General features: G+C 45.2%; 1 protein-coding gene and 1 long non-coding RNA gene across 2 annotated transcripts; one reads left to right on the top strand and one right to left on the bottom strand.

Moving 5' to 3' along the window:
• The first annotated feature begins 18701 nt into the window (after positions 1–18701).
• Positions 18702–117644, top strand: LOC143841314 (uncharacterized). Its single transcript, XR_013232663.1, has 5 exons — positions 18702–19101; positions 55332–55370; positions 95673–95785; positions 97731–97804; positions 117231–117644. It is a non-coding gene; the product is annotated as an uncharacterized LOC143841314 (long non-coding RNA).
• TMEM271 (transmembrane protein 271) lies at positions 62867–67910 on the bottom strand. The gene has a single exon (XM_077345453.1). The coding sequence runs from the start codon at positions 67083–67085 to the stop codon at positions 65928–65930; it is 1158 nt and encodes a 385-aa protein (XP_077201568.1). The 5' UTR covers positions 67086–67910; the 3' UTR covers positions 62867–65927.
• Positions 117645–123464: the final 5820 nt, after the last annotated feature.

Below are 123464 nucleotides of genomic sequence, written 5' to 3'. Positions count from 1 at the left end.
GAGCAGGATGATTTTACATTCCTCCTCCTCATTGCAGCCAATTTGTGTTGACTAGTTTTTAATTCACATCAGGATTTTTGAGGCTTAAAGGTAGTTGTTGGTGAAGAGGACAGGCGGGAGGACTGTGTGGTGTGTTGGTTAAAGGGCGTTGGCTCTTTAACGGCCAGGTTTGATTCCCTGCTTCTCTACATGCAGCCAGCTGTGCGGCCTTGGACTAGTCGCATTCCTGTTCGATCTCACGGAGAAGTTTTCTCGGAGCTCTCTCAGCCCCACCTCCCCCACAGGGCGTCTGTTGTGGCAAGAAGAAAAAACCCAGCTCTTCTGCTGCTGCTAGCCTCATGCTGGCACTGTACAGAGTCTATCCCCACGGTGTGTATGGGGAAGAATATTTCATAACATGGAACTGACAGAGGGCATCTCTGATATAATTTAAAACGTCCATCAAGTTTTATTACTTTGTTCACAGTTTATTATAAAAATTATATTTCAGTGTTGCAACCTGGTTGACTTTTTTGGGGGGGAAGGGGTCATTGATTGAGATTAGCTGGGAACCTGAAATTTCAAGAAGGCTGCTGTTGCACAGGCTGAGTTATGTTTTGTAGACATCGTTTGCAGCTGGATTTTCCTCATCCACCTGCAAACAATCGCTAAAATGCTCTGAATGTGTGTAAAAGCAGTCAACCTTTAATCCAAGCAGTGTGTGTGTTTGTAGGGGTGGGGGGAAGGATTGGATTCTTCTGGCGTTGAAAGGGTGAAGTGTCGTCTCTATGCAGAAGTTTCTCAGGCGCAAGTCTAGAACAGAAACTTGAATGTTGCTCCAGGAGCAATTGGTACAATAGATGTTTCCTTGTTAGGAACTCAAGCCTTTGTTTCCTAGTGTGTGTCCCTGCTTTTTGAACCTGTGTCCTCCATTAATTGCCTGCCCTCCTCCACCTCCTCCGTACAAGGTCATTTCTCCAGTTTAAGTGAACTCTTGGGTGTGATGTTTTATGTGCTTTACAAGCACTTCCACTTCTAGCGGTGAGTCTGCTTGCAGAATGTTTCTTGGTTGCAAAGGGCAAAGGAAAGCCCTCCTTTCCTCTCCTCTCTCTCGTCCAATAAACATCTCTTACTTTTTATATTACCTTGACCTAGATGGTCCATGCTAGCCTGAACTTGTCAGATCTCAAAAGCTGAGTTGAGCCCGGTTAGCGAAAGGTTAGAGAAAGGCAATAGCAAACCACTTCTGCTGAATCACTTGACTTGAAAACCTTGTGGATTTTCAGTTAGCTATGACTTGATGCGGTTTTTCACGCACTTCGGTGTCAGAGGCCCTAAACAGAGCTGGGCACGAAGTGGCTCACAAACCAAAGTTTGTGACAAATATCGTCTGATTGATGGCTTGCAAACCGAAGTTTGTGGCAGGTCAGCCAGCACGAACTTTCCACAGATGTTCAAGCAGTTTGTGAATGTCGTAGCTGTCCACAGTATAAAGATTGTGGCTACGTTAGGGGTTCCCAATGGGTCCCTGTAACCACCATAACACCTGCTGCCATCTTTCCCTGGTACTCACCAAGTATTTTCAGAAAGGGGGCACTACCTGGTTGGGCTTCGGCCTAGCAGGACTTCTTATGGGCCATTGGAGATTTGATTGGCTGTGCGGATTTTTTTTTTAAATGTTGCTTTGGCAACAACTGCCACCATGGCCCGAGGATATTTATTGTGGGCTTGAAAGTAAGCCATGGCAACCATTTTGTGACTGGCTCCACCTCCCGCAGCAGCTATTGCCGCCATTTTGCAGCTATGTCCTCTATGCTGTGCCAGAATTCCAAAGAAGCAGGAGGAAAGCCGAGGAGCCGAAACTGTAGCAACTGACAGGAAGTCTACGTCTATTGAAAGGTTGTGACAATGCCAGAACACAAACCGGTTTTAATCACGCCTTCAGATAAGTTTTTTTCCAGTGGCATGACTGATAACAGAAAAATAAAGATATTTGTTAATGTCATATGAAATATGGAAATAATGACGTCAGTTGCTTTTGCTTCAACTTGTTGGCTTTCATGAATTCCAAAAGTACCTGCAGGCTGAAAACGTTTTGGGGCTCTTAGTTTACATGGATAATGACTGAAGTGCTAGGAAGATCCCTGCACCATCTTATCACAAGTCAATTGATCATGTGCATAATGACCAGCTAGTTGTTCCTGGGAAGCATTCAGGTAGAGCACAAAGGCTATTTGTCCCTGGCACCTGGTGCCCATGAACATTTCAGAGTATGCACATCTAGATGTTGTTGGTTGTGGGATGCTATCACGTTGGTGGAATTTCTATACTGGTGGGGTGTTAATATCATACGAGAATTACATATTGTACAAAATTAGCCCCCCCCCTTAACTGCACTGTTTGAAAGCTTACAATCTAAATCAGGCTTTCTCAACCAGGGTTTCGTGAAACCCTGTGGTTTTGCGATGACCCTAGAAGTGTTTCCTGAATGGGTGGGAGTTAATTTTTTAAAATATCTTTTAAATATTGTTAAATATTTATTAGGTGATATGACCATATATGACAGAGCCTCTTGTGGCACAGAGTGGTAAGGCAGCAGTCTGAAAGCTCTGACCATGAGGCTGGGAGTTCAATCCTGGCAGCCGGCTCAAGGTTGACTCAGCCTTCCATCCTTCCGAGGTCGGTAAAATGAGTACCCAGCTTGCTGGGGGGTAAACGGTAATGACTGGGGAAGGCACTGGCAAACCACCCCGTATTGAGTCTGCCATGAAAACGCTGGAGGGCGTCACCCCAAGGGTCAGATTTGACCTGGTGCTTGCACAGGAGATACCTTTACTGTGATCATATATGCTCATGTTTGCCAATGATGAACCTGGAAGGGGAGGGGCCCTTAGTGGGTGTGTACACAGCTGTGCTTCCCGACCATATGTCAGGATGACAGACTTGAAAACAAACAGATTCTTAATAAAGAAAGTTTATTACAGCAGATCTATCCAGGATGAAACAAAGCCAAATCTGACATGACAATTCAAAAACGCACTTCTTAAGCCCCACCTTTGCCACCCAAACCAGATTCACACACATAAAGACATAATAGACAGTTAAGCCCAGGTGCCATTTGGGAAAGCATCCAACAAATGATAACGCGCCTAGTATTGGCCTTGGGGCGCCCAGTGTTACTACTTCTATGATAACAGCAGTTGTTACACTAATAAATTGGTAGCAGACAGGTCAGGGCTAAAATGCATAAAATGCAGACAGACAGAAATGGCTACTCAAAGGCTAAGCCTATTAAATCATGGCAGTAATCTGTGGATTCTGACACCATATTCTGCACCACTTCTGGGGCTTCTCAAAGCCAGGCCTTTGGGAAGTGCCTCCTCTCCCCACCCCCTACCCCCCACCCCCCTCGGCCGGATGGCTTTCCAAAGGCCTTTAAAGCACACCCGGGGCCTGTACGAGGCCTTTCCAGGCCTTTGGGAAGCGCTCCCTTCCCACCCCGGCCAGGCCTTTTACCTGGGGCCCTGCAAGTGGAGCGGAGGAGTCAGCAACTAGCTGGTTGTAGCAGCCAGGCATGTCTGTGAGGCAAGGGGTGAAGGCTTGGTGAGGAAGGGCGGGAGCTGTAGAGGCAGGGCCAATCAGGGTGCAGACAGCTGTCTGCACCCTGATTGGCCCTGGAGAGGCCAAACAGTCCATCCCCTAAGTCTGTTTCACAATTATTAAGAGGCACCAAATGGATAAGATTTGAATGATAAGAAGAGAAGTTAGGCAGAAAGACTCTGGGTTGGTGTGGTTGACAGTCTTTTCCATGGGGGGGGGGGAGGAATATATTGACGCGCATCTGAATTCTGCAAACCGGCTCAGCAATATAAACTTTATAGAGAGAGTGCAGGGTAGATTCTTAAGAAACAGAATAAATTGTTAGCTTATAAAAAGTGGGCTACAGCTGGCCTCCATAATTCATGGAATGTGTGACACTGAGCTGGGGCTTTTGATTAACCGTTACCTAAAACCATTATTACCCCATAATTTCTGTTCCAGCTCTTGCTTGAATGGGTGATTTGTGTTTCCTGAGGCCCAGGGCAATTCAGCTTCGTTGCCAGCAAAGAGACTGATTTGAAACTACTTCATGTGGTCTTAACAGGTACTATAAATTGTAGATAATGGAGGAAATGAAGCACTTGTGGGAAGAGAAATTCTTCTTTGCCCCTTGAGTGTCCTCCTTATAGACCAGATAGAGCGGATGAAAAAGAGAAGACAGAAAAGATGTGCAGTCATTTTGAATAGTCACTAGACCTGATTTGTCTCTGGCATTTTGCCATTTCTTGACCTGCCTTCCTGCTGTTCCTTCTAAGTTGGAAACTAGCATGGACACATTGCCATGAATGCAAGAGTTCAGATGTCTATAGCGTTAACGCAACAGTCTATACTTGCCCTGACCTGGAAGCCCAGGCATGCCTGATCCCGTCAAATCTTGGAAGCTAAGTGTTTGGATGCGAGACCTTCAAGGATTTGGGTGGAAGTTTCTCCAAGGAACACTAGGGGTCTCATGATACAGAGGCAGGCCATGGCAAACCAGCTCTGAATGTCCCTTGCCTAGCTGCCAGACATCCCTCGGTTCTCATAGCTAATGCTACACATGCCATATAAACATCCTTTAATGGAGCTGCTACAGTAGATGGTTCTTACCTGGGCAAACATCTATTACAGCCCAGTCCTGAGCATATGGTGGTGGAAAGTGGGGTCAGGTCACAGCTGACTTATGGCAACCTGTTGGGGCTTTCAAGGCAAGAGATATTCAGAGGTTGTTTACCATTGCCTCTTTCCACAACATGACCCTGATATTCCTTGGTGGTCTCCCATCCAGAGACTAGCTAAGACTGACCCTGTTCAGCTTCCAAGATCTGAGGAAATTGGGCTAGACCAGGGCTGTGCATGCATGTAGACACAGAAATAAGTCCTGGTTTCATTGGGATATACTCTTAGATGAATGGGTATAGGATTGTAGTATAGATTTCTCTCTTGCGGTTCTTCTGATGGATACACGAACCTTTGCAAAGTATTGCCGCAGATCACTTGGTGATCTTTTTAAAAACCTTTTGACGATGGGGGTACTGCTAAAATATTTTTCAGGTTTCGAAGCACCAGGAAGTGATGTCAGCTGGCCACACCTTCTTGCCACACCCCCAAAAGTGAGAGGCCCCTTGGCCAGCAAAGCATAAAATGGCCAGGGCTCCTCCCCTTCCCATCCCCTCCAGGCCCATCATTGGCCACCTTGGGAAAACCATTCTTTCCTCTTCACTTGTAGCCAGAAACAACAGGCTGGGGTGGGGGGGTGGAGGGCCTCCTCTCCAGCCACCATTTTGAAAAATCCCATGCTGCTGTACCATTGAGGGGGGCCTTCTTAGTACTGTAGTACCTCGATACTTTGTTTGGGAAACCTTGACCTAGACTCAAGTCAGTAATTCCGACTGCTGCTATCAAATGGAGCTGAGCCCCCCTCTTTTCTTCTTTCTTTCTTTCTTTCTTTCTTTCTTCTTTCTTTCTTTCTTTCTTTTCTTTCTTTCTTTCTTTCTTTCTTTCTTTTCTTTCTTTCTTTCTTTCTTCCCTTCCTTTCCTTTCCTTTCCTTTCCTTTCCTTTCCTTCTTTCTTTCCTCTTTCTTTCTTTCTTTCTTTCTTTCTTTCTTTCTTTCTTTCTTTCTTTCTTTCTTTTCTTTCTTTCTTTCTTTCTTTCTTTCTTTCTTTCTTTCTTTCTTTCTTCCCTTTCCCTTCCCTTCCCTTCCCTTCCCTTCCCTTCCCTTCCCTTCCCTCTTCCCTTCCCTTCCCTTCCTTCTTCCTTTCTTTCTTTCTTTCTTTCTTTCTTTCTTTCTTTCTTTCTTTCTTTCTTTCTTTCTTTCTTTCTTTCTTTCTTTCTTTCTTTCTTTCTTTCTTTCTTTCTTTCTTTCTTTCTTTCTTTCTTTCTTTCTTTCTTTCTTTCACAAATTTTGGTGCTAAGGAAAGCTAAATTCTGGGAACGTATGTTTATGCAAATATTAAGGTCTTTGACTTGGTGTGACTTACCTTCTTTCTGCTAGCTGTTGGGTAGGCAGGGAATTTTGCTGAATATTGAGACACTGCCTCTGACCTACATGGAGATGTTTCCAGCCACATATGATTTCTGAAGTTTATCCGCTCATACTCTCAATCCTGTCTGTATAGCCCATAGGACAAAACACTTGCCTGTTTTAATGTGAAATGAGATCCTTGATGTTAAATCTGCAGGTTCAAGAAGCATGGGCTCTGCAAGCGCATTTCAGCTCCTTATTGACCCCAGCTCTAAGGTATAACATAACTGAGAAAAAAAACCAAACAGAAAACACCCAAATATATACAATACAGAACAATAGACAGTTCCTGCCATTGCATTCTGTTGGTTGCTTCCGCTTTAACTGAATGGATCCCATAGTCAGGATCTGCCAACACACTGGCCAATTGTAATTGCAGATTTATGATCTGCCTTGGACCTTAAGCTTGGTCTTTGGCAGATCCACATACACTACACTTGGCAATAAGAATGATCAATGTTTGTATTTGTGTTTAATTTCCTTTGTTTGCAGAAAAATCACAAGTCCCTTATTCCTCTCCTTTTATTGACCCAGAAATACCTTTTTTCCTAAGAAGAGCTGGCTTTTTATACCCCACTTTTCTCTACCCAAAGGAGTCCCAAAGCAGCTTACAAACACCTTTCCCTTCCTCTCGCCACAACAGGCACCCTGTGAGGTAGGTGGGGCTGAGAGATCTCTAAGAGAACTGCTCGGCAGGAACAGCTCTAAGAACTGGGGTTGGCCCAAGGTCACCCGGCTGGCTGCTTGTGGAGGAGTGGGGAATCAACCCCGGCTCTCCACATTACAGTCCACTGCTCTTTTAGCGCAATACCACGAGTGGCTCTCAAAGACTTCTTCCATCCTCTCCTAATGCACAAGTGGACCTCCGGAGCAGGGTGTTAATTTTAGGATGCTAATAATGGCTCCCTCCCGAAACACCTTGCTGATGGTGATTGTTAAAGTGAGGCTGAATCATTAGGGTCTCTTGAGCTTTTTTGAAAAGGCATGTTTTACAGTCTTAATGAATGCCATGAACTGATATGGAAATTGCCAAATTGCTCTTAATGAAACCTCCTCTAACTTCACACTGTAATGTAATTGCTTTTAATTACTAATTTTCTTCAGTGAGTTGTGCAATCAGGAAGCTTGTGTGTGTGTGTGTTTATTGCCCTTCCCTTGCCTGCTGTAAAAAAAAAAGGGGGGGGGGGGGGGGGGGGGAGGAGTAATAAAATACAATTAAATCCACTTGTTTTGAAGCATTTGGAGTGCAAAGACCTGGGCTTTTAAACCTACATTTAATTTCTCCTGCCTTCGAAGGAGCGGTGTGTGGACATATTTTGTTCTGGAGGTGGCTCAAAGAGATCTAATGGTGTGTGTGTGGGGTGGGGGAGGGTGCTTTGGTTTTATCTTCTATACACAATATTTAAGAATGTGATTGCCTGCAGCAATCTATCAGTTCTGCAGTAATTAGTAACTGATTTGATAGCACTCTCCAAGCATCGGTTAAGTCACTAGAAAAACATTGATACGTATTTTAAGGCCAGATGTTAATTCAGCTTTCCCTTCTAGGACTTCACTCTGCATGGGCTCAGGTTTTGCTGTTAAGATCAACTTGGAACTCCAAATTAGGTGTCCTCGTCTCTTAGCGATTAGAAACAGCAAGCTGGAAGGAACCCAAGAGTCATCAAGTCCAGGCCCCTGTACAATGCAGGAAATCCACAGCTGCCTCCTCCTGGTGCTCCCATGACCCTGCTGTGTGCCCAGAGAAAGGCAAAAAACTTCCAGAATCCTTGCACTGGTGGAAAATTCCTTCCTAACCCCAAACTGGTGACCAGCATTACCCTGGACATATAAGAAAGCGCCACGAGAACTGAACACCGGATCATCCAATCTGTCTAAATTCATAGTCATAGAATCAGCAGAGCCAGCTTGGTGTCGTGGTGAGGAGCGCGGACTTCTAATCTCTTGAGCCAGGTTTGATTTCCGGCTTCTCCACCTGCAGGCAGCAGGGTCTCCAGTCAAGCACAGTTAGCTTCTACCATATTCATGCCAAACCCAGAGCATCACTTCAGCCTCCGCAGTGTGCCCATGTCACTTCCAGGTCACACAGAAGTCATGCAGGCACATAGCTATAATGTAAGGTGTTCCTTTTTTTGTGGTAAGTTCCCCCCCCCCTCCTCCCTGGCTGGCCAGTTAATCAGCAATATATAGGAGGTGTCTGGCATCCCTATGGCCTAATGTTAGAGTCTTCCACTATTACCACTGATCTCCAGATGACCAAGATCAGCTCACCTGGAGAAAATAGCTGCTTTGGAGGTAGTTATACCCTGTTTTTCACTACCCAAAGGAGCCTTCCCTTACCTCTCCCCACAACAGTCACCCTGTGAGGGAGGTGAGGCTGAGAGAGCCCTGATGTTACTGCTTGGTCAGAACAGTTTTATCAGTGCTGTGAGGAGCCCAAGGTCACCCGGCTGGCTGCATGTGGGGGAGCGTGGGATCAAACCTGGCTCACCAGACTTAGGTCCACAGTCCTAACCACTATACCAAGTTGGCTCCCTGCTGAGGTCCTTCCCCAAACTGCCCTCCCCAGGCTCCAACCCCCAAATCTCTGGGTATTTCCCAACCCAGAGCTGGCTGTTGTGTCTGTAGTCCTGCCAAGGATGAAGGCTGAGGTCCAAAGCAAGAGCATAATCCTGAGAACCCAATTGGCCAGCATGTGGTCAGATCCCATCTGCCTGAGAAACTGACCTATAGCGTGTGTTGGTGGGAAGATCTATTGTTCTGTATTTGTATATAAGTTGAAGTTGTTGGGTTTCTCTCCGTTCAGTTTTAATTCAGTGTCTTCTTGTACCATTGTGCTGGGGTCACAATAAAGAGCGGAAGTGAACCCCCCAGCTTCCTGGTCTCTGAATCCAAAGATGTAGTCGGAGGCTGGCTTTTCCCTGGGCTTTCTTCCCTTCCCCAAGAGGAAGAATAAATGTACTGAGAGGCCCGATCACGTTAATTCAGAGGCTGGGCCTCCCTGCTGCTCGGTGGCAGATCTTGTTTATCTAGCCTTCATATTACAAGCCCGGTTCTGATATTACTTCACTAACATCTCCACAGGTCTTCCCAAGCAAGAATGAGTGGCAGATTTCAGGGAAGTGAGTCACCTAGGCCTGTCAGAAATCCAGTGTCTGAATGCCATTACGTTCTAGTAGGGCATGGGCTTCAGCTTTTCCAGACCAGGGACACACTGAATTGGAAACAGAGAGTCATTCTGGTTGCCCTTGTAACCCAGTAGCTCTCCCATCTTGGGCGACAGCCTGGCAAGAGAGCCAGCTTGGTGTAGTGGTTGAGGTACTGGCAGCTGGGTTTGATTTCCCACACCTTGGGGGCCTTGGGCCAGTTACAGTTCTCTCAGAGCTCTCTCAGCCTCACCTACCTCACAGGGTGTCTCTTGTGGGGAGAGGAATCGTAGGGGATTGTAAGCCACTCTGAGACTCCTTTGGGTGGTAAAAAGTGGGGTACAAAACCCCAGCTCTTTCAGCTCTTGATCTGAGCCAGCATGGTTTTTCTCCCTTAACCCTGCCTGTCTTCAGTGGCCTAGGCAATCAGATTTGCTCAAGGTATGAGCTTTCATGTGCATGCACTTTCTCAGATACAATGTCCAATACAAAGCCACGACACTGTGTCTGTGGAAGTGTGCATGTACACGAAAGCTCATACCTTGAATAAAACTTTGTCAGTCTTAAAGGTGCTGGACCCTCAATTTGTTCTGCTGCTTCAGACCAGGCTATTCCAAGAGTAGAACCTGAGAGGGCAGTCTCTGGGTAGGGCTGTCATTTCAGCGTAATCTACCTCACAAGATAGTGGTTGTTAGAATAAAATGTGTGTGTTTGTGGGGGGGGTGGGGGGGAAGATAGCCATCTTGTAAGCTGGTTTGATTCCAGCTTGGTGTAGTGGTTAAGAGTCTTGGATTAGGATCCGGAAGATCCAGGTTCGAATTTCCACTTGCGCCACGGAAGCTTGTTAGGTGATCTGGATTCAGCCACACATTCTCAGTCTGCCTTACCTCACAGAGTGGTTGTGAGGATAAAACGGAGGCAAGGAAGAAGGCGTAAGAAGCGTTGCTGTCCCCAGTGGGGAGGAAGCAAATGAATTAATTTAACTGTTTAATTTAAATTTGATTCCTCATTAGAGAGGAAATGGGGTATTCATATCTTAAGAAAGAAAAGCTGTGAAGAAAAAGCATTCTTAGTGGAGAGTTTACGAATGGCAGCTTTTCATTAGACAAGCTGGGCTTGATTCCCCGCTTCTCCGCATGCAGCCAGCTAGGTGACCTTGGGCTCGTCACAGCCCTGATAGTGCTGTTCTCACAGAGCAGTTCTCTCAGGGCTTTCTCAGCCTCACCTAAATCACAGGGCGTCTGTTGTGGGAGGCGATTGTAAGCCACTTTGAGGCTCCTGATGGAGAAAAGTGGGATGTAAAAAACAACTCTTCTTCTTTATGGTGGGAGATGTTCATCAGGGAGCTGGTTTGTTTGCAAAGATGTACGACAGAGAGTGGCTTAACCAAAACAGAGCACATATATGCGGAAATGGAAGTGCGAGGAGGTTCCCAGAGTACTTTTCTTTCCAAGCGAGGATCCATTTGAAAAGGCAGAGCAGAACAATATTAAAGCCATAAAGCAGACAGGTCAGATAAGGGCTCCTCAATCCTTTGACTTCTGCCACTGGGGAAGCACAGAGGGGGAGCCATTAGTGGAATTTTCCCCTGAGCTGTTAAAGGAGAAAACTGGTTGGGAAGGCAGGACCATCTATTTCTCTCTCTCAAGACTTTGAGCACGACCGGGCTCCCCCATCCCCCCATTATATCCAATGGAGAGTCTGTCCAATATGATATAATGGAGGGATGGGGGCATCATATTCGAGAGCCCCTAGATGTGGGTCCCTTGGACCAATAATTCTGAAATTTGGAGGGGAGTCAGGGAAGAGCCTCCCGGAGCCACCCTGAAGGTTTGGAGGCTGTACCTCAAATCCCTATCCTCCAGGCCCCAAGAAAAGCCCAAATTCCCATTTTAGTCAATGGAGGAAGGGGATTGGTTGACTGAATTGATTGACAGGCGGAAGTGCAACACACATAAGGCGTGTTGCTCTCTTCTTCCACTTCCAGCAGCAGATGTGAGGGGTGAGACACGCGAAAGGATGGCAGATAATGACGAGACAGCAAAAAGGTGAAGAGTAGCCAGGAGGCGTGATAATATTTAGCGCTACGCCATTCAGCTGGTGTAACGCTATTTTTGCTTACAGCTCACATGATGGTGATGTAAACTACCGTATGTAATATAAAGCACAAATCTTTTGTAAGAAAATTTGAAGGGAAATGACTGGTTCCGACTTGACATTACTTTATGGCCAGTCCAAAAGGGCCACCGAGGCCTTGGTATTTGGAGAAACAACGATACTCAGAATGGTAGGGTTACCAGCTTCCTAGGGTTGCATGCTCTGGTGCACTTCGGCTGCTTCAGTGAGCACTGCAGCTTGAGGCAGCCAGCACTGCAGAGGGGAGCACCCGCACACAGGCGATGCTTGCCGAAGCGGTCGAAATGCACTGGAGCGCACAACCCTAGGTGGAACCTGGAGATACCTTGGGATTACAATTGATCTCCTGATGGCAGAGATCTGTTCCTCTGGAGAAAATGGCTGGTTTGGAGGGTGGAGGGTGGAGTCCCTCCCCAGGGTCTGCCCCCAAATTTCCAGAAATTTCCCATCCAGAATTTGGCACTCCCTGCCTTTCCCTCCCTGTTGTACGAGCAACAGGTTGTGAAGCCAGTGCAGAGACAGGGGAGGTATGAGAAGTAAAGAGCCAGGAGGAGCCCAGGTTTGAAGCACAGGCACATGATGTCTCTTTCAGGTTTGAAATCTACCTGCCCTCCCCAAAGAACTAATTTGATACTCCAAAATGAATTGGAAAACAGCACTGTTGACTCTGGGAATCTTTTCAGCAGACGAATTTGACAGGCAGTGAAGGCAGATTTTTTTTCAGGCTGTCATCTAACAGGGCTGACAGTATACTGATGCTGCCTCATGAAGCAGTTGCTCATGGACCAATGATTGGGCATCATTTTCCCGATCTTTGCAGCTGAATGACATTGATAAAATGCTTTTGGTCCAGAAGGGGGGAAAAGAGATCATAATTTTGATCTTCTAAGCGCAAGAATGTGTTGTGTTGGCCCCAGAAGAGTGCTGTGGCCTGGCTTTCTCCTCTAAGGAAGAAAATTTGGAGTGGGATGGCCATGAGAATGCATTCTTGTTAGGAACCCAAAGGTTGAGCCACAAAAATATATATTTTTTAAATTGCAAATATTTATTACATAAAGTGCACTAGTTCAAAAATTTAAAAACATCTAGAAATCACATAGTCGTAGAAACATCACCATTTTAACTGCACACGGAATAGACCAAACACGTTTAAACCCCGAGGGGTCTTCCTCAGTGGTCAGACTGTTATGAGAAATGCACTCATGCATAAAATCAAAGGGCTTGCTGGGTGGCAAAGAAAAATCTGTTTCATGCTGCTCCGTTTAATCTTTCTAATGCAAAAATGTCTCATTTGGAGTCCACCGTTTAAAATATACTTCCGGAGGCCGCCACTCTCTGCTTTTGCCCAGCTCTCAACCATTCCCACGTGTGTCAGAAAAAACTGTGTCCAGTTACTGTACCACACCAAGCGACTTCTCCATTTAATTGTGTTGATTTGAGCACAACAGTTATCTAGTAGGTATCGTGTTCCTGTTGCAGGTTTGGTCGATGCTTGTCCAAGAGCTACCTGCGTGAGAGAGGAAAGTAGTTCCACCCAGCGAACAAAGCTCAGTTAATCCTATGGGAGGTCGTGTGCATCCATCCCGCTCACAGCCGGCCTCTCCATACCACCTTCTTCTTATCTTCGACATCTGTTTGTTCCTAGGAACTGCAGTGACATGTGGGGATTTTGGAGGCTGGCCAACAAGGCTCACGCTGTGGAATCCCTGAACCTAGAAGAAGAAAAGCTGTTTTTTTGTTCCAAACTTTTTACTATTTGAAGGAGTCTCAAAGCAGCTTATCACTTCCCCTTCCTCTCCCCACGACAGCCACTCTCTGAGGCTGAGACAGCTCTGAGAGAACTGTGACAGGCCTAAAGTCACCTAGCTGGCTGCACGTGGAGGATTGGGGAATCAAACCTGGTTCTCCACATTAGAGGCTGCTGCTCTTAATCTCTACACCAAGCTCAAGAGGTGGAGCATTTAGGTTGCCAACTCTGGGTAGAGACATTCTTGTAGATTTGGGACAGAAGCCTGAGGAGAACCGGGACTGGAAGAGAGGGATGTCAACATGGTATACTGTTATATATTCAACTCTTCAAAACAGCCATTTTCTCCAGAGGTGATGCGTTTTTTGTCACCTGAAGATCTGTTGTAATCCGATGAGATCTCCAGGCCCCACCTGGAGCATGCAGTTTGAAGATTCTTCTGCCCTAACTCCAAAACTGAAGTCTTTTGTTTTTCGAGCAGCAGAAAAAAGCACTGTAGGAAGTTATCTATAATTTAGGCTTCCGGAGCTCCTCAAAAGCCTAGCAAAGGTCAGTCCAATTACCAGCTGGTCAACTGTGTAGCAAGACTCCGAATCTCTTGTTAAATTTGTAATTCAGAGCTTCTTTCTCCTTCAATAAGCTTTTCCTAATTGGGTTTGTGTGCAGGATTGGTTATACACATCTTAATCAAACTGGCCAGTCCGAAAGTAGGCCAGAACGGGGCTGTAAATCAATATAATCCCCTGCTGCCCACCCCCAGTGTCTTTACTGGATTGTAATCAAGGCCTGGCAACAACATCTAGTCCTAAGTGCAATAAAGGTTTGAGGACATCCATGTTTTGGATGATATTGAAAGTCTGCCTGAAAAAAGATCTGGGAGGAAAAAGGGTACAGAGGATCCTCTTATTCAAGGACACTTTGCAGGTGGCCCCATCTTATCAGTGAGATGTTGAGCTTCTTTCTCTGTTTCATCTTAAACAGAACCTCTCTGCTCTCTCTTACTTGGGCTGTCCCAGGTTAATCCTTTGAAGGTAATCTCTCCAGAATAAGTTAAATACACCTACATGGAGATGTCATGTAAATTGTGCTAGTTTTGTAAGTAAAATTTCTTTATCTTGTTACCATTGGAGTCAGATCATCTTTGTAATTTGTTTGAACAGCTTCTTCCCTTAACTGGGAAACGTGGAGAATCAGGGGTACTGCAAAAAAAAGCTTCTGTGCTCACAAGGCAAATGAGGTTGCCTCCATCTGAAAGCAGAGGAGGAAGACTTCATAGATTTTGTACCTGAGTAGAAGGATAAGCCACTCCCACAGCTCTGGAGATCAAAAGGCTTTAGCAGGAAAGTTAGGCCAGGGAACCAATCATGGGACAGCTGTGGAAGGCACCTTGGTTGGGCCAGGAACAATGTGTAAGGCAAGCTTATGCCCAATCCTAAACAGAGTTACATCCTTCTAACTGAACCGAAGTCAAGGGGCTGAGGAGAGTATTACAATGGCACTGCGAATGGCTTTACTTATTTAATAGGAGTTCATGGGCCCATGAAACCTACATGCAGCTGCTCTTTTAAAGAACCGGTCTCCTTTTTGATTCAAAACATGGGGGCTTTACGCACCGGGATCTTCGTTGCAAATTGGTCACTGAACGAAAAATCGTCATTTAAAATAGTGGAATTCGTCGTTATGCATACCTGCCTTTGTAGTGGAATCCAGTTGCGCTTTGTAGCGTTTCCCGCAGCTTCCGGTCTCAGCAGAAAAGGAAGCGCTATTTCCAAGCTCGTCCCGCCCCTGGCCGTCAAGCAGCCAATGGGCAGCCGTTAGCATGCTCCCAAACAGCCCCTTTCCCTTTAAGAAAGGTTTTTTTTTAAAAAAAAACAGACCCATTGTAACGAATCTGTGTAGATTCGTTGCAATGGAGAGACCCATCCAGCTGCCTAATGTGAGCTGTCGTTTGATCGTATGATCGTTGCCACGCTGCCTCGAGTGATAAAAAAAAAAATCCCCCCCCCCCCCTCACGGGCCTGATTTTCGGCTGAATTAATGTGTAAAAAATAAAGGGACTTTATTTCAGCAAACGGGCTTTTATGTGGTTTGTGCTTAGTGACTAAAGGTGAAGGACTGAAGCCAGGGAAGCCTCTAAACAGAAAGAGGCTCGCTGGTGCGTTTATCCCCGCTCGCTCGGAGAAAAAAAAAGGGCGATCGCTTCGCCGGAAGTTTGGAGGACAGGCTCAGTAGGAGGGACATTGAAGAAACCGCAACAATGTTAACGCACAGGTCTTTATCACTAGTGTTGCAGATTGTTTGCAAGAGTGTAGCGCTTTCCGGAGGGTGAATCCACTTTTTGGGATTCCCCTGAAAGCGCTACAACGAAGCGCTTTTTGCTGATCGGTTTCAGGAGTGTTGCAGATTGTCTACGACGTCGTGCGTTATGGCAAATCAATAGCGTTTCCAATTGGCAACCATTGTGCGATTTTGAAGCCGTGCAAAAAGCCCCATGGTTTCTGTCTCTTAATGGCTGGTGTGTTGTTATGGTTAGGGTGTCACATTAGGATCTGGAAGACCAGGTTCGGATCCCTATTTGACCATGGCACTGTGCTGGGTGACCTTATGTTAGGCTGAGAGTGTGTGGCTGGCCCATCTTACAGGGTTGTTGTGGGGATAAAGTGGAGGTGAGGAGAATCATAGAGTTGGAAGGGACCATACAGGCCATGTAGTCCAGTCTCCTGTTCGATGCAGGATCAGCCTGAAGCATCCAGGATAAGGATCTGTCCAGCTGCTACTTGAAGACTGCCATTGAGAGGGAGCTCCCCACCTCCTTAGGCAGCCAATCCCACTGCTGAACTACTCTGAATGTGACAGTTTTTTTCCTGATATCTAGCTGTTATTGTTCTACATGTAGTTTAAACCCATTACTGCAGGTCTTATCCTCTGCTGCCAACGGGAATCGCTCCCTACCCTCCTCCAAGTGACAACCTTTCAAGAGATCTATCATGTCCCCTCTCAACCTCCTCTTCTCAGGCTAGACATTCCCAAGTCCTTCAGCCTCTCCTCATAGGGTCCCTACTGGGAAGAAGTACAGGGTAAAAATAAACAATATTATACAACATTATGTTTATGCATCTGCTTACAGCCACAGTATTCTGCACATGGGGAACTGCATTTATATTAATAGCTCCCTTGTGAAAGCAAAGATTCATAGTTTTTTTTATACTCCTTTTTTTTTGGGTGGCGGTGGTGGTATTATTTCTAAGCTGTTTTGTAGTTGAAGACACCTCTCAGCCCTGGATCACACTGTGACGTGTGACTCAGGGATCTTTGCTATATTTCTTTTTGCCCCAGGGGTGTCTCTGCAGCACAGGCCCTCCCCTCAGCACTAAATAAGATTTTGAGATCGCCCCTCGGAGAAGCACTCACAACGTGTCCTTTTAGTAGCATGGGAACCCACAGTGGTATGTATTTCCCAGCAACTAACTACCTGGGCCCTTGAGCATTGACTGTTGAACACAGGCTGCAAATTCTTGCTGTTGGCAAGACGCCATTCCTTTAAACTTTCAAGAACCCGGAAGGCCGCTCGGAAACAGAAAAACAGAACTCGAAAGCTTTTGTTTCTTTATCCAAAAGGCATCCAAGTGCATCTCATCCTTCAAGGAGAATTCCACAGTCATCTCTTCCTCTAAAGAATGAGGCTCCCTGCCTCGAAATAAGAGTCTGTTCTCTTTCATTGCCTGCTGACCTTGAGGCAGGTACCTTGAACAGACAGGGAGCTTCAAGGCGGCTCGCTCATGTTTATGAGAAAAGGCAAAAAAAAAAAAACATGACCTCAGGAGCCTTCATATTTGTTGAGATGGGGTCTCGAGAAAAGTAGCTTGTATTGTACTGGCAAAAATATTCCCTGTGGGGTGGGCAAAATGGCCTGAACTCAAGGCCTTTTCTTCAGGGCTTGGTTGGGTGGCCTTCAGGCTTCTTGCTACTGGACACGTTTCACCTGCTTGGATGAGGGAGGAAGCAGGGCTGGTTCATCCCAGGGGTAGTCAACCTGTGGTCCTCCAGATGTTCATGGACTACAATTCCCATGAGCCCCTGCCAGCGAATGCTGGCAGGGGCTCATGGGAATTGTAGTCCATGAACATCTGGAGGACCACAGGTTGACTACACCTGCATGTAGCACATACTACGGGCCCCGCACAGTGCCTCCCCCCCCGATCATGGCCATAGCCACTTTCCTCCCCCCTTTTCTCTCTTTAAGGACACTTGGAGTGACACTCCTTTCTATTGTGGAGAGGGCCCTCTGCTCCCAATCTGGCTGCTCCCACCAAAATTGTGCTCTACTAGGGCCCCGCGAATCCTTAAACCACTCCTGGGAGGAAGCAAACCATTTAGCAGTTGAATGGTATGAGCTGGAGCTGCTATTTCAGACCCCTTCCCTGTGTACATTTCTAGTCATGTCTAAAGGACTGCTCTGGGGTATGTTGGAGAAGTGCCAGTGGGTGTATGGCCCCTAACACCATTTCTAGCATCCATGAAGTATTTTTAGAAGGGGGGGGGGGATTTCTGCCTGGCAAAGTTTATGGTTGGTTTAGGATTACCAAGTCCCTTCTGGCCACTCGTGGGGGGTGGGGAGGTAGGAGGGCCAGATCCAGGTTGGGAAACTCCTGGAAATTTGGGATGAAGTCACAGGAGGACAGGGACCTCAGTGAAGTATCATGCTGTAGAGCAGGGGTAGTCAAACTGCGGCCCTCCAGATGTCCATGGACTACAATTCCCAGGAGCCCCCTGCCAGCAAATGCTGGCAGGGGGCTCCTGGGAATTGTAGACCATGGACATCTGGAGGGCCACAGTTTGACTACCCCTGCTGTAGAGTCTACCCTCCAAAGCAGCCCTTTTTTCCAGGGGAACTGGTCACCATAGGCTGGAGATGAGCTCGAATTCTAGGGAATCCCCAGGTCCCACCTGGAAATTGGCATCCTTGGCTATGTAGATTCTTTTAAAAAAATGCCCCCAACACAATTTAAGGACTTTTGCTGTTGTCAAAACCGTTTTTGCCATTTGTCCATTCATTTCACCCTTTATTCTTTTACTGCTGTGTTCTGTTTTCTTTCAATGCAGTTGATTACCTTAGATCAGGGGTAGTCAACCTGTGGTCCTCCAGATGTCCATGGACTACAATTCCCATTTGCTGGCAGGGGCTCATGGGAATTGTAGTCCATGGACATCTGGAGGACCACAGGTTGACTACCCCTGCCTTAGTGTGAATTCTCACAGCAATGGGTTAGCTAATTGATAGGGGAATCTCCTGCTCTGCCCGGCTGGTAAGGACCATTATCTCTGGCAGCGGCCTTGAAGGGTGTTTGGGTCTTTCTCTAACTGAAAGATGACATCCTGTTATCCTTGTGTCAAAATGGACCGACTGGGGGGGGGGGGGGGTTAAGCAGAGCATTGGGCGCCAAACATTAGTCTTAGCAAAGATCTCAGATAGTAAGCATTGCTGTGCTTTACGGTAAAGAAACTTTCTTGCAAATGGAGTTCTCATATTGAAGACAGTCAGCTATGCCCTCACAGCTGGATGACTGAAGATTTGAATTCATTAAGATTTGGGAGGTGTCAGCTGTTGTTGTGTCCTGCCTCCATGAGGCTATCCCAATAGGCCTCAGAGCAAGCAGGAGAGTAGAAGGGACTCGGTGCTTCTCTTCTCAATCTCCCTGCTAGCAGCCAGAATCTGCAGAACCTGGAGCTCTAGAAACAGCTGCGTCAAGTATTATGACTCATTCAGATCACCAAGTTACCTGACCTGCAGTTAGTGTTAAAATTGAAGGAGGCTTTCAGGCAAAGGGCACCAGGTGTTTGTTGTTTGCTCCACTACAAAGCCTCGTTCATTCCACACCTAATGAAAGGAGTTTTGACTCTTGCAAGCTTGTACCCCAAGCTCTTGTTGGACTCAAATGAAGCTGTTCTGCTCTGGACACGGCCACCCTCTGAAACTGTTTTCATGAAGGTAAGCTGAAGCAGCCGTTGGGTGGCTTTTGCCCACCCTGCTGGGCTGGAATTCCAAAGCAGCCCACAGGCTGAAAGAGACTTAGTTGTATAGACTTAGTTATATATAGAGAGACTAAATATAAAACAAAAATCAGCCTTACCTTGAAGTCAACAGTGGATGTTAATGTCCTGGCTTCAGCTCCTTTCTGGAGCCCGTAGTCTTTGTGGTACTGAAGTCGGAAAGTGTTTCTGATTCAGACTTTAACAGAACAATCCTAAACTGAGTTCTACTTATGGGTGTCAATTCCAGGTCTTGGAATTGCCTAGATTTTGGAGAGGAGGTAGTGGAGCTTATGCTCCCGCAGGGCTCTTCACTCTGCGAGTATGAATCTACTGGTTGCCCCGGGACATCCACCTGGCCTCAACCCGGGATAGGGCCTTTTCGTTCATGACCCCAACCTGGTGGAATGAGCTCCTGGAAGAGCTGGGGGCCCTGTTGGAGTTGTCAGCTTTCCACAGGGCCTGCAAAATAGAGCTCTTCCGCCAGGTGTATGGTTGAGGCTAGGGTGGAGTCTCGGTGTTTCCACTGGAGGATCCCCCCCCCAAAGTACAATTAGATCTGGTTCATTGCTCCCAGCGGAAGATATAACTTGGTCCTCCGGCTGAACGGAGGAGGGAAGAGAAGGGATCAGGAGATTAGAAGTCTTCTAGTATGGGATTGCAATCTATCTATTCTTGTAAGGGGTGTTTTATGGGTGGTTTGTTGCATTTTATTGTTTTTATTCTGTTGTGAACTGCCAGAAGACCATTTGAAGAGTGGCAGTATAAAAAATAAATAAATATGATAGTGGGGTTTGGGGAGGTGAGGGACCTGAGAGGGGTATAATGCTATAGAGTCCGCCTTCCATAGTAGCCCTTTTCTCCAGGGGAACTGATCTTGCAGGCTGCACCTGGAGGTTGAAAACCCTACTTCTAGCCTTTGAAGCCCATTGACTTCAGTGGATTTAGAAGGATGTGGTTTAGAACAGGGGTAGTCAACCTGTGGTCCTCCAGATGTTCATGGACTACAATTCCCATGAGCCCCTGCCAGTGAACAGGTTGACTACCCCTGGTTTAAGAACAAAAGAATACCCCCCCCCGAAGAGCATTGCGCTCAGCTAATTCCGACCTGTTGGTGGTCCCTGACTTCAAAGAAGTGCAACTGGCCTCAACTGGGGCCAAGGCCTTTTCAGTCCTGACTCCAGCCTGGTGGAATGAGCTGCCAGCAGAGAGCTGGGCCTTATGGGAACTATCAATGCACTTTTCTGCCAGGCATATGGTTGCGGTCAGTAAGCACACTGTAACATCAGATCTGCCCTCCCCCCTCCTCTTCACCCCTCCCACCATCTGTTTTAGGGACATGATATGGATCGCTTATTATGCCCTACCAGGAAATTTCTCAGAGCATTTGGATTTTATTTTAATATATTAAAGTTTGTGTTCATTTTAAATTGGTCTGCTTTTAAGCACACATGTGCAGGTTTTTATATGTTGTCAACCGCCCCAAACAAAAGAGGCCTGGTAGCTCAGACCTCTTGTGGCGCAGAGTGGTAAGGCAGCCATCTGAAAGCTTTGCCCATAAGGCTGGGAGTTCAATCCCAGCAGCCGGCTCAAGGTTGACTCAGCCTTCCATCCTTCCGAGGTCGGTAAAATGAGTACCCAGTTTTGCTGGGGGGTAAACGGTCATGACTGGGGAAGGCACTGGCAAACCACCCCGTATTGAGTCTGCCATGAAAACGCTAGAGGGCGTCACCCCAAGGGTCAGACATGACTCGGTGCTTGCACAGGGGATACCTTTACCTTTACCTTTAGCTCAGACCAGGGGTCCAACTAGTCCAGCCTCCTTCCACACACAGTGGCCATTCAGTTCCCTGTGAGGCCCAATAACACGGCACAAAGGCCAAGTCACCATGGCTACGAGTCACTGATAGACCTATCCTCCCTGACTCTGTCTAATCCCCTTTTAAAGATCTTGATGCCTCTGGCCATCACTATATCCTCTGGCAGCAAATTTCACATATTAATCACTCACTGTGCAAGAAGTATTTCCTTTTGTCTGTCCTTAATCAGCTTCATTGGATGCTCTGGATTTCTAGTGTTTTGGTAGAGGACGAATTAAAAAATTACCTTTGTCAGCTCTTTTTACTCCAGGCATAATTTGATAAACCTCTATCTTGTTCCAACCCCTCAGTCGACTCTTTTCTAAACTTGTTCTGCCGAGCATTGCACTCTAGATGGCTGATACTATAGTGGTGCAGTCAAGCTCAAAATACAGGTCACAAGTCTAGGTAATGTATATGTTCATTCATTACTGGCTTGGTGTCGTGGTTAAGAGCAGTAGCTTCTAATCCGGCAAGCTAGTTTTGATTCCCAGCTCTTCCACATGCAGCCTGGTGGGTGACGTCGGGTCCGTCAGTCCTGTTAGAGCTGCTCTCACAGAGCAGTCCTGTCAGAGCTCTCTCAGCCTCACCTGCTTCACAGGGTGTCTGTTATAGCAGGGCTAGTCAACCTGTGGTCCTCCAGATGTCCATGGACTACCATTCCCATGAGCCCCTGCCATCAAATGCTGGCAGGGGCTCATGGGAATGGTAGTCCATGAACATCTGGAGGACCACAGGTTGACTACCCCTGTGTTATAGGGAGAGGAAGGGAAGGCGACTGTAAGCCACTTTGAGTCTCCTTTGGGTAGAGAAAAGGGATATAAAAACCAACTCTTCAAAATGGGCCTTATAAGGCAATTATCCAGAGTCTAAAATTACCTAACTGCACAAGTATAATACTTCTGTAATTCAAAGCCTACTTCATTGAGAGTTGTACAAACACATCAAGGAAAATGCTCTGAACACACACAATATAATGGATATGGTGGTCCCTGAGCTGTTAACACCGGGGCTCTGGATATGCTATGTGCCCTGATAACATTTAAGGCACCACAGAAACAATCACGTTCAAGAGGTTCCCTATTTCTCCTTCCAGTCCGTGGGGGATTGAGAAACTTAATCTCATCTGTGTTCCCTTTTTCTCTCTCAAACTTTACCTGCTGACCCCGGTATTCTCTGGGGATCCTGTTGCTTTCCCTGATGGTTCTTCTTGCACAGGCACATCCCAGGGAGGCTTGTAATGAGGCAGCCGTCAAGGGGCTTGGACAAAGTGTCTCCTCGGTGCTGGCTTTTATTGATTCTGTAGGAACCGTGCCAAAAAAAGAGGGAGAGAAAAGGCTCATCTGCTTTCGCAGTAGGTTCGCACCCCTGGGAAAGTGCATGCATGTTGCCTAGCTGAATCACAAGTAGTTGGCTTCTTCTGAGACTGTATGGTGATCTTAGTAAGTCTGCAATTCTGGGTTTTTTTCTTGTTCATTTGAATAATGTTTTCATATGCCCTTCTTTTCTTCTCCCTTTGAAATTCTTGACGTTAGGATGAGAGTCATTGTGCATTGTGTAACATTACAACAGATTTCCTGGAGGCTGATTCGTTAGTATCTACAACAGGGGTGGCCAAACTGTGGCTCTCCAGAGGGCCATGGACTACAATTCCCAAAAGCCCCTGCCAGCACTAGCAGGGGCTCATGGGAATTGTAGTTCATGGATCTCTGGAGAACCATAGCTTGGCCACCACGATCTTGACCAAACATTTGGTAGGTACAGGAGACTGCCTTTGTCATACAAAAAGTGTTACAGTTCTCCAGTTATGTTTCTAAAGCCATGGATTTTAGATTGTCTTGAAGGATCAAGTGAGGGTCCCTCGGAAGTTTCTTGAGGGTTGATCTCTTGAGTAGGTCAGTTCCTTGCTAAGCTTAACTCTTCTTGTGGAGGCACAATTTCAAAAGTGTGTGGCGTGTGCTTTAGGGGCACAAACGCAGTTCACTTGCAGCGATGGTGAGGCCAACTGCTCTCATAGTCCAATGGAGTGTGTACCCCAGAACTTGTTCCAGAATCCTGTAGGAGATACAGAAATGTTCTTTGGCAGATGGGTCAATGTAGAAAGGATTAAAAGTCCCTCAAGACAGAAAATCTGGAACCCACGGTTCTAAAGTAAAAAATGCTCAAGACTAGCGGCATTAGCTAAAGAAGCTTTTACTCTGCAAGTAATATACCATACATGTGCTACCACGTTTTTTGTCATTCCCGCCACCCTATTTTACCGCAGTCTCAGTTCTGCTCCCTAGTAATTTGTTTTCTGTGCCTTGATAGGTTTGGCCATGCATGCCTGTCTGTCAGCTCCCCACCCCTCCACCTCCCAAACAGTCTCCTGTGCTCCCTCCCTCTCACCAGTTGCTTGTGGGCAGGATAAGAGCCCTGGATGGGCCTGAATTCTATAATATGTTTGACACTCTTGGCATAAAGCCTCTATGCTTCCAAGGCAAACGACCTTTCCCCTCATTTAACCCTGGGGGTGGCCACTCAGCCTGGACCACCTCACAAGTGTTGGTGGTGTTGGTCATGATGAATCAGTCATGGTTGGTCATGGCCTGAACCAGTCTGTCCTCTCAGGGGCCTTGGCTGGGTTCCATTCCTGTTGTATTGTTTATCACTGAAATTGCGTTATTGGGTTGTTGTTGTTGTATTTGTTTATGTTACGTACTAATTCGTTCCATGTATCCCCCATGTTGTATGTAAATCGCCCTGAGCCACATGGAAGGGCGGTATAGAAATCAAATAAATAAAATAAAATAAATAAAATAATTATGGGGTGGTAAAGGGGGGGGGGAGTCCCATGTGCCTTCTTGAGATCCTCAGCCACTGGAAGAGGGAAGATCTTAGGTGTGGATCATAGTTGTGTCAGCTGCTGAAGCTGGGCTTATGGGAGGCGGTGCTGAAAAGCTACCTCATTTTCCTGCAAGGAGATGACATCTCCTAAAAGTGGTACATCCACAAAAAGTGACTAATTTTATGAAAATGTAAAATACCATCCCCTTTTATGGTAAGGAAAAAAAGCTAGTCCTGCATATGATTACATTTATTGGGACTTTTGTAGATTCCCAAGTAAATCAGTTGTTTTCACTTTTAGGAATCAAAAGCACTCCTTGTTTGTATTTTGAGTAAGAAAAATAATTTGTTAATTGGGTTTGCCTCTGTCATTTATAAAGTTTGTTTCTCCAGACCTGGCATGACATTTTATGGCACATCTAGCCAGGCTCAACAAAGTGAAACTTATACCAGATCCATGATTTCAACACCTCTGCTTTATGCAGTGTCCCCGTTCCTCCACAGTTCCTGGTTAAGGGAAAATGCTGTTCTAACAAATGACAAAGATGATCTGACTCCAATGGTCAGAAGGAAAAGAAATTTTACTTACAAAACTAGCACATATTAGATGACACCCTCAGGTATAGGTACATTTAATTTGTGAACAGATTAACCTCAAAGGGTTAACCTGTTAACAGCTCTGAGCCCAAGTAAGAGAGAGAAGAGAGGTCCTATGTAAGTTGAAACAGAGAAGGTAAGCAATGGGCCAAAGAGGCTCAAACACCTTGTCAATCATAGCATTAATTGTGTTCGATGTTCACATTCATGTGCCACAAATTGTGCAGGCCTTCATGGTTGTGGCCGTTGGCTGGGACCCAGCAGAAGATGGAGAGGATGAAGACAGGGGAGAGTTTTTGAGGAGTCCTAAGTATCACGCAGGCACCGTTACAGTTATCTGCTGGAAGTATCACACTGTCAGTGTAAGTGTGTATGCCCCAATATACCAGGAGATCTGGCATCCCTACCTTTGGATCATGAAATTATCTTTATTGGGCATATTCATGCTTTACCTTCCTCCATCTAGCAGCTACTTCAGAGCCTGTTTTCTGGCCCATCTTAGAGCTGCTTTCTTCAAAGCCAGCTTTGAAGGCCACCACCTTCCCTTTGATCATTGATGACCTCTGGCAGCTTGCAGTATAATGTTAATTTCTGCCCGGTGTAGACTGCCAGCTGCTTCAGCGCACAAAGCATACGAGCCCTTCAGCATGCACTGATCTAAAATTGCAATACTTCAAGTGGTTCCAAACTTTTTCTGTTCACGACGACTGAGTGCTGGGTCTCGCAGGCCTGTTCTGCTAATGGTGGCCTCTTCTTCCAGCCCAAGATGAACCCTTTACGTTGAGGAGGGAGGGGGAGACGTTCTGTGCCGGAGAAGGGCACCATTAGTAGAACAGAGCCCCTGGGTCTTATCCGAAGCTCCTAAAATATAATCTTTATAAAAAAGAAATGGATTGCAACCATACATGGTTATGGTGATTGTTCTTCTTTGTGTCTGCATGGGGGAGAGGCAGGCGAAAATGAACAAACATTGAGGAGAAACTTGGCATTGATCTCCTTCCAGTAATTCATTTCTCACACTACATCCATTAAAAGCATTTATGGCACTGTGTCTCTTATGAAAAATAAATGAAAGAGACACGCAAGGGCATTACACAGCCTATGTTTCGGCGGCGCTAGGCTTATGGGGTTGTAATATTCGTTTCTGAGGCGAGAGTGGGTTTCAGTGGCCAAATCGTGTTGGTTGCCACATGCCCATATCTTGTTTTGAGGTTCTCTTGGGATGGAGGGAGACAGACAAGAGCAAGTGATGTGGGCTGCTTGGGAGGCAGGAAATGGGGAACATCAGTTCACTGAGGTAATAATCACATATGTATTGTTGTTCTCAGGACTTGGAATAAGGGTTCTTCACCTCACCCTCCCCTTCTGAGGCCAGCAAATTGGAGTATTTAAATGTTTATGAGCCTTAATTGCCAGTATTGATTTGGTGAGAAAAGTACCGTAATAAAGGACCGGATACAAAGAGAGATGGCCTAATAGTTTTGCAGAAAATATTTGGCTTCAAATAGCTATTGAGAAATAGAAGTCAGATGAGCACACCAAGTTCCAGAGGGTTGTAAAGTTATGTTTCTTTGCTTGTTCCCCTAGAGTGGCAAAGGACATACTGTTTCTGGTTCTACTGTATTCTCACATTCTGTGGGGCACTATAAAGGTCGGTGCAGTTCCCCTTCTTTCAGATTTAAGGCTATCTGGTATACTTGGTTTATTTATGAGATTTTTGCTGGTCACTGGGTCTCATGGTGACTTACAACGTTAAAAACCAATAAGATAAAACAGTAAAATAAATATAAAACAGTAATATTAAAATACATGGCTATCCCTACACCACTGTTAAAATAGCCCAAAGATGGGGTAATTCTCCAAAGGCCAGTTTAAATAATTCAACCTTGCATGCCCTGTAGAAACTAAACAACTTTGAGAGGGCAAGAGTGTCATCCAAGAGTACATTCCATAGGGCAGGGGCCACAACTGAGAAGGCCCTTCCCCTGGTGACATCTAACCAAGCCATCTTGGGGCCAGGCACCCCCAAAAGGCCCCTAGACCAGTGGTTCCCAACCTTTTTATCACTGGGCCTTCACTGGTCAATGCTTGACAATTTTACTGAGGCCCGGGGGGGGGTAGTCTTTTGCTGAGGGACGCCACCACCTGAGCCCCTGCTCTGTTTGTTTTCCCGCCGTCCACTGGGGGGCGCTGCCAGCAGCAGCTGTGCAGTACTATGCCGAGGGGGAGTCCCAGCCACGGTGGCCGCCGGAGAGCACCAAAGTTGAGCCGGCATCAGGATGTCAGAGGACGAGGAAAAGCCGCAGCCCGGTACCAACTGAGCTACGGACCAGGCCCAGTCTCTAGACCGGGGGTTGGGGACCACTGCCCTAGACAATCAAAGGGAAGCTAGGGAGTTGTAACATCAGATGCAAACCCATAGGCTTTAAAGGTTAATAATACCTAGAATTGGATCTGGACACTAACTGGTAGCCAGTGCTGTTGCCACAGAGTTGGAATAATATGGGCCTTTTCGCACGGGGATCTTTGTTGCAAATTGTTTCCGGAATGAAAAATCGCCATTTAAAATAGTGGAATTCGTCGTTATGCATACCTGCCTTTGTAGTGGAATCAGTTGCGTTTTTTAGCGTTTCCCACAGGCTTCCGGTCTCGGCAGAAATCGCTAGAAAGGAAGCGCTATTGCCAAGCTCGTCCCGCCCCTGGCCGTCAAGCAGCCAATGGGCAGCCGTTAGCATGCTCCCAAACAGCCCCTTTCCCTTTAAGAAAGGTTTAAAAAAAAAAAAAAACAGACCCATAGCAACGAATCTAGGTAGATTCGTTGCAACAGAGAGACCCATCCAGCTGCCTAATGTGAGCTGTCGTTTGATTGTATGATCGTTGGCACGCTGCCTCGAGTGATAAAAAAAAAATCCCCCCCCTCTCACGGGCCCGATTTTCGGCTGAATTAATGTGTAAAAAATAAAGGGACTTTATTTCAGCAAACGGGCTTTTATGTGGTTTGTGCTTAGTGACTAAAGGTGAAGGACTGAAGCCAGGGAAGCCTCTAAACAGAAAGAGGCTCGCTGGTGCGTTTATCCCCGCTCGCTCGGAGAAAAAAAAATGGCGATCGCTTCGCCGGAAGTTTGGAGGACAGGCTCAGGAGGAGGGACTTTGAAGAACCCGCAACAATGGTAACGCACAGGTCTTTAGCGCTAGTGTTGCAGATTGGTTGCAGGAGTGTATCGCTATCCGGAGGGTGAATCCACTTTTCTGGATTCCCCTGAAAGCGCTACAACGAAGCGCTTTTTGCGGGTCGGTTTCAGGAGTGTTGCAGATTGTCTGCGACGTCGTGCGTTAAGGCAAATTAGTAGCGTTTTCAATTAGCAACCATTGTGCTATTTTGAAGCCGTGCGAAATGGCCCTATGAGTTAACCATGGTATTCCAGTCAGCAAGCTGGCAGCTTTATTCTGGATCACCTGTAATTTTCAAGGGTAGCCCTATGTAGAACAAATTGCAGTAGTCCAATTTGGAGGTGAATGCTGCACAGATCAATGTGACAAGGCCTGACCCAGATGGGGAAAAAAAATGCTCACCGTGTGACCATGGACTCTTGTTTATCCAATGATAGTACAGAATCCAACCATACCCCCAAGGTTCTTTACAGAGTCTACTGATCTCAATTGGACACCATCGAATTTTGGCAGTGGTCCTCCAACTAGAATCTCAGTCATTCCCAGCCATGAGATCTCTGTTTTGGATGGATTCAAGCCAGCTGACCCTTAACCATTGGACTACCGCATCCAGCCACTGGGATAGTGCTAGAGCCCTGCCACCAGCTGCTTAGCATATAAATAACACCAAACAGATTGTTGATGAGTGTTAATTTCATTTTAGAATTTAATTGTGATCCACTGTTGAAAATGTTGGTTTGAAAACGGCTTGTATATCTGAACTCCGTTCTGGCTCCTCTTGAATAAAAGAAGAAAAAATAATTTTTTTCAAGGTTTGGCACCAGCTACTTATCCAGCAGTAGGAAGACCTGAGTGTCATCAACATATTGATGGCACCCAACTTGGCAAGGGAGTGCATATATGTGTTAAATAACATTGGAGAGAGGATCCAACCTTGTGGACCCCACAATTCAGGTCTTGTTGGGAAGAGCGCTCCTTCCCTATAGCAACACTCTGAAAGTGTCTTTGGAGGACTAAATAAGGACAGTGTTCCTTACCCCAGGGAGGCAAGGTGGCTGATCAAGCCCAAAGAGTCCACTGTATCAAAGGCTGCTGATAGATCCAGAAGGATGAACCTCATACATTCAGCCTTCTTCTCTCTGAGGTGACAAACTTGTATGTCTAGACTGCAGGGCTCTCATAACAGGATCTTGCTCCATGCCAGCTTTCTCACATACAGAAAAGCAGATGCCAAGGAGAAGGGTCTTACCTCTCCGTACATAAATCCTCTATCTGATGAGATCACCTAGTCAGTTGTGTATTCTTTCAGTATAGGACAATCAGAGCAAGGAGCCAGCTCTATAGAGGTTCATGGGACACTGTTTCCAAAGAAATTCTGACAGCTGGCATCTCTCATTTGTCTATCAATAAAAATGGTGAAATGAGCTGGCAGGAATGATGAATAACTGGGAGCTGTTAAACAAAGTTTGAGTCCAGTGGTACCTTTACATTTTATTATATGATCATATCATCTGTTAAATATTTAACACATTTTAAAATAAATTTAAAAATTTAACTCCCACCCATTCAGGAAACCCTTCCAGGGCCTTCAAGAAACCCCAGGGTTTCACAAAACCCTAGTTGAGAAAGCCTGCTATAAGTGAATGACCTCCAAAACCTTCTACTGTTAACAGCCTCACTCTGTTCTTATAAAATGAGGGCCGTGGCTTCTATGATCCACCTCTTTTCTGGCCGCCTTCAGCTTTTCCTAGCATTATTGTCTTTTCCAGTGAGTCCTATCTTCTCCTAATGTGACCAAAGTAAGATAGCCTCAGTTTGCTCGTTTAGCTTCTATCTGAAGAATGTTCAGTCTTGAGAGAGAGTCCTTAAAGCAAAAGGGAGAGGTGGAAGGTACAGTTATGCGCTCGAGAAATCAATTTTATTTTACAACACAAATGATTCTGAGCCTGCAGGCATCTCCGAGCTCCTATATCTCAGTGGTTTTCAGTGGAAGGGATTTCACTCTCCTGTTGAAATCAATATGGCTTTAAAGGGCTTCACGTTGGCTTGGTTCAGGCTTGCCGTTTCCCCTCTGCTGCCGAAACTCTCGAAACTTAATGCATCCTGCAATCATTAGCCCAGCTGGCAACCTTGTGATAAAATAAAAAATATAATGACATTCCCTGTTGCGCAAAGACTGTAATGTAAAGTTGCATGTGCATGAAATCTGTTTCAGAAACTGTGCATGCAGAACGGGGGTGGGATCTGCTTTGCATATTATTGGGGGACGGAGCATTGAGCGCTAGTTTTGGGATAGTTAACTGGGATGGAATTATCTCAGTCTGACATTTCCAGGCTAATTTAAATGTCCTGCTATCGCATTGTACAATGTTTTTAGTAGTCTGTTCTCTTATCAGACAATGTAACATCTGCCTTGCAAATGAACAACTGAAAGAAGAAATAACAAAGCCGGCTCCTGGGTGAAAACTGGCGAATATGCCACGCAGTGTTCAGAAAATCCAGACATGTCCCTCAATTCAGGATGCCAGTTTGTGAGGGAGATCATTTTTTCACCAATTGCTTTTCTGTTTCCTGTGGCCTTTGCACCCAAGTGCTTTTTTTGTTTAGCCAGGGACACTTCTCCCCCCAGCCAATGTTAAGACACTGGTGTAGGTGAGCTTTGTATCCAAAGGGAGTCAGGATAAGTGTTTATTCTTTTCCTTTTGATCACTTCTTTTCCTCCGAGGAAGTTTTATTTGGTAATATTGGCTTAGAAGAGGAAGAAGAATTGGTTTTTATACCACACTTTTCTTTGCCCAAAGGCCTCTCAAAGCAGCTTTCAATCACGTTCCCTTCCTCTCCCCAGAACAGACACCCTGTTAGGTATGTGGGCCTCAGAGAGCTCTGATGGGACTGCATGATCAGAACAGTACTATCAGGGCCCTGACTGGCCCAAGGTCACCAGCTGGGTGCATGTGGAAGAAGAGTGGGGAATCAAACCCGGCTTGCCAGACTAGAAGCTGCTGCTTTTAACTACCACATCATGCTGGGTTTTACCATACTAAGACAACAATAGGAATGAGTTGAGAGCCAGTAGTCTGAAAGGACACCGGCCAGAAAATTTCATGGCCGAGGGAGAGGGTGTGGGATTGTGAATTGTGGTGACAGCTGTGCCATGGGATCGTCAAGATTCAGATGCAACTGAATGTCTGATGACAACAACAACAACAACAACGGCTGCTGCAGTACATTTGTATATGGCACAGAGGCACACCGTGGTGTGACACTGAGTGTACACTCGCAGCCAGTTGCCGCTGCCTGGATAATGTACACCCTGTGATGCAGCTTTGTAAGCATGAATGCATATATAAGTAACTTAGTTAATGATTGTCAAGCAGCCTGTTTTGACTGCCCTTTTATATGAAGCAGGAGGTTATGCAGAAGCATTTCCAAGACTTTTAATTCTAGTGAGCTTACTGGCTTTCACGAGGACGTTTGGAAGCAGCACTTAAAACTGGTGCTTTCCATCGAGTGGATAATTGAAGCAACCTTTCCCCCCTTATTATTATTATTATTATTTTGATTTATAACCCGCCACTCCCCTCAGGCTCGTGGCAGGGTAAAAACACATAAAAAACCCATAAAACCCCTAATGCATCAAAAAATCCTACAACAAAGCATCAGCTAACCCAGTACATTATAGTGGCGGAAACCCCCAGGAAGGAGACCAGGGAACCCTGCAATATAGCCCTGAGAAGGGAGGGGAAGTAAAACCGCAGGCTCGTTTTCACACACACGCCCCACTCCCGTTTAATTTTGGGAAAGTGTTAAGAATGAATATCACCGGCCTTGAGAGAAGAGGAGCTTGGTCTCTGCATGTCTAGTGAAAAGGAGGCAAGCCCAGGGCAGTTACTCATATAGATATGTGACAGGCTGCCTCTTTGGCATTTCTCTGTATGGTATTATCTAGAATGCTCCCATCAATATGTGTAGGAGTACCTGTTCCATCAGCCACTGCCTGGAAGGAGGCCAAACAGTGAATTGTACAGATGGGAACTCTGGGATCCTGGGAGATTTTATTCTCCCTGCTCATTCCTTGAGAAAGATTGCAGAATGGAAGTAGAGCATATTTCTGATGCAGGCCACGTTGGGGTTGTCCAAGCCTGCTCATGCAAGGTATCCCATGTAACAGAGACCCACAGAAATTGAATTTTTTTTGTGTGTATGATAATATTGAGTACAGGCATTTGGGAGTAGGGCTCTCCCAAGTCCAAATCCTTGGGCACTGGCTTGTCCCACTCAGGTGAAGAGATAGAGGACCCTAGTGATGATCTGCAGAGGGAGAAGGAAATTGGTGCAACCTTGAACATGCATACGTGCCTTTATTTTTAAAAAACACTCGTAGATCGGGCTTTCTCAACCAGGGTTTCGTGAAGCCTTGGGGTTTCTTGATGGCCCTGGAAAGGTTTCCTGAATGGATGGGAGTTAATTTTTTATATTAAAAAAAAAAGTTAAACATTTATTGGGTCATGTGACCATATATGGTCATGTTGACCCGCCCTCCCCTCCCAAAATGGCCAATGTTGGACCTGGAGGAGATGGAAAGGGTGCAAGCCCCTAGGTGGCATGTACACAGCTATGCTTCCGAACTGTATTCTGCACAATCACACCACTTCTGGGGTTTCTTAGAGTCAAAGTCTTAGGGGTTGAAAAAGCTGAGTAAGGCTGCCTTAGGCATAGGAAATCCTAGTTCTGTGGAGTCTAGCAGATGTGTGGCACTGTTCTGTGGTAGCCGTAAGTTGTATCTGAGGAAGGCTACATGTGCTAGAGATGGAGACAGTCACCTGTAAGGTGCCCCTGATCTCTGACCAACCAAAGGGATGGTGTTATCACCAGCAGTAAAGTTAAAGGGGCAAGGCAAAGGGCATTGGATGCTCATCCACGCCTCGGCAAGTATAAGGCGAACGAATTGCGCTCTACTGGGCTTGTTCACCTCATCTAATTGTGCAGCTACCAGCCAAATCCTACCTTTTGAGTTTGAAAGGAGACTGCTGGCTTCATCTCGTTCCATTTGCTTCTAAATTGATCTTTCTTGCTCTGCAGTAAGAGGGTCACTCTGAGAAAATGGAAAAAGGCTGACCCGCCTGCCTCAGGGGGACTAACTTTCTCAAACATGCAATGCTTCCTTGATGGGAAAGTTCTGAGTCGAAGGCAAAAGAATAGTGGAACAGTACTGGCTGGGGATGACAAGCTAATTGTATGCCTCAGAGGCCCTCTTTATATATATATATAAAGGTCGACTGGGGATTGATGAACCAAGACACTGGCATTCAAGGTAGCTGGCTGTGTGATCAAGATTTTATTTTGCCATTCTTGTTGCATGAGTTTATCTGTATTGCTGCTCTTGTGACCCAGGTTGTTGTGTTCATTGCCTGGCGTTAGAACTATTCATTCCTCTTCTCCAATTTGAGATTATTTGTTTACATGATAGGAATAGCGGTGAGCTTAGAAGTATATTATATATTTCATTACATGTTGAACTGCACTGAAGAGAGTAAGCGTGGTGTAGTGGTTGACACTGGCAGGTTCTAATCTGGAGAACTGAGTTTGATTCCCCACTCCTACACATGCAGCCAGCTGGGTGACCTTGGGCTAGTCACGGTTCTCAGAGTTCTCTCAGCCCCACTGACCTTAAGGGTGTCTGTGGTGGGGAGAGGAAAGGAAGGCCCTTCTAAGACACTTTGAAACTCCTCAGGTAGTAAAAAGCAGGGTATAAAACCAACTCTTCTTCAAAAAAATCCCCTTTCTGTAGTTTTATTTTTGCAGATTGTTTTGAAAGTGTTCACCTATTCAAGAGGTGTTGCCCTCACCCTGGGGACTCAATGACATCAACATGTGCTCCAATCTGATTGGCTGGATAGTGTTATGACATCACCCTACTCAATTTAAGTGCTTCAGCTGGTGGAGATAATCCTTGGGTCTAATCTAAGAAGATACCATAATTAGAAGTAAAACTGGTTTGAGAGCAACAGCAGATAGAGCACACACACACACATACAAAAAGTGTCCGTTTGAACCCTTTTTGTTATAGATTTTCACAATTGGGAGAAATGGTTCTGTAACTCCTCAAAATACTTCTTCTGGCTTGGAGATCAAAATATTTGGAAGCTAAGTGTATACTAAAGAAAATTACCACAGTTGTCAAACCTGCTCTTGAGAGGTGACAGCAAAGATTCTGTCAGAATTTAGGACCCTAAATGCACCGACGGCTTCTGAAAAATCAATGTTACTACTGGTGAAAAATATAGGATTGGTTCCTGCAGATCCATTCCACCAGTGGGAGAGCTTACCACTGGTGGAAGCAGCCTTCCCCTAATGCAGTGGTTCCCAACCTAGGGGTCAGGACCTCTTTGGGGGTCAAACGACCCTTTCACAGGGGTTGCAGCAGGGCAAACAGCCTGGCCGGGATAGATCGAGATAGAGCGTTCATCTGTCTGGAGCAGCGGAAAAGAGTGAGATCGGCATGGTGGGACAAGAGCCAGAACTGAACTGAGAAACTCCAGAAAAAAACAATTTATATACAATCATGAACAATGGATCTTCACACCACTAGTCCGTTTCGGTTTAATTCCCGTGAAAGAACACTAGCATAATTTTATGGCTGGGGGTCACCACAGCATGAGGAACTGTATCAAAGGGTCGTGGCATTAGGAAGGTTGAGAACCACTGGGCTAGTGCAAGGCATCTTAAGGCAGAAGAAGGCACCTTCTTTTGGCAGAGTGAATCCAAGGAAGCCAAGTTAGAATGGCACCAGCTATCTGTGCAAACAATGCCATAAAATTTGTTTATGAGGAGCTAGAAAAGGTACAATCATTTTTTATTTTACAAAACATAAAGCCTGCCTGCCTTCATAAGGAGCACCAGGCATCCATAGCAACAAATGAGTCGGCAAGAAGCTTGAAGGGATAATTATCACCCTTCCGACTTCTCCTTGCTATGTGGAAGGCAAAGGATCAAAATGGAGACAGCAAGAGCCACCTCTGGCTTGTGTGAGGAAGGCCTGCCCGTATTCCTGTGACCATTTGAAAGGGGAACATCTTGGAAACTTCCACAGCAGCAGGAAAGAACAGCAGCTGTATCTGCGGTTGTTACTTCAGGAGATGGCTTGGGTAGCGGACTACAGCTAAACGCTTGGGGTTGGGAACAAGGGCGAAGGGTTTCTTACCTCTGTAGAGTGAACACCTCCTTTCCTGTAAGCTCAAAAGCCATCTTTTGTCACTGTCAGACACAGTTCTGCAGATTGTTTCAAGTGCTGCCGTTGTATTTGGTTGTGCATTGCTATGGATTTAGAGTCCTTTGTTTTGTGCAGTGCTGTGGTGTCGTACCCGAGAGGTAAAACCGTCACTCAGCTGTTTTGAAACCCCGGCCTACGGGAATGCAGCTTCTGCCTCCAGTCTTCTTGAGGGCTGCCTGAGAGGAAGGGCAGACAGAAAGAGGAGAGTCGTTTCTGCCAGACAGCAGACAATTTTGTGTGTCGCTGTGCCTGGTAGTGCAGCAGAGTGGTTGAACTCTACCTCTGGGAGAGTTGTGAGGGCTGTCTCAGGTCACGAGCACACCTACAAGCTTTAAAGGGAGTTCTGCACATAACCGGTACATAAGTAAATCTTTTTGGTTGTTTTTATTAAACTCCAGCGCTCCAGTGATCTCCGTGCTCAATGCAAAACTCGCCTTACAGCTGCCACTCAAAGTGTTTAGACTTGTTACCCATAAAATATTTGGCAACTGAGGAGAAAACGTATCTCAAAACCAATCCCCCCCCCCCCCCAGTTCATCAGAGAGGCAGGGCTGCTCCAGCATCCAGTCTCCTTCCTGAGGGGAGGCCTGCCTGAGGAAACTGCAGACGTAAAAAGGCGAATTAAATCAGCAAGGAAGCAGACAAGTTCCCTCTTTCTTTCCCTTTGGCAGGCCTCAACCCCCCCCTCTGGAATTAGACTGGATGCTGGAGCAGCCCTGCCTCTCTGATGAATTTGGGGGGTGGGGTGGGGGGCTGCTTGGTATTGAGATTCAAGTGTTCCCCTCAGTTGCCAGGTATTCTTAGGGTTGCAGAGTGCCTGCTTTACCTCTTGGGCTGGACAGCCTCTAGTCGCCAATTAGCCTGCAAAGTAGGATATGAGTAAGTCATGAATAAGTAACTGCTAGGACTTGTTCTTCTAGGTTGATGGTAGTTGAAGTTAACTCATTTGGATAGCCTAGGGATCTCCTGACAGAAAACTCTGACATTTTTCAGAAAGACAGTTGTTCTTAAGACTCTTTAGGGGAAGCCAAGACAGCTGCTCTGGTATCAGACACAAATTTGTAATACAGACTTTCCCAGAGAGAGAGAAACAATGACAATAATCAGACCCCCCCCACACACACACATACACAGACCCACAACATTATAAGAAAAGATTTAATATAAAGAGTGGAAATTATAAGTCCCGGAGGTGAAGAATTAACGTAAACGTCAGGACTTGGATTCAAATGAGGCCTTTTGAAACTCCAGGCATGCATGTTCAGCTATTTCAAGAGTTCAGCCTGAGGAATTAGCCACAAAATATTTTAGAAGGGTTTGCATCATTCCATGGAAAGGTAATTGCTCAGTGCTAATAAATATTCACCAGATATTGAGCTTATTCCTGTCAAACCGCTCATTGGTCACGGCCTGTGGTTACATCTTGTAGGAGTTGCTGAAAGAGAACCACTCTCAGGATCCATCTTGCCAAATATAGTTTAGGAAGAAAGGTGCGCTATGGTTGCAATTTGAATGCAACATAATAAGCTGTTACTAATTGGGCACCGAACTTAAATGAGGAGAGACCATAAGTCAGCCGATTAAATCAGGCATGCCCAACAGAATATGTATTGGTTATTATATAACTGGCTATGTGATCTATGTAAATGTATTTGACTTGGGGGGAAGACTAGTACTAACTGAAAATTGCTGTAATATGATGAAGTAGTTAGTCATATACCAAGATATCCCTGCTTCAAATCCGGCTCTGCCGTGCCCGCATTAAGACCCTTTAGGGGAAGCCATGACAGCTGCACTGGTATCATCAAACTGATATAAATTTGTAGTATAGACTTCCCCAGAGGGAGAAACAATGACAGTAATCAGAAAATGTATTCTTTCTGCCTCAATCACTTACCTATTATGATGCAAAAATATTTTTAGCACATATTGGAGTGTATTTATACTATTTAATATTTATACTATATTTCTCCATCCTAGTTACAATATTTAACAGGTGTTCTACATATATTTATTGATACCACCTTTCTACCAATATTGGTATGGAAAGCACCTTACAAAGCTATACATGTGATTTAAAACAAAAAACTTATAATTGGGAACTGTGATTGGTCCAAGCAGCGTTCTCCAGCATCTGCCAGCCAGAGCTGGAGTAAATTTTTAAGGAGCAATCTCAGCTACATTCCACCATCCTAAGATGAGTTTTTCTTAAAGGGCCAGAGCACTTAAAGATCTCTCTAACCACATGGCAAATCCTCTGATGAGTGGAAGTCTGGAGGGTGGGTGTGGGGGCCATTGTTCTCTTGGGGTTCTGGGTGCACTTTTGAGAGGTGGGGCTAACTAGTAGCTGTGGGGCTGACGTTTAGAGGTGCCACTTCCATCCCAATTTTGTCTTCTTCTGGAATACTAAATTAAAAACAGATCTTTATTTTTATAGCCTGCCCTTCCTAAATGTTCAGGGCAGGTTAACAACAAAAGATGAACAAGCCGTCAGAATATAAAATCGTATATAAACATACCCAATAAAACATTTTATATTTCAGTCACCCACAACTGGTTTCAGTTTGGGAGGGGTCAGATTCATAGAATCATAGAGTTGGAAGGGGCCATACAGGCCATCTAGTCCAACCCCCTGCTCAACGCAGGAAAGATCTTCCCTCCATTTCCAGATGGTCCATCAGGGGCTTTATTTATTTATTATTCAATTTATAGGATCGTCCCTCTTGGCGTGGTTTACAACAATTTAAAATGGACACGAATTAAAAACACACTGATCACTACCCCCTCCAACAACAGTTGGCACCCCTCGCTCCCAGCCCCATTTCATTACTCGCCATATTATTCTCCCACATCTGACCATAGGCTATCAGGATCTCCCTGCCATGGTAGTTTGGGTCTATTGTTTGTAAGGTGTTAATAATAACCTGTCCGCATCAGCTGTCAATGTATGGTCAGTTGTAAGGGGGGAGGGCAATTGGCCTAAGAAAACTGCTCAATCTGTTTGTGACCATTTTTATTGTTTTGCTTTGCTTATGTGGTTTAATTGCTAAATTCCTTTTGAGAGAATGGACTCGTGGGAAGAAGGGAGCTTGGATATTATCAGGTGAGCCTGGCTTTGTTCCGCTGGGCACCAATGATGTAATGTGCACCTTGGTGCAAGACTACTCCATGTGCTTTCCAGGAGAATGGAGGAACCCACCTTTTCCTTGGGAAAAAGGGGAGCTTCACCTTCTTTAGTTGGGGCGTGTTTAGGTCTGTTGGGACTCTTAGGGTCATGTTGATCAACGTATTGCTTATCAAATCAATTTCAGTAAGAATAATCATGAGCTTTCTATTCCTCCTTCAATAAAGAGCCATTGCTAATACACCAAGCGTGTTCTTTAGAAATGTTGATGGGAGTCTGTCCAGACTGTTTAGGTCTTTAAAGGTTAGTATCAAAACCCGGAACCTGATCCAGTCTCCAATCTGGAGCCAATGCAACTGGAAAGGGGGTGCTGGCTCTGCCAGGCGAAAAGGCCCCATCCACAGCTTCCTCTTCCCGGCTACATCAGTACTTCGTTCAAGGGCTGGATGACTCCTCGACTGTGGGTCACACTGAACCAACGAGGACACGAGTGATTGGAACATTGTCCCCCATTCTTCTCAAACAACACAGCGTTGGAGGGCACCCAATGACATTCATGGGCAGCTATTTTAAAACAAATTGCACTCAGCTGTGCTGTTATTTGTGGAAGTCATTGTCTAGCAGTATCAAGGTGAAAGGCCACCGTTTTGGTTTGGGCTCCTAATGGGGTTGCAGACTTTCTGTGGAGGAAGGAGGTCTTTTGGGGATTGAACGTACTTTGTTTTGGAGTGGTAAGCAGTCTTGAGTAACAAATGAAAGGTGGGGGTGGTCTACATATTTCAGTTCATAAATAAGGTAAAGAACTTGTAAAAGATGGAGCTGGGAAATGTTAGTGAGGATAGACAAGATCGGACTCTTATGGGACACTGTTGACTTTAGGGTTGCCAGAAGGCCTGAAGCAAAATTCTGCTCCTTTAACAGAGACTTAATGCAAAATGATCTCTGCCATGAAAACAGTTCACCTACCAATTCACACATGTTAGGCCTAGAGACAGACGTACTGTATATACTCGCATATAAGCCGAGTTTTTCAACCCTTTTTTAAAGCTGAAAAAGTCCCCCTCGGCTGGTATGTGGGTATTAAAAAAAAAGCTGCCATGCAAGAAAGGAGGGCGGTGGTGGGAGACAAGTATACTTAACAGAAGAAGCAGATGCAGGAAGAAGCAGAGACGCAGCAAGCCTGGGAGGGACAGTGGGAGGGGAGTAAAGAGCAGGTTTTCCAGCATTTTGTGGTGAAATTAGGTGCCTTATTATATGTGGGTTATATGTGGATTGGCTTATATGCGAGTATATACGGTAGCTTTTTCTCTAGGTTGTTGACAATACTATATTAATATAGTTAACAAACAGAACTCTCCCAATGATCTTTTCTATCTGGGAGCTGAGACTGCATGGAAGAGGGTTATTCCAATAGCTTTTCACAGAGGTGGATTGAACCATGCTAACTTCAAAGAACATCAGGGTGAGGCAGCAGAGAGGGGTCAACTTCCACACCCTCTCCACTCCACTCCAAATCCACCCTCTTGTACTTTTAAAGTATTTCCTCCCTCTCTTCTTACTAGCATACAGCTTATTCTTGCTCTTTTTGATGGCCTTACAGAAATCTGCCAGGATACAGCACAATCCCACTGAATCCCTCTTAGGAGGTTCCTAAATAATTCTTGCTCATAATTCTATGCTGCGGCGGGTTTGGCTAAGTTTTAGGCTTAAGAGAAGGAATACTCATTTTGGAGATGGTTTCTCATGCCTGTTTCCACAGGGAAATAAAAGTGCAAAGACAAGTGCAGGAATTCATTTTAAAAATTTGCTCTGGGAGCTTGCCTAAGTGGTGGCATTTTCTTCTTGTCACTGTGGCTCTTTTTAGAATAAATAACAGTACCTTATTTTGTTCTGAAATGCTTTCGGGGGAAATATTGGCCACAGTCCCCATAGACAGCTTTTCCGGTGCCTGCCGAGGGTGTACAGAAAGTGGGCGGGGCTTTTGCCCCACAAAGCTTCTGATTGGCTATTTGATGTTTGATTGGCTGCACAGGTATTTTAAAATGTTGCTTTGGAAACAGTTGCTGCTACAGCACAAGCATCTTCACTGTCTGACTGAAGACCAGCAGAATCATAGTTGGAAGGGATCTCCAGGGTCATCTAGTCCCACCCCCTGCAGGAAGCAGGAAATTCACAACTTCCTGCCTTTTGTGGCTGGCTCCACCTCCTGCAGCAGCCATTGTAGCACGCTGTGTCAAAACTGCAAAGGTGCCTGCTGACTCGACAAGCTTGGGCACCCCCAGGTTGGGATCTCAGCACTTCAAAACTCTTGCTTGTGACTATACCATAACTTCTCTGAGAATGAAGATGCTTTCACAGAGGCTTTGCACCAGCTCAGATGTGAAGAGAGTGGCTGTAAGACAGGGCCTTTTCTGTGGTACCCCCGCAGGTTTAGCTTGCCCTTCCTGGTGCTGTGTGCCCAGCATCTCCTCTTTTTAGTTTCAGGTGCCAGGCCTTTTATTTTACCCATCCAACTGGCTTATCGGGTTGCACATGTGTTCATGTTCTGCTTCTCAGTGTCATTGCTGGCTTGGAAGATGCTTTCCTGTTAACATTGTGGCATGCAGTTTTAATGAATAGCTTTGAGTTTTTTTTATTGCTTTGTTTCATTGGAGGTTTCTTATTGGAATGCCACCTCAAAAGCCTGCCACTGAATGAACAGGACAGAAATGTTCTCAGCAAATAGACTCGAGTTTCACTTGCAAAAATCAAGGCAAATAAAACTGTGTGTACTGGAGCACATATCATAGTGACTTTTCTGGGCTCCTGAGAAATAAAAAAGCACGCAGCCTGGAACGCTGGTGCTCCAAGAGGGCCAGCAGCTCTCTAAATGCCACTGCTGAAGTGGCTTTTTCAAAAGTAATTCAGAAGAAATTCAAGTGGAATTCGTTTAAAATGGGAAGATGACAAACCCAATAATTTTCAGGAGACGGAGGGCTCTTCGGGGCTGCCTTACACTTTACGAGGCATGCTCAATGTTCTCAAGCCAGCGTTTGCTTCATGGGGAGGAGTGCAGAACTGGCTAGCAGAGAGGGAGGGCGCTCGACCTGTCTCTCACCTGCTCGTATTCCTCTTTAACTGCTCCCTTCCAATAACTTCCCTGTTTTCTTTCCAAGTGATATTGATGTTACAATTAGGTTCATGGGAAAGCAGAATGCATTTTAAAAAGCTAATAAGAAAAAAGTCAAGCCTTTTCCCCATTGCCTTCCTGTAAGTACTGCTTTGGATCTCTTTGGGGAGAAAAGCACATCGCTGGCATTTTAAATCAACATTGACTTCATGCATGGCCTGCTCTAGGGTTTGCATGAGCTCTGGGCAGAGGATTAGCTACCCATCTACCCCCATACACCTGCGGCTGTGTTTCGTGTTCACACACACTGTGCCCACCTGCCTGTATGGCACTCCTGCCATGGCCCATCCTAACCCTGTTCACTCTCTTGCCAGTCCTCCCAGTGCTTACAGGGCCTTCCCCACTGGTGCTGGGCAGTGCAAGCAGGTGGGTGCACTTGTGCTAGGAGCGTCATCTCTGTGCATCATCTTCCCTCAGCACCCACCACTGGGCAGCATGTCCATTTGTAGGATTGTCAGCTCCAGATTGGGCAATACTTGAGAGATTTGGGGAGTGGAGCCTGAGGAGGGCTGAGTTGGGGGAGGATCTTAGACGGAGTATAATACCATAGAGTCCGCCTTTCAAAAGAGTCATTTTCTCCAGGTGGACTGTTACCTATAGCCTGAAGATCAATTATCATAGAATCATAGAGTTGGAAGGGGCCATACAGGCCATACAGTCCAACCCCCTGCTCAACGCAGGATCAGGCCAAAGCATCCTAAAGCATCCAAGAAAAGTGTGTATCCAACCTTTGCTTGAAGACTGTCAGTGAGGGGGAGCTCGCCACCTCCTTAGGCAGCCTATTCCACTGCTGAACTACTCTGACTGTGAAAAGTTTTTTCCTGATATCTAGCCTATATCGTTGTACATGTAGTTTAAACCCATTACTGCATGTCCTCTCCTCTGCAGCCAATGGGAACAGCATCCTGCCCTCCTCCAAGTGACAACCTTTCAAATACTTAAATTGTAATAGTAGATCTACAGCCCCTGGCAACTCTGCAGTGGGGAGTGTGGGGAGTGGAATGGATCACAAACAAGTAGCTGGGAGAACCCCAATAGATGCCTTGGGCCTCTGTGACTGTCCCATCTCAGCGTAGGCTAACTCCACCCCTGGATTTACAGAGCTGGGAATCTGTGCTTACTCACAACATGGAGTTCCACCACAGAAAGAGTCGTCAAGTCAGAATAGAACGTAAATCCTACAATGCTCTCTTATTGCCCTCCCATTCTGTACATGATTTTTTAATTTGATTTGAAAAGCCACGACAGGGCAGCCATTGATCGTGATAAATGATCCCTCAGTGTTTTCAAACCGGATGGGGCAAATGCATCTTGCTTCTTCCGTTCTGAGCTTCTTTTCAGTTAGGCACTCATCTTCATGATGCTGGCTTTACAGTCCTCTTCCATATACATGTAGAGTCAACCGTGTTCACTTTTTGTAGAGATAATTTCCGTGCCAAGTGCTGTGGAAAATCCAAGGTCCAACACTGAAACATACTCAAGTACAGAGGAGTTGATTTTATGGTATGACTCTTCCTGCCCCCCGCTAATCTCATATGACTGCAGTGATGTGAAATCTTAAAGCATTCATTTAATGTCTGAAAAGCTCTGTCAAATGTCCGAAAACTCCCTTGGGCTTGAGCCTTCTGGCCATCCATTTCCTGTAATGCTGGCACTGTTCTTCCTAATAATAGATTTCAGGAACAGGCATTGCAAGAGCAAAAATTGCTTACCATTTTCTTTGGATCAGAATCTTTCCCCCTCCCATGGATATCACAAGAATAATTTCTGGAGCACATATTCTCTTATTTTTTCCTACAAGCAGCTTGATTGAAAAGTACATGTAACAGATGGGATGCAAACACTTGCTCAGTTTTATGCTAATGGACACTGTCCTTGTTCATCGTCATAAAGTTACAAACTTTAATGAGGAACGGCTGATGACTGAAAACATCTCATGGATGGTACAGAAAGGATACAAACCCTCTTTCTTCATTTAATTTAGCGGTCTAACTTTAAAAAGTCCTTGAAAATATCATTAATAACTACAATAATTATAACCCTTTGAATATTTGATAGACTCCTGCTCGAGCCATTACCTGAAGATTCGCAATCCTATGCAGTGGGGAGTGTGGGGAATGGAAAAGATCCACTGGAACCCTAGACGTTGGAATTTCTTCCATGGAAAGTGGCTGTTGTGGGGAGAGGAAAGGGAAGGCGACTGTAAGCCACTTTGAGACTCCTTTGAGTAGAGAAAAGCGGCCTATAAGAACCATAGAATCATAGAATCATGAGTTGGAAGGGGCTGTACAGGCCATCTAGTTCAACCTCCTGCTCAACACAAGATCAGCCCAAAGCATCCTAAAGCATCCAAGAAAAGTGTGTATCCAACCTTTGCCTGAAGACTGCCAGTGAGGGGGAGCTCACCACGTCCTTAGGCAGCCTATTCCACTGCTGAACTACTCTGACTGTGAAAATGTTTTCCCTGATATCTAGCCTATATCGTTGTACTTGAAGTTTAAACCCATTACTGCGTGTTCTCTCCTCTGCAGCCAACGGGAACATCATCCTGCCCTCCTCCAAGTGACATCATTTCAAATACTTAGAGAGGGCTATCATGTCCCCTCTCAACCTACTTTTCTCCAGGCTGAACATTCCCAAGTCCCTCAACCTATCTTCATAGGGCTTGGTCCCTTGGCCCCAGATCATCCTCGTGGCTTTCCTCTGTACCCTTTCAATTTTATCCACGTACTTCTTGAAGTGAGGCCTCCAGAACTGCACACAGTACTCCAGGTGTGTTCTGACCAGTACCGTATACAATGGGACTATGACATCTGGTGATTTTGATGTGATGCTCCTGTTGATACAGCCCAAAATGGCATTCACCTTTTTTACCATTGCATCACACTGCCTGCTCATGTTTAGCTTTCAATCCACAAGCACCCCAAGGTCTCGCTCACACACAGTGTTACCTAGAAGCATATCCCCCATCCAGTAGGCATGCTTTTCAATTTTCTGACCCAGATGCAGAACTTTACACTTATCTTTATTAAATTGCATCTTGTTCTCATTTGCTCATTTGCCCATTTTTCCATTTTTCCACTGTGTTCAGATCTTGTTGAACTCTGTCACTATCTTCCAGAGTATTTGCCAGTCCTCCCAATTTGGTGTCATCTGCAAACTTGATGAGTAGTCTCTCTCTTCTTCTTCAGTAAAAACCAACTTTTCTTCTTCAGTAATATCAGGGGTCTCTCAGTCCAACCTCCCTCACAGGGTGTCTGTTGTGGGGAGAGGAAAGGGAAGGGGATTGTAAGCCACTTTGAGACTCCTTTAGGTAGAGAAAAGCGGCCTATAAGAATCGACACTTCTTTTTCTTGGAACACTGAAAATGTAGCCTCTCTGTATAAAGTCAGAGAAAGCCAGACTCCTCCAGAGCCATCACCAACATAAAATTCAAAAATTTATTATAAATGGTCCAGTCCAAGGTGGAGTTACTCCAGTCTAAACCCATGGCATAGGAGTGCACCAGATTTATTTGGAGGTGGTTTTTTTTGTAATATAAAAGTTTGTAATTCGTTGAGTGGTTTCCCCAAACAGGTAAATTCATTCTCACATCAAGACAGCACCTGCGGCTAAGTAAATTAAGCCAATTCTTTGACTGATCATTTGTGGAGTGACGATAATATTTTGAGTCGTGTAGCCAGAGTGTGGGAAATTGCCAGTATAAAAAGGAACAAAAAAACTTTAAAGCCCAACAAGATCAAAACAGTATGATCAGACCGACAGCACCAAGTTATGCATATGTTGCTCAATATATTTGGGTGTGTTTTTTTTTTGCAAGTGTGGTACCCTGCCACTTGGAGTAAGCTTCAGCAGGTTTTATTCTTGTCCAGGGACTGAGGCAAATTTAGCCGATTCAGCCTCCCAGCATAATTCTGAATGGGTCTGACACTACAAATGAACAGGAAATGGTTAGGCCTACCAGTGTGTTCAACACACTTTGTTAAAACTTGAATATCAGTGAGCTCTACTGCAGGGTTTTTTGTTTTTTAAAGTTGACTGCCAATGTCCTCCAACAGAAATGAAAAAGAGATGACTAATATAGGCAGCAGAATTTAACCTTAGTCAGGGAGCGTGAAAATTTGTGATGGAATTAGTGGAAGCCAAAGTTTTTGCTTCCAGAGGAAAATGATATCACCTCATCTCTGACATCTTACAAAATTATACAGACGTGCAGAAATTCCAAGGGAAAACCTTAAGAAATGCAACATACTGATAGTCCGTGTGCAGTACAACTTCTGCTCGTGTCACATTGGATATAGACAACCTAGGGTGCAAATTCGAGTCCAAAATCTGGGAGATCCAGATTCAAGTGTGACCCGGGTCAAGAACTTCTGAAAGCCCTTTAGACAATCACTCTCTCTCCGTCTAGCCTACATCAGGGTAAAAGAGGGAAAAAGGAACCACATATTCCACTCTGAGCTCCCTGGAGGAAGGGCAAGATAAAAATGTACTTGGGTTAATGGCAAATGGATAGAAGCAGACAATAAAACTGTTTCCAAGTTGACAGATTTGGGGTAAGAGAAGCACAGAATCATGGGTTCTGATGCAGCAGAAGCATTTCTGGAGTAGGCCCAGGACTTGGAACTGGAAGTAAACAAAAAGAAGATATTTATGCATAATCTTCCATGCTTCAGAGGCATATGAGGCAGAATATGAGACGGGACTCTAGGGCAGCCTCTGGAACGTGCTAGACCTTCTCCTTGCTTCCCAGTGACCCTCTGGTACAGTGAAGGGACAATGTTTCCCTGACTCCTCACTGTATAAGAGACCTGCAGGCCGCGCACAGAGAGATTCAGGCATTTTAGAGCACTGAGAAGCAGCTTCTGAAACCCAGTGTGGAATTTTACTAGAACAAAAGGAAATCATTCTCTTTGACAAAACCCCACAAGGCCAAACATGGTTTCAGTGCCCCCAGCTTGAAGAAAACACATACAGCTCACCTCAGAGAACTAGGAGCCGAAACCACAAGTAAATTTAAACATTACTTATCTGAAAGATAAGTGAATGGCAACCATTAACAAGAGGAGCTATGGCTTGGTGGTCGAGCACCTGCTTTTCATGTAGAAAGTCCCAGGTTCGGTTCCCGAGCCTCTCCAGTGAAGAAAAAGGCAAGGTGGGGCATGATGTTGTGTTGGATCTGAGACCCTGAGGAGCTACTGTCAGTCAGAGTAAAAACTGATCTTGACAGACCAAGCGTCTGACTCCACAGAATGCAATTTTCCTGCCTATTCCTGCCCTCTGAGCCCAGTCTCTAGGACAGAATACGCTTCCGATGTTTGAAAACAACGTTGGGGGGGACGGATACTAAACTGCATTGTAAAGAGGCCGCTAGAATGCTGGGGAGATGCATTTCACTTATGGAAAGTGTCGTGCCGTTCATTCCACAGCATGAGCAATACGGAACAAGAGCGATCAGTTGCCATTCAGCACTCGTCATTTCACGACATCTATAACTCAACGGCGGAAAGAAGAGAAAAACAAAGTGGCAGAGTAGAAGAGTCTGTTCATCATCGCAACAGAGATTCAGAGGCAGCAAGGGAAGGGTGTGTAAAATCATGAAGCCGTTGGAGCCAATGGCTCATCCCAGCTCTACCCTCCTGCATTGGTCTCTGATCAAACGATCGACAGATTTGGCTTGGCTCTCATGGCCCTTTCTTGTATACCCAATCACCACTTTGAGGTTGGGAGGCGTATTTCTTCCAGGCCAGACTGGCCAGGGATTCTGGCTTTTGGTGGTCATGGTGGGGCTCATCTGGGCATGAAATTGGAGTCACAGTGGGCCGGCAGATAGTTGTGAGTTTCCTGTAGTATGCAGGGGGTTGAATTAGATCAGGGGGTAGTCAACCTGTGGTCCTCCAGATGTCAGTGGACTACAATTCCCATGAGCCCCTGCCAGCAAATGCTGGCAGGGGCTCATGGGAATTGTAGTCCACAGACATGTGGAGGACCACAGGTTGACTACCCCTGAATTAGATGACTTTGGAGGTTCCTTCCAACTCTCAGATTCTGTGATTCTAATGCCACTGTGTGAACTTTACTAATACCTTTGCAAAGAAAATGGAGATCAGTTCTTTTGGAGAAAATGCCTGAAAAGGTGGACTCTATGTAACTCCTCAGGCTCCATCTTCAAATTTCCAGGAGTTTCTCAATCGGGATCGATCAACCTTATGCCCTCTCAATCCCCAGTCAGTGGCCGGGAAGGGGGAGGGGACGTGGCAATGCACTACAGAAGCCGAAGAGTTATTTCACAGAATGGGCATTTTGCTTGTGTAGCATCCAACTGAACTGTCCAACACTGTTCAATGTGCTCTTATTGCCAAGTCTCAGAAAGGTTATGCAATTACAACACAATACCAATCACGTCTCTCAACACAAAAGGGGATGACCGCTGACAACAGTTCCTAGAAATGATGGTGAAAAGGGAACCTGATTGCCTTGATAAAGGCAATGTTGCTCAAAAATCAACTTGAAGATGAGCAGATGAACTGGTTGGCGTTTCATACTCTGCAGAAAGAGTCTGTTACCTGCCTTTCGTCTGATTTCTCCCCCACCCCCCACCCCGCTGCATTTGGAGAGCTTGCTCACTCATTCCAATTCCGCTGCATGCAAGGAATATTGAGAAAGAGAGCATTTGGATATGGGACAGATACTACAGCTCTTGTTTGCTATTAAGGAAGTCTGTTGTACAGACTCTCACACTCTGACATCCTATGATTTTATGGTGCTGATTTTTTACTGTTTTATCACTGAGAAAATTTTATGAACTTAGGCAGATAGTGAGTGGGTGGGCAGGAACGGATGTGCCGGTGTTTGTCTCTTGTGGCCTGCCCTTGCATACCCAGGGAATTACTGATCACCACTGTGAGATGGTAGGCGAATTTCCTCCAGGCCAGTTTGGATTCTGGAGATTTTTGGAGGTGGTGGAAATCACTTGGGCATAGAATTGGGGTCACTGTAGGTTGGCAGGCAGTTGTGAGTTCCTGCATTGTGCAGGGGGTTGGCCTAGATGACCCTGGAGGTCCCTTCCAACTCTATGATTCCACAATTCGGTGATTTGTTGCTAAGAATTTCACTGTTGGGAACATTTATTGCTAAATTTATATTAACTACTGAGCCTTTGGGGAAGGTCAGCGTACAAATCTGAAAATATAAATTATTGGGTTGCATCCTTTGAAAAATGTATAAGGGGGGGATTTTTGCCTAATTATCCTCTCCTATAGCAGACTTCTGCATCCTGCTTATGTTGTTCCTGGAAGGTTTCCTGTGCCCACAGAAGCACAGCAGCATTTTTGGGACCAGTTTACAGTCCAGCAGAACAGGGGAGGTCAAGAATTCTAATCCCACCAACAGAAATCCGTTCAGTCAACAGACATTTGTCGTGAGATCTGAGTTGTTTTTGTTTGGTTAGCCGTCTCAAGCAAAAACTCTGAAGAGGCAGGATTAAGTGATAACCGAAAGTAAATAACTGAAACACATGCTCAGATGCGGTGAAAGCTAGATTTTACTGTTCGGAAGCTTCACATAAATGCTACCTTAAAGATGCTGAGGTGGCCAGTTGATGGTAAATATCTGGATGCCAATATCAGCCATCTCCCCTGAATGATGGAATTGAGCTAGTTGGGTAGAAATGTCATCTGATAAAGTTTTTTGAAAGCCCTGTTTTCAGAAGAATTGTAAATTGACATTTGTTTATTGCTCAGCTCCACACTACACAACTCAGGCACGGCTAAATAAATGGTTTCAAAGTATGAAGCCCAGATGTTTCTTACTCCTGAACCACAGGAATAACAAACCTGTGTATGCCCTGAACCCACTTGACCAAACTCTGGGGAATTGCCTAACCTAGATAGCTTTCCAAAATCTTTAAAAAAAATTCATTGTGACTCCTGACTTTAGCCTTCCTTCTCCCAACCTTTTTGGCTTATGGAGAAGAGGCAAAATATTTCTTCCCCAAGCTTCTGGTTAAATTAAAATTAAAAAATGCCCTTTGGATATGTTTGCTGAGCTCTGATTAGTGTCCAGAAGTTCAGACAAAAATAGATGAACGGAAAGCACGCTCTTGCATGTGGGCAGAATCTTGTTACGTTCCGAGATACAGAAAGACTTCTCGGGGAAATTATGTTCAGTTTGTATTGCATTTGAGAATTTACAACCCAAGCCTATTCCATGAACTGGTGCTGTGTAACAGGTAACCTTTCAGACTAAGACTCAAATCCCCATTTCAATATGAAACACACTGGAAAACTTGGGCTCAGTCAGCACCCCTCAGTCTAAGCTACCTTATGTGATAGTTGGGAGGATAAAATTAGAGAAAATTCTCATAAAATCCATGGACTGCCCCTTTTCCACCCACCTGCTGCTTCTGCAGCTGAAGTCCCACTGGCCGGCCATCTCTGCTCCTGGAGTCAAGGGACCCTCAGGAACAACCTAGGGCAGGGTTAGCCAAACTGTGGCTCTCCAGATATCTATGGACTACAGTTACCATGAGCTCCTGCCAGCATGTAGTTCATGGACATCTGGAGAGCCACTGTGTGGCCAACCCTGGCCTAAGGTGTGAAGTGCAGGATCCGCAGTGGGAGTGGGGAAATCATCCCTCTTCACCAATGGACTAACTGTACAATTGTAGAATATAAATTTCTCCTTGGGTCTTTGTGGTCTAAGACTGTAGGACTTGTAGGAAGCTTGGCATATTTTTTTAAGCAAACGATTACTACCGAAGGTAGTCACAGGTTTTGGTAGCTTTGTTAGTTGGAATAATGTTTTAATCCATGATGGGGCCATTAATTCCTATTTGCATACTTCCCATGTTCAGACAGGCCTCTGACAACCTCTGTTTTGTACATTTGGATGAAGCATGCAAATCTCCTGGAAAACCACATGGTGTCTTTTGAAGAACTGTGCAAAATACATCTACATATTGTGTTCTGGTATACAAACTTAACGGAGGGGACCCCAATTCTTGTGATTCCAAATTTAGAAGAATTGCGGCAAACATTGCCTATCCCTGTGATTACTTCTCAGAACATTGGATGTGGAATATTTTGGTTTAAAAGAAAAATGATCATACCTTTATATGTGTTTGCTACTGATAGCAGTTGAATATAGGAGCTGATTTTTGCACCATGTGAAAAGTGATAGGTCAACTGAGGACTACGTTAGTTTTGACCAAATTTGGGGGCTCAGATGGGTTGGTGGGGTATAGGGCAGCATAATTGCCTTTGACAAACCTATTGGACCTATTCTGGAAGGAACATGCTGGGGTGGAGGAAATCACTCTAAGAACTGCATCCCATGAATGGGGAAAGTGTGAAGCTAGAAGGAACAAAATAAGTACCTGACTGTTCTTGTTTGTTAGTCCCCAGAGAGCTCAAAGAAGAAGAGTTGGTTCTTATATGCCACTTTTCTCTACCCGAAACAGTCTCAAAGTTGCTTTCAATTGCCTTTCCTTTCCTCTTCCCACAACAGATACCTTATGAGGTAGGTGAGGCTAAGAGAGCCCTGCTCGGTCAGAACAGCTTTATGAGTGCTGTGGCGAGCCCAAGGTCACCCATCTGGCTGCATGGGGAGGAGCGGGGAATCAAACCTGGCTCGCCAGATTAGACGTCCACGCTCCTAATCACTACACCAAGCTGGCTCTCAGACTTTTAAAGAACACCCCACTCCTGGTTGCATCTATTCCAACTCTTGGAAATTCTTGGAAAACTCAAAACTGGTACAAACTCTGAGAGAGTGAAGTGAAAAAGATCGCCCATCCAGGCATGGAGGCAGTAGTTCTTGAGGGGTCTATCTTGTTGAATGTACTCAGCAGAGATAGTAGCCCAACATGAGCAGATTGAACTGGTTGTATTGCAATCTGAGGTTCTAAAAGACTTGTCATTTTAAATAATTTAAAACATTCATAAATATGAATGAAAACATGCTCTGACCTGGATAGGCCAGGCTAGCCCGGTCTCGTCAGATCTAGGAAATTAAACACGGTTGGTCTGGCTATTATGGCCACCAAGGTTGCGATATGGAGATAGGCAATGGGAAACCACCTCTGAACGTCTCTTGCCTGGAAAACCCTACAGCAGCCTTTTTCAACCTTTTGACTGTAGAGGAGCTCCTGAAATGAATATTCAGACTTTGAGGACCCCGGGAAGTGATGTCAGCTGGCCATGCTTCCCCGCCATGTCCCCCGGAAGTGACATCACCACCCATACCCTTTGCCCTTCTTTCACTACTCTTCTATAGGTGATCCACCTCAGTTAGGCCTCAGTTACAATTACCTTCCTTTTCTCTACGGGGTCAACGTAAATCAGCTATGACTTGATGGCACTTTCCACCACCGCTACCCATGAAAATATATTTGTTTTTATGGATAGGGGCCTTAAAACCTGGAAATGAACCAGGCCTCTATGGACCTCTGAGAGGACCTGGAAACATACCATCCAGGATAGGGCCATGGCTCAGAGGTATAGTGTTTGTTTTCTATGCAGAAGGTTCGAGGCTCAATCCCCAGCATCCCCAATTCTTAAAAAAATGATCACATAGTAGGCCACAAGAAAGACCTCCACCTGAGACCCTGCAAAGCTGTTGCCAGTCAGATAGGACCTTGAAAGACAAGGATCTGACTCAATACGAGGCAACCTCCTGTTTCTGTGTTGTTCTGTCAGTCAGCAGGTTTTCCGTGCCACAATTATACAGTAGCTGTGCCTGCAGCTGAGATACCGCTATGATTTGAATTCAGTTGTTATGTATTATGCATAAATCACACTACAAATAAATAAATAATGCCCGTCTTCTGGAACACGGTGAATGTTATGAATCAACATTAACATTTAGGTTTATTATCCCCCGCTATGAACCTTGGTGACGACGAACATGTAAGGCACACAGGTCATTCCTTCTGGACTCTTTTGAAGCACCTTCTGCTTAGGAGAAGTGGAGAAAAGCCAGAATCGCCCTACTTTGGGGATGAAGGAAATGGAAAGATACCGCAGTGGGGATCACTGAAATGCAGTGCAATCCAGTGATGGAATTCTTACATTCCCAAAAGGAACGCCTAAATCTATCTGAACAACTCTACAAAAAACTTTGTTCATTTTATTTGAGCCTCTTTTTTGTATCAGCAGGACATTACAATTTTGAAACCCAACATAATGTATTTCCAAATAAAAAAGAAAACTCAATATTTCTTATAATCGCTCAATTAAGCAGAAGGAAAGCTACATTGAAAAGCACTGGGATTCTTTTTTGGTAGGATAAGCTGATGCTTTAAAATGTTTCATCGACTCTAAAATTATAATGCCGATGAATGGCATTTTTGAAGAGCGATTAAATGGTAAAATGAAGGGGGAAATTCACCTTTGAATGCAGAAGAATTCTGTTTTATTTTGGGTAGATTCTGCTGCTAAGATCCAAGGAGTCTTGTGTGTGCACCCTGGCATTTCCCCAGGCACAAGAGAGCCCTGACTTCCTTATAATTGATTCCTTTCCTTCACACAACACCTGAGGTTGCTGCTAATGCTCCCCAACTACGCAACACATGGCACAGGCCTGACTAGAAGGGAAGGCCTCCACAGCCTGATTACACCAGAAGAAATTTCTCCAGACACCTGCATTTGAAGCCTACAGGTCATGTCAGTGCAGATTTCCTGGATGGTTAGAGAAGATATCTCCCTCACTTTTCATTAGCAGAAAAGCTGGTTGCATCCAACCAGCTTAAACTTTCCTGTATGGAATTGATTTTGTTCAACAGCCCATGTGCTCCCCCTCCCACACAAAAAAGCTTTCCATGAAGGTTAAAATGAAAATAGAAACAGAAGTGGTTGTGTTAAGCCAAGAGTGTTAGAATTTCCACACATTCCAATTGAAATTGCAAATAAATGGGTAGAACGTTTCCTGATCTAATTCTAATTGGTTTCAGCGGAGCTTGCTTTCTGTAAAGGGTGCTTAGGACTACCACTGAACCTAGTATATTGTTTTGTCTTTGTACTCTCCACTGCCTCAACGCTTGTCACCCATGCAAAGATGGGGATGGAACACGAAGCTACCCATTAGCCATGCATTTGTTTCTTACATCCACATCGAATTTAGGTTTCATAGAAATGAGGACAAGATACTCAAGATTTGGCACAATGGTGCTGAGAGGGGTGGGACGGTCGCCACTGACTTTAGTTTGCACCCTGCAGTTAAAAATCATATTAAAACAACCTGCCTTTCACTTGCCCTAATTACGTTTATGGCTAAAATTTCCGTGAAAAACCGGACAGCGTGTACAGTGTTTTCCTACTCTGGAGAAGAATCACACACCTGACCATAGAAAACATACTCCTGCACAAATGGTTGCAAAAATGAAATTTGTTACTAGAGATGGAATGATCATTTGAGCTATTGACTTAATTCAAGAAAAGGGGTCCAATTAAACAGCAGATTAAAATAAGAGTTTTCAATACAAGTATTTAGGAATAATGAGGACCTCTGTCCCCAATTTAGAAGAGGCATTCCCCTTCCCCATTCATACAGAAGTGGTTTGTCTAGGATAAGAACTACTGCTAGATGAACCCAGTTTTTTTTTTTTTTTTTGTGGCAGGACTCATTGGTACCAAGAACCACCTTGGGGAGGGGGGAATTGGTGGACATCAGTTCAACCTTGTATATGAGCATCAACACTTTTTTTTAAGTAAAAAAAAAAAGCACTGCAGGCACCATGTTAAAGCAAAGCATGTTCCTTCCTTAGAAATACTGCTTTTATACCTATGCAAAATTATGTAGATACAGCTGAATCCAATTGTTATTCTAAATGGGTTTTATCACAAGCTGCCTGGGTAGTGTTTGCAGAAAGGGTGGGATGTACATTTGTAGGTAAAGAAGTTCCTTTGATTTCGTTAATGATTTAGGTGCTGCAAAAACATTTTATTGGTCAGAGCTTTTCATGGTGTCCAAGCTGCAGGATTCTTTTTTTTTGGGGGGGGAGGGGGTGGATCTAGGGTCTTACTTTGTTGGTTTTGAATTTTAATATTTTACTTGTGATGTAAGTTGCCTTGAGCAACAATGAAAGGTGAGACATATTTTAATTAATAAATACACTTAATCAATGGACAGATGCAATAATTGGAAACATGGTCTAGTGCAGGGGTAGTCAAACTGCGGCCCTCCAGATGTCCATGGACTACAATTCCCAGGAGCCCCCTGCCAGCGAATGCTGGCAGGGGGCTCCTGGGAATTGTAGTCCATGGACATCTGGAGGGCCGCAGTTTGACTACCCCTGGTCTAGTGATTAAGAGCTGCGACCTCCAATGGAGACAACCAGGTTTGATTCCCCACTCCTCCACATAAAGCTGGGTGAATTTGGGCTAGTAACAGTTCTTAAGAGCTCTCTCAGCCCTACCTACCCCCCCCTCCCCAAGGTGTCCTTTGTGGGGAGAGGAATTGTAAGCTGCTTTGAGGCTCTTTTGAGCAGTGAAAAGCAGGGTATAAAAACCAACTCTTCTTCTAAATTCAGTAAAATTAAAATCTATGGGTGGGTAAGGTGGGCTGTGGCTCACAGGTCCCAGGTTCAATGTTTGGCATCTCCAATTGAAAGAATTTGGCACTGGTGATGGAAAAGGCCTCTGTCTGAGAACCTGGAGTGCTGTTGCCAGTCTGAGTCGACAATACTGACCTTGCTGGACCAAGCCCCTGACTCATATATGCACGATAATGGTGGGGAAGCCTTCCACAGAAATTCACTGCTAGTCTATCGATGCCATAAAAAAAACTCTGAGAGTAGACCAGTAGCACGATAAAATCAGAGTCCAGTAGCACCTTTAAGACCAACAAAGATTTATTCAAGGCGTGAGCTTTCCGAGTGCAAGCACTCTTCCTCAGTCTATAAACTGAGGAAGATTGCACTCGAAAGCTCACACCTTGAATAAATCTTTGTTGGTCTTAACGGTGTTCCTGGACTCTGATTCAATCACATGAGTTGCAGTTACCATCTCTCAATAAGTACAATTATGTGAGTCAGCCCAGGGCACGAAGGCTGCAATCTCAAAGCTATTTACTTGGAAATAAGTCTCACTGACAATAACGAGGACTGACTTCTGAGAAAGCATGCTTAGGTTCAGTGTTCTTGATTTAATACCTTTTATTCTCTCTTCTCTAGCAAGAGTTCTGGCACCAGCCTGTATTCAAAGGAACCCTGGTAAGATTTTCACATACTCTCTTAATCATTATTACTTAATAATGAACAGTGGTGATTTTCAACTGCGGCTGAAATGGCCAACTAGTGGTTTTAATGGTGTTTGGGAACCTTCTTTCTTTATATTCTTTGCATTCACTGAGAACTCATTAAATCTACTTACGTTTCAAAGTAAACATTGCTCATCTAAAGCATCCTCTGTTCCTCTTTTGTGAAGAAAGCATGGTCTATCTAATTTGCTTAATTCCCCAAGTTCTGAATTGTACACTCTGCAGAAAAACATACCTTTCTTTTAAGATATGTTCAAATAAATATACAAGTGTTGATAGAACTCTTGTTGAATTAAATCAAGGCTAGCCATTTTGTTTAGCTGCAAAAACTATGGCAAGTTCTGTGATCCCTTAAAGACCAACACATTTATTTTGTCACTGGGTAGAGCCTAATTATTAGAAGAATTTATTCCTCATCTTCTGAATGTAGAAAATATTTTGTTTTAATGTTCTGATGTTTGCTGCCTAGGGGACTCTATTTGAGTTGAAGGGCAGGATGAAGGGGAAGGTATCCCCTGTGCAAGCACCGGGTCATGTCTGGCCCTTGGGGTGACGCCCTCTGGCGTTTTCATAGCAGACTCAATACGGGGTGGTTTGCCAGTGCCTTCCCCAGTCATTAGAAATGTTATAAATAAACCATGTTGTCAGACCCATTAAGGTGACTATCAACAGTCACAAGGGTACCACTAGATTTTTAGACATCTGCAGAAGTTTAGATTGTCAGCACTTGAATGTAAACATTTTACTAAATGTTGGACCTTCACTTAGATATCTGATAGGCTGGCTCTAGGTTGGATCCTGCCTAGCATTTCCCACAGATGGAGGTGTTTGTGTGTGTGTGTGTCAATTTTTGCTGATTTCCCCACTGCCCTCATTGCAGACTGCTAGCTCCCCCGTGCTGTTCCTGAAGGATTCCCGTCCCCTGATAGCAGAATGGTGGAGGGGGGGGGGGAGCATTTTGAACCTCAGTAGGAGGCAAGAAAATTGCGCTTTTCCATTGGAAATTCTTTCAAATTCTTATTTGGCTGGATCCAAGCTGTTATGTTCACTGTTTGGTGCATCTAAGGGAAAAGCTCCTTCCTTACAAGAAACACGCACTGGAATGAATGTGTTATTCTTTAGCTACAAGACACTTGTGGGGCAATCCCATGCAGAGTGGCACCATTTCCCACTCCATAGACTTCAGTGGATTTAGGTAGGTGTAATGCTCTTCAGAAAAGAGCCTATTGTGGCGCAGAGTGGTAAGGCAGCAAAATGCAGTCTCAATCTCTGTCCATGAGGCTGGGAGTTCGATCCCAGCAGCCGGCTCAAGGTTGACTCAGCCTTCCATCCTTCCGAGGTCGGTAAAATGAGTGCCCAGCTTGCTGGGGGGTAAACGGTAATGACTGGAGAAGGCACTGGCAAACCACCCCGTATTGAGTCTGCCAAGAAAACGCTAGAGGGCGTCACCCCAAGGGTCAGACAAGACCCGGTGCTTGCACAGGGGATACCTTTACCTTACCTTTAATGCTCTTCAGGATGGCACTGGGTTAGAATCTATCCTGGAGGTGGCCAAGCTATGGCTCTTCAGATGTCCATGGGAATTGTAGTCCATGGACATCTGGAGAGCCACAGTTTGTCCCCCCCAGTCTAGTCTGCTATGCCAAAAAATCAACAGCCCTGAAACTGATGACTGTCAGTTCCCAATGCTGATGTGCACCTTTGTATGCCTCAAGAGATGCAACCCTTAAATTGAGTGGCTCTCAGGTGCAAATCTGCAGAAGCTATGCCCTTGTAGATGCTTTCTTGGGCCCAGGATCTTAGTTTACCATGTAGGACCGCACACACCTGCAACTATTACTTCCATTTTACTAATCTAGTAAGTAGCACAGACCTACCAACTTTAGCGGCAACAGGACTGGATTTTTTAGTCATCCCCTCCCCTAATTGTTAAAAAAGAAGCTCCCAAAGCATTCATGACAGCCCAAAACAAAGAATAACAGAAATGTTAGATTTAATGATGAATCCTTAAAAAAAACATTTAAAAACAACCACTGGTAAGAGAACAAAGTGCTAGGAATGGTAACAATCCAAGTTCAGCATCAAAACTTGTTTGATGCCCCTTCCCTGAGCTCCAATTTTTGGAACAATTTTTGGTTTTAAAATAATCTATGACTCCCTAAATTGCCACCTTACATAAAGTATTTGTACTGTATCAAAACATTCCTCCCTCCCAAGAGGCAATCTTTCCTTTGATCACATGGCCTTATTTTCTTTTTTTAAACATCCTGCATCTCATGTTTTTTGCTACTTCAGCAGATTTGGCCAACGGGCTTTGTCTTGGTATTTGGATAAATGATGCTGCACAACATCAGCTGAACAATTCAAGACTTAAGTCCCACTGACTTCTATATAAGCTTGTGCTGAACACTCCCACTCAAATCAGCAAGATTTTAAAAAATGCTTAGGATTAGCTTGGTTGTAATTGTGATTTGGCTTCTGCCTCTGTGTTGAAGGACTCATACACGTTTGGGAAAGGGGCACAACAGTTTTCATGTTTCAAGCATTGTATTTAATGCACTGTCATAATGCAGCACATAATACCCAGCAGAAGGGGATCTCTCTATCTTGCTTTGGCTGTGGAAACTCCCAGAGACATCTAAGTGGACACACAGTGTTGGAATAAATGGTTTAATTATATTCTTATGATTCCTGGGTTTGCACAAACCCAAGGGGCCAGGCTGTTTCAAGTTAAACCCAACAGTTCCCCTGAATTTAACAGGGCTTAAGTCAGTCATGATCAAATCCCATGTTTTCAACAGGACTTACAGTGCAGCCCTAAGCAGAGTTACAAGCCCATCAGCTTTGATGGGCTTAGAAAGGTGTAATTCTGCTTAGTGCACGGGCAATGCCTACTATATTATGCCCAGTTCAGTAGCTTCAACATCTGTGCAGAGATGGCTCTTTCTTCCATGAATGAGCCAATACACTGAAAACCACACTAGCAATTTTTCATGTGCACGCAGGACTCATTCTTTGACAGAAAAGAAGCGGAGAGAATATTGATAGTTTTCTGTCATTTCTAAAAAACAAAAATCATATGGAAACTGATCAGGAATGTGTTTTTCTAAAAAAAAAGGAGAGAAAAAATAGCATATAAAAAGGTAACCTGCTCTGTTCTAAAAGCAAAGGCAATTCTCTGGTGCAAGCCACATTGAAATGTATTTATTACATTTACATATCGCCAGAGGCCTGGGCAGTTCACATGAAATGAAGGGGAGAGCTGCACATTAGCACCAGAGATTAGAGTTTACATGGTAAAACCCTTGAGCTGTTTCTTTTCAACTCCCTGTGTACTTAGTCCCTATGAGTACTTATGCCCTATGATTTTTTTTTTAACTTGAAGAGTGACAGGAGTTGAACTGTGCCTTTCTGAAAAGAATTATACCCTTCTATAAGTCCATTACAGTCAACTAGCTTACAAGGCCAGAATCCTGCTTAGAATGCCTCTGTAAGTACTGCGGTGTAAATTTTTTGTGGCATCCTAAGTAAGGCCAAAATGCAATTAAAAGGCGAGACCAAAATTGCATGGCGCTTCCCTGAATACAGAGGCATATTCTGTTTAATGGCAGTGGAATAAGTACATACAATGTATAACCTACCAAGCCGAATCCAGTTCACAAGCTTCTTTAATTTGCCTGTCCAGGGCTTAGTGTTTCACAAGCCACATGTGGTAGACACAAGAGAGGTACCAGCTTGCCATAAAACAAAAATGACTCTATTGACAGAGTCTTTGATCGGAACATGTAAAAATACTTGGTTTTGTAGAACAATGAAGAGCAAGTCATAAGGAAACAAGAAATCCCAAGACAGAAAAGACCAACACCCCTGGACACCCCCTGTTTGCAGCAGCAGAGAAAAGACCCCTGGTGCCAACCCCCCCACCCAAAAAAAATCAATACTGCAACTGAGAAGGATCACAGGCAGGCAAAGATCTCTTTTGCTATGTACATTAGCAGAAACAAGTCTATAACCTTCTACCTGGCCCAATCAAGACTCAACCGAACTGTGTGGCAGTGGCAGAATGAAAGAACTGACGATTTCCTTACGCAGGGCCGGATTTACATGAAAAGATTGCCTAGGCTATTCCACTTATGTGGCCCTTTCACCTCCCATTTTTAAGTTTGTAAATTACATGAGAGATAATAAAATACATCATTACTGTGATATATATCAATATGTTAAATGAAACATGTTGTGATTGGTATATTCCACCTTTATAAAAAATGTGGAATATAGGCCCCTCTTGATCTTGAGGCCCTAGGATGAAGCCTAGTTAGCCTATAGGAAAATCTGGCCCTGTCCTTACGTCTTTACACTTCCCCTTTTGAGAGAGTCACCCGCCATGGCAGGGATCAGCATGTAAGCATTCTCCTCTCTGGAATACCCGCCTGCCACGTAGTGACCCCCTTTCCTCGCTTCCCCCCCTCCTGGATATTCCCTCCTGACTACCCAACATTCCAAAGGGAGCAAAACAGAACTCCATCGCCACTGTCGCTAGCTATGCCTGGTAAGGTGGCTTTTCCTGCCCCGTAGTAGGGCTGGAAACCCTGTGCTTATGGTATGGTATCAAAGCTACTAAAAATAACAAAGACCATCAACAGAAATAGGTCAGAATTTTTGTTTTGTTTTGTTTCCTGAGAAAGTTGGAAGGTGGCATGTGAATAGCACTCACATGTATGTGTGAATGATCCCATTACCATATCCGGACAACATTTTATTTTGTAAATTATCACAATAATCAAACCCTGCTTGAGCATGGGCCACCATGTCTCCTTTGTATTACCTTCAACCGTTAAAAAATGTCCTCTGCCAAATAGCCTTTGGTGGGTGTCACAGACTTCCATTTATATCATTCGAAACAAATTCATTCCAGAACATTCTTTCCAAGAGCCTCATATGAAGCCTAGATCTACAATAGATGTCCATTAAATATACACTTAAAAAATTTAGATTGCTGTCCTCTGTTGGGGAGGGAGCCCATGGACCTTTTAGCAAACCTTGCTATGAGACAGGTCTAGTTTTCAAAAACACACAAGAGATGGTAAGTCTGGGACAATAGGGGTGGCCAGACTGTGGCTCTTCAGATGTCCATGGACTATAATTCCCATGAGCCCCTGCCAACTGACTGTGATGGCAGGATCTCAAGGGAATTGTAGTCCATGGTCATCTGGAGGGCCACAGTTTGGCCAACTCTGTGCTACAGGTATGCTCATGTTATTGAATTTCTTCCACACAAACAAAAATAATCTAGTACAGTAGTTCTCAGCCTTGGGGTCGCAGCCCCATTTAGGGTCGCTTGACCCCTTCCCCAGGGTCACCAGGTTGCTGGCTGCCGTGGTGGCGGCATGCGGAGGCAGATGGTGGTGGCGGCAGGCGGAAACGGGCAGAGCCACGGCAATGGCCGCCTCCATGCTGCTTTAATTGTTGTACGCCTGCACCAGCCACTGTCTAAGTTGAGGTCGCACCAAAGGTTAGGTTGAGAACCGCTGATCAAAACTAGCAGATCAGGAAAAAGGGCTTTATGCTTGACTTCTCTTTGGCTTGATGGCTTTTGGTGTGTATGAGTTGGGAACTATGGGGAATTTGGCCGTGAACCTCTGCCTGCAGTCCAAACTGGCAGATTTTATAGAAATCCTTATAGAAGTTGGCCCAGCTTAGTCCACCCTTGTTGGAGCTGGGAGCTAAGGAGGGTTGGCCATGGTTGGCACTTGGATGGGAGACCACTAAGGAAGACAGGGAGTTGCTATGCAGAGGAAGGCAATGGCTAAGCACCTCTCCCCTGGAATGCCTCATGGATGGGGTTGCCATGAAGTCTGATGAGACCCGACGGCATGTTACGCATTCAAGGCCTCTCTGATTCTTAGGTTGTTGCTTTTGGAATTGACATGCAAGTCGCATTTATGCCAATGAAATGGATTAAAGCAAGACGTACAAACTACCCTATGCCTGTGTTTCGGCACGCTGAAGAGCTGAGCTAAATGAAGCAAGTAGGACTATTGACAAATGTTTGACAAATTTTCTATACTATTCGTGAGCTGGAGAGCACACCAAATGCAAGTTAGATAGTCATATGTGATGAATGATGATTTCTAGTCTTACCCTTGTGCTATCCATTTAAGAACTGTGTCACATTTGAGACCCACTCGGTTTAGGCCGAGGGGACGGACAGGACTACTACAGATGGAAAATGAGGAGAATTATGGGTTTGAGCGTTCTCAGTTTTGAATAAATCCCTGCATACAATAAATCAACGGTTCCCAAACTTTTTCAGCCTGCCGCCCCATTGGCTCCCAGGCCCCATCCCTAGACCCCCCCCAAACAAACACACACTTCTTTCCTGGTGTTAGGTCTACTGCAAATTCAAAACACATTATATTGCCTACACTTTTCTGGTTGTGCAGCAGCCATATTTTAGTCTGGAAAAAAATAAGTTCTTTGTAAGAGCCACTTTGGGTCCCTATTGGGGAATAAGACAGGGAGAGAAAGGGAGAGAGAAGCAAGCAAAAGAAAATCCCATGGAGCAAGCAGGAGGCATATTTTCTAGCCTCCCAAAGAATGGAGACTTTGGGGGAAGGGTTGACAACCCTGGGTTAAGAAATCCCTGGAGATGGCAAGGTTGGGGTCTGAGGAGGGGAAGGAGCTCCGCAGGAATATGATTCCATCCAGACCACCTCCTGAAGCTGTCGTTTCTTCAGGAAGCCAAGAAGAGTTGGCCTTCGTCAGCACTGGGATGGGAGACCAGCAAGAAAGTCCAGGGGGTCAACAGTACCCAGAGGTGGGCAATGGCAAGCCACCTTGGCACCTCCCTCTCTAGCAAAAAGCAGCCACAGCAGGAAGTCAGACTACAGCCCCCCCTTCTGCCCCAAAATTCTTCACTGCCCCCCCCCTGGATCCTTCCACGCTCCCCAAAGGGAGTGTACCACCCCCTTTGAGAACCTCTGCAATAAATGATGCATGCTGGGCACAAGGTCCAGCCTTCCTTCCTCTTGCGTTAAATATTTATCTGCAGGCAAGAGTGTTTCAGTGTGTTACATGTGTCAGTAGGTAGTCTTAATTTGCAGTAAAACAGATCCAAGTCCAGTAAGTTTTCAAGAGTCAAAGGTCTCTTCCTTAGGCTAAGTATCTGAAGAAGGGACCCTAGATTCTCTAAAGCTTATACCCTGATACGCTTGTTGGTCTTTAAGGTGCTCCTGGACTCAAATCTAACTGTGTTGTGTGCATGTTTTAAGACGGTGGGCATTCAGTCATGTGGCTCCATCTCCAATCTCAAGAGATCCAGCCTAGGAAAGGCTTTTCTAAAGCCATGTAATGACCTGGGTTGCTAGACTCATTCTACAAAAACAAGCCAATCCGGACAGGTTGCATTGACCTCCCTCCTTTCAGAAAACAGTATGTAATGTAAGCCTCTAACAAGAAATAGAATTGTTTTATTCAGATGCTTAAATACGGATTTCAAACCTTGCTTTATGCACCAGTTTATTTTATAAAAAAAAGAATCCTGCCCCATATACACATCCAAAGTACTGTCCAAATAAGCAGTGTAGATAAAGGAATAAATTTCAGCAGGCTCTTCCCTTCTGGTAGCAATGATAAAATTAAGGGGAAGATGGAATGCAAGACTTATAGCTATCTTCCCTCCCCTCCACCCTCTAATAATTCCCAGTCATTTTTTAGAGGCTTGTTCCATGAAAAGCGCCATCTAGATTGGGCCCAAGGACTAAAGTTGAGTATCCTTGGAGATGGAATCCATATCTCTTTAGGGAGAAATGGGGGGGGGGGGGAAGAAGGCATCTGTTAAACAAGGTCCTTTATGTATTAGATAAGCATTGTGCTTGGTCTCAGCAAGGGAAATAATTTCTTTTAACCCAGTGGTCACCAACCTTTTTATCACCGGGGACCGGTCAACGCTTGACAATTTTACTGAGGCCCGGGGGGGGGGGGGGTAGTCTTTTGCCGAGGATGAGCCCCTTTTCCGCTTGCTTTCCTGCTGCCGCCCCTTACTTCCTGCTGCTCGCTGGGGGGCGCTGCCAGCAGCAGCTGCGCAGTGCCACACTGAGGGGGAGCCCCAGCCATAGCAGCCGCTGGAAAGCACCAAAGGTGAGTCAGCGGCAGTGTGGCAGGGCAGCCCCCGAGGAGGATGAGGAGGAGCTACGGCCCGGTACTGACTGATCTACGGACTGGGACCGGTCCCCGGACCGGGGGTTGGGGACCACTGTTTTAACCCTCAAATGAATAATCGTAACTGTAGGGCTAGCTTTTCTGAAAGTCTGAAGCTAACTTTGCAAACGATAGATTAGTTGCTTATCCAGTTATCGAAAATGCTGTCAATGCTGACTTTTTAAAAGATTATAGTTTTAAATCTGTTTTTAATGTTCTAAGGCATTATGCATTGTAGGTTATACAAAGTGTGCAATTCAAAACAATTTCAGATTCACAAAATAGTGCAGAGAGGCTTTCACCATTGCCGGGGTTGGTTTTCTTTTCATCTAAGGCTGCAAATTTAGTTGGTTCAGCTCCTTACTTAAAAGAGAAATCTTCTGTACACTGCAAAAAACAAAAGAGAACACAGCATTTTCCCTTTAATGCCGTCTCTGTTGATAATGCTTGAATTCTGCAGCAGGCTCCAAGATGGGTTATTACTGTTGGTTATTTATATAGTGCCATTTGGCATACGTGGTGCTTTACAAGGTAACGCTAGCTCAAGAAAGGTTCCCTGCTTTAAGGAGCTTAAGAAAGGTAGTGGCTTCTGAACGGAATTTCTGTTTCAATTAATTATGACCAACAAATTACTGTGGGCAAAGTGTGGCTCTCATTCTTGTGATTTTAAGCTTTCCCTGTTTTAGGCCAGAATTCCAAATCAATTCCTTTAACTTCCTCTTCTGGGTTATCTGATATGGTAACATTTCTCCAGCACAAGGAAATCAGGGCATTATGGTGAAATTTTAAAAATATCTGGTTGAAGAGTTTAGTTACTATGCTACACGTCATTTTGTGCAGTTTCCTATCATCCCTTGCTAAGTTTTGTCAATTCCAGTAGATACTGAATGTTTTTTTTTTAAACTCACTATGAAGGAGTTTAGCAACTCCACTGAATGTTGAGACCATTAAGGCTGCTTAAAGCATATCTATATATATATCTATATATATATATCTATATATTCATATTTAAATAAAACCTTAATATTCAAGCTTTTCAGATTGAGTAATTGGTAACACTAAAATTATACAAGAGTAATTGGCTGTCCTTGTACAAAATAGGGTTGAATTGTTTTGTTTTTTTAAATGAAATAAAAATAAATATAAGCCCTGCTTTGCATTAAAAACACAGAAACTGTTTACAAAAAAAGGAATGTATGAGACATTTGGACTTTCCTTAAATTCTGTATCACATTTCTGTTTTAGCAAAGGAACTGATAGTTGTTAATTTTAAGTTGCAATGACTTTACCAAACATTTTCACTATAGACTTTTTTTGAAAGCTTTTACAGTAAGAAATTATCAACAAAAGCAGGCACATCAGTGTACAAAAATGTTGCTGTTTTCTTTTTTTTCTCCGTTTGAAAGTGCAGGTTTATAGTGTGCATCTTTACAAGACCAACAATGGTTTTAAACTTTCACTAAACTGTAAAGGTTAACATAAAATCTTCCAGGAATACTGTAAACATAAGAGGCTTTGTTCAAAACGACTCTCATCTCTCTTCGTGGTTTAAAAATTTATCTGCATACAGCTGCTTTCTTATATCTGTTGTTCTGGCCAGTTGTCTAATGATACAGTTTTGCAATCTTAAAAAGCTGAGGATATCATGAAGATTCATTTGAAGGGAGGGAAAAGCCAGGCCAATTAAATTTCCTAAAAAAATTCCAAGCCACCTAATAGGACCCTGGGAACCAATTCTGAAACGTTTGCCATTCAACCAATACAGAAGAGAGGGCTGCAAGATTCCACCAGCTCATCAAGATAAAATGAAAAGATATTTAAAAGTATTATTCCCAGGAAGCCCCAGCCATGTTTAAGGAACACTAGAGGAACTGCAATTTGCTTAAAGCCTCTAGCATGTAACTCTAGATTTTTATTTTTTTGGAACCACAAAGGAGCAAGGGGAGGCGAAAACTCAAGATCAACCCCCTCCCCCCAACAGGTGGTAATGCCTTGGCAACTTTCTCAAACTGTTCAGGATTTCTCCACTGCAGAAGCGATTAACCGAAAGTGCGTGCGCCTGATCCTCAGAGAAACGAAGCCAAGGGCGTTCTGACCGCGGTTGCACCTTGCCAAGGGCTCCAGACGACGGCCGGCTCGGTCTCCTTCGAGGGATCTCACTTACGTCTGTCTCGGTGGCAGTGGGGCTCACCTGGCGCCGCGGGTCCCGCCAGCGCGTCTCGCCGCCCTTGCCCGAGGCGACTCCCGTCCCTGGCAGGCTGGGCGGCCGGTTGTCAGTGCAGGTCCCCGCGGGGGTCCGTCCGTCCGGCCCTCAAAGGCGGTTGACGCAGGTCTCCCTGGGGTAGATCTCCTCGTAGGCAGGCGGCTGCTCGTTGGGCAGCGGGTAGCAGTAGGGGTAGGAGACGTGGAGATCCGGGTCCATGGGCGAATAGCCCGGCAGCTCGACGGAAGGGTGGCCGCCGCAGTTCACCTCCACCCCGGCCTCGTCGAATACGTGGAAGACGCCGACGTTGATGTAGGAGACGGCCTGGAAGGCATGGCAATCGCCCCCCGGGGACAGGTCCGGGTCCTCGCTGGAAAAGATGGAGCCCTGGCTTTGGCGCGGAGGCCGCCGCCCGCCGGGCCCCGAGCCGCCGCCGCCGCCCCCGACGCCAGCCCCGCGGCACCTTCTCCGCCGGCCCCCGCTCACGGGGTGCTGGTGCCTGCGGCGGCGCCGTCGGCGCAGCCCACGCTGCTGGGCCGCCTTGTAGTTCTTCACGAGCAGCAGGTTGAGGAGGCCCAGGAGGCATTCGAGGGCGTTGAAGATGGTGGAGATGACCAAGCCCCGCTGGTAGTCCCGCAGCTTCTGGCAGCGCAGCGAGCCGGCCGCGCCGTCGGGGCCCCCCGCCGGCCGCGCCCGGGCCGCCACCCCCGCTCCGCCGGCGGCCTGCAGGAGGCAGTAGTGCGAGTATTTCTTCTCCACCAGCGACACGGTGTCGCCGTCGATGACCGCCCCGGCGAAGGCGCTGAGGACGCCCAGCATGAAGACCAGCACGCCGAGCAGCAGGAAGTTCTGCCGCCCGCCCGGGGGCGCCTTGGGGAAGGGCTGCCGCGGGGGCGCCGGCGGAGGGGAAGCAGCCGCCGCCGCAGCAGCAGCAGCACCAGAAGCCGCGTCGTCCGCGCTGACGGGCACCGCCGCGATCTCGCTCCCCGCGCGCCCTGCCTGGTGCGCTCCGCCCGCGCCCTCGCCGCCCGCCGCCTCGTCGGGCTGGCGGCAACAGAAGAGCGCGGAGCCGAGGAGCGAGAGGCCGGCGGCCAGGAGCAGTCCCGAGTAGAAGGCGCCGGCGGCGGTGCCGAGGCGGAAGGGCTCCCCCTTCAGTTCGGAGCCCAGCGAGAAGCACTTGAGGCCCACGGCGGCGGCGCTCAGCGCGCAGGCGAGCAGGAGGCAGCTGGAGAGCGCGGCGCAGGCTCCCCGGACACTCCACTTCATCCTCCGCGTCTCCGCCGCCGCCGCCGCCTCCTCCTCCGCCTCCGCCGCCGCCTCCCTGCCTCGCCTCCGCCGCCTCCCACCGCCTGCGCCTCCTCCTCCTCCTCCTGCGCCTCCCTCCTGTCCTCATCCTCCCGTGTCCTCCTCGGCGCCGGCGGCCTTTGCCGGGGAGGCGGCCGCCGCGCGCTGCGGGGACATAATGATGGTGTCGGCAGCGAGGGAAGAAGAAGAAGAAGGGGAGTTCTCCGAGGGCGCTGCCGCCGCCGCTGCCGCCGCCGCCTCGCCTCTGCAGGCAGCCCGGGCAAGGCAAGCACGGCTCACGCGCGCACGCTGCCTCCCTCTCGCTCTCGCGGCGGAGCTGCTACTGCCGGCCTCTCCCGCGCTTCGCCGCCGCCGCCGCTGCTGGGAGCCAATGAATTATTGATGGCAGCAAGTTCAGGCGGGAAGCGGGGCAGCGACTCGAGCGGGGGCGCAACCGAGCGGGCCAGTGCGGCTCCCCCCCGCCGCCCCATTGCGCCCCCGCCGGCGCTGGCCATGCCTCGGGAGGGAGGGAGCCTGCCGCGGCTGCTGCTGCGAAGTCTGCCCCGGAGGGGAGCCGGAACGCCTCGCTTTTCTCTCGCTCTGCCCCCCCTCCCCGCAGAGGCCGCGCTTCCCTCTCGGGCTGCCCACCCGAACTCCGAGCGAAGTCCTCGGCGCCCGGAAGGGGGCGCCAATGTTATCTCCGGAAAATCCGGAACGCGCTCCGCTCGAGCCCCCTCGGGGCGCCACCCCGGGCCGAGGGCGGGAGTTCGCTTTTCTGGCGATGTCTCAGCGCGAGGGCTTTCTCCCCAGCCCCAGTCACGAAGGCCCTCCCCCTTCCCCTCCCTGCCTGGCCCGGAGGGGGAAGGCAGGAAACTCACCACACGGACCCTTCCCTCACGTCGTCTTCTGCCCCTTCCCGCCCACTTTTCCTACGTTGTAACAAGTTATTTTGATGCACGCGGTTGTCATTTTTAGCCGCGAATCAACATGCGGCAGGAAGATGTTTTATAGGGGAGAGGTGAGATGAGAGAATCTAGGCATCGGGAACTCGATCAGACCCGAAGGAAGCTTGGGAGCCGCAAGCAGAACAGAAAAGAGTGGCTGAAAACCCTCGCCAATCGGAATGATCATCACCTTGCTCAAGAATATCCCTTGTGTTTTCCTTAAAAAAATAAATACACACGCAGAGACACATATACTCTGGATTCTTCTACCTCAGCTGCTTCCACTGAGTTCTATTCGCATTAAAAGTGGTTCTAACTTAGTGGGTTACGTCCATCATGCTGTGTGGAATGGTTACTGGTGCTGTGAGAGTTCAGGGTTCTTTAAAAACAAAGGAAGAGCCACTAAACAAAAGGCTTTCTGTTAAAATCTGACAGTTCCAGCTTTCCTCTGGAATCTCAGCTGGTAAAGGCAGCATGAGGGACAGTCCATTTAGCTTGAGAACTGATCTGCCACTTCTCTGGAGACCCTTTTTCCCTGAGACAAAAAGATAACTCTTCACATTTATAAAATCGGAGGTCCTCTGCCTCAATTTTAGCAGGTTTTGAATTGGGCTGTCTGTCAAAGGTCTTTTGAGCTTTTGTCTTGACTTTTGTCTTGAAGTGGCCACATTGAATCAGCATTTTGATCTCAGGCTTAATACTGTTGCTTTGAACAGAGAAGAAGAGTTGGTTTTTATACCTTGCTTTCCTCTACCAAGAGTCTCAAAGTAGCTTACAATCACCTTCCCTTCCTCTCCTCACAACAGGCACGCTGTGAGAGAGCCTTGATATTACTGCTCTGTGAGAACAGAACTGTCAGGGCTGTGACTAGCCCACAGTCACCCAGCTGTCTGCAGGTGGAGGAGCGGGGACTCAAACCTGGCTCACCAGATTAGAAGCCACTACTCTTAACCACTACACCAGGGGTAGTCAACCTGTGGTCCTCCAGATGTTCATGGACTATAATTCCCATGAGCCCCTGCCAGCATTTGTTGACTACCCCTGCACTACATCATGCTGGCTCCCAGAAAGAAGCTGTGGGTTCTAATCATTGCTCTCTGTCATCCCTTTTAGTATATCTCTCTACAGCTTGACACCAGTGAGAAGCATGACGCCTGATGCCCATGCCCTGACTTTTTCTTGTTGCAACCCCCCCCCAGAAAATGCTTGTATGGAAAGGCATCCTGGCAGGGAATAATTCCTGAAGATGGTAACAGTCATTTGCCATTGGGTGATATAAATGCCTACTTCATCTCCCAAAGCGAAGAACCAGTTCTGGCTTTTACATCAGTGGAACAAGAGGTGCTTCAGAAGAGACTATGGGCTCCATTTACACCTCCCTGGGTACTGTGCTCTTGTTGCGTAACTGCACCCAGTTCGCCATTTGATTGCCTTGACTGCACAAAATGACCCAGTTGTGAATGACTGCTGTGGTGTGGTGAGAGTACGATGCTCAATGACGTGTGGATGCAGTTTAAGAAGCTTCTCTCAGGGAGCACCCATTTGGAAATAGCTGCCTCCAACCTAGAATCATAGAATCACAGAGTTGGAAGGGAACTCCTGGGTCATCTAGTCTAGCCCCCTGCACTATGCAGGACACTCACAACCCTGTCGCTCATCCACTGTAACCTGCCACTCCCTTAAACCTTCATAGAATCAGCCTCTCTGCCAGGTGGCTATGCGGCCTCTGTTTCAAAATTTCCAAAGATGGAAAACCCACCACCTCCTGAAGAAGCCTGTTTCACTGAGAAACCGCTCTGTCAGGAACTTCTTTTAGATGTTTGGACGGAATATCTTTTCAATTAATTTCATACCATGGTTCTGGTCCGTCCCTCTGGGGCAAGAGAGAACAACTCTTCTCCATCCTCTACACGGTAGCCTTTTAAATACTTGAAGATGGTTATCAGATCCCCTCTCAGTTGCTTCCTCTCCAGGCTAAACAGACCAAGCTCCCCCAACCTTTCCTCCTATGTCTTGATCTCCAAATCCCCTCACCATCCTATGATAACGCTCTCAACATTCCAGAAGCATCTACAAGCTTGGGAACTCCTGCTCTAGGGCAAGGGTAGTCAACCTGTGGTCCTCCAGATGTCCATGGACTACATTTCCCATGAACCCCTGCCAGCAAGCGCTGGCAGGGGCTCATGGGAATTGTAGTCCATGGACATCTGGAGGACCACAGGTTGACTACCCCTGATCTAGAGGATCTCTTGCAAAGATGGGCCTTTGCCAATGCTTCTTCTTAAGCTTCTTTGAACTGGAGATGCCAAGAATCGAACCTGGGACTTTCTGTGTGTGAAGCACACTATACTGTTGAATAACAGCTCTTCCTCTGAATGTTGAATGAGGGAGTGTGCAAATTCAAGTGACTTATGGATGTTAGATATTCACACTGCACTGGTAAGTTCAGCCTGTGCTCCTCCACAAGGTCTAGACATGGTGGTGTTCTGAGCCAATGGAGAGTTCTCTGCCTCCTCTTCCAACAATAGCTCCTAGCTATAAAACTGTTTTAGTGGATAAGTGCCGCTGGAAGATTGATCTATCCTTCATTTGGGAGCTGTGGAGATTGGACTGGAAGATCTATGTTGCCCTCAAACCTTCGGCTCTGTGATCTGAAATGCATGTTGTAAACCAGCGTGGTCTAGTGGATTGCTATCAGTCTCTCTCAGGTTGCTGGTGGCCAAAATATTTTATTTATCTTCCCATCCGCTTCAGTTTAAAAAACCAGCAACAACAACAGAAAACCCCAGCAAGAAGCCCTTAGGTTGTAATACGATCAGAAGCAGGCAAATGCCTATTTCCTCCTTTGCCTAATTGCAGAATGCTGTTAGCTTGGCTGAGGTTTCAGGAGATGGAACAGAGTCAGCTTTTGACAGGCACCGAAAGGAAAGGGCTGTGTAGCTTCTCTTTGGATCCTACTATCCTGAGTTTACAAAGGAAGCACAGATCACGGTGTTTGAGGAAGAGGAATATTTCATGTTTGAAAGCAGATACAGCTCTGAAGGGAAGGGAACTGATTGGCAGAGATGGTGCTCTCTTGCTGTTGTTGTTGTTTTAAAAGAATGCCTGGCTCTCTCCAGCCTTTAGGCAGCAGGGGCTAATTAATACACACCCAGGAACCAACATAGGGAAGTAACATGACTGATGGGGTGCACGGGATGTGCTTCTTCTCTGCTCTGGGTTTGATCTCTCTCTCTCTCTTGGTTCCCCTGGAGATTTGTATCAGGCGCTTCTGTGGCTGTAGCAGTCGAAAGAGACCGGCTCGCTTCCTGCAGGCTCTATCCTCTCCTTTGCCAGGATAAAAATTCAAGCTGTTTTGATCCCAACAATTACTCAACACGCTGAAGACCTTAAACTTCCTTTAATTCTGCTTTCAGTCCACGGGGCAACACAGAGGGCAAGATTTCCCGTGTCAAAAACACATGCATCTCTTTTCTGAGTTGATTCCTCAATATTGAATAGCCGACTGTGTTTGGTCTTGACGGGTATTCAGAATTTGGCAGCTGGCATACAGTGGTGTTTCCTTAGCTAGCTGGTTGTGGTTTCCCTCCCTGATGCTTTCCTCAAACTCAGCATCGTCAAGATGCATCCACGGGTTGAAAAGGACTAAAATTTTAGGACGAATTTCACAATTTGGAATTCAGATCGAAATATAAACACCCAAGTAAAAGCTTCTGTTCTTTTTGGAGCATTTTGTTTCTTTTAAAATCATGTAGAGCACATTATCCTTTCAAAAATATGAAAATGAAGCCTTTCTTTAAACTGCTGGATTACTCATTACAGGGAAATCTAATCTGCAGCGGTGTAGTGGTTCAGAGCGGCAGCCTCTAATTTGAAGAGCTGTGTTTGATTCCCCACTCCTCCTTCACAAGCAGCCAGCTGGGTGACCTTAGGCCAGTTACAATTCCCTCAGAGCTCTCTCAGCCCCACCTCCCTCACAGGGTGTCTGTTGTGGGGAGAGGAATGGAAGGCAATTTTAGGCTGCTTTGAGACTCCTTCGGGTAGTAAAAAGCAGGGTATAAAAATCAACTCTTCTTCTGCTCCTTAAGCAAATGAGTGGTGCTCACACGGCTGTCTTGTTGCGAATACACAAATGTTGGAAATACACACTCAACATGAGTATTTAGCCATGCATATTTTTTCCTTCAGGAGTACCAGTGGTCTGCAGCCACTTAGGCAGAGCCCATGCCCTGCCTTTTTCTGGTTGCAAAAAAAACAGAAGATGCTTGCATGGAAAGGAATTGTGGTAGGGAATAACCCCTGAAGATTGCAACAGTCATTTGCTATTGGGTGATAAAAATGCCTTGTTCTAATGGAAGTATATTTCATGCATCTGAGGAAGTGAATTCTAACTCATGAGAGCTGGGAGGAAGGATTTGGTCCAGGAATTCCGACTGAAGTGAGTCATAGGGACAATATCAGGGGCTGGCATTCACTTTTAAAATCCTATCGTCCTGTGGCCAGCGTACCTTCAAGACCGCCTATTCCCATAGGAACCTACCCGACCATCAATGCCATCTCTGGAGGCCCTGCTTTGGATACCTCTGCCATCTGAGGCCTTCTCGGTTGTGGCACCAGTACTATAAAATCCCCCAATAAGATTAATCTCTCCCTTTCTACTGCAAGTGGGAGAATGCTTTATGTTTTGTATGGCGTTCCCATGTTGATTCTTACTGACCCACCTTGTGTCTATGCATTTTCTTTTGGTAGCTTTACTCTGTATTTCTAAAGCTTGCTTAGGGTTTTTATTGTCGGCTGCCTCGGGGACGGAATTAGGCGGAAAGGCCAGAATTGGACAGAAGTGGTTTGCATAAAATAATTTTCTGATGGAATAAGTTTCGTTGGTCCCTAAAGTGCCTCTGGACTCTTTTGCCACTCAATAAATGGTAGCCTAAATTCATTTGCTAGGCTTCCAAAACATGCTGGTTCCAGTCTTCCCTCTGTTATGTCCCTCTGTGAGAACTAACATGCTGGATGGGATTTTACCAGTTGTGCCTCAAGAATTTTACAAACGTGTCAAGTAGTGATGGGTATCCGCTGTCATCTGTCACAGTATCTGGAACTGGGAATTATACAGGTTGTACATGTTGGAAAAGCCATTGTCTGGTGTACACCGAAGAGAAGAAGACCCTGGAGGGGGCAGCAAGACGACAAATTGGCCAGATAGTGAGGTCAGCACCTTCTCTCCTTTTAAGTGTCACTTGGTATCTGTCTCCAGATTGCTACTCTCAGGGCAATTTCCCCTTATCAGAAATGCCACCCTCAGTCTTATGCTCCCCCCCCCCCCAGCTAGATATGTAGTTAACCGGCTCTTTCCTATCTAGTATGCTAATTCCTAAATCTTTATCTACTCTTCAGTCAGGTTTTGCACGTTGCTGTGTTAATTACTGTGCCAGCAGTACAGGGAGTTTGCATTTATTTCTGATAGAGCTATCCCTCTTGGATTTATCTAACCCCTTTTAAAAGCTATTTAAGCTAGTGTCCTTCACTAGATTTGTGTGGCAATGGATACCACAACCTAACTAAACGCTGAGGGAAGAGGTACTCTTCTTTTGTATCCTGAAACTAGGATAAAACAAGTTCATTAAGCGACAGCCAAAGAATCCTCTGAAATTCTTTCTAACCAATAGGCTAACTTTGCTTAGAATCAAAGTGCCTGAGTTCCAGTCTGATGCAGGGAGCCAAATGTCTTTCTACACAGTTCATAATTGTGGACTCTCCACACAGTTCATAATTTTACAAACCATTTATATCCTGAAATTGTTATTGCTGGCCATCTTAATGGCTTGTTTTTATTTTGTTTGCTTTTATTGTGGTTGTGCACCTTGGGTCCCAGTTTGCACAGAGTCTAAAGCTGTTTTAAACGAGTCCCTCCTTGTCTTAAAATTCCCTTTAGGCAAGAGACTCCAAACCTTCCTAAATGTTAGTTATCCTTTCCTTCAATTCGCCCAGCCTTGATTTTTGAAAAGAGAGGCAGTCCAGAGCTATACATAGTACCCTCACTGTGGCTCCCCATGAAGCTTTACATAATGTTGTTACGGTGTTGTTTTACTTTCAGTCCCTTCCCAATAACACCTGACATTGAATTTCCCCTCCCCGCCCCAATTGCTACAGCATATATTTGCACACTCCAGGTGGCTGCTTGATATAGTATGCTTATTCCTGAAAACTCTGCCTCCTTTCCTCCTCTGCAAGAGCAATCATTTTAAGGGCCTCGTGGGACTAAGTTGTTCTCCTGACGGCAGTTCTTCAAGAGATGCTTTCACATCTCCATCCAGCTGGAGGGTGCCCCTGGACGGAGCTCAGCATGTGATCCTCTAGGAGAGGATGTCCCAGGAGGAACGCACACTTGCTGACCCCAAGGATGGTATTTTAATACTTCAATGAATCAGGCTGGCAAGGAAGTCAGGGACATTTCTACCTCATTCAAGGTTTCAACCCTTTTTTTTCAGTTTAATAATATGGGTGCTGGGAAATACAGCTTCTGCCAAAATGCACGGAAAGGCCGAATGTAATAAACGTGGCCTTTGAAGGCAGCCTGTGGTTTCATATTCAGGGAGTCCCCAATTAAAATAATTGAGAAATAAATCAGGGAGGATGTCCTCCCTCCATTTCTGCGTCTAAAGAGAGACCTCGCATTTCAGCTTAATTTTTTTTAAGTAATCAGAAAGTAGAGAGGGGTGGGTGGCTCAGTGGAAGAGCCTCAGCTTTGCATGTAAAAGCTCCCAGGTTCAATGCCTGGCACCTGCAGTTAGGAGGACCAGGCAGTGGGGGATGGAAAAGGGCTTTATCTCAGACATTGGAGAGCTGCTGCCAGTCTGACTAGACCAGGGGTAGTCAAACTGCGGCCCTCCAGATGTCCTTTCCTCTGCAGCCAATGGGAACAGCATCCTGCCCTCCTCCAAGTGACAACCTTTCAAATACTTAAATTGTAATAGTAGATCTACAGCCATGATCTAGACCAGGGGTAGTCAAACTGCGGCCCTCCAGATGTCCATGGACTACAATTCCCAGGAGCCCTTGCCAGCATTTGCTGGCAGGGGCTCCTGGGAATTGTAGTCCATGGACATCTGGAGGGCCACAGTTTGACTACCCCTGGACTAGACTATTGATCTGGAGAGGCCAATATGTATGTATGTATGTATGTATGTATGTATGTATGTATGTATGTATGTATGTATGTATGTATTTTATTTTATTTTATTTTATTTTATTTTATTTTATTTTATTTTATTTTATTTTATTTTATTTTATTTTATTTTATTTTATTTTATTTATGCATTTATATTTATATTTGTTGACCACCACTTCAGGACCCCACCACCTCATGGTGGGTTATAATAAAATTCCATAAAATCAGATAAATCAGTATTGGTGGTAAGATCCTACAACATACTCACTGCCCCCGGGAGAGGTACCCCTGCTTAGGTGTCCAGCGCTTGGGGGATCCACCACAATGAGGGATGCTATCTTCCTCAGCCCGGTTTCAACCAAATACATGGTGGAAAAGCTCCATTTTAAAGGCCCTGCGGAACTGTGATAGCTCCACCAGAGCCTTCAGCTCATTTCACCAGGTTGGGGCCAGGACCGAGAAGGCCCTGGCTGTTGTTGAGACCAGGCATGCCTCACAGGGACCAGGGACCACCAACGGATTCAAACGTGCAGAGCCCTGCGAGAGGCATAAGGAGATAAGCGGTCCCATAGATTTGTGGGGCCGAGGGTGTGGATAGCCTGATTCAGTAAAAGGCAGCTTCATGTGTGTGCATCTCATCTTTGATTTCACTTTATACCAGGGCTCAGTGTTTGTTCATACTTGTCTAGGAATCTTATCAGTTAGTAAAACAATCTCTTGGTTGCTGGTTGTGTGGGTATGTCATCCCCACTAGCTAGGCAGAAAACCTAATCTCCCTTTTAGGAACAATCTTCTCTCTTAGGGCTCCACCTTCCAAATTAATTATTTTCTTCTCGAAACAGATAATATAATAACCATTGAATATTAATTCCTTCATCTCTGATATCTTGCCAAGATTTGAATTTCCCCTGAGCATTTAGCACATTACCATAGGTTTTTATTGAGGACATAAGTGGAGAGTTTGGAGGATTTAATAATTTTCGACACGAGAGCCATATTCTTAATAATCCATCTCTAATAGCGTGACATTTTTCTTTTGTTGTAGTCGTTTTGATTGATTTCTTTAGCAGCGTGGGCCTCAGGGCTAGTGCTTGTTGTTTTCCCGGGTGCAGTGGACTTAGCCTTTAGTCTAGCCTTTCTCAACTTTTTCACCCTTGAGAAACTCCTGAAATATTCTTCAGGCTTTGATTAACCCCAGAAGTGGCACAATGGTCGGAATATGGTTGAGAAGCATAGCTGTGTAAATGCCTACCCAGGGCCCCTTCCCACCTCCTCCTGGTCTATCATTTGGCCATTGTAGCGGGGTGGGTTGACATGACAATATATAGTCATATCACCTGATCAATGTTTAACAGATTTTAAATATATATAAAAAACTTAATTCCCACCCATTCAGGAAACCCTTCCAGGGCCATCAAGAAACCCCAGAGTTTCACAAAACTCTCATTGAGAAAGCCTGCTCTATCCCATAAATAATTATGTATGCTGATTCAAGTATGATAATTCTTTGTTTTGGATTTTTAATTGAATTCTCAATCCAGACCAGATTGGCCACTTCGTAATATAATTTTATTTTGAAACTGTGCTAAACTTCCCCTGTGTTTCTCATCTTGGAGTATTTTGAATAATACATTTAATTTTGGCAATGCCTTCATTTTAATTGCTGAAATTCTTTCCAGTCAGGAGACTTAATTTTTTCAATCTGGATAAACCTCTTTGTATCAGTGTCCAAATCTTCTTATTGTTTCTTAAAAGTTTACAATTTTCTCCAGTTGCATTTATTGCCAGATAAGATTTTGGTAGTTAATGTTCATTCTGTACTCTTTAAACTAGTGATCCCCAACATGTGGTCCTTCGACTAATTGGAGGTGGGCCCCAAAGGAAGCCTTCTACCCTCCCCCGGCCCTTTACTTCATCCCCCCAGCCCTTTACAAAACACTTTGGGTGTCATTGTCTCCTATCACTCCCAGATGGGACTATCTCGTTGCAGAGAAACAAGCTCAGGGTTCCCATTGATTTGTCATTGTCACGAGTTAAAATTTCCATGAAAATAAAATGTTCCTTATGTTCATTGTTGTGGCGTGTCTGTATCTTATTTTGAAGGGATGTTTAAACATTACCATAGCGATCAGAGAGAGCTAGGGCAGTGGTTGAGAGTAGAGGAGTAAACTACCCCCCCCACCAGGCCTCAGTAAAAGGCGTTGAGTGGTCCCCGGTGATAGAAAGGTTGGGGACCACTGCTTTAAACTATCTTCTTGTTGTGTTAAAAATTATTATAATTTTTATCTTTTTCCTGTTGATTTTATATCTTTAAAAATATCCGAATTTTTTAATGCAGACTTTCTCAACTAGCGTTTTGTGAAATCCTGGGGTTTCTTGATGACCCTGGACTGGGTGGGAAGTTGAGGGGCCTTGGGTGGCCTTGTATACAGCTGTGTTTCCCAACCATATTCTGTATCATTGCACCACTTCTTGGGATTCTCGAAGCCTGAAAAATGTTTCAAGGGTTTTTCAATGGTAAAAAAAGTCAAGAAAGGCTTTAATATGTTCTATGACAAATTGTAAGTATTTTCGTGGGTCCAAAACTGTTAAACAACATCGCCTGCATAGCTTTTCATGTTGAATTTTGCATAATCCATTTTTATTCTTTTAATCCTTGTATATTTTGTCTTATCTTTATAACTAGAATCTCTATTGTTAAAATAAATAATAGAGGTCAAGGGACAACCCTGGTGTGTTTCTTTTTCAATCTATATTGATTCTGTTATTTTTCCATTTATTAAATCTTTGCTTGCTGGTTCAAATATATGCTTTGCATGAAGTTCCAGAATTCCAGGTTACAGTTTATATTCCAAAGTAAATTTAATTTTAAAAGGCCATGTTATATTATCAAATGCTTTCTCTGCATCCAAAAATAGAAATGCTGTTTTCTTTTTTTCCTTATTTACAAATTCACTTGCATCTATTATAAATCATTATTAAATCATTATTATTAAGTGTGGTATGCATTTGCTTAATCTTTCAGCCACTATGGTAGCAAAGACTTTATAGTCACATTCAATAAGGATATCAGTTTATGTGACTGTGGTTACATTGCTTCACTACCTTCTTTATATATTAATGTTATATACTCCTCTTGCCATGTTAGTGGAATAATCTTTCCTTCTGTTATCGCATTCATAACTTTTTGTAATGGTATCATTAATTCTTCTTCAGAATGTTTATAATACATTGCTGTTAGCCTGTCCGAGGCTGGTGCTTTATCCTTTTACATTAATTGCCTAGGAAATTTCCTGGATTGTAATTGTTTGGTTTAAATTTTTTCTGTTCTAGTATAAAATTTGAAATCAGGATATCTTTTAAATATTCCTTAATTCTGTTTTCTGAAACTGCCTTCTTTTTATAAAGTCCTGAAAGAGTATTAACAAATGGTTCTTATATTTCTTTCTCTACATATTTGATCTTTCTTTATACACGTGATTACTCTTTTCTTCTTTTCCTTCCTGATACAGTACACCAAATATCTAGGTTTATTTGCATGCTCAAATTTCCTCCCCCCCCTTCTGAATCTCTTCCATAATTATTTTTTAATTGTCTGATTCAGTTCAGACACCACTACCCCCGGGTGAACTCTCCTATCAGTTGGAATTCCCCTTTATGGGAGTTCTAGGGATAGAGAGTTAAATTCTTTCTATTCTTGTGTTAATACACCTTCTGTGAGACAACCTTGGATCTATTAAAAATGTTCCCATTCAGGTTGCCATTTCCCTGGAAGACCAAGGTAAGGTCTGCTCTTGATGTTGCCTTCTGTCACTAGCATTCAGGGACATACTACCTGTGGAGATGGAAATGCCTGTAGTCACCATGGCCGGAAGCCATCGGCAGATCCATCCTCCTGTCTATTTCCCTCTTAAAGCCATTTGTGCTCATGGACATCATTACATCTATCAGCAGTGAATTCCATAATTTAATTACTGGTTGAGTAAAGAAGTATTTCCCTTTGACTGTGGGTCAGTAGTAAGAGTATCTGCTTGGCCTGTAGAAGGTCCCAGGTTCAATTCCCAACCTCTTCTGTTAAAAAAGAATCTGCTAGGAAGGGATATAAAGCAGGGGTAGTCAACCTGTGGTCCTTCAGATGATCATGGACTACAATTCCCATGAGCCCCTGCCAGCATTTGCTGGAGGTCCACAGGTTAACTACGCCTGATATAAAGGACTTCTGCCTGAGATTCTGGAGAGTCACTGCTGTCAGAGTAGCAATACTGACCTTCAGGGAGCAGTGGTCTGATTCGGTATAAGGCAGTTTTAAGGTGTTCAGCTTTGCTGGGTACCAACAAGTTCTACCCCTTGTCACATACCTGATTGGTCTTCTTTTTGGTAAACCGGAAAGCCCTTTCCTCCTAGGAATGGTTCTCCAACCCCTTGTTCATCTTCGCCACTATCTATGGTGTTTCCCCCACCTTTTTTGACATAACAACCAGAAATGTAAACAGTATTCCAAGTGAGGCCGCAACAAAGATGTATGCAGGGACACTGTGACATCAGCCGTTTTAGTTTCAATCCATTTCCTCATCATTCCCAGCATGGTCACATGATTGCAGTGGAATGTCAGCAAAACATTTTGCTTGCATATAGCTGCATGTTGCCTGAGATCCGTAGATGATAAATGCAGCACCTGTACTTGACTCCACTAGTCTTTCAGCTGACCTCCTGTATGGTGGCCATTAAATAAGAAAGCAAAGGGAGTAGTAAAATAGGATTGTTTTTCAGTTCTGCAATCCTAATTGTATTGCATTGCTACTGGATATCTTATGTGGTCTGATTCAAATGTTTTCTATTGCTTTCTACTGCATTGTCTGTTCCCTTTGTCACACACTTTAGTCATTGTAGTATGCCATGCCTTAAGACAGTTTTGATTTGTTTGCTTGCTGGTTGGGGTATTTGGTATAACACTGTCTGATTGAACTGTTTTCCACATTTTGTGATTTGTAATTGAATCTCATTGAGAATGATGGGCTCAGCATGCATAAAGTGGGTAATAAATTTTTGAACCCAGTGGAAGATGCTTCATGGCTCTGCAGAACTGACTCTTTCCTTATTCTCATAAATACTTGTAGCTGTTACATGGCTTATAATTGTCTCCTTATTTCCCAGAACTTGATATATTGCAATAACTTGTTCAGTTTTGAGTAGATATATTTATATGAGTGTTTGCAAAAAGGCTTTGAGAAGGAGAGAAGGAAAGCTTTACACACAAGTTTTTATTACTATTATTAGGAATACGATGATCACATGATTGTATTTTCCAGATGTGAAAAGAAAAAAAAAAGTACACATAGGATATCAATAACCGTAGCAGAATGCACTGTCTTTTCTGCTTCCATGCATGTTAAACTGTGGCGTGCTATCTAACTACATGGGAAATTATGCAAACCAAGTGTGACACTTGGCCCAGAAGATTGGTGAATAATAAATTAAGCGTTTGCTCTTTTAGCAAAATGCCTGTCCCCTTGCACACTGAATATGATGTCAGGGGGACAAAATGCTGCACTGAAGACAGACAAAGATGACATTTGTAAGAAAAGATCGTTAGTAATAACTGGCTGGAATTTCAAGCATGGGGTGGATGGGAACTAAATAAGGTGAAATTGAATTAATAAGTCATTGCCGGCCTTAGGAACATTGTTCTTGAAGGCTGCTTTCAACGTAGGGTTGCCAGTTCCCCCCTGGCCACTGGCAGGGGATGGGGGTTGCCAGATCCCAGTTGGGAAACTCCTGGAGATTTAGGGAGTGGAGCCTGGGGAGGACCTCAGTGGGGTATAGGGCCATAGAGTCCACCCTCCAGGGGAACTGATGTCTGTAGTCTGTAGATAAGCTCTAATTCTGGGGGATCCCCTAGCTCAGTGGTTCTCAACCTGGGGGTCAGGACCCCTTTGGGGGTCGAACGATCCTTTCACAGGGATCGCGGCAGGACAAGCAGCTGTTGCCGTCCCTCCTGCAGGCGCCCGCACTCAGCCGCCAGCTGCCCCAGCAGAGCCTCCAGCACAGCGCAGTCTCCCACCAGGTGCTCCAGGTGGCGGCACAGCTCAGCGGGACAAGAGGGAGAAATGAACTGAGAAACACCGGAAAATAAAACCAATTTGCATACAATCATGAACAGTGGATCTTCACGCCATTGGTCAGTTTTGGCTTAATTTCTGTGAAAGAACACTTGCAGAATTTTACGGTTGGCGGTCACCACAACATGAGGAACTGTACTGAAGTGTTGTGACATTAGGAAAGTTGAGAACCACAGAGTTCAAAGCATTCTTGATTGTGGCTCTCACTTGGTTGGATCAGCCTTCCTAAGGAAGTTAGGGAGGTTCTCATGCTTTTCCTTGTAGCAAGGCCCACTCATCTCCAGTCATCTGTCTATAAAGATCTGGCACAGACCAAAAGAGAGTCCCCTGGCTGAACTCCCCCAGCCCACCCCCGTACTGCCCAGCCAGTGAAAAGGGGGCAAGGCTTAAGGCAGGAGCACTGGACTCTTCAGCAAGAACAGACACAAGGCACAATTGCAGAGAGTCCTCCTAATTTCTCTTACGTCGACTCAGGCACTAGCGACCTACATGGGTTTCCATAGAATATGTGAAACGGAATTATATAAAATAGCCTTTTTATAAAGTCAATAAGGTTGTGGTTAGAGCCTCTTGTGGCGCAGAGTGGTAAGGCAGCAGACATGCAGTCTGAAGCTCTGCCCATGAGGCTGGGGGTTCGATCCCAGCAGCCGGCTCAAGGTTGACTCAGCCTTCCATCCTTCCGAGGTCGGTAAAATGAGTACCCAGCTTGCTGGGGGGTAAACGGTAATGACTGGGGAAGGCACTGGCAAACCACCCTGTAGTGAGTCTGCCAAGAAAACGCTAGAGGGTGTCACCCCAAGGGTCAGCCATGACCCAGTGCTTGCACAGGTGATACCTTTACCTTTAAGGTTGTGGTTAATATTGAATAGCCCAGACTGGCTTGTGAGAACTCTGAAGTTAAGCAGTGTTGGTTGTGGTTGGTATTTGGATGGGAGCCCACCAAGGAAGACCAGAATGGCCACGCAGGGAAAGGAAATGACAAACTACCTCTTCTCCTCTCTTGCCTTGAAACCTTGTTTGTGACTTGGCAGCACTTAATCATTATTGTATAATATTGGTGGAATTTACAGCAGTCTTCAATTTATTATATGCGACACCTGCTTTAAAAGTGGGCTAGAAGCTGGCGCTTCTCCCCATCCAGCTCTCACTGTGGGAGTGACTAGAACATGGTAGAGGATGCGGAGGCCCCTCTGCAGCTGTCGAGAACGCGGGTGAGATGTGCAGGGTGGGGGCCAATCAGCAGCCCAGCACGTTGTCAGAAGCACCCTTCCCATTTTATGTGGGATGCTGCTGCTGGGTTTTTTTTTTTTTTTTGCATTGTCTTCTAATTTTAACCCAGCTGCATTATGCTGTCTACTGTATTGCAGTGCCCTCCAGTCCTTTTAGCTCCTTCGTTCCAGTCTGTATTATATTGATTTTCTAGTGCAAAATGCTCTCATTTTGTAAACATTTATTATGGAGTAATTGTTTGTTATTCGTATTATTCTCTCGTTTACGGCATTGTTTTTAGTTGTAATCCGCCTTGAGTCTTAGTGAGAAATGGAGACTAGAAATGAAGCATATCAACCAAACAGACATTTCTGGATCATGTCCCAGCCTTTAGACCTTTAGAATCATAGAATCATAGAGTTGGAAGGGGCCATACAGGCCATCTAGTCCAACCCCCTGCTCAACGCAGGATCAGCCCAAAGCTTCCTAAAGCATCCAAGAAAAGTGTGTATCCAACCTTTGCTTGAAGACTGCCAGTGAGGGGGAGCTCACCACCTCCTTAGGCAGCCTATTCCACTGCTGAACTACTCTGACTGTGAAAATTCTTTTCCTGATATCTAGCCTATATCGTTGTACTTGTAGTTTAAACCCATTACTGTGCATCCTGTCCTCTGCACCCAATGGAAACAGCATCCTGCCCTCCTGCAAGTGACAACCTTTCAAATTCTTAAAGAGGGCTATCATGTCCCCTCTCAACCTCCTTTTCTCCAGGCTGAACATTCCCAAGTCCCTCAACCTATCTTCATAGGGCTTGGTCCCTTGGCCCCAGATCATCCTTGTCGCTCTCCTCTGTACTTTTTCAATTTTATCTACGTCCTTCTTGCAGTGAGGCCTCCAGAACTGCACACAGTACTCCAGGTGTGGTCTGACCAGTGCCGTATACAGTGGGACTATGACATCTTGTGATTTTGATGTGATGCCCCCTGTTGATACAGCCCAAAATGGCATTGGCCAGAGAGGCCTATATCATGCTAGACTTGTGCGACATTGGGGGTGGAGGGAAGCTTGTTATAGCTGGGGGACATTTAGATGAAGAAAATAGCATGGGGGTGAGGGGGGGGATGAAACAGCACCTCAATGCTGTTGCTGTCTGATTTCTAATGTTTTTGGAGAGACTTGGGCCTTTCATCTTATGTGTTTAGAGAGAACATGGGCCTTTAACCTCAGGACCAATAAGAACCCAAGTAGATGTGATCCACGAAATCTATGCCATGATTTCCAGCCTTTTTTTCCCTAACAAGGCTAAAAGCAGCCAAAGGGGAAAGGATATCTGGATTTCTGCCACAGTGGTGTGAAACCCAGGTTAAAATCTTTCCCAACACAGTTCTCCTGCTATAAATGAAATGGCGTTTGGCTGAGAGAACAGATATGGGTAGACATACGATGCCTCTATGTTTTTCCTTAGAGGGACAAACAGTAATTTCAGGGGGATTAAATCCCCCTTCATTCAGAATAATAGTGCTAACATGGCTTGGCTTCTTTGGAGATTTTTTGAAGAATCACATGATATTTCCTGGGCCATGCCTCACTTGTCCCTTAGGATCTTAGAAAACAAGCAAACACTAGAACAATGACTCAAGCAGAGCTGCAACAGAGTTCTCTGAAAGTGGTTCTTTTATTTGGGAGTGCTTGAATGCTTAAAATTATCCTCACCAAAGGCTGACTGAAAGGAAGGAAGTTCTGAGCAGGAACTCATACTGAGCTGCAACAGGCAGCCTCCTCCATAAGTAAGGTACTTGGGACTCAGGGCAACTTGCTATTCTTTAATTTGTTGTTCTTGAAATGCTCCAGTGTGCTCAGCCTCAGGTGTACCTTTTGGGGATTGTTTGCTAGAATTAAGTTACAATTCCTAGATATAAAATGGATGAAAGGGAAAACATAGAAGAGGAGTTTGTATATATTTGCCAGCTGGAAAGAGCCAGAGCTTTCTCACGCTGGGACTTCAGAAGTCACAAGCATTTTTTTTTTTTTTGCTTTGTGGCTATCTTTTCTTTTTAAAAAATGTTTTGCATCTAAGAGCATTTTGACACCGAATCCGATGTTATACTTTACTGTTTGCAGTTATTAACGCTCACTTGTTTCTAGACAACTCCCTCACAATATGGCATATGTATAATTAGACTTAATTAAGTCTAATTAACCATATTAAATTTGCAACACTTTCATTCAAGCTGCGTTTAGGAAGGTTTGCGGTAAATAAGCCCACATTCAAAAGTTATGGGTTATTTCGATTATCACTTGGTTCTGTTATTTATGGTGGTTCATTATCTTGCTTTGTGCAAGTTACTACATACTGAGATAACTCTGTAGTCCTTAGCGCGCTCTCTCTCTTTCTCTGAGAGAGCATGTATCAGTCCTAATACTAATTTCAGATGATCTTGCTTTTTACATAAGCTTGCCTATTGTTTTTATTTAGATTTCCAATCTTTGTACATTTACAAACTCCAGTCAGGTAACCTTACATTAAAACAAAGACATAAAATACCCAATTAAAGGCCCCATGGCATTGCCGGTGTATGACTCTTCCCAATCCGTTGTACCGGCGAGTATCAATTCAAATTAAAAGGACACAATCCAGTGCCTCTGAAGGATTCCAGGGCAGCTCTCGGGAGAAAGGGGATTGCCAAGCGGTGGGGAAGCTACTACTTCCTAATGATAACATTTGTATAATATATGCATTCAAACACACAGGTGAGTCTAGATATCTTGCCTGGCCTTTAGATTTTTTTTTTTAGTGAGTGCTTCAGATATCTTAGATGTACATGCAAGAACCAGATACCAATGGCATTGCTTTGCATTTCTGTAATCCTAGTTCTGTTGTAATGTGATTGGACATCTTACACTGCATGATTAATTGGTTTCTATTGCTTTCCTGCATTTTCTTCTGTCTTTGTAACTTACTTTCTGCATTATGGCACGTTCTGCCTTAGGCAGGTTTTGTTTGCTTGCTGTTGTGCTCTGTACTCTTAGTCTGAGGCTACTTTACTGGGTTCTTAGGCTGTATGATTGAATTGTTTTCTGTATTTTGTAATCTGCCTAGAAACTTGTCAAGAAAGGAGACCTGCAAGTGAAGTTTAAGGAATAAATAAATGGGTGCTGTTCCAAGGGCATATTCTTACCCCCATTTGTGTCTTGATGTCTCTTCCGCCTTAGAGCTGCCAGCTCTAGATTGGGAAATACCCGGACATTTTGGGTATGGAACCTCAGAAGGGACTTCAACAGGGTATAATGCCAAGCAGTCCATCTTCCAAAGTGGCCATTTTCTCCAGGTGAACTGATCTCACCTGGGCTGAATCTGCACGGAGGTTTTATTGCAATCCCAGGTTGATTCAGTCCCTGCCATCTCCACTGAATGCGATTTCCATTTTGATTTGTCCAGTTTAAATTTTCCCTCTGCAACAAGCATGATTGATCCGGAGTGACCCTTCCTTTATCCTGCAATATCCTAGAGTGGATATAACCCTCAATATTTGAAGAATCAGATTGAGAAAGCATGAGAAAGCATGTGGAGCTCTGCCTTCTTCGAATTTATTGCTGAGTCCATGGTAGAGATGCCCTGATTGGCCAAGCTTCAGTTCCTTGTTCCCAGGCTGCAACCCTGCCTTAAAGGGGAAGCCCTAATTTCTCTCTGCAGAAGCTCCATAAGCCTTAACTTCTGTGGGTAGAAATTTGCCTCTTGTTTTTTTTTCTCCCTCCTCTGCTGTCTCCAATCCTCCCCCCCCCCAAGAAAAAAAGAAATAGCCTCCTGCTGCGCTTGGCAGCAGGATCATTTGTAACCCCTGGATATCTCCAGCCACTGCCTGGAGGTTGGCAAGTCTGCTTCCACTTGTTGCTTAACAGTTGAGTATGAACTGACTTGAATGAAAAGTGTTGTGTCTGAGGCAATACCAAGGAATAACAGCCAGCATGGCATAGTGGTTACAATGTCACGTTAGGATCTGAGAGACCTGTGTTCAAATCCCCATTCTATCCTGAGGCTTGCTGGGTAGCCCTGGGCCGGCATATGCTCTCAATCTCTACGCAGTTGAGTAGGTCTTGTGAGGATAAATGGAGGCAGGGGAGAATGACACATGCCGCTCTGAACTCTTTGGAGTTAAATTGGGATTAAAAGGCACTAAATAAATAATCTTCCTCTGGCTTTATAAATCACCAATTGATGTTGCAGCAGTCATTAATGAACTGTAATCCCCCATTTTTAGCAGAGAGTGCATTTTGCCAATCAAATGGCATACTAATAGCAGCAATTCTTTCCTCTTTTACTTGCAGCGATTTAGCTAGGTTGGTTTGTTGCCATGCAAAATCTTCCCATGATTTCTTAAAGATGAGCGCATTGATGATAGCCTAAGGTTTTGTTGGCTTGAGCCCATTTTGAATGCTAAAAACCCCAAGCAGCTTGGGGGGTTACATCTGAGCAGCGGGATGCCAGGTGAGGAAAGCTAGATTCGAGACTGACAAAATTTTGGGAGAATGAGCTTTGAAGAGTCCCTTTGTCAGATACGAGGGAGCTTAGACTCTCCAAGCTGATCCCCCCAACCACCACCCTGGATCTTTTTGGTCTCCAAGGAACTATTGGATTTGAATCAAGTTCTCCTGCAGAGCAGCACAGCTGCCTAAAGCTAGCAGGTGAGGACAGGCTGCCTGATCCTTTCTGCTCAACTCAAACGTTGTTTTAAGAGAAATGTTGCCATTTCCTCTTTGCTCAGTTTCACCCTGAAATCCATTCCCTCTCTTCTTTTCCTGAATGTGTAATCTTTTCCCAGCCTATGCCAATTTTATTCCAGAGAAATAGGGAAGGAAACTTCTGCAAAATTTCACACTCCCAGCCTATAAATGATCTTCCCCACCTTCCCATCTTACTACTAGAGCTCCACTGGGTGGTGTGCCCCATAAAAGAACTGCAAGGACTGAAGTGACAATAGGGGGCGTTGATTTCTCTTCAAAGAGGAATGGAAGAAACCCTTCCTTTGGGTGAAAAAAAGGAATCAATGAATTTTTTTTCTATAAGAATTCTGCCCTAACCAGGCTGCCCCAGTCTAGTCAGATATGGAAGCTATGCATAGTTGGTCCTGGTTATTATTTGGATGGCAGACCACTGAGGAAGACCATGATTTCTACACAGAGGCAGGCCATGTCTCTTGACTTGCAAGCCCTATCAGGTTGCTGTAAGATGGCTGTGATAAGGGCACTTTCCATCATTGCAATGCTACTCCTAAGTATATGTCCAATGCTGCTTGCTCACCGGTTGGGGCAAGAAATTCAGCAGGTCCAAAAGCCGGATGGGATGATCTGGCTCAGTCTGGATTTTCACAGCCTTCTGACCACCTGTCATTTAAGCGGGCCAAAATGGAGCCAAATGAGCTGTTACGCCACCTTGTTCTACATTTTGCTAACGGGCCGTCACTGGATCTAGTTTAAAAGTTTGAGGCGCTGTGCAGCTTTAATTGGGTTAACTGACAACTTGATCCACACACACACAAAACCACCCAAAAAACAAACCCTTGCAACAAAAATAGTCCCCCCCTTTTTTTCCTGCAGTCTCCTGCTCCCCAATTTGCCAGAGGAGGCTTTTTAACTTTTTAAAAGTGTTTCAAGGCAGAGAGGAGACAGAATGATTCTTCCTTTCACCGGCAGGCAGGGGCAAGGAGGGGGGGGGAATCTCTAAACAGAAGCTCTGTGTCCATTAGAATTCCTTCCAGTCTCCTTTGGACTCAAGGGCAGCTCATGTGCATTATTTAACAGCTCTGGGAAGGGAAGAAGCAGCTTGAAGGCTGTGCTTTACCCTCTCGTCCTGTTGGCTGACTCCCTTCCTCTTCACCTTCTCTAGGCTGTAGGACTAAACCCGTATTGGAAAGGGTGAAGGGGAGAGTGGGGGGGGGACGAATTGGTGCAAGCAGGTATAATTGTCAAGCCGCTCTGCTTCCAACTAGTGAAAGCCAAGGAGATAACCTCACCTCTGAGACCTTCCCTTTTCTCCTCCCCATCGCCGCCTCCTTTACTTCTCCCAGCCGTGACGTTTGTCTGCCATAATTCTTCTATTCAGCTCCTGTTCTGGAGGCAAGCAGGAGGGAAGTATGCTCAAAGGAGCAGGAAATCTTTGATGAGCCAATCATGATACAGGAGGAGATGATCCGGAAACTGTCGGGAAGTTCCTAATCTTACTAAATGCATATCTCCTCTGATGTCCCCTGCAAATTATTCTTTTTTGTGCTGTTGAATCATGCATGCATGCTGCAGGTCTTGCATATCCCAGCAGTTTTGAAAAAGCTGGTGAGGTCCCCATGCAGACATTCACATGCACACATGCACACGAACCTGCCTTCTACTGAGCCTGACCCCCTGACCCATCAGGTTCAGTCTTGTCTCACTTGGCTAGGACTGGCTTCTCAGGTGTCTTGGGAAGAGACCTGGCACATCTGGGGGTTTTAATTGACATCAGGATGTGAAACCTGGAAGCTTCTGTATGTACAACTGGTGCTCTTCCACTGATTTGTGGTCCCACCCAGAACCATTTTGAACCATTGCACATTTTGAGTTTTTTTTAGTATTCGGATGTAGTGACCAGAGTGCAAAGCATATGGCCCCCTCATGGGGAGGGGCAGTATATAAGACCATTAGACAACAACAACAAGAGAATCCAGGGGTATTATATCATTGTGTTCCTCAGCAGGAGCACCATTGCAGGTTTCCGAGCCAGCTTGGTGTAGTAGTTAGGGGTGTGGACTTCTCATCTGGTGAGCCAGGTTTGATTCTCACTCCCCCACATGCAGCCATCTGGGTGACCTTGGGCTTCCCACAGCACCGATAAAACTGTTCTGACTGAGCAGTGATATCAGGGCTCTCTCAGCCTCGCCCACCTCACAGGGTGTCTGTTGTGGGGAGAGGAAAGGGAAGGTGAATGTAAGCTGCTTTGAGACTCCTTTGGGTAGAGAAAAGTGACATATAAGAACCAACTCTTCTTCTTCCTCAGTAATATCAGGGCTCTCTCAACCTCACCCACCTCACAGGGTGTCTGTTGTGGGGAGAGGAAAGGGAAGGTGAATATAAGCCGATTTGAGACACGTTTAGGTAGAGAAAAGCAGCAGCTTCTTCTTCTTCTTCCTCCTCCTCCTCCTCTCCTCCTCCTCCTCTTCTTCTTCCTCCTCTTCCTCCTCCTCCTCCTCTGTGGAGGGAAGATGCAGCTAGGGCTCAGGGCCTGATGCCAGATACGTTCAAGGTGGCCGTTGTTCAAGGCATGTTTCTAAGGGCATTTATTCTGACACTTGTCTGCCTCCTAATATCGATATGCTAGTTATCAAAACTCTTAAGCATAGTGATTTGTGCCTTTGGCATACAGACCTGGCATCTATTTAAATGTTAACAGCCATAATCTCTTCAGGGGTTTTAAAGCCAACAAGTTGTCCAGAGATATTTGTGGTTTCTGATGAATAACTATAGGAGTTGAACACATTTCCCTCCCTAATACACACCCCTGTTTCTGTATTTCAGCATCTCTATCAGGGAATTTGCTTGATACTATCAAGTTGTCTCCTTTCAGGCTTTTGGAGATGATTAAATGAGCAATTATAGCCCTCTTCCTGCTACTGTTATCATGCTCTATCTATCCACGTATCCACGTATCCACCCATCCATCCGTCCTCTCTTATTCTCTGCCCTCTATCCTCTAGTCTGTAATCAATCAATCAATCAATCATCAATCAATCAATCTCCTCTCTCTCTCTCTCTCTCTCTCTCTCTCTCTCTCTCTCTCTCTCTCTCTCTCTCTCTCTCTCTCTCTCTCGTGGTGCTACTATTTTTTAAACAATGCTCTTTAGGTTCCCCTATTTTGCTTTTTTCTGTATGGTTATTGCATTGTTGCATGTGATTTTTAATTAAGGATACAGCTGTTTTAATATTCTAAGTTTTGGCCTACGTTGCCTCTGAAGACTCTAGGAGCTGAAAGCAATAATGTGTCTTCCTTATAAAAACAATATTTTCAGAACAAAAAATCAATTAGAATGATCAGCTTCTGTAATTTTTTTCCAAAACACGCAACTTAACTCAGAAATAGGTGGTCGCCTTCCTGTATGCAGATCTCTGTTGAATGATGATGGTGATGTTAGCGATTCAGTCATGTCTGACCCTTGGCAATTCCATGTGTGCTCTGTCACGACGTTTTCTGATCTTGCAACACTTCTTTTAGTTGTATAATGCTTTGGTGGTGCCCATTTTAATTGCATCTAACCACTGTGCTCTTTGTTGGCCTGGTTTCCTTTTACTACTGACTAGTCCTAGCATGAGGCAGTAGAAATGCTAGCTGAAGCTGTCTGTCCATGAGGTTGGGAGTTCGATCCCAGCAGCCGGCTCAAGGTGGACTCATCCTTCCGAGGTCGGTAAAATGAGTACCCAGCTTGCTGGGGGGTAAACGGTAATGACTGGGGAAGGCACTGGCAAACCACCCTGTATTGAGTCTGCCATGAAAACGCTAGAGGGCATCACCCCAAGGGTCAGACATGACTCGGTGCTTGCACAGGGGATACCTTTACCTTTACCTTTAATCCTAGCATAATTGCTCTCTCCATTGAGTTGGATCATATGATGTAGCCAAAGTAACTGAACTGGAGTTTCGTGATTTTGCCTTCCAGTGATAGATCAGGCTTTATGCTCTCTAGTATTCCCTTGTTTGTAACTTTTTCTGTCTATGGGATCCGCTGAAGCCTTCTCCAACACCAGAGTTCAAACAAATCAACTCTCTTCCTGATTTCTTCACTGTCCAACTTTTACAGATGTAAGTGGCTATTGGAAATATGATAGATCGAATTAATCTACACTTGGCAATCAGGCTTATGTCCTAGCTTTTCCATGTTCGGTTCAAGCTTATCAGGATGTTATATTGTATAGGATAGGAGAATTGATCTGTTGCAGATGTGCCTTTCCATTGATAAGACTTGCATCTATCCGTCCTCAAGTCAATGGAAATCAGTCTAGGAATCCGTTGTCTAAGAATTCAGAGTCACTGACACTGTGAAGAACTGTAGCAGGCCGGACTCTGGTGAGCAGACATTATGTTTGTTTTTTAAATATCGACTATTCAAATGGATGTTTCATTTTAAAAGCTAATTTGTATTGTTTGGTGATCCTGTGCGTCAGTGGTCCCCAACCTTTTTATCACTGGGGACCACTCAACGCCGGGGACCACTCACCAGGGACCACTCAACGCCTTTTACTGAAGCCCGGTGGGGGGGGGGTAGTTTACTCTTCTACTCTCAGCCACTGCCCTAACGCTCTCTGATCGCTATGGTAATGTTTAAACATGCCTTCAAAATAAGATACAGACACGCCACAATAATGAACATAAGGAACATTTTATTTTCATGGAAATTTTAACTCATGACAATGACAAATCAATGGGAACTCTGAGCTTGTTTCTCTGCAACGAGATAGTCCCATCTGGGAGTGATGGGAGACAATGACACCCGAAGTGTGTTGTAAAGGGCCGGGGGGGGGGATGAAGTAAAGGGCCGGGGGGGGGAGAAGGCGTCCTTCGGGGCCCACCTCCAATTAGTCGAAGGACCACATGTGGTCCGCAGCCCACAGGTTGGGGATCGCTACTGTGCGTGATTTAAGCCAGAAAGAACTTGTGCATTCTTGAGACGACATAGAAATTAAATTTTTCTATTCATACGATCTGAAGCTCCTATCTGTCCATAGTTAATGAAGCAAACTTACTAGGAAGTAGATCCCATTGCATTAAATGGGATTTACATCTAAGAATACTGACTTAGGACTGTGGTTCCTGTGTGTGTCCTTTCATGAGAGAGAAATCTAGAGAGGCTATGGACAGGCTGTGAACCTGTGCATTGCCCAAACTTAGACAATCTAATCATGTGCACGTGGCATCTGTATTCATCTTAAAAGTAGTATCGGCAGAATCTACAGTCTTATGTTCTCGGTTTACAAACGGTGGCTGTTATTAGTCCTATTAGAGACCAGTCTGTTCTTTTCTGAAATCTCCAATGTTTATCATATCCAGAAGCAGGCCAGGATATTGCTACTAAGCTTTCAAAAGAATTTCTATCTCTACAGCATTCTGGATGTGTATACACGTATGAGGGAGACGACAGGAGATATGAGACACAGTAGAAAACACAATAAAGGCAAGTAATTAACTTTTGTTGCCTAAAGGAGTGGTCCCTAAGCTCCGGTCCGGAGACCGGGACCGGTCCATGGATCAGTCGATACTGGGCCGCAACTCCTCCTCATCCTCCTCCCCGGCTGCTGCCTCGGGGGCTGACAGCCACAACCATATCAGCCTTGGCAACCACTACTGTAATGCCTTTGATGCAGGACTGCCCTTGAAGACCGTTCAGAAACTGGTTCAGTGTGCCATAGGCAGGTTACTGACAAGGAACATTAAAAAAAATCAGTACTACAGGAGTTTCTTGGATTCTCATTTAGTTTCTGGGCCTAGTTCCAGTATCTTTGATGCTCGGCATGGTGGCGTACACTGCAAACAGTACGTGCATGAGAGGAGGTTCTTTTTTCTTGATCTGCTGTTTCTGGTTTCCAAGCCTCCTGCAGCCTAGTCAGGAGTGGTTTAAGGCTCTGTGGGGCCCATAGTAGCAGACCCAGTTTAAGGATTTGCAGGGCCCTAGCCGAGTACAATTGTGGTGGGGGCACCCAGACTGGGAGCAGAGGGGCCACCCGCAGTGGAAAGGGGTGTCACTTGGAGTGTCCTTAAAGAGGGGAAAGGGGTAGGAGAGAGGCTGCAGCCTTGATCAGTGGAGGGGGGGGGAGGCATGGCAGAGGGCCCCTAGAAGTACTCCACGGATAGACCGGCCATGGGCTTAGTGAGCCTCTAGATGTGACTTGGGAAGTTCTGAGTGTCGTGGGAGGGGCTGTGGCTCAGTGGCAGAGCATCAGCTTGGCATGCTGAATACTCCCGGTTCAATCCCTGGGATTTCCAGTCAAAAGGTTCAGCTACTAGGGGATGTGAAAGCTGTCAGCCTGAGACCCTGGAGAGCTGCTGCCAATAAGAGTAGAGATAGTAGTCACCTTGATGGACCAAGGGTGTGGTTCAGTAAAAGGTGACTTCATGTCCTTCATATCCTTCTTGAATGGCATGCAGTTCCTTCTGTGATCAGCAGCCATGATGGTTCAAGATAAATCAGTGACAGCCCGACTCTCACAAGGTATGTGGAACACATACCTGCTCAGAGGCTCCTGGGTTCCTCCCTCCCCTTCTCTCATTCCCCTCACCCTCCTCACCCTCCTTGCCTCTTGCTTGCCTGACCTCCTCCCTGATCCCAACCCCTTCCCCTCTCTCAAACTCCTTCATCCCTTACCCTTACCACCCTTACCTCCGGATTACCTGACCTCCTTCCTGGTCCCTCGCCCCTTCCTCAGACACACATCCAGACTCCTTTCTCCCTCCCTCCTCCCCCCACAGATTCCCTCCACCCTCCCACCTCCTATCCAGACTCACCTTCACGGCAGCGCTGGCCCAGATGGCCTCCACACTGCCCCATGACCGTGCAAGCCTTGGGCAGGGCTAACGCTGGGCTGACAGGTTTCAGGCCCTGCAACCACCCAGATTTGTGGACACACTGATATTAGTTTGGCCCTTGTGGCTATAAGTATCTTAATAAGTCATCTTTCCAGGGATACTGACCCCCCTTTTGACAGATTACTCCACTGGATGTTTGCTTGGAAGAAGTTCCCATTGATTTTACTAATAACTTTATTCACCTGCCATGCACTTCCTTTCGGACTGGGGAAAAAGCATATGATGCTCTTGTGAGAGCCAAGCCTGACCCATCTTCGTGGATAGTGGCACAGGTGAATTTGCAATTCGCTCTTTGGTCTTATAGCAGTTTCTCTCAAGGTGGCTAGTTGTGGGGGAAGCAGCCAATCGTTCTTTTGCATAGGCAGCAGGGATGTCAAAGCAACAGGTGGATCCGTCTGGAGACCCAGCAGAAGCTTCTCCTTCATTCCCTTGCAGACGGAACTCAAGGTAGCTGCAAGTTTGGTGTAGTGGTTAGGAGTGCGGACTTCTAATCTGGCATGTAGGGTTTGATTTTGCACTCCCCCACATGCAGCCAGCTGGGTGACCTTGGGCTCACCACGGCACTGATAAAACTGTTCTGACCGAGCGATGATATCAGGGCTCTCTCAGCCTCACCCACCCCACAGGGTGTCTGTTGTGGGGAGAGGAATGGGAAGGCGACTGTAAGCTGCTTTGAGCCTCCTTCGGGTAGGGAAAAGCGGCATATAAGAACCAACTCTTCTTCTTCTTCTTCTTCTTCTTCTTCAAAAGTGAACAATCTCACCTGCAGAAAAGGAATGCTAATCTTCAGGTGGGACTTGGGGATTCCTTGGGATTATAGCTCATCTCCAGGTGACATTGATCAGTTCCCCTGGAGAAAAGGGCTGCTTTGGAGGGGGGACTCTCTACCATTAGACTCCTCCGAGGTCCCTCCTTGCTCCAAATCCTGCCCACTCTCAGCTCCACCGTTCCAAAGACTCCAGGTATTTTCCAGCCCAGAGCTGGCAACCCTATCTGCTAATACATAATTGCATGGAAGGAAGCTCCGCTAAACTCAGGCATATTAAGGAGATGAGAATTTCACCATCCAAAACATTGGCTACAGGTCTCTGGTATGTTTGTCTTGCTAGAATATAGGATATAGTAGTTTATTTGCGGTCATAGACCTATACAAAAAACAATGTAAATCATTTAAAAGACCAAACAATACCAGATTCAAAGCTAGTCTTCCTTTGAAATGCACCTCCGTCACCTGCCTGCCTACCTTCTTTGATTCACAGACTTTGCTTTTTATCTCTGCTGTGCTTCATTTATGAGGCTCCCCCCCTCAAAGACTAAATCTCAGGAGTTCTATGGGGCCCATCCGTTTAGATAAAGGTTTGAACTACGCATGGCAAAGTGCACCGCCTTGATTTCTTTTTGCTCAAGTTAATTTTTTATTTGCTTTGGCGGATGCTTTGCCAGATGCTTCAGGCAGTTCAGCGCTTTCTCAGGACTCTCTGTCGCTTTTAGTGAAATTAGCCATGTTGTTTCTCCGGTCTCCAGGTCTCAAGGCATCCATCAATGGCTGGCGTGTTCATGTGCATTTTCTTTGAACCAAAGACCTGCAGAATACAATCATCCAGAGCATTTTTATCCTGTCTGCCCTCTGAACTCAGGTTAGTGTTTGAGGATTTCTTGTTCTATCCTCATGATAACCCTGTGAGGGAGGTCAGGCTCAGACTGAAGGTCTTGTCCAAAGTCACCATGTGAACTTAGTAGGAATTTGACTCCCAAGTTTTCCCAGTCCCAGTTTGACTCTCTATTTACCATTACAGCATATTGGTTCATGTCAAAGCCTACTTGTATATATTGGACTTAGGTTCCTTTGGATGGATCAGATTCAGGACCATGTGCATACGTTACGTGAACCTTAATAAAGAGGAGATGTATCCTTCTAAAGGCTAACATCTCAGTGTAATCCTATGCTGAGTTAGTCCATATTAAGCCAACTGGTTTAGATTCACCAGAAGATTTCTCCTTGCACTGTTTGAAATAGCATATCCAGAGCCTTTTCTCTATTTGGATAAAATGTACCAGCAATTCCTGGGCTCTAGAAGATGTAGGAAGGAAAGTGTTGTGTCACAGAAGATCTTGTGCAAATGGAACCATTCTAAAACAGTTTATGTTTTCATTCACACAGAGAGCAACCACGTAGGATTGCACTGTTATTGTAGCATAAACTGTGTAGGCTAGAACCCGCTTCATTAAAGGAAATAAGTGAAATTTCAGTATACGAATATATAAATTGATAGATGTACACATACACCCAGATGTGGGGTGGTGGTGGTTGTGAAGAGTGGGATTTAAAAATGCAAGATGTTCAATATAAAATCAAATACAAATCTACATGGTGATAATCCACAATGGTAATAACACAGTTTACTCCACAATGTGGAGTGATATAATACCTATAATGGTTACAAAAGTGTGTCACATACATTTAAACTTTAAACAGAGCAGGTCCCAATGTTCCCAAATTGTTGAGTTTAGTGACCAGGAAAAAAAGTGAACATGAAAAAAGAACACAGGAAATTTGCACATAGTAAAAAAAAACAACCCAAAAACACCACTGTTATAAATGCACATACAAAATGGACACATAGAAAATTGCCTACACAGAAAAATAACCACACAGTTCTTGGGGGTTACAACGTCCTTTCTTAATTTGGTGCAGTTCAGCATTACTTGGCCATGATGACAACTATGGGTCTTCCCTAAAACATTTTGCGGTAAAATCAATGGTAGAAAAGTATAACTCTGCTTGGGACTGTGCTGCTAGGCCTCCACATGTGGAATTCTTACCCTCAGTTTGAGTGTTTTTTTTTTGCACCAGGCAAATGTCAGGTGATCTGGTGGTCAACAGTGGGATGCCAACAGTTCCTTTTTTATAGAATAGCATTCCCCGGTGAAGTCCAGACTCAGGGCAGCACATAAACCTCTGCTAAGGATGACAGAGTAGCTAAGATGATTTGTTGCTGGAGTAGGCGATGAATTCAGATGATGTCCTGGTGGTAGCCAGGTAGGTTTCCTGTTATGAAGGCTGTCATTCTTACTAAAACCTGGTCAGTCTTGGGAATCTGGAGAACAACCAGGAGGTTGACACAATGCTTTCCCACCTAGCATGGCTTGTTCCATTCCTTGGGTTAGGGAGAAACTAGGGACGATTACAGTTTGATAGGAAAGACCACAACGGAATGTAAGCTAGAGCACTTTTTTTTGCATTCTGTGATGTTCTCAAAACACAGTTCTTTGCTACCATTGCATCTGCACAAAAATGCTCAGCAGAATCTTTCTTAGTTATGAGGTTTCTTCTCCAATGGTAATCATATTGATTACTGGAAAGGAGGCTGTGACAGCTAACCAAGCACTGTAAAAGGAGCATAGATCAGTGTCTGCAGATGGATGTTCAAGTTCCATCTGCAGCATGTAGCACCTTCATAGTCCAATCATAAACTGAGTTTAAGCCCATCGATTTAGGATTACACTGTAGCTCAACCGACTGGTGCATCAGCTTGGTCCCTTCCTGGTAAAGCAAGCTGTATATTTTCTGACCTCATCTAGGTTCAAATGCTCTTCTTCGCTGGCTATCCAGAATCTTCCATTGGTTCAGAATGCAGCTGCTTGACTGCTAACTGGTAAGATTACTTGGATCACATCTCCCAAGTTCTGGGGGGGGGGGGGGATTTTACTAGCTGCCAGTCAATTTCTCAAAACAGTTCAGTGTGTCTGCTCCTTAGTTTTAAAGCCTTTTATAGCCAGGGTTTGTAGTTTTGTAAGGATTTCCGGCTCTGGTATTAATCTGCCCAAGTGCTGAGGCATTCTCAGATGCCATTTTCTGTATGTTCCTATTTTTTGAAGTCAGGTTGGGTAACTACATGAGACATAACTACCGTGGCACCAAAACGTATGGAATTTCTCCAAAGAATCATAGAGTTGGAAGGGGCCATACAGGCCATCCAGTCCAACCGCCTTACTTGCATCTGTCCTACCCTTTTGGGTTTCAGCTACCAGTTAAAGACACGTGGGTTATTTTTGTTTTGTTTCTAACACATACAGAACAGAGCGAAGAAATTATACATTTTGGAATCATTATTCCTTACAAAATACAATAATCTATGAACTATAACACACCTGAGTTATCTCCTCTTCAAATGTTAACATAATCACTTCATCTACTTCTCTTTCAAATATTAACATTATCCAATATTTAACAATGTTTATTGCTATATTATCATGTCATTACCTTTGGGTAATTTTAGCTTATGGTTTCTTAATTCTGGGTAGTCTAATGTCCTTCATGTTTGCTCCTTTTATTTTATTCATTACTACTCTATAGCCACCATGCTTCCATGGCTTTTATTTTAGTGTTTTGTAGTTTGACAGTTAAGAGCCTCTTGTGGCGCAGAGTGGTAAGGCAGCAGACATGCAGTCTGAAAGCTCTGCCCATGAGGCTCGGAGTTCAATCCCAGCAGCCGGCTCAAGGTTGACTCAGCCTTCCATCCTTCCGAGGTCGGTAAAATGAGTACCCAGCTTGCTGGGGGGTAAACGGTAATGACTGGGGAAGGCACTGGCAAACCACCCTGTATCGAGTCTGCCATGAAAACGCTAGAGGGCGTCACCCCAAGGGTCAGACATGACTCAGTGCTTGCACAGGGGATACCTTTACTTTTACCTTTTTAGTTTGACAGTTGGGATTTGATGCTGGTGGGGATTTAGTTTTAATTACGGTAGCTGTTATTGAGCCAGAATGCAAAGGTCATGAATGAACATCATCCTAAAACAGAGGCCCACAGTATTTTCCCCATTTTTCAGATGTCAAGTGTAATTTTTTCCAGATCTAGGAAAGATATGTTTCTCAATATGTTTTTGTGAGATTCTCACTCCGGACACTGTATGCTATCGTCTCTGGGATAGAGGGGAATGTTCATGACTCTCAACATTAACTTGTTAGGAAAAGGTTTATTGAAATGTTCAAAGGAAAGGTTTAGAAATAAGTTCATAGATCTTGTTATAGACTGTGACTTCATATAATGCGTATAAATCACACTGTATGCTTGTTTCACTAAGAACCATTCATCTTCAACTATCTGTTCTGTCAGAGAACTGGGCTCTCCTTAAGTCCATGAGTAGCCATAAGTGAGGGACCATCTATCTCCCTATACCCCCTGCAGAGCTTTGTGGGTATGAAGATGCTGGTGGTTCCTGACCCACAGGATGTCAACCAGGGCCAGGGCCTTTTTGGTCCTGGCCCCTGCCTGGTGGAATGAGCTCCTGGAAAAGCTGAGGGCCCTGTCAGAGCTGTCAGAGCTCCACAGGGCCTGTAAAATGGAGCTCTTCCACCAGGCTTTGGGTCAAGGCTAGAGCCAGAAGATCCTGGCCCCTCTTCCCCTCCCCATGGCTGGCACCATGAATTTTACAGAAAATTACTACCAATAGCAGTCCATAGGCTGTGTGCCGCTGGGACTCCAGGAAAGGTGGGAACTGAATTTGATTTTACCTGCCGCCATTGATGGGACTAAATTTTAGTAATTGGGGTCTGGTTTTATATTTTATTGTTTATTGTGGGGTCTTAACCTGTAACTTGCAAGCCAGCATGCTGAGAGCAGTGTGAAACAAATTGAAAAATGAATGAATGAATGAATGAATGAATGAATGAATGAATGAATGAATGAATATTGACCGTGAGAGTTGAGGCAGCTGCAGTTCTCCTGCCTTTCTGAAACAAGCAACCTTGTTTTGTCTCCTATATCCTCTCTCTTCCACCAAACATTCTTCTCAGTCTCTCTCTAATACCAAGTCTCCCTCTCTGACTTGCCCACTCCCACTAACTACCCTTAGAATTCATTCATTCATTTATTATACTACCCTCCCTTGCGGCTCATGGTGGTTTACATAGAACATAGCAGAACAGAAGTACATTATAATTCAGAATAATATCAGTTGAACAACAGTGGTTTCATAACAGTAATAACAGTTAATTCTTCTCTTCGAACACTCCAAGGACACTCCCCCTTCTCCTTCAGGATTCCCCTCTCCCACTAGGGATTCCAAGGCCTTCTCCCTTTGGGCTCCTCACAGCATGGTTAAGACTAAGTCTAACAGAGCAGGGGTGGAGCTTCAGCCTTCTAAGTACATGGAAATCAATGGGGTGGATCCAGCCATCCTCCAAGGGGCCTTCCTCCAGGATAAAACAACTGACTTCAACTTAAGCAAGTCTTCCTCCACTCAAGTTGGCAGAAGATTCCTTATGTAGGAAGAAGGCTTCAAACAGAAGCCCACAAATATGTTAATGGTAAAGGTATCCCCTGTGCAAGCACCGGGTCATGTCTGACCCTTGGGGTGACGCCCTCTAGCGTTTTCATGGCAGACTCAATACGGGGTGGTTTGCCAGTGCCTTCCCCAATCATTACCGTTTACCCCACAGCAAGCTGGGTACCCATTTTACCAACCTCGGATGGATGGAAGGCTGAGTCAACCTTGAGCCGGCTGCAGGGATTGAACTCCGAGCCTCATGGGCAGAGCTTTCAGACTGCATGTCTGCTGCCTTAACACTCTGCACCACAAGAGGCTCTTACAAATATGTTATATGTTAATAAATAAATATTTTGCCCAGTTGATAGGAGTAGGGGTGGGATACACCCCAGTGTGATTGGCAGGGTGCAGTTCTGTTAGAGAGTGGTTTCCCGAGGTAAGATTGAATCGGGGACACCTTGATGCATAGGTCAGTCTTTTAACCATGGGTTGCCTCGTGGTTAAAATCCTGTATACGTTCAAAATGTCAAATTTTAATGCATAAATCTGTTTGCTTTTTCTTTCCATGTCCCTGGACACATCTGAAAATGAGTTTACCTTGCCGCACATGTTTACATAAATCAACTTATAATAAAAAACAAACAGGGTTTTTTCCCCCCTCATTAGCTGTGCGCTATGCAAAGGTCAAATAAACTCTCCCAAAACTTTGCCATGGTGGGAAAAGGAGGAGGAAAGAGCAAACGGTTTTTCTGTAAGGGATTTATAAATAATACGGTGCTCTTTAATAAAGCAGAAGTGATTAGGCCTTGGCTGTTTTGTATTTATTGCATTAATTGGCTTATGTGCTATAACGCATGAATATGCCCAAGTAAGATCTGTATACATATGAAATAATATAGTAAATACTTTTATTAGGCTGGTAAGGCTGCAAGATGTCCCCAGATAAGGTTGGGTAAGAATAAATCCCATCTTTTTACAGAACTGCTGTTAGGGGAAGCAAGAATTATACTACACATCTTCCTTTCTTCATTGAATGGGCAAGAATTGGGAATAACCAGGAGTGCTCTTAGCCAATGGTCAATTGGGACAGCTGCCCTGGGCCCCAGGCCGGAGAAGGTTCAATCACCCATGGTCCTGCCACCCAACAAAGCCTGCTGATGCTGCATGTGCCTGCCCCATTCAGACATCGGGCTACCCATTTTCAGCAGTAGTTGTTCACTTATGCCCACCTGAGACTTGGGCAGCCAGCTTAGTGGTAGTGGCAAATGCTCCCACCTGCCTCACATAGGGCGAGGGATGCCCCTCAATTAGTTCCAGTGGAGGGGCTGATCATGGCAGTGACTTTGGGGTCCCTCGCAACCTTTTCCCCAGAACCCCAGAACCTTTCTCTCTCTCTTTCTCTGCTCCTCTGACCTGCAAGTCTTGAGTAGTATCAATCAATCCCAACTAGGAATAAGAGGAAAGAGGGAAGGAAGGAAGAGCTCAAACCAGAAATGGTGGGCTATACCACATCAGAGAAGAGATTGCTGGCCTAGAATCCATTAAAATTTTAGTAACTGAATATCTAGGGGAAACTGAGTAGCACATAAGCGGTTTGATCCACTTCTCTCTAGCCCCCTTATACAACAGACATTGAATGTGTTTCACAGTTTCTGTGATCTCTAAACCACAACCACAATATCTAGCTGAAAACCATTTCTCTGATATGTGGCCTTCAGAGATCACAGATGGCAGCACATTTCTTCTTGTGAGCGTAATCGCCAACTTGTATCTTGGAACTGTAAGGTTAAAATAAGTTTTTTTGGGACTGTAAAGAGGAGCCCCAGAATTATGAAGCCTGCCTTGGGGAATAGCCTAGCCTTTGCAAGGTGCATTTAGATGCACAGTTTTCAATTAGGTCTTTATGGCCTCGGAACGTGCATGGTGATGGAGAATCTGGCAACTCACAGCAGCAGTCACCTTGATTACGCACCCATCCTCCTCTATATAAGGCTCTGAAGTGTATAGAGAAAAGATCTACAAGGATAGAATTTATGACAAAGAGAATCAAAGCCCCCACCCCAAGACAGATTGCAAGGATTCCCTCTCCTATCAATAACTCTTCTGCTCTCTTTTGCTACACCACAGCTGTTGTCTTATCTGCTTGTGCATCAGGGAAGGTCCTGGGACCTCAGGGATTGGTGGAGGACACAAGAAGAGGCCACTGTGCAGGGATCTCCACAGATCATGTGGAATAAGAATCCTGTGGGGCTCTGCTTCTCTATCACACCTCCACCCCGAACAGCATCTTTCTTTTGACATCCATGGATACAAATTGCCTGTTTTCAGAAGTAGCTCCCAGTATCTCTTCCTTTACTGCTATGCTGGTTTCAGAGGCAGCAAATACATTGCAGAATGTACGCACAACCACTAGAACAGAAATTAAGAGCCACCTTTAAGACTAACCAACTTTATTCCAGCTTTCGTGAGTCAGATATTATTTATTTATTTGACTTTTAGGCTGCCCATCCCTGCACAGCAGTTTCAGGGCAGCTTTCATCATACTGTTTATACAAAGCTAAAATGATAAAAACATAATTACAAAATAATACAGTGACCAGTCGCTGTTGTTTCTGCTGGATAAGAATAGGGCTCCTGAAGCAAACTAGTGGAGTTGTTAAATTCTTTTAAAATCTGATTTTCCCTTGGTGCAAAGAGGGAAGGGGGAGCCATATTGATCTGCTACTTGCTCATTTGGCATCAGCCGTATGCCTGGTGGAAGAGTGCTACTTTACAGGTGCTTTGGAACTTTGGTAGTTGCAGGAGGGCTCAGATCTCCACTGTCAGCTGGTTCCCCCAGGCTTAGGCCAGGGCCAAAAAGATTCTGGCCCTGGTTGAGGCCACCTTTTGGAGGCTGGGGATCACCAACAGATTGGAATAAGTGGAGTGCAGGGCTCTTTGGGGGACATACTCAGAGAAGCTGTCCGTTAGATACGCAGGATGCAAACTGCGTAAGGCCTCAAAGGTAAAAAAAAGATCATTTCCTCAGATGCCTATGGTGTGGGAAGTTTGTTAGGGGATTTTTTAGAAACCTGAATTCTGTGATTTGGTCTTCTAAAATTATCTATATAATTTATTTTATTTATGTCCCACCTTTCTCTCTAATGTGGAACCAAAGCAGTGTGTATTATTCTTGTCTACATTTTATCCTCACAACCACCTTGTGAGGTAGGTTAAACTGAGAGTGTCACTGGCCTCAGGTCACCCAGCAAGCTTCCATGGTAGAGTGGGGATTTGAACCTGAGTCTCCAAGATCCTTCTCCAGTACTCTAATGTCCAGGTATGTTATCTAGCCTCCAAGTAAAGAAGAGGGTGGGCTGGGGGTCTGGCCCTCCTCAGTGGGGCAAGGCTACCCAAATGTGGCAATTGGCTCCTCTCCTACTCCTGTCAGAGATGGGTGGGTGTGTCACCGTCTCCCCATCAATGCACATGTGCACTATGTTTGCCACTATGTTTCAGCAGCATAATCCTCCTTCTTTGCAATCATTGCAGTCTTCTTGCTCTTCCTCTTCATCCTCCTCCTCCTCCTTTTCTTCTGTCCAACTCTCGGCTATCCTATGGTTCAACTGTTGCCATGGTTGTCCATCTTGCACCACTTCTTTTAGTTTTGTAATGTTCTGGTCAATGTCCATTTTGATCATATTTACCCACCATGCTCTTTGTTGGCCTGGTTTCCTTTTTCCACTGACCAACCTTAGCATAATTGCTGTCTCCATTGAGTTGGATCACATGATATGGCCAAAATAAGTAAGCTAGTGCTACATCAGACTTTACGCGCTGAAGTTCTAATGAATCCATTCTCCTCTTTCAGTCACTGCCTCATTAATTTGCTTCCAGTTCTGCTCTGCCCTGTCCAGGGTCCTGATACCAGGCTTTTCCCTATGGTGCTCTGTCCATGGTTCTGATCAGAGATGCTTCATTATCCCTCTTTTGGGATTGTAGACTTGGAACAATGCTTCAGACACTTGTTGTGTGTGTGTGTGTGTGTTTTTTAAAGAAACATTCCAAATTAGATTTATTAATTTAAACTGCTTATAGCCTTCCTTATCTCTTTAGATACGACTCAGTGAACAAGGCAATGAAAGGCTGAAATTTTTTTATGTGCATGTACATTATACAGGCGGTCCTGAGGGACCGCCTGTCGCCCTATATGCCCCGCATGCTCTACGCTCTGCGGGAGAAAACCTACTGATCGTTGCCGGCCCCAGAGAAGTGTGCCTAGCCTCAACCAGGGCTTCCTCTGTCCTGGCCCCCACCTGGTGGAATGAGCTCCCGTTCCGCAGGGCCTGTAAAACGGAGCTCTTCCACCAGGTCTATGGTTGAGGCTGGGATTGGCAAGGAAGGACATTGCCCCCCTGGGGGGTTTGAAGTAGTCATCATCACCCTCCATCCCCCAATGCCCTTGTTCGGGTAAGAGAGAGTGGTATTTTCCGCCGTGTTAGGTATTTTTATAGTCTTTTAACGGGGTTTTTAATGGGGGATTTTGAGACTGTTGTTACCCGCCATGAGCCTGTGGGGAGTGGCGGGAAATAAATCGAATAATAATAATAATAATAATAATAATAATAATAATAATAATAATAATAATAATCCCCACACTTTTCATCTTTGTGTCGATTTTTTTTTTTTAAAAAAGAGATGTTTGGGTCTTGCTTTGAGAAGAGGCCATGTGGATTCCCCCCCCCATTATCAACTCCCATCTTTTCTTTGCTTGCTTGATAATTCACAAATATTTGTGCATATATGTTTTGGCACTGCTCTGGCACAGATATTTCCGCTTTTCCCCTGTTCATATGCCCAACTCAGCCGACATTTTAAAAAGTATTAATTTGCACAGGAAGTTCTTTCCCTATTTGTTTTGGAGGCATGTGTGAAAACCTCATGGGCCATCTCTCTTCCAGACCCATCAGTTTTTCCTCCCCACCTGACTTCTAAATCATTTGTTCACTAGCTGGATTCATGTATTCTTGCATGAGTTATAGTTTGATATAGTTGGCTCTGGGTTTGCAACCGTGTTATGAATACCAATGACTGTGCAAGTGCTGCACCTACACACATACACTGTGACACAGTTGATTCCAGATGACATATGGCCTGCTCATGATGACCCTGATCCCTGTATACTATCTTATTGGGTCAACTAAATTAGCCAGCTTTCGAGCCCAGCAGGACTCTTTGTCTGGCTTGATTTTATAAGGTTCAAAAAGTTGTCTGCTGTGCTGAAAGCTGCCACTTTGCAGGTGTAATACTAGTTGCTCTGAACTGGAAGCAAATAAGATGGCTGTGTGTGATTTGACAGAACCTGGGGATTGCAATGTGTGGGCGCGGCCCGCGGGCGTGGCCCGATGCGCGGGCTCAGCCCGCGGGCGTGGCCGATGCGCGGGCATGGCCCGCGCGGCCTGTGGGCTGCGCCCCGATGCCCTGCCAGTCGCCAACCTCAGAAAGGTTGGGGACCACTGAGCTAGAGTGCTCATCTGCCACATTGGCCACTTGGCTAGTAAACTGTGGGATTTACCTAAGGAATGAAGAAGACTTATGTAGCATGTTGCTAGTGATGACATAGTCATTGAAGAAGAAGAGTTGGTTCTTATATACCGCTTTTCTCTACCTGAAGGAGGCTCAAAGTGGCTTACAGTTGCCTTCCCTTTCCTCTCCCCACAACAGACACCCTGTGGAGTAGGTGAGGCTGAGAGAGCCCTGATATTCCTGCTTGGTCAGAGCAGTTTTCTCAATGCTGTGACGAGCCCAAGGTCACCCAGCTGGTTGCATGTGGGGGAGCACAGATTCCATCCTGGTTAGCCAGACTAGAAGTCCGCACTCTTAACCACTACACCAAGCTGGCTCTCTTGACCAATAGGCACCAATGATACTACATACAATACATTGTTGATATAGCGATTTAGGTGCCGGGAAAATGTTGCTTGCCTGCAACAAACATGTCAGCTGTTGCAGGGAAAGCCATTCACACCAAATCAGTGGCTATTGCACTTTTACTGGGCTACTCTGAACATGTTTACCCGCATAGAAACGTTTCGAGACCAACGACTCCCCACCTTTAAGGAATACTAACACTCCCTTTCCCAATTATCAGACCATTTCACCACTGCACACATGAACCAGGTGCTGAGCAAGCAAGGGCTATGTCGTTACAGTACTGAGATTCGGTGCACATCAGCAGACAGAAATACGCGTTTCAGCTGTTCAAAAAGGGTAATCGCTTTTCTGTATGGGCTCCGTTCTTCTCAAGCTATAGTCAGCTCAGTGGGTGAGAGGATAAAAGGCTTCTGAAGGCAAGAAGAGTATTCCGGCTCTTTATCAGGGAGCAGCTGGGGCTTCCGAGATGACAGTAACCTCCCTCCACGAGCACAATTCTTAGTTCTAACCTTGATCTGGAGTCAGTAGCATAGTAGCCTGTTCCTATATACTGATATACTGGAGAGGCACACATGTACCTCGGAGAGGGAAAGATAGTGTGAGGCAGAGCACCCTGTTTCTTCCTAAGGGTTAATGTGAATATTAGTGGACCTGTTGCAAGGTTGTGGGTGTTGCAAATTGGTCCATCAAGCCCACAGGCTCTTATCTCTTTCAAGGCCAGAGCCAAGAATGTGGCAATTAGTTTTTCTGAAGATAGGAGGGGGGAGGAGGAGAAGTGAGGGCACAGATTTCTAGAGAGTTCCTTTGAATGTCGGCCCTGACTGGATTTGGAGCACCTTCTGATGTTAGAGGGCCAAAAAAAGTATAGTTGAAATACAGATCAAGGGAACAGAATTGCTGAGCCGAGAGGGGCGGTCTTATAAATCTAATTATAAATTTTAAAAAATTTAAAACACTAGTGACTTGGTGACGTTATGGGACAGAGGCATGGACTATGCTGAGTCATAGAAGAATCTGTAAGCCTCTGGTTTTGACTCTGCTGTCTGAAGTCAGGTGTCAAAGTCTTAGACCAGCATTTATCCACATTTTTACCATTGAGAAACCCCTGAAACATTCTTCAGGCTTCGAGAAACTCCAGAAGTGGTGTGATTGTGCAGAATGTGGTTGGGGAAGCAGAGCTGTGGACACTGAGAGTGTTTTTACACAAAAAGGAAACCACTTTACGAACTCCTCTTCTTCTTTGGGCTGTTGAAGAATGATCATGCCCAAAGCACTGCCCATTGCACCGTATGGAGAATGGCAACCTCATTAGACAGGCTCCAACTGCTCATGCATGGCTGAATGATCAATGAAAAATTAGTTCATGACTGGCGAGCAGAACGGGAGCTGAACCAAAGGGCGTTCAAGCATCCCTAATTCTCTTTGGCTTTTAAAGGGTTTGCTAAATGCTCGTGCTCTTCAGTAATGGAACTAGTAAGCACAACAAAATTTGAGTCCCATGGTGCCTTTAAGACCAACCGAGATTTATTCAAGGTGTGAGCTTTTGTGTGCAGGTACCCTTCCTCAGACATCTTTTTTTTTTAACCATTTTTATTGAAAGTTTTACACAACCACAAAAAAGACACAAAACCCATAAAACACTACCACCAACACTACTGCTATAACCCCCAATAACAAATAATAATAAAGACACCTCCCCCAATGACCAAAAACATACAATAACAAAAAAAACACTACATTTAGAGAAGACCTCCGACCATCTACAAATCAGGTTCTTTAGTTTTCGCACCCCACATGCACAAAAAATATTATTGGAAATCAAAATTTCACAATTAAATCTTTCACTAACCATTCATAATTATAATATATATCCTTAATTAAAAATAATAATATGATGAAATACATATTTACATCCAATAAATCTACACTTCCTCAGACATCTCATGCACACAAAAGCTCACGGCGTGAATAAATCTTTGTTGGTCTTAAAGGCACCATGGGACTCAAATTTTGTTGTGCTACTTCAGACCAACACAGCTTTCCACTTGAAACTAGTAAGCACCATGCCTCTGAAGAGGGTGAAGAAAGTAGGTCATATAGCATCAAGGGTTAGAGGGAAGAGATTGTGGTCCCTGTCATAAGTAATGCCATAGACCAGGGGTAGTCAAACTGCGGCCCTCCAGATGTCCATGGACTACAATTCCCAGGATCCCCTGCCAGCGAATGCTGGCAGGGGCTTCTGGGAATTGTAGTCCATGGACATCTGGAGGGCCGCAGTTTGACTACCCCTGCCATAGACACTGGCCATTAGATGCCTCCGATTCCACTTTTCATAAAGTGCTAATACTGATATTTTAGTGGCTGGGAAAATGCTGTTTACTTGTAACAGTCCTGCTAGATTATAGGAGAAAGCCATTTAAATAAATAAGTGATAACTGTACTTTTCCTGAGCAGTGTAAAATGGTCAATTTATGACTTTGCCATTTTTGCTGCGTTTGAAACTTCATGCTTATGGCTTGGATCCTAAGTAATTTTTCTTTTGTGAGTGCTTCTGTGCTTTCAAAGTGTAGGACCCAAATCTGTAACATACCACAAATGCCATGAATTCCCTCCAATAATCTTGGAAATTGGTGAAGGTTCTGAGTATTTTCTTTCTTTAATCAGACCACTTGCAGAGATGCAGCTCCCTAGGGTCATTGTAAATGCGGGATATCTGTTAAGCAGGTTTAAGTTTTTGTACAAAGATACTACTTTTCTCATTTGTGCCCCTCAGAGTTCCCCTGAACTTGAAAGCCCTTTAAAGTACAGATCATTTATATCTCTGTCTTCGGAAATCCTTAAGGGCTTTCCCTGTTTGAGAAGATAAGAAGGATATATACATTGACCCTATTTTTGATATCAGGATAAAGGAGTCTTTAAGCAGTGAAAAATGGAAAAGAAGGTATGGAATATCCACAAACATTCTGTGTGTGTTGGAATGGAAAAACAAATTGGGTGCAGGTTGACAAGATCGGATCGGAACACATTCTCAGAAAAATAGTATTTAAATCAAGCCAGTTTTCCACAGTGGCTAAACCTCAAAGAGGCACTGCTTGTTAAAAAAGAGGTGAATATGGGGAAGAGTTCAGAGGGGAGCAATGAAAGTGATGGGTGTCTGGACAATAAGGCTGATTAGTCAAGGAAAGGTGAAGGGAGAGGAAGGCGCTCCATCTGGGGAAAAGCAAATCGAAGTGAGGAAGAAATGTTTACAGAAGCCAAAATGGCTGATTGGGAGATAAAAGGCAGAGGGACCAATTATTTTCAGTAGCCAGTAAAGATGGCAACAGAAAAAAAGTGCATTTTAAGCAGCAGGAAGGAAGGCTTAATAGGATATGAACAATTTAAGTATTCAAATCTTTAAAAATAATTTGAACTGCTGGCTGTAGAGGGGAGAGCCAGGACCCCCAGGAATGGCAAAGGGCCCATTGACCCAAGGACAGTACCATGCCCACATTACAGTGCTGAACAAAATCACCATTCTCAGTATGTAACCCCCATTCCCCTTCCATGTTATGAGAATGCCTTGCCCAAAGGCTCCCCATTCGAGAGCCCTCCACCCCCCACCCCCCAAGGAATGGAAAGCTTTTCCAGCTTTGGGGCGGGAGTGGGGCTCGTCCTGCCAGCATTGGGATCTTGGGTGCCTGGGATTTCTTTTCCAGTTCTTTTTAACCCCCAGCTGGTAATAAACATCTTTGGCTTTTTCTCTCCAAGGAGCGCTCAAAGGGATTTCCGTCCCCATTCTCACCTCCTCCTCCATTTTTATCCTCACAAGGGAAGCCAGGCCAAGAGAGTGCAGCTGGTTTAGAATGCCAGTATCCCCTCCTCCATTTTATCCTAACAACAACTCTGTGAGGCAGGCAAGGAAAATATTGGGGATATGAACCCCGGTCTCCCAGATCTTACTCCAACAGGGCACTGTCATTAATGGATTGCTATGCCTTATTTAGGACATGATAAGCCTGTACTGAGAGCCTCTTGTGGTGCAGAGTGGTAAGGCAGCAGACATGCAGTCTGAAAGCTCTGCCCATGAGGCTGGGAGTTCAATCCCAGCAGCCGGCTCAAGGTTGACTCAGCCTCCCATCCTTCTGAGATTGGTAAAATGAGTACCCAGCTTGCTGGGGGGTAAACGGTAATGACTGGGGAAGGCACTGGCATACCACCCCATATTGAGTCTGCCATGAAAACGCTAGAGGGCGTCACCCCAAGAGTCAGATATGACCCAGTGCTTGCACAGGGGATACCTTTACCTTTAAGCCTGTATTGGTTTCCCCCCTAGCGTTCCAGGCTAGGTCTGGCCTATGGACTGCTAGTTCAGGCACCTCTGTTCTTGGTGACTGGCCAGAAGTTGGTCAGATTTCGCTTGGAATCTGGCTTGCACATGAACCCAGGTAAAACACTTCTTGGCAGATTGCAAACCAGCAGATTCCAGCAGATTGCAAACCCACCAGCAGATTGCAAACCAGCAGATTGCAAACCCACCACAATCCAGCAGATTGCAAACCCACCACAATCTGGAAGACTCGTCATGCAGTTGACCTGGCATTTAGCCAACTGGTAATTGGACTGACCTTTGTTGCCTTCTGATGAGCTCCAGAAAGCTAAGCTAGGGATCAGAACTCCCGGCTGTGCTTTTTCTCCATCCCTTCATTAAAAGAAAACAAACAGATTCACCTCTCACCGGGAACTACCAGCAGGGCTTTCCAAGGAAGCTCTCATACCTTTCCGCTGCCTAGAGACCCGAACCTGTGATCAGGGTGATAATAATGTTGCTGAAGATTGATGTAAAAAAAAACAATTAAAGAGGATTGATGTAAAAAAACAAGCATGACATTGACCATGCTTGACCTTTGTAAAGTAAGTTTTCTGGTTTTGGTTCTCTTTGGAGTCTTTTTGGAACTCCCCCCCCCCCTTCTCCTTTACCACTTTCAGATCTCTGAAAATTTTTGTTATATAGTGATATGAATGGCGTCTGCGGGTTCCATCTGCACCCCCCTTCCCACCCTCCTCCATGAGATTAATTAGGGGAATTGATAGTGCTTCGAATTGTTTTTTTCCGCCGTGTCTCTTTTTTGTACTGTGATTCAGAATCACAGAATCATAGAGTTGGAAGGGGCCATACAGGCCATCTAGTCCAACCCCCTGCTCAACGCAGGATCAGCCCAAAGCATCCTAAAGCATCCAAGAAAAATGTGTATCCAGCCTTTGCTTGAAGACTGCCAGTGAGGGGGAGCTCGCCACCTCCTTAGGCAGCCTATTCCACTGCTGAACTACTCTGACTGTGAAAATGTTTTTCCTGATATCTAGCCTATATCGTTGTACTTGTAGTTTAAACCCATTACTGCGTGTCCTCTCCTCTGCAGCCAACGGAAACAGCATCCTGCCCTCCTCCAAGTGACAACCTTTCAGATACTTAAAGAGGGCTATCATGTCCCCTCTCAACCTCCTTTTCTCCAGGCTGAACATTCCCAAGTCCCTCAACCTATCTTCATAGGGCTTGGTCCCTTGGCCCCAGATCATCCTCATCGCTCTCCTCTGTACCCTTTCAATTTTATCTACGTCCTTCTTGAAGTGAGGCCTCCAGAACTGCACACAGTACTCCTGGTGTGGTCTGACCAGTGCCGTATACAATGGGACTATGACATCTTGTTATTTTGATGTGATGCCCCTGTTGATACAGCCCAAAATGGCATTTGCCAAAATCCCAAAATGACATTACTGGATCTATGCTTGGTTTATGTCTGGGGTTTTAATGGGGGTTTTATTCGGATTTTAGTCAGAGTATTATAACCCACCATGAGCCATTTGGGAATGGCGGGTAATAAATTGAAACAACAACAACAACAGTGATAACTTTATGCTGTGCTGGTAGCTATTCCTGCAGCAATAATTTTTAAAATAAAAATCAGAAATCTTGCTGGGTAAAAACCTCACCTGGCCTTGTCCACTTTCTAAAAACACTTGGCAGGGGCCAAAAAAAGAACAGTTGGTTTTTATACTTGAAAGCGTCTCAAAGCTGCTTACAATCGCCTTCCCTTCCTCTCCCCACAACAGATATCCAATGAGGTAGGTGGGGCTGGGAGAGCTCTGACAGGACTGCTTGGTCAGTGCTGTGATGAAGAGAAGAGGAAGATGCCGCTTATATGCCACTTTTCTCTACCCGAAGGAGTCTCAGAGCAGCTTACATTCGCCTTCCCTTTCCTCTCCCCACAACAGACACCCTGTGAGGTGGGTGAGGCTGAGAGAGCCCTGATATCACTGCTCGGTCGGAACAGCTTTATCAATGCTGTGGTGAGCCCAAGATCACTTAGCTGGCTGCATGTGGAGGAGCAGGGAATCAAACCCTGCTCTGTAGATTAGAAGTCGCCACTTTTAACCACCATGCCATGCTGGCTCCGAAGCACACCACATTGGGGCCTCCTGCTCTAAAGTGTTATATTATTAAGTGCAAATAAACCGAGCGTGCCTTCTGCCACTATAGATGCACGGAATGGTTGCTATTGGAAACTCCCCTCCCTGAAGTCCAGTGGACTGAAAGTGGATTATTCAGTTGCGTAAAGAGGCAACGGGGCTCTTGCTGCCCAGCTTCTGACCCTGTGTGCCGTTTGCTTGCTGTGTTTGAGAATGCTGGCTATTATGAAGTATACTTTACAACCCACGCTTCTGGTATCCAGGCGTTAAAATACCCCACATTAAGACTGAGACATTACTTAGAAATCAGTATCGGTGTAGCAAATCTCAGCTTTCTGAGTTGTCTGTGCTTGAACCTCTGTGGGGGTAGATTTCATGCCTCTCTGTTTTTAGGGAGAGACTTACGATATTTTTCCTCCTTGTGAGGAAACTCTCAGGTACTGTGTATGTACTAGAACCCAGATTTCTGGGTGGCTTGGAAAAACTTTAACCATTGAGGAGAACACAGATCCTAGTTGTACTTTCTGTTTCTGGTAGGCACTAGTGCAAGAGAGAGAAAGTGTTTTTTGTGTGCTCCTCCCTCTCACCTTGTCTACCATTGGATTCCTCACGGTGTCAGTCTCCTGTGTTGAGGAAGAGAGGTACAAATCCCCCACCTCTGAGTCACTTTTCAGACTAGGGAGTCATGGGTTTCGTGTGTATCGTAGCTCAGCTTTCAAGCGAGTGTAATAATGCTTTAGCAATCTGGGAGCATAGTTCAAGGATTTGAGGTGTGTGTAAAAATTACTCAGCGCTGGTGTAGTAGTGGTTCAGTGAACAGTGGATGTTCTATTGTGATTGCGCTATAGCGATAATTTGCAATACAGTTGTGTATAAGTGTTATAGCACAACAGTATATTGTTACATCAATGCAGCCTCAATAGTTTTACTGACTTTCTGTTGCACTGACAAGTAACTTACATGGAGGCAAATATGGATACTAGGCAACTAGAACCAAACTTCTAGATCAGGCTTTCTCAGCCAGAGTTAAGATTTCTTGATGGCTCTGGAAGGGTTTCCCAAATGGGTGGGTGTTAATTATTTCTGTATTATTTTGTTAAAAATATGTTCAACATTGATTGCATGATTGGACCATATATGGTCATGTTGACCTGCCTCCCCTCCCCAAACGGCCAAGGATGAGCCTGGAGGAGTGGGAAGAGTGGCCTGGGTGGGCATGTACACAGCTATGCTTCCAAGCCATATTCTATATAATTGCACCACTTCTGTGGTTTCTCAAAATGTTTCAGGGGCTTCTCAATGGTAAAAAAGTTGAGAAAGGCTGTTCTAGATCCTAGCGACTTTTGCCTCTTCTTCTTCAGATCTTCAAAAACTCTCATTTCTGTTATCTGATGATGAGCCATTTAAAACTAATTGAGTAGGACTCTTTGCTCTAGGAAGCTACTAGCCCAGCAAGCAAGCGTTTTGGAAACAAATATATCAGCTTTGTTAAACTATAGGTTTCTTATTGGTCACACACTTTTATTACAAGAATTTATAAGAATTCCTTTGATATCTTTGTCTTATCTTAACTCTGTGTCTTATTTTAAAACCGCCTGCGGCGCCATGGGCGCCACGGACTAAATAATGCGGTAAGGCCTAAAGGGGAGGAGTTAGGGTGGACTCTGTCCATGATGAGGAAGGGTGCCGATTGGCCCCTTCCTCCGGACTGACAATCGGAGGGCCCAATTGGCCTGCCGATTGGGCCCTCCGATTGGCTGCCTGCCGCCAAGGGAGCAACTGCGAGCCGCACGCAGCGTGGCTCGCAGTTGCTCCCTTGCAGGCGGCCTGACGCCTCAGGACGCCGCCATGCCGGCCATTGCGAGCCACGCGCACTGCAGCTCCCCGTCGCTCCCTGCCCACTGGCCTGCCTGCTCGGGGGACGTGCGCTGCCCCGCTAGCGTCCGCTGTATTGCAGCTACAGAGGGCTTAATTACTAGTATTGTATATATTTTGTTCTTATTTTATACAGCTAATGTTTTATATTGTCTACAGGCCATGGCCACACACAATAAATTTAACTAAAATTACATAAATGGATAGTAAGGTAGAAAAGTAAGTAGAATATGAGTGTTATTAATGAACAGCTTACTACACACTGAGTTGCTTTTTCCTAGCAACAGCAAGAAGTCCTTAATAGAGTGGTGGAGGATGTCAGTTGTGCAAATCTATAGTTGCTGAATCATTGCCAGCCGTGTACAAGATGACTTATGACACAAACATGCACGTGCCAACTAAGGTGCCCAGTCCAAGGGACTGGAAATGTCCAAGGAAATGCCAGGAGATTTGGGGAGGGCAGAGTTTGGGAAGGATGTGAACTCACTACCAGGTGATTCTCCAGGAAGTTCCCTGTATCTCTATGATAAAGGCCATAGAGACTAGGGAAAATTCCTAGAGCATCACCATGGATGATATTGAAAGTAAAAGATTGGGGCTGGGGATAGGGAATTCCCTGCCAGGCCTAATGCCTCACCCACATACTTTGTCAAATCTGCGAGCTTTCTTGGAATCACTTGGCACATGAACCTTTGAAAAATGTTTACCATAATGTGTGAATGCAGCACAAAGACTGGATTGAAAACACTTGAGAGCTCCAATTGGTCATTTGTGTCATGCTGGGAGGCAAACACAGGGAGACAAAGCCAGTTTCTTTGCTTTGCGATGTATGAAACAGACACGAATCGGCAAAAATCAATTCACCCAAGATCAAAGCTGTCATGCTAAAGCCACCGAATTCATTTTGATGTGTAGCCATTGACTACGATACAGTCTAAACGGGAGCTTTGTGTTTTTACATAAACTGGTGTAACACTTTTCACAGTCATTAACACCTGCATGGTTTCATTAATCTTTTTGTACAGTAAACTATTTGATGTTTCACGCCAGCTTTTCTAGAATTCATCTTAGTAACATCAGTATTCCTGAACAGTGAGATGGGCCACACATGGCAACTGCAAAAGCCCCTCTTATATGCCACGAAGAAGACCAAAAGGCTCCTTGGAGCCTAGCACCTCAAACAACATTGGAAACAGTATTTTGGGCCTTCACAAGACCTGCAGCTGGGAATTTCCAGCATTCTAATTAATGAGGTAGAGTTCCAGAAAAGGGAACGAAATTCTAGTGTGCCTGGACCCCTCCCTGCAGAGCCCCTTCAACCCTGAAGATGCCACCCATCAGTCAGGAAGTGGGACCCTCCCCTCAGCAACTGGGGAATCAACTTTCCCTTCAGCTTTCTTACTTGGCAGCAACTCCAACTTGGCCAGTCACCAAGACAGTATGAACCTTGTGATATCTCATGAGATCGGAGGGAAGGTGAGAGGAGCATATGGAGATTAGCAGAGAGAGAATTCAATCCCAACTACTTCAGGCCAGAGAAGGTGTCTCATGTGGACTGATGGCAGCCAGAGAGAAGGAGCAAGGAAGCAGCCATAAGGAGAGGGAAGGATGACTAAGGGGTTAGGTGAACTCTCTCAAACTGATGTATCACAAGGGGATGGCCAAAAATTGAATGAATGGAGTCACCAGGCAGTCTCCCACAGATTGTTAGTGTTCTGATATTTGCAAGCCCGGCTTTAATACCAGTAGATCAGAACTTAGCTTAGCCGGGGCTCATTTTAGTCTTCCTTCCTTCCTTCCTTCCTTCCTTCCTTCCTTCCTTCCTTCCTTCCTTCCTTCCTTCCTTCCTTCCTTCCTTCCTTCCTTCCTTCCTTCCTTCCTTCCTTCCTTCCTTCCTTCCTTCCTTCCTTCCTTCCTTCCTTCCTCCAATGTGTTGGCAAGGACTTGGCAGTGGGACAATCGTAAGATTTTCACGGATTTTCATGCAGCTTGCGGTGATGCCATTTGGGGTCTCCAAGAACTATGGGAAGCATAGGCTCCAATGTCTCAGGTAAGGACAAAGAGGAGTGATTCCACCTATTTGCACCTGGCACACATTATGGCAGCCTCCAGAGCCTACCAGAAGTCAGGTGCAAACCATCCCTCTGATGAGGGAGGGTCTGTGGTGAAGATTGAGGAGGCAGCATGGCCTTTATCAAAAAGGGGGTGGCAGTTTACAGTGGATGAGCAACAGGGTTGTGGGTGTCCTGCATAGTGCAGGGGTTGGGTCCCTTCCAACTCTATTGTTCTATGATTCTATGAAATGGACATGAGTTTAAATATCAGGGCCCTGTATGAATCAGACCCAAATTAACTTAATTGGGTTGAAGTTGTCTATCATATCATCATTCCGAGCCAATCTCCTATGAAGGTGGATAATTCTGTTTCTCACCCTAACCTCAAGGAGTTTGAAGCTAAATAAAAGCTGAAATGGGGAACAGGAGAATGATATGGGTGCTTTGTATCCCTACTGGAGAGAAAACCGCATTGTAAACGAAGTAAACAAATATCTTGTCTCTGTCTCCTATGTGATAGGATGATCCAGCCTCGTCTCATGCAGCAGAGGTTCCCTGTTGCTTCTCTGCACGTGTCATTGGTCTTGTTTCACCTCCTTCCGATTAAGAAACGTACTGGGAAAAGCTCACACACCCATGCAGACTGAGGGGACTCCTCTGATGGAAAGTAATTCTTATCCTTCCACCTTTCAAAAGTAAATGTTTTCAGGTGTAAAATGTGCTTTCCATTTTAACAAAGGAAACAAAATAGCACCTCAACTGTTGGGGGTTTAGGGTATGTTGTCTGAGCATTTCCTTGCAACAGAAGTAGAGGAAGAAGCCCACAAAAATATGCCACTCAGTGTAGGAAAAAGACTTCCACAAGTATAACAAGAAGCCAGAATCCCATGTGCTCCCATATGTATGGAAATCAGTGAATCCCCAAACTGTAAAGTCATCAGAATTTCAATAAACAGGCTTATTTATTCATGAGGCCAGAGATGAAATATAATTTTATTTCTGTTTTGTAATCCAAGTGCAAATATCTGCTAAATCAAATTTAAGATTAATGAACCCTCCAGGAAAAAAAGAACAGTTGTTCTCCGACATGGAGGGAGACATAAACACAGATGGGGAACGTGGATTCATTCTGCTGCCAGTTCTCTCTTGCAGCTTCACTGAAATATGCACCGTAGCCTCGTTGAGCAAAACAAACTCTTTGGGGGCGGGAATTATAAATGGCAATCATTTCCTGAGGGCAATAACATCGAATCGCAAGTATGACTGAACCGCTGGGTAGTCATCAAAAGGGAGGGTTGCTGGCATGTCCCCAGCAATGCTCTCCAGTGGCGTTGTACACAAGCTGTGGAAATTCTTCCTGTGACCGAGATGGCCCAGGCTAGCCTGATCTTGGAGGCACTTGGAGGCTGTGGGTGTTGACCCCGGTTGCTACTCAGATAGGGCACTGCTAAGGAAGTCCAGGGTTGCCATGCAGAGGTGGACAACAGCCAACCTTTTAAGTTAATCTCTTGCCTTAAAACCAGTGGTCCTCAACCCCCGGTCCGGGGACCGGGACCGGTCTGTGGATGAGTCGGTACCGGGCTGTGGCTCCTTGTCCTCCTCCCCAGCTGCTGCCTCGGGGGCTGCCCTGCCACTCTGCCTCTGGCTCACCTTTGGTGCTCTCCAGTGGCTGCCATGGCTGGGGCTCCCCCTCAGCATGGCACTGCGCAGCTGCTGTTGGTAGCGCCCCCCAGCAGGTGGCGGGAAGTCAGGGGTGCCAGTGAGAAAGCAAGTGGAGCAGAGGCTCAGGCGGTGGCGATGTCCCTCAGCAAAAGACTACCCTCCCCGGGGCCTCAGTAAAATTGTCAAGTGTTGACCAGTCCCCAGTGACAAAAAGGTTGGGGACCACTGCTTTAAACCCTACAAGAGGGATTCCCAACTGGTTTCCCGGGGAACCCTGGGGTTACGCAAAAGCTCCCCAGGGGTTACCTGGCCTTTCACAGAAGTTTGGATGTCGGCTGACATCACTAGACATTCTCTACATGCAGGGGTAGTCTAACTGCGGCCCTCCAGATGTCCATGGACTACAACCATGTTGGCAGGGGCTCATGGGAATTGTAGTCCATGGACATCTAGAGGGCCGCAGTTTGACTACCCCTGATTTCTTGTGAATCACAACAGGGGACAGCTTGATTTATTTATATCGGGATTTTTATTCTGCCCTGTTTTTGAAAACTGAGGGCAGGTTACACGTTTCTGTAATAACAAATCCCTGCAAAACTCTCAAAATTAGTAACAGTTAAAACAGTGCTCCCCCTTCAAGGATCGCTGCCTTGTTGTGGCAAGGGGGCTTGCGTAGTTCAGTGAAGCTATGAGCTATGCCGTGCAGGGCCACCCAAGACGGACAGGTCATAGCTGAGAGCTCTGACAAAAGGTGATCCACTGGAGAAGGAAATGGCAAACCACTCCAGTATCTTTGCCATGAAAACTCTATGGACAGTTCCAATAGGCATAACGATATGACGCTGGAAGATGAGCCCCTCAGGTCGGAAGGTGTCCAATATGCTACTGGGGATGAGCAGACGGCTAGTACGAGTAGCGCCAGAATGAATGAAGCGGCTGGGCCAAAGCCGAAAGGACGCTCAGTTGTGGAAGTAACTGGTGGCGAAAAGACAGTCCGATGCTGTAAAGATTTTTATTCCATAGGAACCTGGAACGTCAGATCCATGAATCAAGGCAAGCTGGACGTGGTTAAACAAGAAATGAGAAGACTGAACATCGACATTTTAGGAATCAGTGAACTAAAATGGACAGGAATGGGTGAATTTAATTCAGATGACCATCAGGTATACTATTGTGGACAAGAATCTCGCAGAAGAAATGGAGTAGCCTTCATAATCAATAAGAGAGTAGGAAAAGCAGTCTTGGGATACAATCCCCAAAATGACAGAATGATCTCAGTTCGAATCCAAGGCAAACCATTCAACATCACAGTGATCCAGGTCTACGCCCCAACCACTGCTGCTGAAGAGGATGAAGTTGATCAGTTCTATGAAGCCCTACAACACCTTCTAGAAGCAACGCCCAAAAATGATGTGCTTATCATCATGGGGGATTGGAATGCTAAAGTAGGAAGCCAAAAGATAACCGGGATAACAGGCAAGTTTGGCCTTGGAGTACAAAATGAAGCAGGGCACAGGCTGGTAGAATTTTGTCAAGAGAATACAATGGTCATAGCAAACACTCTTTTCCAGCAGCCCAAGAGACGACTCTACACATGGACATCACCAGACGGTCAACACAGAAATCAGATTGACTATGTGCTCTGCAGCCAAAGATGGAAAAGTTCTATCCAGTCAATAAAAACAAGACCAGGAGCTGATTGTGGTTCAGATCATGAGCTTCTTGTTGCAAAATTTAGGCTTAAATTGAAGAAAGTAGGGAAAAGCACTAGGCCACTCAGGTATGAACTAAATCATATCCCCGACGAATACACAGTGGAGGTGACAAATAGATTTAAGGAATTAGATCTGATAGACAGAGTGCCTGAAGAACTATGGACGGAGGTTCGCAACATTGTACAAGAGGTAGCAACTAAAACCATCCCAAAGAAAAAGAAATGCAAGAAATCAAAATGGCTGTCTGAGGAAGCTTTACAAATAGCTAAGGAGAGAAGGGAAGTGAAAGGCAAGGGAGAAAGAGAAAGATACACCCAATTGAATGCAGAATTCCAGAGAAAAGCTAGAAGAGATAAGAATGCCTTCTTAAATGAACAGTGCAAACAAATAGAAGAAAACAATAGAATGGGGAGGACCAGAGATCTTTTCAAGAAAATTGGAGATATGAAGAGAACGTTTCATGCAAAGATGGGTATGATAAGGGACCAAAATGGTAGGGACCTCACAGAAGCAGAAGAGATCAAACAAAGGTGGCAAAATTATACAGAAGAACTATACAAGAGCGAGCTTAACATCCCTGATGACCACAATGGGGTAGTTACTGACCTGGAGCCAGACATCCTGGAATGTGAAGTCAAATGGGCCTTAGGAAGTCTGAGCAACAATAAAGCTAGTGGTAGTGACAGCATTCCAGTTGAACTATTCAAAATCTTAAAGGACGATGCAGTAAAAGTGCTACACTCAATATGCCAGCAAATTTGGAAAACTCAACAATGGCCACAGGATTGGAAAAGGTCAGTTTACATTCCAATCCCAAAGAAGGGCAATGCCAAAGAATGTTCAAACTACCGCACCATCGCACTAATTTCTCATGCTAGCAAAGTTATGCTCAAAATCCTACAAGCTAGGCTCCAGCAATATGTGGACCGAGAACTTCCAGAAGTACAGGCAGGATTTCGAAGAGGCAGAGGAACTAGAGATCAAATTGCCAACATACGCTGGATCATGGAGAAAGCTAGGGAGTACCAGAAGAACGTCTACTTCTGCTTCATTGACTATGCTAAAGCCTTTGATTGTGTGGAGCACAACAAATTGTGGCAAGTTCTTAAAGAGATGGGAATACCAGAGCATCTTATTTGTCTCTTGAGAAATTTATATGCAGGTCAAGAAGCAACAGTGAGAATTGAACATGGAATGACTGACTGGTTCAAAATTGAGAAAGGAGTTCGGCAAGGCTGTATACTGTCGCCTTGCCTATTTAACTTGTATGCAGAGCACATCATGAGAAATGCGGGATTAGAGGAGTCACAAATTGGGATCAAGATTGCAGGGAGAAATATCAACAACCTCAGATATGCAGATGATACCACTCTAATGGCAGAAAGTGAAGAGGAACTAAAGAGCCTGTTGATGCGGGTGAAGGAGGAGAGTGCAAAAGTTGGCTTGAAACTCAACATCAAGAAAACAAAGATCATGGCATCTGGCCCTCTCAATTCCTGGCAAATAGAAGGGGAAGAAATGGAGATAGTGACAGATTTTATTTTCCTGGGCTCCAAGATCACTGCAGATGGGGACTGCAGCAAAGAAATTAAAAGACGCTTGCTCCTGGGGAGGAAAGCTATGGCAAATCTAGACAGCATCCTAAAAAGCAGAGACATCACCCTGCCAACAAAAGTGCGTTTAGTCAAGGCTATGGTCTTCCCAGTTGCAATGTATGGCTGCGAAAGTTGGACCATAAGGAAGGCCGAGCGTCAAAGAATTGAGGCTTTTGAACTCTGGTGCTGGAGAAGACTCTTGCGAGTCCCTTGGATTGCAAGGCGAACAAACCAGTCAGTCCTAGAGGAGATCAGCCCTGACTGCTCTTTAGAAGGCCAGATCCTGAAGATGAAACTCAAATATTTTGGCCACCTCATGAGAAGGAAGGACTCCCTGGAGAAGAGCCTAATGCTGGGAGAGATCGAGGGCAAAAGAAGAAGGGGACGACAGAGAATGAGGTGGATGGATGGAGTCACTGAAGCAGTAGGTGCAAACTTAAATGGACTCCGGGGAATGGTAGAGGACAGGAAGGCCTGGAGGATCATTGTCCATGGGGTCGCGATGGGTCGGACACGACTTCGCACATAACAACAACAACAACAAAACAGTGCTATATTAACATTAGAATTATACATATTAAAATAGTGTCATAGTAACAGTGCTTTAATGCAGGGGTAGTCAACCTGTGGTCCTCCAGATGTTCATGAGCTACAATTCCCATGAGCCCCTGCCAGCAAATGCTGGCAGGGGCTCATGGGAATTGTAGTCTATGAACATCTGGAGGACCACAGGTTGACTACCCCTGCTTTAATGCATTAAAATTATGCATATTAGTGTTAAATATTAAAATTAAATCTTCATAGGAGTGGGTGGGGTTCAAAACTATCATGCAGGATTTCAGCCTTGTGGGTTTGGGAAGAGAGGCCAGTGGTTTCTGAGGTTGCTTCTGGCCTCAAACATAGGCCTGGTGAAACTGTTGAAGGTCCCACAGGGCTATGATCTCATTCAGGAGAGCATTTCACCAAGCTAATACTCATCCAATTTCAGAAGCTAAGCAGGGTGGGCCCGGGTCTGTATTAAAATGGAAGCCCTTAAAGGAATACCAGGGTGGAGATGTGAAGCCGGGCAATAGGAAATCACCTCTGAATGTCTTAAGCCTTGAATACCCCATGAGGACCACCATAAGTCAGGTGTGACTTGATGGCAAAAAACCACAATTGTCTATTCAGTTAGGGAAACACGATTTGCCATGATTTTTCATTTCTGGATTTAAAATTAATAGAGTTGTATTTGCAACGAGCAGGAATCCGAATAAATAAAACAGTTATGGTGGATCCATGCAAAAAGGAAAGAAAAAGGAGAGGGAACATTATTGTGCAAGAAGTTGCACAAGGAAGGGAGTTTACTGCCTAAGCAGGCCAGCATTTTTCAGTGGGAAACAAACTGGGAAAAAAAAAGCAAACTAGTCAGTACTCTAAATAAGAGAAGGGTAAAGTCCATTGAGAGCCTCTTGTAAGCACAGAGTGGTAAGGCAGCAGACATGCAGTCTGAAAGCTCTGCCCATGAGGCTGGGAGTTCAATCCCAGCAGCCAGCTCAAGGTTGACTCATCCTTCCGAGGTCGGTAAAATGAGTACCCAGCTTGCTTGCTGGGGGGTAAGCGGTACTGACTGGGGAAGGCACTGGCAAACCACCCCGTATTGAGTCTGCCATGAAAGTGCTAGAGGGCGTCACCCCAAGGGTCAGACATGACTCAGTGCTTGCACAGGGGATACCTTTACCTTTAAAGTCCATTGACTTCAATGGATGTAGAAGGATGTAAACTCCGTTTCGGGTAGCACCG

Source organism: Paroedura picta, chromosome 7 (genome assembly GCF_049243985.1).
Source record: "Paroedura picta isolate Pp20150507F chromosome 7, Ppicta_v3.0, whole genome shotgun sequence".
Classification (NCBI taxonomy): Eukaryota; Metazoa; Chordata; class Lepidosauria; order Squamata; family Gekkonidae; genus Paroedura; species Paroedura picta.
Note: the sequence above shows the minus strand (reverse complement) of the source record. Positions and strands in the feature narration are given on the sequence as shown.

Bases quoted from the DNA above. Each gene is read 5' to 3' on its own strand.
- TMEM271 (XM_077345453.1), bottom strand. From the start codon at position 67,085: ATGAAGTGGAGTGTCCGGGGAGCCTGCGCCGCGCTCTCCAGCTGCCTC.